At 36.4% G+C, this 144,179-nt stretch overlaps 2 protein-coding genes across 10 annotated transcripts; one reads left to right on the top strand and one right to left on the bottom strand.

The window, feature by feature from the left end:
* Positions 1-35,623: 35,623 nt before the first annotated feature.
* Tank (TRAF family member associated NFKB activator) lies at positions 35,624-130,253 on the bottom strand. 9 transcript variants are annotated; one of them, XM_042683476.1, is made up of 8 exons: positions 130,120-130,253; positions 99,393-99,540; positions 74,242-74,353; positions 72,714-72,832; positions 45,502-45,578; positions 44,661-44,776; positions 39,587-40,167; positions 35,624-36,361 (listed from the first exon to the last, which is right to left on the bottom strand). In XM_042683476.1, the coding sequence occupies exons 2-8, from the start codon at positions 99,489-99,491 to the stop codon at positions 36,185-36,187; spliced, it is 1,281 nt and encodes a 426-aa protein (XP_042539410.1). In that variant the 5' UTR covers positions 99,492-99,540; positions 130,120-130,253; the 3' UTR covers positions 35,624-36,184. The 9 variants fall into 9 exon arrangements, with proteins under 9 accessions (XP_042539410.1, XP_042539415.1, XP_042539414.1 ...); XM_042683481.1 differs by having other exon boundaries at positions 72,714-72,799; XM_042683480.1 differs by having other exon boundaries at positions 74,242-74,350.
* Positions 120,034-120,885, top strand: LOC122110767 (basic salivary proline-rich protein 2-like). The gene has a single exon (XM_042683433.1). It carries the CDS (start codon positions 120,034-120,036, stop codon positions 120,883-120,885), a length of 852 nt encoding a protein of 283 aa, XP_042539367.1.
* Positions 130,254-144,179: the final 13,926 nt, after the last annotated feature.

Here is a 144,179-nt window from a genome sequence, read left to right as displayed (position 1 = left end):
GAGATGTGCTGATATTAAATTCCATGCTCCTGATAACTGCATCTTTCAGGTAAACCAGAACTGCTAATTACTTTAAAATTTTCAGGTCACTTATTCATAATTTGAATTAATTTATCTTCAAAAAACTACATGCAGTCAGATTAGTTTAATGATCATCATAATCATAAAGCTAGAAATCATTAAGAACATTTGAAAAAATAACTCAAAGACTAATATCTTCTGACTGCAGTTTTACCAGAGAAAAATGGTTCTTTTGTATCTATGTATGAAATTATGAAGTAAACCTGGGATATTTTAGATCTAGAAGCGAATAGTTTTTCCTACTCAGCATATAGGCAATAAAGAGGTATAAACAAAGTAGAAGAGGAACCTTACTGGGACAATCATAATATTCTAAAATATCTTGTAATGCTTAGTTTGTAAGTAAGCTTTTAGCAACTGAGTGAATGAGAATGATTAAATGAACAGGTAAACATTTATGCAAATTTATCTTGACAAAGCTAAAACAGCAATACCACAAAAATATATAATAAAATATATAATAAAAATAATTTCATTTTTCCTTCATTTAAAAACTTATGAGCTGTTTCTATATTATAAGACTAATGTAAAATGTAAACAAGAGTATGATACAAATAATTTTAATAATTTTATTGTTAGCACTATGCTAACAATATTTATATAGATTACTTAATTTAATCCCCAATTTTATATACCTTTTGCAGATGAAAAGGTAGTAATTTAATCTTAGCTTATTAGTTTCTCTGTTCTCAGCTACATAGTTCTAGCAGTAATAAGTTTTGATATCACAAGGATTATTGATGTGAAGGCTATGTATTTGAACCAGTTCAAGCATCAGATGGGTGCTTGAATTAGTAAACTTAAAATTCACCTTGCCAAGTGATTTTATAAATCCACTTAATATCTGTGTTAGATTATAGCAACCCTTGAAAATTGTATGGCTCAGATCCAGAAAAAAGCAGGAAAATACGAGTATGGGACAGAAAGCATGTTCTGATTCTCATAGTAGATAGGCTATGTCTGTGGCCATCTGTAAGGGATAATTTGAAACTAATTACGAGTACAAGATTAACTATATGTTCTTCATGTTCTACATCATAATAAAAACAAATATTAATACCTAAAACATGAAAAAGAACTAACTCAAAGGGAACCACTTCCTCAATTTTTAAGCAGTCAGCTTAATATTCTCACCTACAGAATGAGCAGAGGTTAGAACATTCTAATTCTATTTCTCTGTAGGACACCAAAAATAGCAGCAGCTTGCATTGAAATAGTACTGTGACTAAGCCTAGCCTCACTGTAGCATGTTTCTAATTGCATGCATTTCAAGGTTGGAGTTTTTTTAGAAAGCTATTAAAAAATGCGAAAGTAGGCCCTAAAGTATGACTTAGAGTTTACTTTTAAAAATTCAACTACTTAAAATTCATTAGTATTTAAGGCAGTGTTATTTTTCTCTTCTTCTTACTTTATTCCTTTTCATTTTTATAAATAGTCATATAGAGTCATATATTCTCATGTTCATGAACTTAAAAAATAACAATCTGGAAATAAAGAGGGTCAGTTGAAAAATATAGAAAAGGGGAAGTAAAGAATATTTAGTAAAAAACATGTATTATTTTCTTTTGTCTACTTTACATGATAATTTGTGTTTGAATAAATTGCAGTGGCTTGGGAATGATACATAGACTTCCTGTGTGATCTCTCAAATATATTTACCTCCCTTCTGTGGTATGCTTGCTTTCTTTGTGGGTTAGATAGGTTCTTAAAGGCAATCCCTAATTTCTTACTCAAATTCATCTTAACTCTACTTTTCTTTTCTTTAAACAAATTATTTATTGTTATTATAAAAGTGTATACAAAGGGACTGTATTTGTATAAATCAGGTAAAGAGTACATTTTCTTTTCTCTTTCAGTTTCTATTTTTCTATTGTGGGAAAATATATATGACATAAAACTTGGCATTTAACCACTAAATTGTTGTTCAGTCATCATAATTCATCTCTAGAACTTTTTCATCTTTCTGTTAACAATGTTAGTAATGTTAGTAATGTTGAGCAAACCATTGCTGAAGCTTTTGTGATTTCCACTTTGTTTCCCAGCAGCTTTCAACAGCACAAATTTATCAAAGATTTTCTAATCTATAAGGCCACATTTACCTTTATGTACTAACAGATCCTAGTAGGATGAGGTAGCTAAGGGAAGTGATGACATTAAAAATAGATGAGCCAACTTAAATAATGAGGAGTAATAATGATGTCTGCAGCTCATTGTAGGTATATATTTTGAAATTAATTTATTCTTTAAAAATTCTAAAACTAAAAGTTATCAGCTCTCTCCATCAGGAGAGAGCTGATTTGATAGGAAATGGAAAGACTTGGAAAAACTTATACTAAGTGAAGTAAGCCAGACCCAAAGAAACATAGGTCCCATGGTTTCCCTTATTTGAAATAACTAGTATACATCTAGGATAACCTTACCAGACAAATAGAAAAGGTCAAAAGCTATGCACATATGACCATATAAAATGATACTAAGCAAAATGAACCCCATGATAGATACACAAGAGGTTTTATCTTTGTTGCTGTTGTTTTTAATGTACTTATAATGTACTATGTGATTTCTTTTGTTTCTTTTGTTTGTTCTTCCCTCCTGGTATAACCCTTGTTTTTACCGTATTTGATTTTGGTGTCCTGCATCTTGTATATACAATTTTCTAATTTGGGGAGGGGAAGGGAAACAACAAAATGCTGGAACAAGGATACAGGCTGACCCATTGTAACAATGAGATATACAAGACACCATGTTAAAAACAAACTCTACAACTTCAGCGGGTGGGGGGAAGGGAGGAATTGGGGAGGGAAGGGATGGCTAGGGAAAAACAAAGGAGGGGTAATAATGCTCAAGAGGAAATGTACTCACTACTTTACTCATGTAACTGTAACCCCTCTGTATAATATCTTTACAATAAAAAGTGACCGAAACATTTAAACATACCCTACTGACCATATTAATAATTTCCCCCAAAGAAAAAAGAATGTACATTCTTCCCTGATTATAGGCAGTTTTCTAAGAGATAACTAAAAACCTCATCATTTCAATTGTCTGAGTGTTTCTTTGTCTATTTCATGCCCTCAAGGAAATAACTACAGTAAAGTATAATCATAACTCTTCAGAGCCTGACTATCTTCAAACTTCTAGTATTTATGTTACTTATTCAACTTACAAGGATTATTATTATTATTATTTTGGCCAGTCATGGGGCCTGAACTCTGGGAACTGACCCTCAGCTCTGCAGCTCAAGGCTAGTGCTCTACCACTTGAGCCACAGCACCACTTCTGGCTTTTTCTGCTTATGTGGTGCTGAGGAATCGAACCCAGGGCCTCATGCATGCAAGGCAAGCGCTCTACCACTGAGCCACCTTCTCATCTCTCAACTTACAAGTATTATTGAAATACAACATAAAGAATCAGGTACACAAACGTGAAAATAAAAGTATTTTTTATCTCTGTTCTACTAAGAGTTCAATAGAAGAGAAAAACATGTAAAAAATAATTCGATAATATGCTTTGAGAACAGATTGAAATATTTTTGTATAAGAATAATAATATCAGGTATTGTATGTGTCTCTGATTTTTTAGCTCATAGTTTGTACCCTACCACTTGAGCCATATCTATTCTAGCGCCTTGCAAGTTAGTTGGAGATAAGAGTCTGTAGGATTTATCTGCTTGGGCTGACTGTCAACTGGGATTCTCAGATCCTAGCTTCCTGAGTAGCTAGGATTGTACATGTGAGCCATTAGCACCCAGTGAGAACCACTGTTTTGTAAATGTGCATATTTGAAGCATGTTTTACCACTTAGTTTTACTTTTGAGCTTTATGTAAATTAGGCTACAAATAAGTATCTTCTGTGACTTTTCTCAATATTCTATCTTTATGCATATTCACTGTCATATAACATAGTACTGCATAAAATATAATTATTAATATAATGGTTTCACCATTAACAAATGTATTTCTTTTAACAATCCTTCATACATGATTTAACGTATCTCCTGGTCAGTATTTTTAAGTATTTCTCATAGAACATGTATCACATATTCATATTTACCAAGTTATTCTAAACAATTACTTATTTACATTGTTAATGGCAGCATTTGAGAGTCTGCCTGTTCAAAATTCTTGCTTGCTACCAGATGTGAATTTCTGTCTGTTTTCTAATATTTTATTATGGCTTTTAACTTTCATTTCCTAATGAGTGACATGATTGAGAGTCTTTATATGTAAGTGTTGATATTTATTATCTTTTCATAAAATACACATTGACTATTTTTTAAAAAGTTATTAGCTATGAATTCCTTTAGCTTAGACTTTGTATTCCAGAAGGTGAAACATGAGTTAACAATTTATATAATATTAGGGTTAAAACTTGTGTAAATGTCAATTCTTTGTACATTATTTATATATCTAAATATATTACCATAAATGAATCCCCCCTAAAGCTTCATATGGTTGTTCTTAAGCTATATCTGTAAGATAAGGCCAAATTCACTCTTCAGTAAATCTACTCATTCCTTAGTTTAGTTTTCAATTTAGACTGAACGTATCTAAGGTGAAAATAAGATGATCTAGATCTGTCAGTATTGATGTATATGCTGGCGATTCCTGCAGTATAATTTGTGAAATACTTGCAAGCTGTCTTAGGGAGAGATCTCACACGGGGAGAGATAATCAAGGTACAAGATTGTAAAGGTCAGTCAAGTTGTGCAATTTCATGAAGTGATCAAGTACAGTATGTTTTAAATAAGGCAAATTGTTGGCCTATTCAAACTCGAGGTGCTATAGCATGGTATTTTAGTGTGAATTATTTGATATCTTACAAGCTATTTCTTGTTATTTCTTTTCAGTCTAAAGTGACTGACAACACTTTGGAATCACTTGCTTCCACTTGAGTGGCATTTCATTAAAATGTCCCAAGCTAAGATCCCTCTTATTTCCTTTATTAAGAATTGCAGTCTACATCAAAACTGTCTACAGCCATGACCATGAGTTGTTTGTGTTTATGTCTTTACATTAACTACTTCTCAACTGCATTGAGAAAATCACTTTTGTTTTTCAATTACTTATTTGATTCTAAAACAAACAGTTGTCAGAAATAAGTTTAGAGTGGTGAATGGTTGCTTCAATAGGTGTAAAATCAATTTGTAACTTTATTTAAGAAAAGAGATCTGCCAAAATACCCACTGTTCCTTTAGTTACTGCTTTTTGTATCAATAATATATCTTATTCCAAAGGGAAATCTTTGTTCTTTGAAAAACAAGACAATATACCACAAAGTCAAGCATATCATGTGTTGTGTTGACATTTTTCAGAAAATACGTTTTTCAAACTTCCTTCCTTATATGTCTTAATTTTCTCCCTGAAATAATAGTCATCTCTTCAATAGGCAAGTAAATCAGTTTTAGAATCCAGTTTCATAGTGTAAAAGCCAATGGTAAAACTTATTTTCTGGAGAAATGATAAAGAATACAGAGGAAAGAAATGACCAAGTATACAAGTATATCCTGTGGTAAACTAAAGCTTACAACTTACCTTTTAAAAAAATCATCTACATCTGTCTTTAAACTCTAAAATCAATTAACTGAAATAGCATAAACAAGTACTACAGAGAGACAAGTTGTCTAATAGTTTAATGTTGGCACTAGTCTCTCAGTAGGGGTAAAAGAACCATTGCTAACTAGCAGTATTTTTTGTTCTGTTTTAATTTGGATTGGGTTTTTTGAGATAGGGTCTCACTACATAGTCCAAGCTGGCCTGGAACTCTCAATCCTCCTACCTAAGCCTTCTAAATGCTGAGATTACAAATATATACCACCAAGCCAGGCTTGCTACTGTTTTTCAAAAGGCCGTATAAAGAGTTTGAGTTCTTGATTAAACACATCAAATGTTGTAATGTTGAATTTGCAATGTGGGCAGATTTGATAACAGTAATAGCTAGAGAAGTATAGTGCTTGAGAGTACTCAGAAAATTGTTTAAAACTACCAAAGGCAAAGTACTAATGGCCTTCATTTGAAAACAAAACTGTTGCGTTGAAGTGTAGCCAACTAGGCAAAAACACATGGCTCCAGGGACTACATCAAATTGGTAAGTTATTTTGGGTCTACCTGAGGAAGGACAAAGATAGAGAAACCATTTAAGAGCAGTTCTGCTTTCTGCCTCTTTTGTTCTTGCCAGGGTGCCCATTTTTAAAGTATTCAAACAAAGAACCACAAACCGCCAGTCACACCATAATACCAGCTTGTGTTTACATTTTCAGCTCTCCGGATCGTGATCCTATTCAGTGCACACAGAGCGAGTGCTCGTGTACACGCGCCCGTCCGCCATCAGGAGGACTGAAACTGTAAACACAAGCTGGTATTTTGGTGTGATCACGCTAATATGGCGGTTTGTGAGGTCAAGGGGTGGAAGGTGAATTATGGATCCAGAATTCCCTCGCTTTTGTCAGTTTAAGTCAGGCTGCTTACGCAGTAGCTGTTTTTCAAACTTGAATAACAGTTATTTTTAAAGAAATGAAGGCCTACCTTAAATAATTAGAGGGACTCGACCAGAGAATTGTCTGCTGGATCATGGTGGAAGATCCTGCCTCAGAACCTTAAAAATTACATCATGAAGTCAGTGTTGGCAGCCCAGTACAGAACATAACTGTGAGTAGGTTGTAGCAAAAAGTATTGGGTAAAATAATCCATTGTCTTTACAGAACCTCTTACCTCAAGGGTACCCCACTTTGATGGCCTCTCTTATTACTAAAAGTTCACTTAACCAACAAAATGGGGGAGGGAGAGTCCATCATACCCAAAAGGGTGTTAGAGCATGTTTCCAATGGAATTCAGAATATTTGCCCATCTGCTGTTAAAAAAAAATTATCTTTGTTGCTTAATTGCAGTCAAATAATAAAAACAAGTTGTGTTACATGGAATCTTTGAGATTATTTGACTGAAGTACTATGGAAGTATCTTCAGTAGAAACAATATCAGAAAAGATACCCTGTTCCACCTTGTAAGCACAAGAAGAAAATCATTAGCTAATTCATTAACTTTCAGTTCCTATAAAAACTAAGAATGCTAAAAAATATAGAAAATTAGCTTAATCCCACTTCATCCTTCATTCAGATACATATAAATACGATCCTTTCATAATTCAGATACATACAAATATAATCCTTTTCTAATCAAAGTTAGGTAGATAAATGCAAGTTTCAAGAAACTGGATCTGTTTCTCCTGCTCTTGGATCTTTTGAGTGAAGGTGACATGAACATTGGTTATATTTCTAGTAATTTAAAATCCCATTCCTGCTGACAACACATACATTTATTTTAGTACTTACTCCTTATATTTGTGTGAAAAGTTGTCCAAAAGTATAAGTCACTTATCAAATTGTATACACAAATAGAAAACAAATGTTCCTCATATGAAGAAGTATGTACATCCCTAGTTCATCAGAATTGTCTGAAACAACCTCAAAATTTTTCATTTTAAGGTGAACAGCCTTAATAATAATGAGTATATGAATATATGTATTACAAATAATCTATGTAGGTTAATGCATATTAATATGTCTGTACAAATGTTATATCTATCTGTAAAGATAACTTATTCCTAGGACAACACTAATTTCTAGAAGTAAAAATGTCAAGGGTCCTTTGATCTATTACATAGTCTTTAAATTTATTAAAGCTATCCACCTATCTATGTTTTACTTCAGTAGCCATCTTTACTTAACAGAACAGTTAACCACTTCTTCTCTATCATGGGCATGCATCCATATATAGCAATTTATGTACTTGATGAATATAAATATCTATATAGTAAGTAAGCTTACAAATGAATAGACCATCAACTATTTAAAAATTGAATACATTTAGATTAAAGTTGTGGCTCCTACAACATTTATTCTGATGCTGATCAATAAAGATGGCAGCAATGATTAAACATGATAGATTAATGCTCTGAAAGATTGACAAGACCTAACTTCTCTCAGCTAGTGGTCTAGCAGAGGCAGAAGGATTACAAGTTGGAGGACTATCTTGGCAAATCTAATAAGACCCTATCTCTAATGCAAAACAAGAATAAAAGGCTAAAGTGAGTTGCCTTTCTAGTATGTTGGAGGCCCTGAATTTAATCCCAGTACTGGGGGGAAAATAATTCTATATACATTATTAACATATTTTATTGCTATTTCTCCATTTGCACTTGATTTTAGAAATGCAGTTCTTTTAGAAGAAATTATATTTTAAAGTAAAGAAAATAATGTTAACAATTAAAAGGCAACAAAAACCAATACAGTTTTTTGAGTTCCAGGTATATTTTAGATATGAACCAATACAGTTTTTAAAATGTGTTTTCCTGCTTTAATATCTGCCTACTTTCCCCTAGGAATGCTTTTATAGAAAAATAGATGTAAGCAACTTTTATTTTCTACTTATTCAGTTAAAATTTTTTCTCTTCCTGGGAAAATGGGTTGGTGTTTCTTTCCCTTTCCTTCCTTCCTTTTTTCCTTCTTTTCTTTTCTCTTTCTTTCCTTCCTTCTTTCTTTCTTTCTTTCTTTTTTCTCTTTTTGTCTTTCTCCTTCCCTCCCTCCCTCCTCTTCCTTCCTTCCATCTTTTCTTTCTTTCTTTCTTTCTTTCTTTCTTTCTTTCTTTCTTTCTTTCTTTCTTTCCTTTCTTTCTTTCCTTCCTTCCTTCCTTCCTTCCTTCCTTCCTTCCTTCCTTCCTTCCTTCCTTCCTTCCTTCCTTCCTTCCTTCCTTTTTTTTTTTGTGTCAATTGTAGGGCTTGAACTCAGGCCTGGGCGCTGTCCCTGAGCTCTTTTTGCTTAAGTCTAGTCCTCTACCATTTTGAGCCACCGTACCACTTCTGGTTTTCTCTAGTTAATTGGAGATATCCTGCCCTGGCTGGCTTTGAATCACAGTTCTCAGATCTCAGCCTCCCAAGTAGCTAGGATTACAGATGTGAGTCACCAGTGCCCAGCTTAAAAACATTTTTTTTCAAGAGTTAAGTTGGTCTTTAGAAAAAGCAATGGCAGGCTTAGATGTTCACAACTTTTAAAAACAGAGATCAAAACCTGTACTCAATAGCTAATGAGTTCCCATAGAACAAGTAAGTTTAAGCACTTTTAACATATAACAATTTTTTTCCTTTGGAAGGCAATTTCTTATTCATGACAGCTTTTCTCTACTGTAAACATTAATTGAAATATTTCTTGTTATAAAATAGGTACAAGAAAAATATAGCTAAATTCTAGATTGTAGTGGAATAGAAAGTAAGAAATAAGAGGCAAGTTATGTCTTTTGTAGATCTCATACTGGAATTACAAATGTATGTCAACATTTAGTTATTGTTTGTTATCCACCCTTGTGAAGGGTCAGAAAATAACAAGAGAATAGGGCTGGAAAAGTAGCTTAGTGTTAAAATACTTACCTACCTGCCTATGAACCCTACCACCAGGAAATAATAATGACAATAAAAGACAGTACATACATACATTAATATATAAGCAACATAAAATACTTTAAGAAGCCGGGCGCTGGTGGCTCACGCCTGTAATCCTAGCTACTCAGGAGGCTGAGATCTGAGGATCGCGGTTCAAAGCCAGCCCGGGCAGGAAAGACCGTGAGACTCCTATCTCCAATAAACCACCACAAAACCGGAAGTGGCGCTGTAGCTCAAGTGGTAGAGTGCTTGCCTTGAGCTGAAGAGCTGAGGGACAGCGCCCAGGCCCAGAGTTCAAGCCCCAGGACCAATAAAAAAAAAAAAAAAAAAATACTTTAAGAATGGTTAACCCAATCATATATTATTCAATATAAACCGACCATATGAAATGTTAACATGGTTGTATCTACTCATTCAAAATCATCTTGCATAATATAGTAACAGAAACCAACAAACACTCCAGGGTTACAGAATGTAAAAATAGATAGATGGATAGATAGATAGATAGATAGACAGATAGATATACACATAAAATAGTATCCATTGGTTAAACAGACAATTATTGCTTTCTCCCCTGAACTAAGAAACAGACATAATCTACATTAGGCATTTTCCCAGTGTATCTTTATTTCTCTTTTAATGATTTCAAGAGGGTTTTCTTAGTCTGCCTTTCATCAGTTTTTTTTTTTTTTGGAGGAGAGACACTGGTTTTTGAACTCAGGACCTTGTGCTTGCTTGCTGATGTTCTAATACTTTGGCTATACCTCCAGTATTGCCTCTTGCTGTTATTGTGGAGATGGAGTCTAGTGAACTTTTTTCGCTAGAGTGAATCTTGAGCCTCAAGAGATCTCAGCCTGATTATCTTGGATTGCAGGCATGAGTGACTAGTGCTTGGCCTTTTTTTTTTTTATTGCTTTGTAATGGAAAGATATCTAAAAAGAAGAATAGTATAAAAGAGAGACAGGTATAAAAGAATTGCAAATATTTTGTTATTCCTTAACATTTATCAAAGTATTTTTCTCGGGCTGGGAAGGTGGCTCAGTGGTAGAACGCTTGCCTTGCATGCCTGAGGCCCTGGGTTCGATTCCTCAGCACCACATAAGCAAAAAGAAAAAACCTGGAAGTGGCACTGTGGCTCAAGTGGTAGAGCACTGAAGAGCTGAGGGACAGCGCCCAGGCCCAGAGTTCAGGCCCCACGACCGGACCCAAAAAAAAAAAAAAAGTATTTTTCTCTATGTTCAGAAGTATTGTTGAAAAGCACAGCTTTATTAACTATGTAATATTCATGATTGCTCTTAAAAGATAAAGCAAGCCAGGTACTGGTGATTCATGCATGTAATACTAGCTACCGAAGAGGCTGAGATCTAAGGATTGTGTTTCAAAGCCAGCCGAGGCAGGAAGGGCCATGTGACTCCTATCTCCATTTTACTACTAGAAAACCAGAAAATGGTGCTCTGTCTCAAAGTGATAGAGTGCTAGCCTTGAGCAAAAGAACTCAGGGACAGCACTCAGCCTTAAGTTCAAGCCCCACAACTGACAAAAAACAAAGACAAAACAAAAAAACCCACAACACACTAATCTGTTAGAGTAAAATTTTTCCTCATAAATTAAAATACATTACTTTATCATCAATATCTATCCTGTATCTCAGAGTAAAGAAGATTTAGAGTTTGTTATCTGTTATTATTTGAATGTTGGTGCACCCTCAAAGTTCATAATATTAAAGAGTCTTCATACTATTAAGGAGTTTTCATCATATTAAAGAGCCTTTGGGGAAGGGAGTATATCCTGAGTGCTATACTGCATGAATGAGATCAGAACTCCTTAAATGCAGTTGATAGGAGCACCCTTACCCCTTTGGCCATGTACAGATGCTCTGAGAAGGACAAGGTAGACACAGTGAACTTTTACTAGATATGAGACTGCTGGTACTTTGGCGTGTGTGTATGTGTGTGTATGTGCGTGTGTGCGCACACACACACACGTGGGCTCATGCACTTGGAAGCTGTTAGTACCCTGCTTGGCTCAAGTTACTTATTAAATGTGTTTTTCTAGAAATGGGGCTGTGGCTCAAGTGGTAAAGTGCTTCCTTGAGCTGAAGAGCTGAGGGACAGCGCCAGGCACAGAGTTCAAGCCCCACCACCACCACCACCAACAACAACAAAAATGTTTTTCTCTGAATTCTCAAAAAAATTTAAAAATGAGATCATAAGTAAGTAGGTTGATCTCTCTTCCTCCAATGTGAAGAACATTTCAAGATATATTCCAAACTAACACAGGCATCCACATACTTTAACAGCCTATTAGTCTTATATTTATGAAGTTACCAATAGGTAGAACAACACAATAAAAAATATGAACCTACTGGAAGGCTTTTCAGCAATTTACTCAGGTAAAGATGAATAAAGCAGAGAGAAGATAGAACAGGCCTTCATTTGGTCCAGAATGATGAGGACAAATAATGTCAGTAGTTTGGAAAGGTGGTAATTTTTTTAATATTTCTAATCTGCAAAATGTACTGCTTTCTTACACAAAAGTTTTACATAATAGATCAAGAGTTTGGAAAAGGCTAATTTTAGTGAGCTTTCCACATATATACATACATTTCACAGAACCATTGGCAGATGCTTAAACAAAAACAAGCCAGGCTCTGGTGGCTCATGCCTATAATCCTAGGTTCTCAGGGGTTTAAGATCTGGAGGATTGCAGTTTGAAGCCAGCCTAGGCAGAGAAAATTGCTAGACATTTCCAAAATTACCAGTAAAATAACAAACTGAGGGCATGGCTCAAGCCACAGCTGTGGCTTAAGTGGTAGAGCACTACCCTTGAGCAAAAAAAATCAGTGGCGGCAAAGCAAGAAAACCAAGGAAATGCAGGGCTCTGAGTTCAAAATGAGATTGATTGCAAAAGATAAAAAGGTACTACAACATGTTTCTTATAATCCTGCTTAATTAGACAGTTTTATTATATTTTTGAAAAATGAAATTTATTCTCCTTAAAATTCTCATCACTCACATAAACACACAAACACACATAAATACACATACAATTTTCTTTTGTTTAGAACTTACAAATAACCCTTAAAAAACAGTTTAACAAGGTGAATACCAGAAGCTGAAGCATATTTTCTGTGAGGGGTGGCAATTAAAGGAGACTTGGTTGGACAAATGAAGAATTGTGGGTGAATATTGTCGTAAGACTCAATGTGTATATGTGAAATTAGAGCTAGGAACTTGAAGGGATGGGTGGGAATGGGAGAGTTGGGGGAGAGAGTGATGGAGGAGGGGACACTGATCAAATGTGTTCACACATAAATTGATATGTTGAATTGAAATTCCTTTGTACACTATTTAGAGATAATTAAAAATAAAAAAATTAAAGGGCTTATTAAGATAGGCCTAGCAGCATAAGTCTATAATTTCAGGACTCAGGAAGCTAAAGATTGTAAGTTCCATATTAGCCTGGTAGGGAAACCCTACCTCATAAAAACAAGACAAAAAAATACATTTTATTTCCACAACAAGTCTTTGGAAGACAGTTTAAGATGTATATCTCTGTAGACTGCTCTCTCAGTGAGAGAGCACTTATCTAGCATTGGGTTTGATCTTTAATACTGCAACAATCAGATAAATAAAGTATGCTGTTCTAATATTAAGCCTTAAAAGTGCTTTAAATGCACACAATCCCCCCTACAATCTCTGTTACATTTAAGAATGAATGGGGATAGTTTGAATAACATGTATTGGGTATTTTTGTATAATAGCCAAAATAATATGCAAAATGTAACTGAACAAATACATTCCTAACAGAGTGGAGAAAGAGTAAACACCTCTGTAATTTTATTACATATATAAAGTATATGTATATATGGCCTATCTAGTGCATATATATATAGTAAAACAATGGATAATTCTGTTATTTTATTTTGTACATTAAAATTTTAGGTAACTTAATGTTAATTGATAGTAATGGATTATCTTGATGCTAATTCATAGGCACACAGTGTTAGAAGTTGACCTAAGAATGACATTTTTTTATTGTGAAAATAATGACATTTTTTGACCAGGTTTTACTATATTTCCCAGGGTAGGCTTCAACTGAAAAATCCTCTTTCCTTAGACTTCCAAGTCCTGGGATCACTATGTGTTGCTAAATGACAATTTTAACCAGATTGGTAATTGCCTATTTGTCTACTCATAGAATATATTTTTTCCAGAAGTAGAAATTTTAAAGTCTGTTCATATTTAATTTTCATATTCCCTTGACCTAACCAACAATGCGTACTTCCATAAAGTATCATTTATTGCCTATTTTAATAAATCTTTTTTATACAGAGGAGAGCACTGCTAGTATTTCTAGAAACCTTACAACTGAATAAATCAGGTCATGTCTTTGTTGTTCTTGCTTGCTGTAGATTTATCCCACACACGTTAGGCACATGTTCCACCTCTGAGCTATATGCTTAACCTACCTAACACCTTAGCTCTTAAAAAATGAATTACCATTCCCTTAGCTAGACTTACAGACCTAAATTAGATCTCTTTAATTCTTTTTCTATTTTAAGCTTTCATCCATTTCCAAAATTCCCAACATCTTTGAAATAGATTTTTTTTTTGTGGTCCAACGCTGCCACCACCTAGCATTATAAGAGGATCATACTGCACACTGCTAAACTGGGAAAAGATCAAATGTAACTAGTAAGCTTGATATTTGTCATCTTTATGAATCCACACAATTGTCCTGTCTGACTTTGAGGAAGCTGATATTTAGAAAGCATAATTATTTCAGTGTGGTAAACAGGTCTATTTGTTCAGAGCTCTTAATTCTAAATTTTTGACATGCTTTCCATACAGGGAGGATATGCTTTAGTTTCTCATTCAGTCACATGATTTTTCTCGGACCAGTACAGTGTGGATGGCAAAGAGAATGTATTGATTTGAGATACAGGAAATGTTCCAAGTCTCTGCCATCTCTCCCACACTCCAGCCATCCAATAGGAAAACACATTCATTCTCTGGAATTATTGTACCAGTCTAAGAAGAGGTATATCAAACAGCCATAAACATGATCTTGAATGGAAGTAAAGACGCTTTGTGTGTCTAGAGGAACATGGTATTGTTACAGTTGACCCATAAACCCACAACACAGGAATAAATGCTGGTAATTGCGAGACATTGCAATTTGGGAGATGTTAGTTTTATAGCATTATGCAGCAACACTTAAATAATACCTAAGAACTGAGGAGATAATAAAGTTCAAGGAAACAAAATTAAATCTGGTACTAAACTTTAGTGGAGAAAATAGATTATCTAAAAGAGTGTGGGAGTTTGAAAATGGGGGAATAGGAGGGAAAGGATAAGTATATGATAGAGAAGGTGAATTTGTTCAGAGTCTTCTGTGTGCATGTGTGAAAATGTCACAGAACCCCTTGAATTACAAATATATGCTAATTTAAAAATAAAAACAAAAAGCAAGGAATATTAACAAGCCACATTAGAACAGTATGGCCAAATCTTCAGCTTACATATTAAAAAAAAACCCTAGATTAATTATGTAAACATGAAATGTGAAAGCATAAATACAGTTAGAATAAAGAAGAGGAGTATTTTTCTTATTCATTATTTTTTAGGGAATGTCTAAGAATGATAGGTAAGACACTGAACACAGTGCTAACTTGTAGCTTGATTACATAAAATACTTTGTATGGCAAAAAATGATACAAGGAGGTAAAGACTAAAGTCATACTCAAAAGCATATATCACAAATCAAACATTTGTATTTTTAATCTTTAAGAATCACTTAGGAGTCAATTAATATGTATACTCCAGAAAAATGGCAGGAATAAGATAGAATAGCTAACTGACAAATAGAAAATAATTATAGGTCTTAAATGTGAAAATGATAAATGCCATTAATAATCAAATTCTAGAAATTAAAAGAGTAATGAAATATAATTTTCTACCTTTATTCTAGCCCCTGGTTATGACAATTTTTATTTTATTTCTATGAATTTAGCTACTGTATCACATACAAGTAAAATAATACAATATTTGTCTTTTTTTGTTACATTTGGGGAAGACTTTTTCAAAAGGCTTTTTAAAAATCTTAAGAATATTGCTTTTTCATGGAAGAAAAATATAAATTGCATAAAATGATACTTTAGAGAAAAAGCAAAGTTCTTCTTCCCTATAATCTCCATTTCCACTCACCAAAGGTAACCATATAAATCATGTTTTTGATCATTCTTCTAAAACTTTTATATGTTCCCATAGGTACATCCTAATTCATGAGCATGTACATGCATTTCTGTGCTTTTTTGCCACTTCCCTTTTAATTATGAGGAATAATGTTATACATATTGGTATGCACTTAATATATCTTGGGCATTTTTCCATAACAAAGCATATGTTATCAAACTGAACCTTTTAACCAAGTAAAGTAATTCTAAAGTGTATGAAAAAGTAAATAGTACAGAATGACAAAGAAAATTTTGAAAATATGGCTGAAAATGGGTTTGTAATACCAAATGTAATTCAAGTATTGTGATAAAGGTAGAAAAAGAGTAATCAGTAGAGCAGAAAATAATCTCAGAAGTGGGTCCTAGCATGTCAAGGTCCAGCTGGATTCAAAGTCTTTTTAAATTAATTGGAAAGAAGTACATATCAGGAAAAAAATGCTTCACAGCTGGAAAAACTGATCCTTACCTCATTTAATATTATGAATCAAGATAAGAAGGAAATTTATTAAACATTAAGTGTATAAAGTGAAAACAAAAACAAAGCAGTTGTTAAACACAAAAGTGAATATTTAACAATTTTGTTGTTGTTGTTGGTCGTGGGCCTGGGCCCTGTCCCTCAGCTATTCTGCTCAAGGCTAGTGCTCTACCAGGTGAGCCACAGCACCACTTCCAGCTTTTTTTGCTTATGTGGTGCTGAGGAATTGAACCCAGGGCCTCATGCATGCAAGACAAGCACTTATCACTGAGCCACCTTCCCAGCCCCAATATTTAACAATTTTTATGTGTTTATTTTTTGTGCCACTACTAGGGTTTAAACTCAGGGCCAGGGTACTTTCCATTAGCTTTTTTTTTTTTTTTTCCTGAAGGTTGCCACCTCACACTTGAGCCATACCTCCACTTTTGACTTTTTCTTGGTTGTAGATAAGAGCCTTGTGGACTTTTCTGGTTGGGCTGGCTTTAAATGATGCTCATCAGATCTCAGCCTCCTGAGTAGCTAATTATCTAATAATTTTTATTCTAATTTTATTGTCAAGGTGATATACATAGGGGTTACAGTTACAAAGGAAAGGTGCTGAGTACATTTCTTGTCAAACTTGTTACCTCCTCATTTTCTCCTATTTTCCTGCTCCCCCAGACCCCAAAGTTGTACAGATATATTGTCTTGTGAATATTCCTGCTTCAATGGCTCCCGTTTTGTCCTTTGTCTCACCATTTTTTGTTCCCCTTCCCTTCCCTAATTCTGATAAATGTATATACAATACCCCGTGAAAATACAATGAAAACAATACAAATACAGTGAAAACAGGGTATAAACCATAGAGGGGAAAAAGACACAAAGGAAAAAAGAAATCACATCATCCATTAAAAACAACAACAAAGAACAACCTCTTCTGTACATATCTTGGAATTCATTTTGTTTAGCATCATCTTATATGGTCATATGTACACAGCTACTGAGATATTCTGCTCATCTGAAAAGATTGTCCTAGACATAGACTAATTATTACAAATAAGGGAAACCATGGGACCTGTCTATGTTTCTTTGGGACTGGCTTACTTCATTTAATATCATTTTTTTTCCAAATCTTTTCCGTTTCCTTACAAATAGGGAAGTGTCATTCTTTCTGATGGAAGCATAGATTTTCATTGTACGTATATATCACATTTTCTTGATCCATTCATCTACTGAGGGGCATCTGGGTTGGTTCCTATCTTAGCTATGGTGAATAATGCTGCAATAAACATAATTATACTGGTAGCTTTACTATGGCCTTGTTTGTGGTCATTTGGGTAAATGCCCAGAAGTGGGATTGCTGGATCATAGGGAAGCTCTATGTGGAATCTTTTGAGGAACCTCCATACTGCTTTCCAGAGTGGTTGAACAAGTTTACAGTCCCACCAACAGTGTAGCAGTGTTCCTTTTTGGCCACATCCCCTTCAGCATCTGTTGTTATTAGATTTCTTGAGTATAGCCATTCTAACTAGGGTGAGGTGGGATGTCAATGTTGTTTTGATTTGCATTTCTTTTATGGCCAGAGATGTTGAGCATTTCTTCATGTGTCTATTGGCCATTCTTATTTCCTCTTCAGAGAAGTCTCTCTTTAAGTCTTTAGTCCACTTGTTAATGGGACAGTTGTTTCTTTGAGGATGTGTTTCAGGTGAATTTAATTTTTTGAGTTCTAGTATATTTTAGATATGAGGCCCTTGTCGGTTTTATGGCTAGTGAAAGTCTTCTCCCAATCTGTGGGCTTTCTCTTGATCATGCTTGCTAGATCCTTTGCCATGCAGAAGCATGAAGTTTAATGCAATCCCATTTGTCCAATCTTTCTTTGATTTGTTGTGTTTCTGGATCTTTATTAAGAAAATTTTGACCTGTGCCAGGGAGCCCTAGATTTCTCCTATTATTTCCTGTAATGTTTTCAGAGTGTTTGCTTTTACCTTAAGGTCTTTGATCAATCTGGAGTTGATTCTGGTGCAGAGTGATATATAAGGATCTAACTTTAGTTTTCTACAGGTGTTCAACCAACTTTGCCAGGACTATTTACTGAAGAGTCTGTCTTTCTTCCTTCCCTCCTATTTTTCAGGCTCTCTTACTGAAGATTTAAGTGGCCATGGGTCTGCAAGTTCATTCCTAATAATTTTTATGAGGAAGAATTTCTAAATATCCAAGCAAGGGTAGAAATTTTAATTAAAACATTGAGGACTTGACAATTTAAAAATGGAAAGGTCAATAGCAAGATATGATCAAGATTATCTTGGGAAGATTCTTGTAAAATCTATGACCCAGTCTTGCTATCCTTATTTTATAAAGAACTCTCACAAGTTAATTAACAAAAACACTCCCACAGTGGAAAAAAAGGGTATATGGGAATACACAAGCTATAAAGCAATAAGATAGTGGCAAATAAATGTATGAACTACATTTAATTTTCAAACAATTTTAACAAAAAGCAAAAGAATATTTTTCATACATCAAATTAGAAAAAAGTTAAAAATCTGATAACATTTAGATTGGTAAAGATATGGATAAATGTACAATCTCATGTATTTCCACTTTAGGAAGACACTTCATTTATGCATAAAAATTTGTGGTCTCTTTTAGAAATATATCTAGAGGAAATAATATTCAACTATGGAAATTCTTATCCTAATATTGTTTACAATGTGGAAAAATTAAATGGGTTAGAAGTACAATTTGGTAGAAGAGAACTTGCCTGGTAAGGTCCTGAATTTAATGCCCAGCAGCACAGGATTAAAAAAAAAGTTATGAACACACACTATAAAAGCTTAACCAGAGCTGGCAAGGTGGCTCAGTGATAGAGTGCTTGCTTAGCATGCATGAAGCCCTGGGCTTGATTCCTCAGTCCACATAAGCAGAAAAAGCTAGAAGTGGCACTGTGGCTCAAGTGGTAGAATGCTAGCCTTGAGCAAAAGAAGATCAGGGACAGCGCCCAGGCCCTGAGTTCAAGCCCCAGGACTGGCAAATGAAAAGAAAAGAAAAAGGAAAAGAAAAGAAATAAAAGAAAAGAAGGCTTAACATAGTTACAATAGGATTTGAGAGATTTTTATTTTATTTTTAACCAATTCAAGAAAACATACTGTGCACCATGGAATGTTTTGATATATTTGACTACATTTGTTACTCAGATAATTTTCACAGTGAACATGTATTTTATAATAAAAAAGAAATATTATAAAAACGTTTATGATATAAATATTGACATATACATTTTTCTTCAAGTGAATTGTTGCTTTGAGTCATTTTGGCAAAAGGCCATGTAAACTTCTAGGCACTTTATATGTAATTGATATTTTGTGTATAAATAAAAAGATAATCAGATTCACATTATATGTTGATTTTTCAAAAATAGCAATCTTATTTATTTAGATAAAGTTGCAAAGCTAAAGTATATTACATTTTCCTTTTAAACATAAATTAAGCAAGGCACTCATGGCACATGCCTATAATCCTAGCTGCAGAGAAGGCTGAGATATGAGGATTGAAATTCAAAGCCTTTCCTAGGCAAACAAATCCAAGGGATTCTTATCTCCAATTAATCCACAAAGAGCTGAAACTAGAAGACTGTTTCAACTGGTAGACAGATATGAGGGGGAAAAGTTATGCGAGAGCATGAGACCCCAAATTCAGAACTGGCATATGCACTCATACAGATACAGAAATAAAGGACTATTACAATTTTAAAAAAAATCAGATTGACAAACACTGATGGCTCACACTGTAATCCTAACTATTTAGGAGGCTGGGGTTTGATGATTGCAGTTCAAAGCTAGCCTTGGCAGGAAAGGTCGTGAGACTACTATCTCTAGTTAACCACCAGAACATTGGAAGTAGAGCTCTCTTTCAAAGTGGTAGAACACCAGTCTTAAGCAGAAAAGCTCAGAGACAGTGCCCAGGTCCTGAGTTCCAGCCCTACAACTGATAGCATTATGTGTCTACAAATTATAGTGTAATCTAACTTAATTTTAGCAATAAAAACACAAAAACATTTTATAATAGTAACAGACACGAACATGTAAAATACTTTAACTATTCAAAGTACTAAATACTCTAAAATATCATCTAAATATTTTAAATAAAAAATACCCAAATATTTTATTATCCTATGGCTACAATGCAAAGCATATCATATAAATGGCAAATAATCTTCCAGAAAAAGACCTCCTGTTTCTAAAAAAAAAAATTGACTGGATTTGGTGGCATACATATATACATATGTAATAAAATTATCCTAAAAATAAAATTAATGTACACTTAACAAAACATTGAAATTTTTAAGTGCAAAGCAGCTGGTTAAAACTACCCACTCTTGCTCATATATCCTTCTTTAACTTGCCATTTATATTAACAAAATATATTCTCAATGATTCTCAAATGATTAATTAACAGAAAGTTTAAAAAGACTCTTAAATGATCTTTTGGAATCTGATTTTAGGCACAACTGATTTAGCTGGCAGTATAAACAACCACCTCTATGACATGTCAACAGGAGGTGATAAATTTCAATTCTGATTGAGAAATCCAACTAATTTCCTACAACCCAGACAGGCCGCTTTCTAATATACCGGTTTGGTCTCCATCAAAGGCCAGGTGCTGTTCCCAGTGGGGAAAATACTGCCCTCCAGTGGTCTTCAATGAGTAGATGGAAATAGTCTCAGGTACCATCATGACTGAAGCATTTACATGAAACATGGTGTATTTATCTAGTCTTATTTCTGGCTGTATTTCCTAAGCTGAAACTTATGTCTACAACTGAGCATAAGGATAAAATTTCTAAAATAAATTCAAAATTTCAAGTAGAATTTGAGTTAAATAGAAATATTAAAGAGAATTGATTTACTTTTTAACCCCAAAAGCTGAGACCACTTATTTGACTACCTCAATTGGATTATGCAAGCCCCCTATAGTTTCTCACTTCTCAGATAAGGAAAGAAGAGATTTCATCCCTGTGTTTCCCTTGTTGGCCAATTTTTTAGCTAAAAGACATTTAAAATTGTACAGCAGGCAGAACCCCAGGGGACTGAACAGTGTTCCAACATCCTTAAAGGCTTCCCATCACTTGAAAAACCAAATTCTTCCTCCTGTTTCTTAAACTAACCAAAGTAGGCAAAAGCAATTTTAAAAAGTCTTTGTGTCTAGCATTGGAACTTTCTCATATTTCACACCATTATATAAATGTCACTCTAACCTATATGTATCACAAATGCTACGCTAAATTAGGGCCAAATTTGCAACCTAGTTTAACTGGGTTTCCTCTTTTTGCAAATGCAGTTTTTGTGTCTGCATTTAGCAATGCATACAAAACTGTCCGTGTAGCTAACTGCTTCGAATTGCTAAATTTGAGGATAGATGTGTAGATCGCCTGTCTTTATGCATGTGCCAAAGCAAGGCTGTTTCTAGTCGTAAAGACTTCCTAATCAAATGGACCTCGCCTACACTGCTAAATTTTTGGACCATTCCACAACTCTTTTGGATATAGTATAGGAAAAATGAAAATTTAAGATGGGAAAAAGACAGTTTGCAAACCTTCTCCATGCCTCTTTAATCACCAGAATGGAGCTGCTTCACATGATAAGACCATGGATTTTGCCATCCACAGTCCTAGGGCTCATCCATTAATACTATGGGACTTAAACGTTGTTTTCCTCAATAGTAAAATGTAGCTAATGCTGCTTATCTCAGAAGGTGGTTATTGTCACTGACTGAGGAAATGTATGTGAATTGTCTAGCAGAGAAAGTGTTTAACTAAGAAGCTATTTTTAGCCTATCTCAATCACTTCTTATTCTATGTCCAATACAATTCCTAGAGGCATGATTTTCTAAAACTAACCTCCCTGATCTACTAACTAATGACTCCTCATTCAGTTTACTGTATAGAAAATGTCTTGGATCCTTCAGACAAATTCTTTTAAAACAAATGCTTATGCTAAAAGAAAATACTTTAACACCATATTGTTCAAATATAGCACCTTTAAGTAAGAATGAGTTTTTCTTCTTTTCACTCACTCAGAAGATTATCCATTATATACTCATTCAGAAAGCCCTTTAGCAGTTCTAAAATGACAAACATAAAAATTATAATTATTACAAAGGTATCAACAAGTAGACTATTTTAGACTAGTTGGCTATATTGTAATGAATTCTAAAGTTTTGGGGCTTGAGAAAATAAAGTTTTACCACTATACCTGTTCCCAGTTGACTCAACTTAGAAAATGTACTTTTACTCTCCCCTCTCCCCCAAAATGAGTTCTTCCTTCAGGAGATTTACTATCTTTGGAACTAAAGAAAAACCTTTAAACACATATTTAAAACTTTTAAAAATACTTTTTGTGTGTTTGCAATTCTAGTATTTAAACTCATGGCCTTTACCACGTGAAGTACATTCACAGCCCTTTTTATTTTATTTCTTTTCCAGATAGGGTCTTGCTTTTGCTCAGGCTAGCCTCAGACTATGATCCTCCTACCTATATTTCACATGTAGCTGGGACTATAGACAGCAACCCTTGACTTCAGCAAGATAAATCTTTTCACTGTCTGCGGTAATGAACTTTTACTGGGTTGAGGTCTCACACCAGAATCTCCTCCCCATGTGTATACTTGTAGCATTATGAGACACAGTTTTTAAGTGAATAAGTTCATTGAACATAATCTTCATTGACCATTATAAATAAATAATTTCATTATACGTTATATATAACAACATAGATTCTTTAAACTCTTGTGGTGGGACGTGCCTATAATCATAGAACGCAGGAGGCTAAAACACAAACAGTCAAGGCCTTCCTAGGCTACGCAGTCTCAAAAAAGCTAAAGAACAAAACCAAAGAGTACAAAGAAACACATATAGAACCTTTGATTACTTAATGCGAACTCAGATTCAAACTTTAAAACAACCATCTTATATATTGATGAATTGAGCAGGTAATAATATTTGAAATTTTTGTGATGAAAAATTCAAAGCATCATTTAAAGCTACAGCAAAGTTAGACTGCCAGGATACTGCAATAGTGTATATTTGCTATACTGGTCTATGTATAAGCAGTATGTATGTATTAATAAATGTGAAGAAAAGTAGAGGCATGGCTCAGTGGCAGAGCACATGCTTAGCATGCATGAAGACTTGGGTTCAAATGACAGCACCCCCATGCCAAAAAAAGACAGGGGGAGAAAATAAGCTTTGCTATAGCTAATTTAAATTAATGTCAAGATTTGACAAACATATGAACTTACAATAAGCATTCTGAGTTTTAAAATGTATCGAATTTGTAACAGCACTAAAATAATGTAAAGTAAGACACTTTTTCTGAGTATAATTATATTATTTTAATTCTCTACCTTGACAGATGACAATTTTAGAACACTCTAAATACAATTTCTAGTATGTGCACTAAAATAAAATGTAACAGATAGACAACTCACCATAGTATAAGTAACACATTCAAATTTAGTAATTTATTTTCCAGGTGGAAACCGGGCTTCTTGGAAGACTTCAAACTATGCCAAATGGTCTGATTTCACCATAGAGGTAGGCACTAGAGGACTAAATTTACTTCTGTGTAATTTTTGTTAACTACATTTTACATGCAAATGTCTATACAGCCATGTTAATGAAGTTATAGAGAAAGAAAGTTGGCATTCCCCAGTTTACTGTTTTATTCAGAAGCAACTTTTCAATTGACTTTGCTCTATCTTTTTAAATCAGTCTTCATTTAATCTTAAAAACAAGGAAAGGTCTAACAATGCATTCAAAGTGGGCTACAAGATGAGAAAAACAATACCTATCAATCAATTTTAGACTTTTCCTCCCATTCTTCACAGCCTAGGATGCTTCTGTTGGAATCAGGTGAAGTTCTTCGAATCAGAAACTTTTTTTTTAATTGCAATCTATTGATCTAGAGTTAACTACTTAGAGAAAATAATTTTTACTTCTTATTATGGGGCTTAAATTTTTCTGAGCCCCAAATAGGACTGGATGCTTAATTCCCAGTTAAAGAACGCCTTCACCACCAAGAAATACAAACACAGTTAAACCCTACGTGGAGTATTTCCCCATAACAATGTTAACGTTCAGACTTCAAAGACTATATTGGCAATGAAAGTGTAATGTTCTTTTTAACTGGAAAATTAATAAGGTAAATTTTGTTTCAGGTTAGAAGAAAGTATCCTTAAATGTAAGAAAAAGAATGTTTTTAAACTAAAGGCAGTGGATTACAAAAAATAGAACACATCAATACTAGAAATGCAAGTAATAAAAAGGCAGAATATTGCAATTCTATATTTATGGTACATCTTATAGCCAGGTGTGGACATAATCTCATCCTGTAACATACAGAAAGAAAGAAAAAGAAAAATCTCTACTACTTTCACTTACTAAGGGAATCAAGTTCCTGACCCAAATTCCAAATTCCTAGAGTTTGGAAACACCTATAAAATTCCCGATAAAAGGGTCACAGAACATCACAAAAATAGAGACCTTCAACCATGGAAATATGACTATTAAGAATGCACTAGGGCTTGTATGTGATTCAGGGATAATGTGTTTGCCTTGCCTGGGCAAGGCCCAGGGTTTGATCCCTGGCACTGATTAAGAAAAAAAAGTCAATGATCATCTGAAACATGTGCTTGTCACACCACCTTCATATGAGAGGGAAAGAGAAAAAGGAAGAAGAGGAACACCCAAAACACTGGGGAATGGCTACTATGAAAGTGGCAAGCCCTTCTTGGGTCTTAGGTAGTCTCCCTATTCCCAGTCACTCGTGTGTGTGTGTGTGTCTGTGTCTACATCTGTGTATCAGATAGAGATAGCAAAAAAATGTTGGAAAAGAGGAGGGGGATGTTAAGAAATTTAACAATTTGATTTAAAAAAAACATTTTAGAATGCTATGTTTATACATGCTGGGCAACCTAAACCATAAACCATGCTGGATTTCTGCAAACTGCTGTGCGAAGCATACAAAATGGCATTGCTGTCAATAGGAGGAAAAGACAGACAGAAATTAAGACAGAGGCAAGCAGCACCCCCAGGATGTGAAGTTTGTTCTCATCACAAGCTGTAGTAGAAAGAGATGATGACATCCAGAACAAAATGTCTATTTTACCTGGATGCTGAAGCACTGGTTTTGTGATCTCTGAGTATAGCAAGAATGATCAATGGAAATGACTTAATTCCTCCTCTTTTCTGGAATCAAAATATAAGGGCCTTTTAGTTATCTTTAAGTTCTTACAGAGCCTATTGTTGTGTTCCATAAAACAGACAAAACTCAGCAAGACAACAAAGACTTGATCTGCAGAAGAGAATATAATAAAGAGTAAGTCCTCTCCAGAGGGTAATTAATCCTTAGTCATTCATCTTAAAAGTCCCAGTTATAGTGAAGGTTAACGTTCAGGTAGCTCTCTCTATTTTCTTAAATTTTTTTAAACATTTTTTTTTTTTTTTTTGCAGAATGTTATACTATTAATTGCCAATTTGCATATGTGTGCAGCTGCTGTTTTGGCTCTGAACTCAATCCGATAAGCTTGCTGGAGGTATCGCAGAGCACTTGGCAGCTTTCCTATTTGAAAAGAAAGCCTCTCCCCACCACAGAACAGCTGATCGTCTATCAGCGATAGACCCTGATGGCGTGAATTACAATTACACTACTTTTCACACTAAATCTGGGTGATAGCTACTTGGAAAGAAGTTTCATCATTTTTTACCACAAACTGGAAAAAGAATTACATGGTCATGCTGTGCTTTTAAAGGCAGTTTGGTTCACTTTTGTCTATTTAACACCTAATTCCAAGAAGTCCATAGGCATCCAGGGATCTGAATGGTGCGTAATGAATTCACTGTTTAGATTGAAGATTTTTAAAATCTATCTCAAATTACATTTATTAACAAGGCGACCAGGAAGTGTTAAAGTTGTTAGACGCTTCATTTATTAAATAATTTGTGGGTATTTTCAGTTGTCATATCTAGAGTCATGGGGTTTGCTTATTTTTTTTTTAATTAGCAATCCAAAACAATGCTACTGCAATTTAACAATTCATCACATAATCCTGGGCTCTTCAATTCAGCTGTTAATGTTAGATAATTCAGGTTGTTATTTTGATCTGTTTATAAATGATTTAGGTTGCGTTGTGTTGTGAGGAGCATGCAGCAGCCCGAGCAGATCTTCCTTATCCTTCTTGTGTTAGCAAGAAAGGTAAGGGGCCTTCCAGAAAATGCATTTAGGAGGCTGTCTGAGAAATAAGTGAAAGGAGTAGAGGACACTAGTAATATATTGATTTATTCTCATTGTTTTACTTTACTTCACTAATTTATGCTTGCTGTGTTTTTGGAAAACTGCAGGAGGACCTTTAGACAAAGCATATTTTATTATAATCTGACATCTTTCTTGTTTGGGGGGACATTAGAAAAATTCTTCCTCTTCCTGCAAGCTTCGCCAAGTACCAGAAAATATTAAGACTCCTAAACATCCCTCTTTAATGGTTTTCCCTCAGCTCCTCCACTCCTCTTGATATTCAAATCCATAGACAAAACAAACAAACAAACAAACAAACAAACAAAACCATGTTAAACCCACCGCAAGTGGAAGTGGAATACACCAGTCCTGACGTAGTTAACCTAACAGAAAAATAGATTTTGTTTTCCTTTTTTAGTTGCTAGCTTTATTAGATTTCTCACTCTCACAGATTATCTGAAGACTACCCATTGATTGATCGCCTGTAGAGCTGCACTTGGTGTAAAGAAAAAACTCACAGCTTTATTGGCTCCCAGGAGACAAAACAAACAGAACAAGATATTCATATTAATGCAAACAATGCAACAAATGAAGGAAAGAATTGCCTGGCTGAAGCAAGGCCTGAGGTGGTTGCCACTTTGGCCAGGAAAAGTCTGACCACCAGCCTATATAACCTGGCCTTCCTGACCTGGGGCATGTCAGGCAGTGTGTCCCTGGGCTGCTTGCTAGGCACAGAGTGACCAGGCTCAAGGCTTTTCCTCTGCAGGACAACAGACTACCAAGTGCCCAGAGGAGGCCTTTAGGCCAGGTGTCAGAGAAGGGCCTGCACAGGTCTTCCTCCTTAGCATGTCCTGCAGCACAGAATTGAAAGGAATCAGAGAGCCCTATCTTGCTTTCTCCTTTCTTTTTCCATATGCCTTCAAGAGACCCATTGCCAAACCTCACTTCAGAGGTGAGTCAAAAATTCTCAGGTGTATGCTTCTGAGAAGCATAGAAGAAGAAGCAAGAGAGATGCTAAACTCTGGAGGAAGGAAGTTACTAGTCAGTCTGTATTGTAAAAGCTCACATCATATAAGAGACTACATAAGCACATGTTTATACCCAACACAAAACCTCGTATAACCAGGTCAGAGGAGTGGTATGTACACTAAATGCTTTTGAGATACTTCAGAGGAGCTGAGACTTTATGGAAAGAGAAAGGAAACCAGAAAGTTTCAGATACAAACGAAGATATTAGGCTCCACACCTATGGCTCAACATGCACACTAGAGAAGAATCTATTAAGACTTTTTCAAAGTTAATGGGATGATAAACATAAGGTTGCTAGATATTAAATGGGACATATTTATCCTAAAAATATTGTTGTTTCTCTGAATTTCAAATTTAACAGGGGATCTTATATTTTTATTGGCTAAGCCTTCAGTCCTACCTAAAAATATTTTATTGAAGAAATTATACAAGAAACAAGGCTTGTTTTCTGATGTAGGCTTACATTCAGTACTTTTTTAATGTATGAGTGTGTGTATGTGTGTGTGTGTGTGTAAATTCTTAAAGAAGAAAGCAAGCTGCCTATTTATGGCATTCTTATTCCAACACATTGTAGAAGAGGAAGAAATGAATGAAGCAAGTTGGGAATGTCCTACTTCCTTTCAGGAGGAAGTGACAATAGCACTGTTGCCTCTTCAGAAGAAAATGGACCACCGTTTCTTCTCTGAGGTTGGCTTACTGGGTCTCACATACAGAAGTGCTCTTTTACTAGCCAGTACAAGGTACCATAGCATATCTCCTATCTATCTATCTATCTATCTATCTATCTATCTATCTATCTATCTATCTATCTATCTATCTATCTATCTACATTTTCCATAGAGCCACATTACTATTTATACTATTTAGTTACTTTGAAAAATGAAAACAATCAAAGTTAGAACTTGAAAACTTTAAAGGTGGGCAGAGAAAAATCTGGAAAAAAAAAGAAAAGTTATCAAAGATTCTAATGGAAAAAAACAAAAAGACAAAAACATGGAGATGCTGAAAGAAAAGACTTTCAAAACACCACTGGTAAAACCTCAGGAAAAAGAAATCCCTCAACAGCTAGTTTTTTCCTAGTGGGGTGTGTGTGTGTGTGTGTGTGTGTGTGTGTGTGTGTGTTGTGTAAAAAGGCTACTTCATGGAGGAAGCCTGCTGTGTACATTTCTTCCCCACTCCTGGTTAGAGAGAGCTTTTTCAAGCAAGCTTTATCACCCTTGCGGATACTTAGGATTCCTAGTGAGCTAGGCTGCCTTTTAAGCCAATTGCTTGAAGTTGTAGGAATGAATACACCCACACAGGATGCCCCTTTATCACTGACACTTAGTGCTATTTAACAACTGCAAACGGAGAAACTATTTGTCTAATGAGAGCTGTTTTCAGAGTTGATTCACCAACACTGAGAAAAGATAATATAAGCCTGAGACCTCCCTCTGAGCCACAGGGCTTTCTTCGGCAAGGAAAAGCCATCTCTAGAGCCAAACGAAATACTTAGTTTGGTTCAGAAAATGAAAGGTGGTTTCAGAAAATACACTGGTTTATGTTGATTTTGTTGTTGTTGTTCCCAAACTCTAACCTCTGGTTTAGAATATGGAGCATCAAAAGCTAGCATTATGATTTGGGGGTTAGGGTATAGGTTAACTTCACACTTTAGAAGTACAAATCTTTGTATCTTCACTCCTACATTACCATACTATATCCCAATACTTGCTCTTTCCCCATCTGAGCTGGCCTGGGAAACGCTCATCCCTCAGTGACTGAGGTACCTCTATTTCCAGCAGAAATGCACTGGGGCCCTAGTCAGTGCTGTAATAAACTGCCTATCCCTAAGTAGTGAAGCTCACCCTATTGTCAAATTGTCTTTCTGTCTCTGTTGTTTAACATAATCATTAGGGTAAAAACACTTTGGATATGATTTAAGCTTCCTATGAAACTAGCTCCAAAGCCAGGGGAAAAGTCTCCATCTTTTCTAAGGTGAGGGTTGTTTTAGACAAATTATGGATTGAAAGTCTGAACTAAGTTCCAGCTATGTAAGTAGGTTTGAAAACTCATTCTCTTTATTTTTTTGCCCTCATGAAAAGAAAAATGAACTAGACCATCCTTAATAGCTTGTTATATTAAAGCAACTATTTCTTGAACTAATAGATAAGCGACAATTCATCTTTTATACACTTGCTCCAAAGACTATTTGCAGGACAGTTTTTGTGTTCATGGGCTTCCCTTAGATTGTTCAGGTATCCTGCACCAAAAGGAGTCATCCAAATGTGGGAGATTGTTTAAACATGAAGGAATTCTGTGGTCAGGGACAGAGTCTGGAGAAGAGATGTGACCATCTCTGTATGCAAGAGACAAGGAGATGACTGATTTTACTTAAGTTCTATTTGGGGGACTGAGTCCTCAGAAGAACAGACAACAATAAAACAAAAGCTGAAGCAATTTGTGAAATACACACAGCATCACCATTCTGAATATTTTCATGCTTGGTGTACTGTAAGTGTATGAGTTCTTCTAGGAGAGCTGCCAGGCTGCAGGAAGTTGGCAACATGGTTGTAACTGGGTCTAGAAATGACCTCAGACACTTGACTCCATATATCTTATCAATGACTGAAGTCCATGTTTCTTTTGATTTGATGCCCTTCTTGAGCCATAAGTTCCACAAATCTTTTCCTAAACAGACTTCATTCACATTCAGAATCTGGTTTTTGTCTCACACATATTAAATTTTACAAAACAGAAAGAAACAATAGAGCTTATTAGGAAAAACTTGTTTTGAATAGTAAATTAAGCATAATGGGAATAGGCGCATGTTTTAGCATAGTTCCCTCCCCCCCTTTAACCAATTGAACATTTTACATCTTTTTCAGTGCTGTGATTTCCCCCTTAAGTCTTAAACTGGCACCCCACTTTTTCAGCAAATGAAACCTACATCATGTGTATCTATTGAGAGAAATCATTGTTAAGACTATGGGTTCCAAATGTACAGCCATCTGAAGAAGTGTTTTAGGCAGTTACCCCTAAACGGTATTAATCAAACTACTGTGGCTGTAGTACTCTAAGAATCCAAAGACCTACCTAATTTTAGAGACTGTAAATCAACTGTCAGGGCTGTCTGGTTTCAAATTATGCCTTGTTCTCCAGAAACCTGTAAATGCAGAGGTACCCCTGACTCCATCGTTAGTTATTAAGAGATATGCCCCAGGTGGAAGCATCTTCAAAGCCAATATATTTCCTCTATAACTGGTGTCAAATTGATGTATATATTAAAAAATCTTGGAAAATGATCTCAAAAAAGGAAGTAACAGCCCAATGAGCCATATGTTCAGGGAACCTAACAGGTTTCCATTGGGACCAAATTTCACTTCACCTTTTTGTCCTTATGTGCAAATATAAACTTATCTGTAAAAACACCATTAAAACAGTCATGCAAATTGGTGTGGTCTATAGACTGAGAAAAATTCCATTAGGTCCATAAAAGCCAAGTGAGTGGAAAGTAAGTAATTTTGTTAGACATTAGAAATACATAACAACCAGAATTTAGCTTATTTGAATTTGATTGCCTCAAATATATTGCTTCTTTAAAACTAGCTAATGAAGCAAAGGCTGATGAATAGTTAATAAATAGCTTAATTTTGAAGTTGATGGAGCAAGTAAATCTCAAGTTTACGTTAATAAATGTAAATTTTTTTCTTGCTGTCTGATAGGTTGCTATTTAAACAGATTCAGACACCAGGGAATTTTTCAAATGCCAGCTAATGCTCTAACACTGAAAGGTCTGTGATGTGTTAAGGACAGAGGCCTGGTTAGTGGTTTTCCAAAGTAGAAATCAGAAAGTATTAACATTTAATTGACACAAAATACATTATGTAATCCTTTTAAGAACCTTTAATTCAAAAGCCTTTCAACATTTTGTATTATCTTTGTAGATCCTAATAATCTTCAATTCAGCTACTTTATGGGTATGCTTGAACATATTCTAAAGGGAAAATGATTTACTCTGACCATTTGTATAGTTTTTCATGACTACGAATAATAACGGCAATATAAAAATACCAAAATCTACTTGTCATTTTCATTTTAGGTACCTTTTATTAAGTAGGGCAGAGACAATAATATAGATGAAAGACATCTGCATGTATGACTTAGTTTTATCAATCCTTTACATTTTGATTTGGTTTTTGAAAAACTGTGTGTGTGTGTGTTTGTGTGTGTGTGTGTGTGTGAAGTTATGCAAAGGTAGGGGTTAATAGAAAAAAAGTATTGCATAGATTATCTTTCAGGTACTTTGCTTCCATCGTTAGGAGGAAGTCATGTTAATTTTGCCACCTGGTTAGCTAACTAGCAAGGGACGAATTAGGAAAAAATACGGCAGCTCTTCATAAGTTCAATTAAACCCAAAGTCACAAGAATGCCAACTTAAAAAAATGCTAAGGGTAGTTTCTGCAATGGTAAAAAAAAAAAAAAAATATATATATATATATTCTAATGGTAGGTATAAAAGTATGCTTTCAGCTGGACAACCAGCTGTAAAGTGAAAAAGTGGGGGGTAGGGTGGGAAGGTGGTTGAAAACCTCGGGTTCCTGGCCTGCCTCAACAGGTATGGAAGACCTTTCTCAGTGTAGACGCAGGTTCGAAGAGACTTGGTATCCAGCTTCTCTCAGGCCAGTGTGTGGAGCAGAGCCAGGCAGGAGGTGGGGAGCGGGGCCCGGGCCCCGTGGGGCAGCCAGGGGGTCTCTCCGGGCTCCGCAGCCAGGGTAGTAGTGCGGCCCGCTTCTTCATAGGCTTTGCCCTCTCAGGCGACTTAGTGTCCTGGTGTGTATGGTGTCCAGTGGCCCTTCTTTACCCCAGTCTGGGGGTCAGCGGGTCAGGCCTGGACGCACACCACCTACACGTTTTTCCTTGCGCCCAGTGAATGGGGGGGGGAGCTGGCAGGGGGAGGTGCAGGGGTCGGGGGGGGGTCTCAGCTAGGCTTTGCAGGGGGTGGTCCTGGTAGGGGCGCGGCCGCGGGGGCCAGGGCGTGCAGTGGCCCGAGGCCTTTCGGTGTCCGTGGGGAGGGGCGGTGTCCGTGGTCGGTGCACGAGCCTCGTGGCTCCGACCTCTGCCCGTCCTTCGACCCTCTGAATTCTCTACTCTACCCGAGGCGTTCGGCCTCCGACAGAAAGTGGAGGCCCCGGGCCTCTTAGGCGTGGGGCTGTGCTCGGGGCCCCGGCCCCGGGGAGTCGGTCCCCACCCGGGGGCACAGGCGCGGGCCGCGCTGGGGCCGGGCCAGCGCCGGGTGCGGCCCGGGGGTGGGGACGTGGGGAGGGGGGCCGCTGCGCGGTGGCTCGCGGCCCTCGAGGGGACGCGGCGGCGCCTGGGTGCCACTCGCCAGCGGCGGGAAGGGCGCGCGGGAAAGCGAGGGAGCGGGACGCGGGTGGCGGCGGCGGCGGGCCCGCTGGAAAGGAGGGAGCGCCGCGGGCGGGAGGAGGGAGCGCGGAGGAGGGAGGCCGGGAGGAAGGAGGGAGCGCGGCGGGCAGGCGGAGGGAGGGCTGATTAGCATGCAGCAGCGCTCGCGCGCCCGGCTCCATTGTTTTAACACCTCCCCTCTCCTCCGCGCCAATCTGTCACCGTTCAGCAGGCGAACGCTGCTGCCTCAAATGCTGCTCTTCTCAAATGAGACGGATAATTAGTTGCCCCGCACGAATGCCGCACTCTTCTCACCCCTGATTGCTATCACCTTCTTGCTCCTGGCAGTTTTGACACCTCGTAATCAGCCTGCTGCTTTTCTCTTTTCTTCCCGACTTCTGCTTCCCTCCCCCCCAGCCCCCCCCCCCCCCGCGCTCCTTCCCAGTTGATTTATTTATTTATTTATTATTAGTATTATTTTAAATGCAATCCCGGTGCCTATTTGGACGAGTCGTCCGCCGACTTAACCTTCCGCGTGCACAAGGGTGCCTATCTCGGTGTCTGCGGAAGCCGGGGCGCGCGCGCGTGCGCGTGCGGGAGCCGGGAGCCGCGGGGAGCGGGCCGCGGGCAGCGGGCTGGCAGTGTGGCGGGAACCACCGCTTCCACGCGGAGACAGGATGTGCTCCCAAAGATCTTTAAGGGGGGGGGGGGGAAGGGACGAGATGAGAAGAGGGACGGGCAGGGAAGAACGAGGGGGCCCTCGAGGTTGAAAGATCTCTTAGACATTCACGAACCCGGGAGTCTCGGAATCTGCTGTCAGGAGCGCGTCCCCCTCTGTCTCCTAACAAGCACTGACAGTCTAATTACTGTAGCTACACGCAGCTGTCGAGGCAGCAGCCCGGGAGAGGAGGCGCGGCGGGCCCCGCGCACCCGGCCCCGGCTCCGGCCCGACTGGGGACGGTGGGAAAAGGAAAGGGCGAGGCCCGGCCTCCCACCGCCCCGGAGCCAGCGGCCCCGCGCATTGTTTCCCGTTTATAAAGGCTGTACCTTGAAGGTTAAAAGATGTGAGGAAGAAAGGAGGGGACTTGGGGGGAGCGGGACGACAACCCTCTAAGCTTTCCACCCACCCCTCCGCTACCTCCTCGAGCTCTCCCTCCCCCGGTGTTGGTAAAATAACCGCGCAACCCGGGGCTGAGGGGGCGGGGGAGCCGGGCTGGAGTGTAAGAAAGCAGATGTCCCCGCTGGCAGCAGCCTCAGCCTCCGGGGAAAGCTGCTCGGGGGAGGGGGCCCTCCCGAGGACATTCACCTCCCACTTCTCAGGCATCCCGCTCACAACTGCCTCGCCTCGGCGGGGGTGGTTTTTCCAGACTCAGCGTTTTGCGCGTGCAGCTTTTTTACCTGGGAGCTGTTCTTACCCGGCCACGCTCAGCAGATGCCGAGCGGCGGCCCGGCACGACTCAGTCCGAGAGACAGGGGTGGGGGCCCGGCCCGCGACCGCGCCGCCTCTCCAGCCGCCTTCCAGACCAGTGCCGCACCTCTGCAGGGCAGGACCCGCAGCCTCCTCCCCTCCGCGGCTCAGTAACCTCGGCCCCCCCCGGAAGTTGGAGCGTTGGGGGCCCGTAGAACCCCAAAGAAAACACTGTTCCTAACTCTTACTAAAAATGGTAGAGGGGAAAGGATACACCGAGAAAGGGGTGGGGGCGCTCAGGGTCCACTTGGGAGTCACTTTCTGGGCCTGCCTGCAGGCTAGTATACAAGTCAACTGGGCGACGGGGGTCCTCCCAATAAAGAAAAGGTGAAGAACTCCGTACCAGGAGATAGGGGTGTGTGGGGGAGGGGGAGAGGATGTTCTGGCGGGTGCACACCGGGGTGTGTGTGTGTGTGTGTGGAGTGAGAGGGGAGGCTGGTGGGAGGAAGGGAGGGGGAAGGGAAGGGACTTGGATAATTGTCTAGGCATTTCCATTCAGCCCCAGTGGCAATGAAAAAGATGTACAAGCCTCAGAACCCTTCACAGTGAATACCTAATAATCGCTATGTCACCTTGGTGAGGAAGATGTCAGTGTGATGTGCTTGGCACCTTGAGAAGTGGAGGCACCGATCTCATTCTTCCACAAGTCAAGGCTCTCCGCCGCGGCACAAGGGTCTAGCCTGCTAGATCTCCCCCATGCTAAACCCACCAATTCAAAACACTTGCTTCAGGAAAGCTGAAATTTCTGTTTGAGAGCTACAAATCAATGTTTACTTCATAAAATGAAAGCCATGTCTCAAACATTTTTAACCATCAGGAGAAAAGACAAAAACCCCAAAGGCAAGAGCCATAAGGAAGAAAAGCAAAAAGGAAGTCTCATTTTCAACAATTCTGTGGCATTGTGAATTTAGTGGCACTGTGAATTTGGTATCCTCTCAAGCGTCTTCCAGAGACCATCAATCAGGCTGCTGAGAATGAATAACACATTTCACAACAGGAATGTGAATATTCCTAATCTAAATTAATAAATATGGATGGCCCTTACAAGGTTTTATAGTTGCTCCTATTAAAAGCAAATGTTTCTTTAGAATATTTAGTTTGAAATTAGATTTCAGTGTGATTTGCTAACTGTAGTAAGTGCCATTAGACTTGGTCATCCAGTGGATGGAAAAGACAAGTTTTATAAACTTTTCCCAAATGTGATTTACCTGTTCACTAAGGAACAAAGAATATTTAATGATCATAACACAAAATAAGTCTTTTAATGTTTAATTCATTTCATTGCGTAGCATGCACATTATTAAAACATACCTAGATTAAAAAAGTGTTAAATATCACTCAGCAACACATCTTCAATGGATGTTTATGTTGCTGCTATTTCCTATAAATTACAGATTTATTTTAAAAGAACATTACCTGTAGCATAAATAATCTACATTTTAAAATGAAGACCTTTAAATGAAATCTTATGAACATTTGATATCATCAAATTCAATAGATCTCATGAGAAATCCAAGCAATAGGTTTAGGTATTTGAAACAACCATAAATTACAATTATATAATTCTTTAAAGTACAAACATAATTTTGAAATATGGTAATACTGTACACATGAAAAAAGAATTATAATAGTTTTGTACAAAATGATCTTTAACAGTAAATTACAAAGTAAGTTTAGAAAAAAATTACAATAGCACTGGCACTAGATCTTTCCATAAATCATTTTAAATTTAGTTTTACAGTCAAGTTTTTTTTAATAGTATTGCAAACTTAAAATCATCACACAGAACTTGATATATCTGTTATCAATGTGACTTAACTCTTCCCATTAAAGTGTGAATTAAGATGCCGAAGGAAATCCCCTCTGGATGTAATGGATGGTGGGAAAACTGCTTGACAGAATTCACATACTCGAGGTATATGGAATTCTGAGAATGAGTCACTTAGTACCTCTAAGTCACTGTCTTGGTTAGAAAAGGGCTTCCAAAGGGGCTGCAGAAAAACAAAAACATCTACTGTTACTTGCATTTAAAATTAACTTGCATTGAATTTCAAATCAAAATAGTTGAATGTTATACATGCCCTGATATACATGAAATCCCAAATATGTAAGCAAATTACTTTTCCATAGTTATTAGCAAGGGGGCATGATTCAATTCATCATCTTTTTTTAAAATAATGGGCACATTATTTTATTGAAATCACTTTCATTGAAATCACTTGTAACTAAGTTTACAAATTTACAAATTTAAAGCTAAACTAAAGCTTCAGCACCAGCTATTTTTAATAAACAATGATCTCATCAGAAATAGTCAATATTCAATAGTCAATGTTTTAGACATTAAAATAAATCTTATCTTTTCTATTTTAAAATAGAAACCTTAAACTATTGGGCTTTTATTGATACACGTTACACTAGATATGTGTTCATGCATCTTAAAAGCAGTTTTAAATTTTACTACCATTTAATAACAAATACAAATAAACACATCTAAAAAGAAAAAAATCTTTTAAACTAAACAAATTCTATTGTTCAGTCTTTTTTAAAAACTCAAATATTTAGTTATTCGACAAAAGCTAACATCAGATTTTATTCTTCCATTCTGCTTGTCGTGTAATACAACAGTTTGCCTTATTTTCTTATGGCTACACAGTGAAACCTTAGTCAATAGCTGCCCAGTTAAAGTACTAGGGAAAAACCTTATTTGAATAGAACTACCTCCATTATAGCCACCAGCACACACACCTTTTAAAAGGAGAAAATACAATGTTTACTTTGGTTGGCAGGTGCTTAATAAATGGTGTTGACTGGGAAATATTTCTCTGAACTGCATAGATCAAAAACTAAAATTTTTCTTAATCTGGTACAGGTAAATTATCCTGATATAGGGTAAATTCTGGTACTTTGAGGAGAAACCAATTTAAAGAGACTCCTTCCTTTATGCTCCTATTACTAATATGGTTTTAATGAAACATGCCTAGTCCTGCAGCTGACAATTCTCATCCTCTATTTTAGTTTTCCAATTATTAATAAAAACATATATGAAGCATTTGAGTTTCTAGACATTAATGTCTTCTTATAAACATTTTACAGGACATATGTGTTCAACTGGTTTATGTAAAAAATCTGTCTAGATAGCAAAATGCACTTAAATATCAAGATAAGAGCTTATAATACAGATTCAGGTCTTTTCATGGAAAAAGAAATCTTACCATAAAAAATCATAATATTTAAAACAATGTAAAATTTTGGGCCACAAGCCTTTTTATTTCTGTTTAGAAAAATCTTCCATGATGAAAGCAAAGCAAGTATAAATGTGAGTATATAAACAAAAAGTAGATTAGTTAAGTAAATTTAAATAAATACTACTTTCAGTTTAAACAAAAGTGCAAACTACTCTAATGGAAAATTAATATGGCCACAGAAGATTATTACTTTAAAGGTAATTTTTATTAAGTCCTACACAAAATAGCAAGAAATTAATTTAGAAGCAACTTAGCTTCTAAATGCGATAAGCATTTATAAGCCAATTTACCTTTAAAGTTCTCTTTCAGGAATCTATCTATCTATTTAGATTTGACTTCTTCATAAAAGATAGTGGGGGGCTAGGGTGGGGTGGGGAGGCGTTGCTGACTCAGCAAAAGTAAAAAAAAGATAAAAGCACATAGAACAAAAATATGCCAATACATTGCTAAGATAACCAGGTATACAAACAAAATAGGTGTTTAACAGTAATGATTAACATAAAGTAAAAACTTGAAATATGCAACCAAAATTTCATTTCTCGTACTATGAAAAACTCATAATTTTTATATGCTTTATATGAGCTTTATGAATACTAATAAAATGGGAGACGTTTAGGGAAAAATCTATTTGGGAAATATTTTTGCAACCCTAAACTGTAACATGACCTTTAAATCAAACTAATTTATTTGGCTTTTCTGCCAAAATATCAATTATCTAACCTTATGCCCCATGTCTTATGACAGCTCAACACCAATTCTCTTGCATTTTTTTAAGCTGAATACTTTTCTATCAAGTTGTAATCACATACCAGCTGTTTCCCTTGCTGCAGTATAGAAAGCAAATGTACAATGCAGGGTGCCATCTACTGAAACATGAATGCACAGACTAACTAGTAAAAGAACAAGGAAGAGATAATGGAAAGTAGGCTTTGGAACTTACATAGTACACAGATTTGTAGGATTCTATTTGCAATAAAGGAAATTATTTGTTTCATTTAGTAGCAACTATAACTCCTATTACAATATGACATAAAGTAGAACATAAGTGAGTTTATAACGAAAGCTGTTAGCCATCCTTGTTTTACCTACAAACTGTACTAATGTTTAGCTACTACCTTCTTTGCAGGCTGGTTAAAAAAAAATCTATAACCTATAGTAGTACTTAAGACCAAAGGAGGTTAATCAAGCTTTTCTTAAAAAGCAATTCTCTCAAAAACAATCAAACAAATGTTTGCAAATTACATAGATAGCCACACCAATTTTTATTCTGTTTAACAACTATATATTTCACTTGCCTTCAGGCATTAAACTTTTTTTTTTTTAACAAAAAGAATTACTTTGTGACACAACCTTAATCTGAAAGAGAGAAAGGATAAGTAATCCTCAAACCTCAGAAAGATTAAACAAAATATTTGATAAAATATTTTGTTAAAAAATACATCAGGCTGAATGTTCAGCACCAGATTAGCAATCAAAACCAAAATGAAATGATACTGATCATCATAATATATAACTAAATATCTGATAGTTGAGAGGTAATTTACTCTGATAAGTAGAATATCTGATGTAACTGCTTACTTATGAAAAATTTTTGCATTCTTAAGAATATACTTCTTAGTCAAAATTTGTTTTACATTATATAATTTATGAAATTTAATAAATCCTTTTATAACACTGAAGCTCAAAAAACAAGGCTTTGAGTGAGGTACTAAGAAAATTACACTGTGAGATATGGGTAAGGCTTACATACATTTAAAATCTGTTACAAACTTTTTAATAGAGCTTTCTCCTATTCATCTTTTTAAAATCTACATCCTTTAAAAAAATAAATTCTGCATGTTTAACTGTTAACTTTGGCTAGGCAGTCATTTCTAAAGGATATTCCATACCCTAAGAGAGATTTATATCTGTGCAGTATGGCAAAATGTGTGTTCACACATAATAAAGTATTTGTTAATGCAAATCAGTTACCTGCTGTGGTCCTCGGATAGCTTTTCCTGGGGAATCCAGTGAGGGAAAAGGTGCATCAATTGGGTCCTGAAGTGGGAATGTATTTACATACAATGCATTATGGTCTCCAGATGGCAAACACAAAGCTCCATCCACAATTGTCCGGATATCAGTATTTGCAAGATTTGAGCGTTTTGTTTTGTCAGTTGTCTTAAGGTTTTGTATAGCTGTAGCTATGGGAGCAAGTCCCTGAATTTCAAATGAAGTTTCTTCTCTTTTAACAAAGTTTCCTGGGTTGTCTCTGAGCTCCACGTTAAATTTGTCCTGGCATAGAGTCTCAGATATGGCAGGACCAAGGATGCTGGGTCTCCCTGGAGTGCTATGTAAGAAAGTAGAGTCACTGTCCATAGGTGGAAACTTGACATTGAATTTCGAAAGTGATTCAAAAGAAATATCTTCCTCATCTCGGCCAGGTCCTCTTGCTGTGACAGATGTGATACACACTGCGCCCCTATTTATATCATCTTTAGCCTGAGGCTTGAACAGCACTTCTTGTTTATCTGGTCTATCTGTACACTGTATAGGCACAGAGCACTGTGTTTCTGCAAGAAAAAACACAAAAGAAAAATAGTTACACTCAAATTATTCTTAAAAAGCTGCTCAATCAGCTCTGGAGAGGTAATATTTTTCTACTGGGTTTCACAGAAACTGAAGACAATGAATTTTTGTATTTGCTACTATCTTACATAGCAATATAAGCCATCTCCAGCAGCAAACTGGGAACACAGCTTATTAGTCACAACTTAGTCACAACTGCTTTTGTCTTTCTCTAGGTCTTCTGCCATAAACTTTGCCTATTGTTCATAGTTATATAGTACTACACTTAAAATAAAAACTTGCTTGTGATGTGACATTTCTGTCAGTAACAGAAGCTGCAAAAATAAGGCTGATTAGACAAATTGTTAAAAGAGAAACATCATATATAATAAAATCATATATGTATGGACTTCCAATGTATACATATATACATACACACACATATAACTCTCATTTATTATTTATGACGTGAATTCGGTGGTTTATCTCCCCTCCCCATAAGTGTATCACTAGGTTTAGCCATTATCTAAAAATTCCGTATGAGGGAATAGTGATAAAGTTGGGAAGAAAGAAGATAGTGGAGCAAAGAAGGATAAAACTTAAGGATGCATGTTAAGAAACCTCTGCATATGAATACATGATTTTCTCATAAGTAAAGGCTTCTATAGATGGCAGGTTCCAGGACCTCTATAGTTCATTAACTTAGGCAACAAATTCAGCTCTTGGGGACATAGTAAAAACCAGAAAGTAACTAAGAACTTGTGAGGATTAGAGCTACAAGGTCTATGGATATATTAATTTTTATTACTATTCTCATTTTAGATTTGCTCTAACAAGCTGATGTTTCCTGAACCCATAGCTACTTTGAAACAGCAAATTAGAAGGGGGATTTGAGTTGTTAAAGGCAGATATGAAATCAGTAAAAGCTGAAAACATGTAAGAGGTTAAAAAAATGCAGCACTATAGTCTAATGTACGGCTAACAAGAGTTGTATTTCACAACATAAAAGCAAAACCAAAATAACCCTCCCCATGACAAAAACTCTGTCCATACTGATCTTGAGATATAGAAAAAGCTAAATTATGTTCTACAATGTCACCATAAAGGTAGTAATGTTGGTAAGATATTTTAAGCCAATGGGTAAATAGAAAAATATTTTAAAAAGATTGTCAACAATGAAGAAGATGTATATTCCCACATAGAAACTTTACCAATGATGTAGGTTCAAGTAGACAAGACAAATAATGTTGCAATGTTGGTGTCTCTGTTAATAGGAACCTAACCAATGACAGCACTTTTATAGTCTTTTTTCTTTGTAGTTTTGATACTTCTCTATCTTTTGCCATAGCACAATCTAATATAAGATGTCTTCTGTTCAGATATGTGGCTCAATGCCAGTAACTTCTTTAGTTCATCCTGTTATATATCAACTGGCCCTCCGCCCATCCTCTGTCTCTGTCTCTGTCCCCCTCTCTCTTTGTATCTCTGTCGCTGCCTCTGTCTCTGTTTCTCTCCATATTACTCAGCCCAGTATAAACTTGAATTCTTTGTCCTCCTGCTTCAGTTGTGCTGGAATTACAGGTATGTACCACCATTCTCAGCTCTTTGCCTTTACTTGTCCTTCATATCTTGGCTTACACATTACTTTCTCTGGATGACCTTCACATAGTGCCCCAGGGACTAAGCATTCTTATATTTCCAAGTTTACTTCTCTCTCTCATTCAAGTAAGTTTCTTTTATGTTCAAAATGATGTTCTGTTCCTCATTTATGTATTCTGCCCAGTGCCTGACTCATAGATTTCCTTAATAAATTAATTCTGAATGAAAGTATATTTTTTTCTTCAAAGTCAAGATAACATATTTACTAGATAATCTGTCTGTGATTAGGGATGGTACAGTAATTGAAAACACGCTCAATTGTTTATCTGGATTTCATTGACCTTTGAAGTACTTAAAATCCGGTAATTGAAGTAGCCATTGTTCCTGATGGAAGACTTGAGGGTGGCAAGAAATTCTAGGAAATGTTAATTAAATTCTGTAACAATGGGGAAGGAGGAAAGACTTATCAAGTGATCTTTAAGAGAACAGGGAGAATGCTTTAGAATCTGCTGCTGCTTATGGAAATGACTATTAATAATAGTACTTCCATGTGCCAATACAATTGCTACATGAGTTTTAATTCATCTAAAACTTAGACTAATTTCAATGTTGGCACTATTACTGTCCCAAATTTATGTGTGAAGAAATTGGGATATGGAGAGGTTAAATCCAAGGCTACATAGCTACTGAGTGGTGGATCTGGCACTAGAACCCAGGCAGCCTAACTCTAGAATCTGTGCTCAGAACCATCGTGCTAAATTGAACATGTTGGTTTCTATATATAGAGAGAGGAGTCCTCAGACAGAATTGTGCTTAGAATTACTTTCCTAACAGTTGACCTATCCTTCTTGCAAAGAAAACACAGAGACACCAAACAGCTGTAAGAGAGAAGGTATTTTCTTTTAGCAGAGCTAGCTGATATACAACCTCAATTATATTAAAATAATTTGAGTTAATCTGCCTGTGTGGTAAGAGTAATATCTATTAAAAGAAGATTTAAACCTAAGATTCCTATAGCAATAGAAATCTAAGCTTAGAAACTTAAAACACAAACACAGTGCATGAAAATACTTGTTATTCTGACACCACACTGAGAAACACAATCAGGTGAGTAAATAGCTTTTCTATTTTGTCTGCTTCAAGAATACTTATTTTTGTAAGGAAAAAAAGTAAAATGAGAAGCATTCTTAGATTCCCAAATTTTATGTATAGGTTGTCTATTTAGACTACTTCTTAGCCTAATTATTATGAATAATGACAAAAGAAGAAGACCTGATGGTTACTTCTAACCTCTAGTTCTATATTCTCCTCTTGTAACAGCCAAGGAAATAGCACCCTCCTTTTGAACATAATAGTACTTTTCCCCTGAAGATTTTGCTTAACCATACATTTCTGTCTTATCCTTTTTCAAGGCTATTGTCATATATAATAAAGCCATAAAAGGACAATATAACACATATTATATAAATCTCATTTAAAGTAGTTTCTTTGTGTTTTATTCAAAGTAGCATACATACTTAGAAACCTTGCTTACATATATTTTCCCAAAATATATAATTTTTTTCTTTTCTCTTTTTGATCTACTATTGTGAAAGCATACTATTTGATATTTTTTTTTTTTTTGTTTGGAACAAGAAAAACTTTACTGGAGTCTGTAGCATAGCAGATCTAAAACATTTCAAGAATTTTATTTATCATTTTTGATGCAGTATCAGAATACTGTTAGGAATCAGTTTAGCTAGGACAGAAACAAGTTAAATATTCAGTGTTATAGTTGACAGATACATAGTCAACTTTAGACCTGTGCAATTTAAAAGTGGTCAAAGTATTAAGTCATTGATAATGGGGTATGTTCTCTGGGTAACAGAATAATGTCACTATTAGAATATTTTGATAAATGTTGATGCTTTAAAAAATATACTTATGAAGTCTAGGTCTACATATCCGTAGCTAGCATATTTTGTATAAAAATATTTCTTTTAGACATAAAGAGCATCTATAGTCCACACAAAAAGTCAATGAAAATGGCAAAAATTAACATGGAGAAATTAAGAGCTCTTTTTTGAAGAAGTAATGGAATTGAAATGAGAAAAATTATGTCCATCTACAAAGATTACTTTGTTTCTCCCTCATCACAACATACAACTTTTTGGATAAAAATGTTACGAGTTGCAAAAGACACCTTATATGATAAGAGGATTTTTAAGTAGCTAAGACTTAAGAACTGTAAAAGTGATCTTCAATTAAAGCGCTAGTCAGAACTGCTGTAGAACCTCTCAGAGTGAAAACTGCAAATCACCTCACTTAGAAATTGTCTAAGAATATCTCAAATCAAAAGAGAAATGGAGAATTTATCATTTTTAAATGACCAGTGTATTTTCATTTTGTTTACAGGAGATTGTTTGGCTGACAAGACACAGTCCCTGCTATTTTGCTGTTAATGTTTACTGAAGTGACACTAGAAGTCAGTGTGAAATTTTAGGGGAAGGTGAACGTTTAAAAAAAAAGTATCACACAGTTTATGTCAAACAGACATCCCTCAGTTGTATTTTATACTAAATTTGTATTTGTTCCTCCAACAGAAGTGGTACTCAGGAAATATGCATGCCACATTTTTATTTTTGAACCAAATTATCAGAAAATAGTGCTCAATGAAATTTTAGACAGAAATTAAACATGAACATGATGCAATGTATCTACTTAGCTCTCGTAGGTGGTGTTGCTTCTAGGTCACTTACTAATGTACAAGTGGATGTTTAATACATCCCCAAATAACAACTGAGAATACTGAGAAAGATGTAGATTCTTACATTAACATTTAGAATATGTTTTCATACTGCAAACAAAGTCAATTTCAACCAATAACATTAAACTTACTGTAAACAAAATCAAGTCTTACCAGTTGCAGTGTCTGGTATATCAAGTTTGCTTAAGTGATCTTTTTGTGCTTTTGCTAGCATGCATATTCTCTGAAATTCTTCTTTCAGATCCCAGAAAGACTTCTCTATATTGTCCCTAAAAACAAGTATTTAAAATGTAATTCTATACTTTTAAACAATTTTGATTATAGTTAAGTTTATGTTTCAGCATTCTTGTACTCCTAATTATTGAAAAGTTGAAGCTTAAATATTAATTTGAAATTTAATGATCCCTCAAACAAGTTTAATATTTGAAGATCTAGGCATGAAATGTTGAAAAGTTCTCATACATAAATATAATACAGATTAGTACATCTATTTATCTACATATCACACTGGTATAGGCTGCCATTTCTCAAAAACTCCAGTGCACTGATCTTGTTAAATGCTGATAAACATTATAAACAGAATATTAAATACTCCTCACTTTAGCAAGGACATGAAGACTTAACCATGTAAAACAATACAGCTATAATACACTGTCTATTGTAATAGTAGGGACTTAGAGAATCAGCTTTTAGATTCAGCTCTGCTACAAACTATATGACTTATTTAGGTCATTTTTACATTAAAGAGCTCAGAGTTGGAGGCAACAGTGCTTGATCAGAAATGTACTCATTATCTTGCCCATGTAATTGTAACCCCTCTGTACGGTATTTTCACAATTAAAAAAATGGCAAAAAAAAGAACTCAGAGTTATTCTGTTCCAGTTCTACAAAAAGCAGATAAAAAATTTTAAGTTGTTAAAAACTTATATAAAATTTAAAATATTATATATTTCAATATTTATAAATTTTGAGGTGGGAAGAAAGGACATAGTACCTTTCATTGAATAATGGAGAGCCAAGACTCTTTGGTGAAGTCTCTTTTTTAGAAGAAGGAAGTTCTTGTCCTCGTACCTTAAACAAATAGAAAAATGATTATACTTACATTGTTTCTAAACTCAAGGCTTGGTTAACAGAAAAAAAATGCAAAATTTATTTTCTCTGCTGAAAAAATTACTCAATTTACACACATGCATGCCCACAATATAAAATAATTTTTGTTTAAATGAAAGTAGAAAGTATTAAGTATTTTTTTGGAAAAATTTAGTAGCTGTAATTAAAGGAATTCCACACTCTCGATTTTGGGTCAAAACTGATAACTCATATGACCATAATCATAGGGAAAATCAGTGTATTTATGTCTTTTGCTATTCATTAATAATGGCCTATATGGTACATTTAAATCAATGTCTTCTGTTATAGATTCTTTTTTGGGGTAATTGAGCTCTAAAAGAGAAAGCAAGCAAGCAAATTATAATTCCTTATTATTTAACAAGCATTTCCCCCCTTGCTGATCCTCAAGGCCTGGGTGCTGTCCCTAAGCTTTTCTGCTGAAAATTAGTGCTCTATCACTTAAGCCATAACTCCATTTTTGGTGTGCGTGTGTGTGGTGGGGGGTTAGATGGAGATGAGTTTCACAGACTTTGGTGTGTGTTTGTGTGTGGGGGGATTGGTTAGATGGAGATGTGTCTCACAGACTTTCCTGCCCAGGCTGGCTTGGAACTGTGATACTGAAATCTCAGCTTCCTGAGTAGCTAGGATTACAGGCGTGAGCCACTGGCACCTGCTTTAAAAAGCATTTTAAAGATTTATAAAGATAATGCAATTAGATATTTAGGCTGCTACAACACAAGTTCTTGCCTTTCACTCCCACCTTGTGGCTTACACTGGTATTACACATAATAACATTTAAGAATCAGTATTAAAGAATATGTAATGATTTGTTCTACTGTTCAGATTAAAAAAATCTTTAATCTTATACATAAAACGTTGTGTATTTTCGCAAACTAAAAAATGACAAAGTCTGGATCTGAAGGAGTCCTAATATCACATAAATAATAAATCAATCCAAACCATAAAAATCATAAATGGAAATCCAATCCAAAGACATTTATTTTTAGTGACTTTTACATGTTATTTCAATTAAGGTCACTGATGTCTATTAGCACAATGAAGTTTTTATTTAATTGTTCTCAATCTCTCTTTAACTTTTCCTTCAGTTTTTTTTTTTTTTAACATTTTTAGCTTTCTTGTTCTTTAAACAAATTCTTGATTTGTTTTGCTCAAAATTAATATATTATTTAATTTTATTTAGTTTGTTGCTCAAATTTACTTTTTCTAAATAAATACTATTAGCGTATCGAGTATTATTTTTGTAGCAACTTAGAATTAGTAAAATAAAATTCTGGCAATGCAAACTATTTGTGATTTTATATATTATACTGTTGGGAGTGTGGCAAATTAAAGATTTTTTTAATGCATGCTGTTTATCTGAAAAACATTTAGGCCATGTCTTCTGCATTAAACTTGCTTTACTGAGCTTAATAAAGCAGTCACATTAGAAAACGTTTTCACATTCACAGTTTGTTTTTAAACGTGGTAGACAAGGTTTTTCTTTGGTGTTATGTGCAATTAGACACTCAATGGATTTCAGCGTAGAAGAGGAAGAAAGGTAGCATTTTAAAGTCAGCCAACCATTTTAGGGCACTAAAACAAAACTTTTAAGAATATTTTATTTTAAATCAGGGTATCAGTGGTTCACACCTATAACTAGCTACTCAGGAGGCTGAGATTCAGAGGATCATGGGTCAAGACCAGCCAGGGCAGAAACAAAACACACAAGACTCCATATCTCCAAAATAACCACGAAAAAGCAGAGCTCAGCAGTAAGAGTGGTAAGTGAGGAAGCAAGCTAAGCAAGCTAAGGTCCTGAATTAAATAAAATCCTAGTACCACCAAACAAAAAAGTATTATATTAAATGTGTATAAACAAAAATTAAAGGTGTTTAATAAAGAATAAAAACATTTGGAGATGCCAAGCACTGGTGGCTCATGCCTGTAATCCTAGCTACTATTCAGAAGGCTGAGATTTGAGGATTGTAGTTCAAAGCCAGCCAGGTAAGTCCATGAGACTCTTATTTCCACTGAAGCACAGAAAAAGCTGGAAATGGTGCCACCATGGCTCAAGTGGTAGAGAACTAGTCTTGAGCAAAAGGAACCCAGGGACAATGCCCAGGCCCAGAGTTCAAGTCTCAAAACTGGCAAAAGACAAACAAAAACCAAAACATTCAGGGTTGAGGATTTAGCCCAGTGGAAGATCACTTGCCTGGCCAGTACAAGGCCTTTAGTTTGGTCATCAGCTCTGCAAATGTACATAAATAACTACATTTGATAGTTTAAATAAATTGGAATAAGTGATTTATTATATGGAATGACTTCTTTTTACTACTAGAAAGCCTCAATATAGTTTTATTAGGAGCTAGAAAACAAAGACGTGCTCTATAATTTTAGTCTAAAACTGAAGACATTACAGGAAGTAATAAAGATAGTACACTAGTTTCCAAAGTCCTGACTGTGACCTAAGTTAGGATGTTTACTTCTGAGGTTAAATGAACCATTAAAACTAATGGAGATGAGAAAAATCAAAGAACAAGGCAAGAAAATAATGGTTTTTGTTTGCCTTTTTAAGTAAATGGTATCAACTTCTCTGTGGTACTTGGATTTGATAACTAATGTGGCTGAATTTGTTGGGAAAAGATTCCTTAGGTGTAGTTGCAGCAGGCTAAAGGAAGACTCACTGGTTAAGAAATGTCTGTTAAATGAGATGTACAAGAGACTATGTTGAAAATGAATTTTACAACTTTGGAGAGGGGGGAGTTGGGGAGATGGGGAGGGAAGGGATGGTAGGAAAAAAGCAAAGGAGGAGGTAACAATGCTCTATAGGAAATGTACTCATTACCTTACTCATGCAACTGTAACCCCCCTGTACAGTATTTTTTACAATAAAAATATATATGGAAAAAAAGGAAATGTGTTAAGTATCTAAAGATATAATCAGCTTCTTTGAGGATAAAGAATACAGTTCTTACTATGATTTTTTTTGTTCTATCATTAAAGAATTATTGATTATATCAAGCAATATACTGCACCTTCTATTATTTATACCAAATAGGTTCGTTATGATATTTCAAATGAAAACTTTTTTTTTTTTTTTTGGTCCGGTCATGGAGCCTGAACTCTGGGCCTGGGCGCTGTCCCTCAGCTCTTCAGCTCAAGGCTAGCGCTCTACCACTTGAGCCACAGCGCCACTTCCGGCTTTTTTCTTTTTTTTTGCTTATGTGGTGCTGAGGAATCGAACCCAGGGCCTTGAGCATGCAAGGCAAGCGCTCTACCACTGAGCCACCTTCCCAGCCCCTGAAAACTTTTTTTAAAGCCCAGGCTAGACTCAAGCTCTTCCTACCTCAACCTCCTCAATGCTAGTGTGTAATGCCACCTCTGGTCCTCAATTGAGTATGTTTGGGGTCTCAGCATCCAGCAAAATTACAAACACTTTAAACACGATACTGGGGGAAAAAACTTAAGCAGTTTTCTGGCAAACATTTTGAAGTAGAATTTGTTTAGCACATTAATGTTATTTTTCCATCGTACTGGTCTCAGCTTTCTGAAAACAGTAATTTATTTTTAAAGGATTTAGGATTAAGATAACCTTGGGCAGATACTTTCCTTTCAATGTGTCCCCCCTCCCTCCCCGGGCCCCTGTCTATCCACAAGGTCTACATAGCCCAGCCTGACTGGAATTCTAGATTCTCCTATTACAGTTCCCAAGTGCTAGGACTGTCAGGCATGAACAACCAAACCTCAATTTTAATGAGGTGTTACACAGGTTGTTGAGTATCCCAGAGAATAAGTAAACATTAGGAAAGATATGACATACATTTTTATTTCTATTCTTTATTAGCCAAGTGGATCTTATATCGCAGGAAGATAAAATGATTTTAATTTCAAACAAGAAGACAAAGGAATTTGGACACTAGGAAATTTGTGAGCATTAATTCAACAAATAAGTTTCTTTTTAAGATACTAAAACTTAAAATATTTAACATTTCCAGTACTATTTGGAAATGTGGAACTTAGTGGAATGAATACTAAAATAAGACTTTTATGTGCCATATACACTTTCAACATGATGCTAGGTAAGTCCTTCAACCAAATCTATTAAGATAAACTCAGGTAAGTTGGAAAATATTATGAAATGTTTCCTTAAGTTTCCTTTTGTATCAATTGGGAGAATATGTATTTAGTATAAATGAATTAATTAGATGGGCATTATATAAAATATGTATATTTAGGCCCAGTTGAACACACAATAATATTTAAAAAGGAGAAAAAAGAAAAAAGAACTACTATTTCATTAATTCAAAACCAATTACCTTTCATATAAAGATAATGAGATATGGCTGTGTTATAGCACTTGTCTGACAGGCACTTTCTTGGGTTCAATCACTAGCATCACAAAGAGAAAAAACGAAAATACTATTTTTGAGTTGCCTTTCAGGTTGTTAGATAGTAACCTCTAAAGAAAGAAATTAAAACAGGAAATCTGTCATTAAATTAGACCCTCCTATCATGGACACAAGTGTTGCAAACGGAGAGCTCCTAGATCTCAGGAGGTAAGGAAGGAGGGTCTTGTGTTTCAGATCAGCCTAGGCTATATATCAAGATGCTCTCTCAAATGAATAAAACTGACAAATGGATCAAAAAAAAGTGATGTGTGCGCGCATGCGCACGCGCGCGCACACACACACACACACACACACACACACACACACACAGAAATTTATTCACTCATCTGGAAGAAATACTTCATCATTTGCAGGGAAATGAAAGAACCTGGAAAAATAATATTGTGTGAAGTAATCCAGGTTTAGAGAAACAAAGAACACATGTTTTTAGACATAAAATGTAACACATACAAGGCCATTCACATATATACAAAGTCAAACTGACCAAAGGATGTGTCCTCTTTGAACAATTTACAGGCAGTTCAACAAAATGAATACCAGGAAGCTTTGCTGATGGGGATTTGTGGGGATAAATAGAAAAGGTTTGGATAAACAAAAACAGGAATAGTGGGCAACTACAGCCATAATACTAACATGCATACCTGAAAACTAACTAAGAAACTTGAGGAGACAGGTGGGGATGGGATAGAGGGACGTGGAATGGTGATCTTGACCAGGATGCACTGTACACGTTAGACAGAAACCCCTCTGTACAACTATTTGAAACAAAAAAAGAGAATAACGAGCAAATAAAATTCCAAAATTTCTGAAAAAAGAAAAAAGGAAAGCAAAAAAGTGCATGTTCTCTAATTCTTGTCTTTGTTATAGTTGATACTAAATGTTAGGTTACTCTTTTTCTTTTTCTATTATAAATAAAATACAGAAAAGCAATGAAAAAATTTTCATTTAAAATTTGATCTTTCTTAATTATAAACAATCAAAATCAGTAAAATTAAATCACTTTATAAACTTTTAAAGATTATTTGTCTCATTAATACAATGTATTAATTTCCTAAACTTTAATTACCTAAGCTATCATTTTTATTTTTGTTTTTGCATTGCCCAGGATGGAACCCAGGGCCTTATACATGTTGGGCAAGCAGTTTATCACTGAGCTACATCCCCTATCTCTAACACTTATTGTAAAAAAAAAAAGGTTAAGTGTTTGTGTTGGTCCTGGAGCTTTAACTCAGAGTCTGGATACTATCCCTGATTCTTTTAGCTCAAAGCTAGTAGTGCTCTACCATTTGAGCCACAGCTACCCTTCTGGCTTTTTGGTGGTTAACTGAAGAAAAGTGTCTCACAGATTTTCCTGCCCAGGCTGGCTTCAAACTTAGGCTCCTGAGTAACTAGTATTACAGGCCTGAGTCACTGCCACCTGGCAAGATAGTTTTTAATGACACATATTTGAATTAGGTCATTAGCCTATCACTTTATCCCAGCGTGTGCATCAGGGATTCCCTGTAAACTGTGGCTGGGATCCTCATGCAAAAGGGATATGTTTTAAGGTGGTTTAAGAAACTGAGTGAGCCATACGCCAGTAGTTTAAAAATGGAAAAGAGGACCATGCTCTAAGTTTGAACAATGTAAAGTAAGAAATAAGGCAAGATAAGATGGGATGGACTGATAATCTGGGAAAAATTATAAATATAAGCTTGAGGGGCTGGGAAGGTGGCTTAGTGATAGAGTGCTTGCCTTGCATGCATGAGGCCCTGGCTTCAATTTCTCAGCGCCACACAAGCAGAAAAAGCCGGAAGTGGCACTGTGTCTCAAGTGGTAGAGATCTAGCCTTGAGCTGAAGAACTGAGGGACAGTGCCCAGGCCTAGAGTTCAGGCCCATGACCGACCAAAAAAAAAAAAAAAAACAACACATAAATAAATAAATAAATAAATATATATATATATATGTGTGTGTGTGTGTGTGTGTGTGTACTTGAATAAAATTCACTCAAGAAAAAAGAAAAAGAAGCAAATAGTGGAAAAAAGAATTTGAATTTACACTTTTAAAATATGAATTAAATGTTATAGGTCAAGCAGGCTGAGTATTTCCTTAGTAGAGTTAGATACCTTACATACGAGATATAGTGAAGTATTAGATTTGGATTAAATAAGGAGAAAGTGAAAGAACCGGACTTAAGAGAAAAAAATTACAAGAAGAGATTTAGTAAGCATAGATATAAGAGCTCAGCAAATAAGTTTAAAGAAAAAGGTAGGAAGATCATGGAAATTATATTTAATCTATACAAATTTACAACCATGTGAAGTCTATGGTTTTTCCACCCTCATTAGCATTCCTGAAAATCTAGCAAATCATGAGAAACAAAATCCTAAAAGCCTTGTCTGCTCTGCACGACAGTGTGCTAGGCAAACCCACTGCCAGTGCGGGAACAACTCCAGGGCAAAATGGGATCCATCCCAGAGTTCTGAAGGAAGTGGCAAGAAAATAAACAATATAAAAATAAAATTAAACACCCTAATTACTTCCAAGTACTTTACAGGGTTCCGGTTTAATGTAAATCTCCCAAAAATCTGTATCAATTTAATGTTACAATAAAACATATTCTTTGGAAAAATACAATTCTTTACCAGTACTACCTCAATATTTATAATTTCAGTTCTACTGAAATTAACATGGAATAAGATTAGTATGTTTCTATTAGTTGTATTTTTAAAGTCTTTCACTTTATATTAGGTTCCTTCTTTCCTTTCTTTGGCAGCACTGGAACTTGAACTCATCACCTTACATTTGCTCAGTTTAGGAGCTCCCTTGGTGCTCTGCCACTTGAACCATACTTCCACCCCTGCTTTTGCTGGTTATTTTGGAGACAGAATCAGTTGGGCTTTTCTGCCTGGGCTATGATATTTGAACCATGATATTCTAGATCTCAACCTCCTGAGTAACTAGGATTACAGGCATGAGCCACCACTATAAATGCACCACTGTGCATTTATTTTCTTCTTTCTTATTTTTGGGAATTTATTTTCTTAAGGGGTGGAAACATATCATTCTGAGGATGTCTTTTCATGCAAAGTAAAAACTGTATAACATAAGCAGATAATTTAAAGTTTCTCATACTTCCTTTATTCCTTCACTAAACACTGTTTAAATTCTATTTTTAAACCTTCTCTTTAACCACAAATTCAATCTTATACAAAGATGAACAGAATATATTTTCTTGAAAGTGGCTATTATTTAAGCAATTTACATGTATGACTTAATCATCATTTTACATGTCAAAATACTTGACTATGGATTTTAAAGTTTGTTTGAAACTTGGGCTTGCATTGTAGAGATCAAATAGCTTTCATAAAGTCCCACAAGTGGAACTGCTGTGATTGGAACACAAGCCTTTGTGCCCCAGACTTTCACGACTCATTCATAGCTGCTGAGAAGCTAAGGACTATATATTACAGTTCACCTGGGGAGGGAATGGAAAGTGGTAGTATTCACTGCACTAAGGGGAAGCCAATCTTAAGATCCGCCCTGTCACATAATAAAAAGTATACAGTATTTCTTACTGAAAAGAAGTTATAGGTCAAAATTAATAAATTAACATTAAAAATAACTTAAACAGATTCATTCAAGTTCCGCCAAACCAGTCACTTGCTGACATAAGGTAATTTAGCAGGAATTTTTTAGCCAAAATTTCATAATTTAGGTATTTCTCAACCTTGGTATATCAGTTCAAAATTTGCCAGGGCATTTCAATGGAATGTCTTAGATTCTATCCTCACTCCAAACTCTCCTTGTGCCTCTCCAACTATCTGTTAACAGAGGAGTGGACACAACCACAGCTGATAAAGTCCTTGTCTGATCATTTCAATGCCTACATCATGTAAGAGTTGCTGTTTTCTGTGACTAGGTCACATTTTCTGTAATCTTCACACATTTAGTAATTTTGAACTGTATCTTGAACACTGTGAATATTGTTGTGGAGACCAAAATACGCAATATTCAGTCTCCAAGGTCCTTGGTTGTTTACCTATACATTGTTGGAGGCTTTTAACCATTTTTTTTTTAAATATATATATATAAATACGTTTTTTTTTAATTGTAAAAATACTGTTACATGAGTAAGGTAATGAGTACATTTCCTATCGAGCACTGTTGCCTCCTCCTTTGTTTTTCCCCTATGATCCTTTCCTTCCCCACCTCCATAACTACTCCCCTGCCTCCCCCGCCAAAGTTGTAAAGTTCGTTTTCAACAGTGTCTTGTACATCTCATTGTTACAATGGTTCAACCTGTATTCCTATTTAAGCATTTTTGTTTTTTCCCTTCCTATCCCCAAATTAGAGAAGTGTATATACAAGATGCAGGGCACCGACATCAAATACAGTGAGAACAGGGATTATACCGTGGGGGGAGGAACGTACAAAGAAACAAACAAACAAAAATCACCTGATACTTTATAGATATGTTAGAAACAATAGCAAGAAAGAAAAAAAAAAAAACACTTGTGTCCCTATCTTGGGGTTCATTTTGCTTAACATCATCTTATCTGGTCATATGTACAGAGCTTTTGACCAAAATATGCAATATTCAGTCTCCAAGGTCCTTGGTTGGAGGCTTTTAACCATTGTTTTTTAAATATATATACTTTTTTTATTGTAAAAATACTGTTACATGAGTAACAGTATTTGACCTCTTCTGCTTGTCCCAGACATACACTAGTTATTGCAAATAAGGGAAACCATGGGACCTATGTTTCTTTGGACCTGGCTTACTTCACTTAATATAATTTTTTTCCAAGTCTTTCCATTTCCTAACAAATGAGGCACTTACTTCACTTAATATATTTTTTCCAAGTTTTCCCATTTCTTAACAAATGGGGCAATGTCATTCTTTCTGATGGAGGCATAGAATTCCATTGTATATATTTACCACATTGTCTTGATCCATTCATCTACTGAGGGGCATCTGGGTTGGTTCCATATCTTAACTATGGTAAATAATGCTGCAATAAACAGTTGTGCTGGCAGCTTTAGTATGGTCTTGTTGTGATCATTTGGGTAAGTGCCCAAAAGTGGGATTGCTGGATCACAGGGGAGCTCTATGTGAAGTCTTTTGAGGAACCTCCATACTGCTTTCCAAAGTTATAACCATTATTTGCAAAAGACTGTTTGTTAGGTGCTAATTTCTCCTCAATGGTAGCTGAATTTCTAAATTCTGTTTTTTATAATCCTCCATTCTAAGATTTCACTATGATCTAGTGGTATTTTGTAAAGCTCTCATTCTGCTTAATTTGGCCTCTCATTAGGCAGCATTTCATACCCACTGGCCAGCTCTACCTTGACATTTCTGTTAGACATTTCTTATGTTTTAGTATTTCCTAAGTCATAGTCATGTACATTCTCTTAGGTTCAGACCTAGGTATATTACTCACCTTTCACTACACACCTTAGTTATATTATTCATCATCATGCTAACCCTACTGAGTATGTCCTTTGGTCTGTCATCTAAGGTCATCTCCTTAAGTTTCCCAAGTTCGGGTCTATTTCTCTTAACAGTCATTTTCAAATCTCAATCTGTCTAATATATGTTCATTTGTTTTCTCTAATATAGACCAATGAAGTTTTAAAACACACAGAATAACATAACCACAATTTTCTCAAATATATCTCACACATCATAACATTAGAAAATCTAAAGAAATAAATTAGGCTTTAATGAAGTGATGAAATTTTCAAAAACTGAAGGTCTCACTACTAACTTTACATTCTTCATGTCAAAGTGACACTTAAAAAAGGAGGAAGTATAAATTATTAGTCTGTTGTGCTGAAACCCATTTGTATACCTACTTAAAGATAATAAAAATAAATTTTAAAAAGAACAAAAAAGGAGGAAAGAAAGTTTTGATGTAGTTCACACAAAGCCATCACATCATTAGGACAAGGTGAGAAGAGCTGGGGACAGGACAAAGAATTTTGGGGCTGAAGCATAGAGAGGATGGGATATCCAGTAAGCAGCAGAAAGAAAGAAAACAAGATCTATGATAGTCATCCAGCAGGAACACTGTGCAAATTGTACTACCAAGGGATACAGACAAGGTAGTGGGTCCCTGCAATGTCATCAGGATAAAATGCAGAGGGAAATACAATTCTTAATGTTAAACAGAACAATTAGGGTTAGACATAACAGTTTGCAACTATCAGATATAGAACTAGTTAGATGAAAAGCAAGTTGGAAGTAAAAAAAAATCATACTATACACAGATGGGATAGAAGAGAAAATAAACCAAAAAAATGCTTAGAATTATTTTGTTTCCAAAAGGGATTTACCAGGGAAGAGAAAACCAATATGAGTCAGTATGGAGTTTATTGGAACCTACTTGACAACAGTTTTATTAAGATTTTAAGATACAGATTTTAGAATAAAAGTAAATGGAAAGATGATTAACTAGGAAAGAAAAAAAATCAGGCAAAAAGCATCTATGACACAGCAAGTCTACTTAGGCAAATGACTGAGTTCAGAGTTCATTTTCATGTCAACAAGATGATAAATTAGATGAGCCTTTCCCTCCTCTAGGAATATCTTTGAAGAGATTCCAATGGCAATAAAAAAAAGTCAAAACACAATATTTGGTAAAGTGTTTGGTAGAGATCCTGTGAAGAGATTCCAATGGCAATAAAAAAAAGTCAAAACACAATATTTGGTAAAGTGTTTGGTAGAGATCCTGGGGTTAAGCTAAGTGGCTTTTTTGACTGTTGTATATTCTTTGTGTGCACACACACGTGCACATGCTTGAATGGGTGTTAGTAGATCTTGAACTCAGGGCCTCTTGTTTTTGCTTAGCTTTTTAACTCAAGGCTGGCACTCTACCACTTGAACCACACCTCTAGTACTGGCATTTTGCTGGATAACTGGAGATAAGAATCTTGAGAGTTTGTCTGTTTAGACTGGCTTTGAACCCCAATGCTTAGATCTTAGCCTTCTTAGTAGCTAGTATTACAAGCATGAGTCACTAGTTCCTGGCTCCTGCACGCATTCTTTCTTTTTTGGTGCCAGTTCTGGAAGTTTAACTCAGGGCCTGGGTGGGCACTGTCCTGAGCTTTTAAAAAGCTCAAGGATAGCACTCTATCACTTGAGCCACAGCTCCACTTCCAGCTTTTTGGTGGCTAATTGGAGATGAATCTCAACAGATTTTCCTGTCCAGGCTGGCTTCAAACTCCGATCCTCAGACCTCAGCCTCCCGAGTGGCTAGGATTACAGGTGTGAGCCTCTCATGCCCAGCCTTACATTCTTTTTTTTTTTTTTTTTTTAAATTCTAGTGTTTTCTTTTTATTTGGAGGGGGGAAGAGAAGTACAAGGAGAGAGGGATGAGAACAGGTGACCTTTTGTTTGTTTCTCGGAAGTATTGTCAACTGATAAGGGCAGGCTCACCTGAAGGTACATCTTGGACTTATAACAACGTCCAGGCCTGTTCTGTTCAATTTCACAAGAAAACTTTGTTCTCTTGACACCTGTGTGCCAGCGTTAAGTGGGCGCCAGCGTTAAGTGGGCGCCAGCGTTAAGTGGGCGCCAGCGTTAAGTGGGCGCCAGCGTTAAGTGGGCGGGCGTGGCTGTGTGAGGAAGGGTGGAGGCGACAGTGGGACTGCGTGTGGCTCAGTCTGTGGCTCATCCACTTGTCTGGAGATGGCTAGGCAATGGAGACAGGTGGGGCAGAGGGCGAGAGCAGACTCAAGCAGCTCTTTGAGAAGGGCAAGACTTAGGAGAAGAAGAAAAGGCAACAAGCTAGAGGGGCAGAGGCCCAGGGGCAGGGGCTGAGAGCTAGGGAATGAAGGCCTTTCTGGGAGACTCTCCTGGCCAGAGGCCAACACGAATGAGGAACGGCACACCCACACACTGCAACCACCTGCAGGCAGACCTCAGGTGCTTCCTCCCTGACTGCATCACGCAGCTCGGAGCTCAGCAGTCCTATATTTTTGTATTTAAAAAAATGGCTACAGAGATGTCAGGTGTGTGGTAGCTCATTCCTGTAATTCTAGCTACTTACAAAGCTGAGACTGGGAGGGTAAGGTTTGAGGCCAGGAACCGTAGGTGTCCCAAGACCCCTTCATAGGATTCAGTTGAGAGAGGAATATCTGCTATGGGTCCTCAATGTTCTTGTACAAGAATTCAAGCTCCGTTCTGTATTTGGACATTTCTCAGGGTTTTGCTTGAAGACCAAGAACTTGAAAGAAAACATACTACCTATTTCCCAAAGAACAAGCTTGATTGCTTGCTGTAGTGAAGGAGTTCCTAAGCCCAGTTTTCTTCTCCTTTTTGTAATCAACTGCATGTGCAAGCATCCATCTGGGTCTACCTGTCACCCCTCCCAGGTGGAAACAAGGTAAATATGATGTTGTCTCTGCTTGCTTTGCTGTGACTAATATGTTTGTTTTCTCTGTTCTAGTCTGTTTTCTTCTAGCATCAACAAAACAATAACTGATAAATTACTAGTTTGTAAACAGGGTAAAATCCCATCCCAAGGCCAGCTTTTTTACTATACCATTAACACATGCCATTTGCCCTTTTTATTATATTGGCATTTATGCTGATGATGCAAAAGTAATGGTGAGGCTGTTGGTGCCAGAGCATTGCTACTGCCAAGACACTCACCACATTCACTACAATTACCTACTGCATATTAAGTTAAAAAAATCCAGGACACTCTCACCTATAAGTGTCTTTAATAAAGGAGTACAAATATTTTATTGATTTATGACCTCAATCTTTTTAATGCTCTGCGTGACAAAATGGAAGTATAAACAAATCATTGCTGCTACAGTCTCAATAATTGTCTTGAAAAAAGAACTTGTACAACTGTTTGAGTTGCAAGCTGAAATAGTCACTTTTTTTAATAGAATGCCATTTTCACTTGAAAAAGTAACTGACATGCAGACTATGGTTATTCAGACATTTTCTCAAAAGCAAATGAAGTTAGCCTGTCACTTTAAGGAAAACAAGTGACAAGATTTGTTGTCAATGATAAAATTTGAGCTTTCAAGTGAAAATTAAAATTTTGGAAAACTTGTACCTGTCATAGTAAGCTTGACAGCTGCCCAATACTTAAAGACTTTTCTGATGAAATCAGTGATGTTAAATGTGGTTCTTAAATATTCTATAATGAAATGAGTTGATACTTGGATGGTCTGTAATCTGTATAACTCTCAAAAACAGTTTGTCCAAAATGACCAACTCATGATGTTATAAAATCATGCATAAGTAAAAGATAGGATATTTAAGACAGACCAATGGGTTTTCCTACAGCAGAAAAATTTATTGATAGGGTTTCAGATGCCATACGATAACATTTAAGAAACTGCCACTTATCAAGTTTGGTGTAGTATCAAAGAAGAATATGCACAATTGCTAATAAGGCTTTCCTTTCTTATGAAATCTGTGAGACTGGAATTTGTCATTTGTTCAACAAAAAAATTCCCCCAAAGCCAAACACAGATTGAATGTTCATATAGGTCAAACAAAAACAAGCCAACAAACCACAACAGATTGAACGCAGACATATTTCATGCTACTGGAATAAACATCTTCCAAACAGATATTTAGAATGATAGATTATAATACTAAGAGAAAAGAGATTGCTTTGTGAGGGCTATTCCTTGCGTATGGATGTTGGAATTGCTTTTCATGCCTTTGTCAAGAGAAATCAAGACTGGATAGAATATACCAATTCTGTTTCATGGGCTTTAGTGGGGCGGGGGGGGGGGGGGAAGGGGGGAGAAAAGTGGGAGAAAAGGGGACAACATGGGGATAGAAAGGGAGAAAAGGAAGCCACATAAGAGACATTCAAACTTGATTAGAAGTTAGGGAAGAAAATTAAAATATTATACCACTTCCCCCTTTCCTAAAAATTATTTACAATTGCCAGGTGCTTGTGGCTTATGTCTGTGTAATCTTATTTACTTAGGAGGCTGAGATCTGAGGACTATGGTTCAAAGCCAACCCTGGACAGAAAAGTCCATGAGACTTTTATCTCCAATTAACCTCCAAAAGAGCTGGAAGTGAGGCTGTTGCTCAAGTGGTAGAACACTAGATTTGAGCAAAAAAGCTCAAGCCCCAGGATTGGCAACAAAACAACAACAACAACAACTTACAAAATTCTAACAATGCAAAAATCCTAAAATGATGTGCTAAGTTAAGACACACAGACTCATAGCAAGAAAGGATGAATTAAAAATTCAGACTTGGAAACAAAATTCCTGCAAGAAAAATCTCAATATAAATATTAAAATGCTTTCAATATCAGTATATTTTTCTTAGAATTTATGATATATTTATTATGACACCTTTGGGGATAATCTGAATGTTAAATGAGTAAATTTAAGGAAGACAATTCTTTCCTTTTAATTATTCTACCAGTCTATAAACAAAAACTAGGCTCCAAAGAGTAGTAATATACAAGTGTTAGACATGAAACAAAACTAGGGAATATAGGACACTTGCTCTGACTGAGAAGGCAAGAATTCCCTAAGGTGGTACACATAGAAACAACGGTTTCTAGTTCTTGTTAGGCCCCAGGTTGGCATGTGCCATTGTATAGTATGTATAAGTACCATTCTGTCTAATAAAAGATGAAAATAAAGCACTAAGTGTTAAATAAATATGGGAATAATTATTTAAATAACAAACTTTAGTAGTCAAATTTATTTCAAGATTCACTATTAGTAAAGGTATTGCACATTGGAAACATGCACATAGTTTAAGACAATGTACATCAGATTTTGCCTACATAAATCACTTAGTAGTTAAATATCCTAAGACTGAATTCTTAAGTTTTGTTTAAATGATGAAAAACGTATTTGTCATGTCATGTATCTGCACACCGTATTCTCCAATAAAGTTTTTTTTAATGATGTATATTAAGTCAGGTGTCTGGAAAATATATAGCAAGTTAAATATAATTTAGAAGACATGAGATGGACAATGTTTTAAGAGTGTTGTGAGGGCCCAGAACTTGGAAGGCTAACCCTAAGTGGGAGCTGTAGTAAAAGGCAAGAGTATGTGGCATACGAACAGCGAAAAGATAAGATGCTACCAAAGACTTAAACTTGTTAAGTTTAGGATTTTATAATCTACAAAAGGCCAGATGGCAGAACAGGGCTCACGTTCACAAGGCTTGCAAAATGTCCATATACAACACTACCTAAGGAATACATTATGTGCATACACTGCTCTTCCCTGAAGGACTCCCATAGAACAAAATAAGAAAAACAAAGAGTTCTCCTATAAAGCCATGATTATCTCAGGCCACTTTAGAAAACATGAACAACAAAGTAAAATTTTCAAAATAACATTTACCATAACCTTTTCTTGTTTTGGTAGTACTAGGGATTGAATCCAGAACCTCATGCTTTCCCCTTCCTTCAGTTCTTTTTGCTTTTACTTTGTTTTCTCTGCTAATTTTCTCTACCAATTTTGCTCTGGCTAGCCTCAGACTTCATCATTCTTACCTCTACCTCCACAGCTGCTAGGATTGTAAGCATGTAAACACCATGACCAAGATAGAAAATTTAAGTTTACATATTCATACATAAATAACCAATTATGGTTATAGAAAAACTTGTCTGCTTCTCCCTACTTGAATTCAAATCTACCATCAGCTTAGTTTTTCTTTTCTTAATTTTTTTCTGTTCAGCTTTCTTTATGTAATCTGTATTTTCTACTTTTTTATCTACTTTTAAAATTGTTCATGTAAAGGTGATATAGAGAGGTTATTGCTTTTTGAACAATGTCACCCCTTCCCAGTTTTTCTCCCTTGTCCCCACCCACAAGTTGTATAGTCCACCCACAAGTTGTATAGTTCATTTTCAACAGCATCTAGTATCACTGCTGTGTTTGTTCACCCTTTGTCCTATCACTTCTGTGCCCCCTCCAAAACAGATAAACAAATGAGACAAAAGGAAAAGAAGACAAAAACAGCAACAAAGAAATAAACTTTTTTGTTTTCTAGTTCTTGGAGTTCATTTCACTGAATATTATTTTACATGATCAGATGTAAATATTATTTTACATGATCAGTTCACCAGGAATTTTATTTTTAAATAAAAGTCCATCATATTTTATCTATACATAAAATTATCATTTTATTTTTCATATAATTACACTTAATTATATGGCAGGATTAAATTACATAATAAAATTAAATTTCCTATCACATTGCTTTATAATGCTTGCTATTTGCTTTAGGTCTCCAAATCTTTGTTCTCAATTGGATTGTAGCTCCTTAAAAGGGGACTTATGTTGTCTTTCTCCTTTTCCTTCTCCCCCCACCCCTTTTTTTGTACTGCTGTCAGTCACTAGCAAATAGAAGTTCAATAAATACTTCTTTCTAAGTGATTGACAAGCAAATTTGTAGATATTAGCTTTCTTCAAACATGTCAGGTTATCTATATTTACTTGCAATTGCCAGGTAAAGCAAGCATATCATGCTTTCTCAATATTAGCACTGATGGCAGCTCCCCAGTTATACCCATCTTTACTATACTAGACCTACAAAATCTTTTAGCTCTCAAAGCTATCATATCTGCTCACCTAATCACAATGTAGCCACATTAGAAATGTGCAAATTATCTAGCTGGTATCTCTCAGTAACTTCTATACAAGTCATTTTTGAAAGCTTTTGATTAATAACTCAGAAGAAAAACTGATGATAATCAGAAATGTAAATATACATGTATAAAATCAGAAATTAAGCAAAAAACCAGCTATCTGAACAAAAAAACATATAATCTCTATTTAATATAGTTAAAAAGTTCAAATAAGCATGTTTTAAAATCATATTGTTGATTCTAGGGGGAAATAACTACAATATTCAACAATGCCAAGGCCAATTTTGATTATTAAATTTAGACTTTACGCAAGAAGAAAGGGACAATATTCCTTTGTTCTTCAGTGATTTGGCAGTATCAGACATAGAACAGGAATTCAGAATTAGTGAATGAAGATAAATAATTTACCAGTATCACCAAGTTCCTTTATGATTTTTTTTTTTGTCAGCCATGGGGTTTGAACTCTGGGCCTGGGCACTGTCTCTCAGCTCTTCAGCTCAAGACTAGTACTCCTCCACGTGAGCCACAGTGCCACTTCCGGTTTTCTGGTAGTTTATTGGAGATAAGAGTTTCACGGACTTTCTTGCCCGGGTTGGCTTTGAACTGTGATCCTCAAATCTCAGCCTCCTGAGTAGCTAGGATTACAGGTGCGAGCCACTGGTGCCCGGCTTGTAATTTTTATTACTGCTCTCTACTTTTTCTTTTTTTTTAGACAGTACTGGAACTTGAACTCAGGGCCTTATAATTAGCTTTTTCACTCAAGGCTGGCACTGTACCACTTGAGCTCACCCCAACTTCTGGCATTTTGCTGTTTACTTGGATAAAAATCTCATAGAGTTTTCTGCCTGGGCTGGCTTTGAACTTTAACTCTCAGATCATAGCCTCCTAAGTATCTAGAGTACAGGGGTGAGCAACCAGCACTCATATATCTTCCTGTGTCAACCAAAACACTAGATTTTGTAAAACTCCCTATGAAAATAATGAGATAGAAATATGAGGGGAAATAATTTTTGTTTACCCCTACACATCTAAAATAGTAATTGGCATAGCTAGAAATGATTAGCAGAAACAAGTACTTTTAAAATTTTATTTCTGCTGGGCACCGGTGGCGCATGCCTATAATCCTAGCTACTAAGGAGGCTGAGATCTGAGGATCACAGTTCAAAGCCAGCCCAGGCAGGAAAGTCCGTGAGACTCTTATCTCCAATAAACCACCAGAAAACAGGAAATGACACTGTGGCTCAAGTAGTAGAGCGCTCGTCTTGTGCTACAGAGCTGAGGGACAGCACCCAGGTCCAGAGTTCAAACCCCACGACCAAAAAAAAAAAATTATTTCTGTGATTATGAAATGCTGAGCATATTATAATCCTGTTATAAAAATCAATTTTAACAAAGTAATTTACTTACATTAAAATAAAAATGTGTTATTAAAATAATCTTTCATGGACACAAAAGTGTCCTGCAAACAAAAGATGAGTAGTATTTGTCAATACAATAGTGTACATAGTGGTGCAATTAAAATTTATTGTAAAGATACTGTACAGAGAGGTTATAGTTACATGAGTAAGGTAATGAGTACATTTCCTATTGAGCATCATTACCTCTTCCTTTGTTTTTCCCCTACTACCTTTCCCTACCCACATCCCCAACTCCTCCCTCCCCCCAACCCTGAAGTTGTAAAGTTCATTTTCCAACATAGTGTCTTGTATGTCTCATTGTTACAATGGGTCAACCTGTATCCTTGTTTCAGCATTTTGTTAATTCCTTTTCCCTCCCTAAAACTGACAAATGTATACACAAGACACAGGGCACCAGAACCAAATATAGTGACAACATGGGTTATACCATAGGGGGAAGAACATACAAAAGAAACAAAACAAAAATCACATAGGACATTAAAAACAGTAACAGAGAAAAAAAACCCTCGTGTCCATATCCTGGGGTTCATTTCACTTAGCACCATCTTATATGGTCATATGTACATAGCTTTTAACCTTTTCTGCTTGTCTGGTAAGATTATTATCCTAGATGTATAGTAGTTATTGCAAATAAAGGAAACCATAGTACCTATGTTTCTTTGGGTCTAGCTTACTTCACTTAATAGAATTTTTTCCAAATCTTTCCATTTACTAACAAATGGGACAGTGTCATTCTTTTTATGGAGGCATAGAATTCCATTCTCTCTCTCTCTAGATATCTATCTATCTATCTATCTCACATTTTCTTGATCCATTCATCTACTGAGGGGGCATCTGGGTTGGTTCCATATCATAGCTATGGTAAATAAGGCTGCAATAAACATAGTTGTTTTGCTAGTTTTAGTATGGTCCAGTTTGTGATCATTTGAGTAAATGCCCAAAAGTGGGATTGCTGAGTCATAGGGGGGCTCTCTGTGGAGTCTTTTGAGGAACCTCCATACTACTTTCCAAAGTGGTTGAACAAGTTTACACTCCCACCAACAATGCAGTAGGGTTCCCTTTTGGCCACATCCCCTCCAGCATCTGTTGTTATTAGAGTTCTTGATTATAGCCATTCTAACTGGAGTGAGGTGGAATCTCAATGTTTTGATTTACGTTTCTTTTATGGCTAGAGAAGTTGAAACAGAAATCTGCCAGAAAACCAGATGTGGAGCAGTGGTTCAAGTGATAGTACACTCGCCTTGAGCTGAAGAGCTGAGGGTGAGTGCCCAGACTCAAGAGTAGCCCCATGACCTACCCCCCCCACAAAAAAAAAAAAGTCTCAAAGATTTTCTTGCCTGGGCTGGCTTTGAACTGTGATCCTCAGATCTCAGCCTCCTGAGTAGCTAGGATTACATTCATGAAATACCTGCACCTAGCTTAATCTGCTAAGTTTTAAAACAGATTGAGAGTAACTAGCAAGTTACTTCGCATTATAATGTAAAAGATATATAAACTACCATGGTGTACAAGAAGTGAAACTCAGTTATTAAAGTTAAACTGAGGTTCTTTACCCATGTCACTCAACTAGAAGTAGAACACTGAGTGTCATCTAATGATAGACTATGCTGTCCTAATCTCTATATCCCTTTAGGAGAAAAATAGGACTCTTTTATGTTTTCTCTGTAGGAATAACATAAGCAGAGGCATTTCATGTTTCTTTCCATGTTTTATTTTTTGCAATGATCCTATATATATGAGAGACAAGCATTTTACTGCTAAAGCCATACCACCATCCTAACTTCATTTCTTCCTTCCTGCCTTTCTTCTCTTTTCCTCCCTCCCTTCCTTCCTGTGCCAGTACTGAGGCCTAAGCTCAAAGCCTCACATTCCTGTTTAGTTTTTTGTTCGTGGCTGGTGCTCTACCACTTGAGCCACATATATACTTCCTGTTTTTTTGTTTTAATTAGAGGTAAAAATTTCTCAATTTGTCTGCCCAAGTTGTCTTTGAACCCTAATCCTCAGATCTCAGCCTCTCTTCTTAAAATCTATACAACATTTTATTGTTATTACAAAGATGATATATAGAGGGGTTACAGTTACAGAAGTCAGGTAAAGAGCACATTTCTTTTTGGACAATGGCACCCCTTACCTCGCTCTCTCTCAGTTTTTCCCTCCCCCCCCCATAAGTTGTATAGTTCATATTTAACATAGTGTCTTGTGAGTACCACTGTTGCTTTGTTTTACCCTTTGTCCTTCCATTTTTGGGCCTCCCTTTATACTTGCAAAGACATACAAATGACCAAACAAGATGAGAGGAAAAGAAAACAAAAATAGCAAAAAAGAAAAAAATCTATTGTTTCCATTTCCTGGAGTTCATTTTGATAAGTATCATTTTGTATGATCAGATGACTAGGCATTGCACCTTTGTGTTCCTCTCCTAAGAGTATCTCCTTTGGTCTCACTGTATGTGAATACCTAGTAGGACCTATAAAGTATAAAATTTATCATGTCCTGGTGTATTTTCTTTTTTAATTAAGTTTTTTTATTGTGAGAATACTGTATAGTGGGGCTACTTACAGTTACATGAGCAAGGTAATGAGTACATTTCTTATCCAGCATTGTTGCCTCCTCCTTTGTTTCCTAGTGTATTTTAGATCTAGCTTTCTCATATGAAAGAAAACATGTGCCACTTTTCTCTGAGCTTGGCTTACCACACTTACCATGATTTGTTCTGGGACCATCAATTTTCCTGTAAATGACATTATTCTTTTTAATGCTCAGCTTCGTAAGTAGCTTGGATTACAGGAGTAATCTAAGCCAGTGACCCCTTGGCTTCCAATTTCATCTTTCCTAAGTAAAATGTTCTAAAAAGGCTTTATTCCATCTCATATTTTTTGCTTTCTTTCTTTCTGTTTAATTCCCAATACAGACACATAATTGTCGTTAGTAAAAATGTCTTTCTCCTCTTGAATGTCCTAACACATAAATATCTAAACAAATCCAATAGTTTAAAGAAAACAAATCCTTTCCCTTACAAATGGGATGGTGTGATTCTTTCTGATGGAAGCACAGAATTCATACTACACACACACACACACACACACACACACACACACACACACACACACACACACACACACACACAATCACATTTTCTTGATGCATTCATCTACTAAGGGGTATCTGGGTTGGTTCCATATTTTAACTATGGTAATAATGCTGCAATAAACATAGCTGTGCAGGTGCTTTAGTATGGCTTGTTTGTGGTCATTTGGGTAAATGCCAGAAGTGAGATTGCTGGGTCATAGGGGAGAGCTCTATATGTAGTCTTTTGAGGAACCTGTAAGCCAGACACAAAGAAACATAGATCCCATGGTTTCTCTCATTTGTAATAATTAGTATATATCTAGGATACTCCTAGCAGATGAGCAGAATAGCTCAATAGCTATGTACATATTACCATATGAGATGATAAGTGAAATGAATTCCAAGACATGGAAACAAGGTTTTTCTTTGTTGTTGTTTTTTAATGCACTATATGATTTTTTTCTTTTGTGTGTCTTTTTCCTATGGTTTATTCCCTGTTGTCACTGTATTTGATTTTGGTACCGTGAGTATTGTCTGTACTCTTATCTGAATTAGGGAAGGGAAGGGGAACAACAAAATGGTAAGACAAAGGACAAAGGGTGAACCAATGCAACAGCAATACTCACAAGATAATAATTTGGAAATGAACTGTACAATTGTGGGGGGAGAGAAAGTAGGAGAAAAATGAGGGAGGGGGTTAACAAGTTCAGCAAGAAATGTACTCACTACCTTACATATGTAACTGTAACCCCTCTGTATATCACCTTGACAACAAAAATTTTATAAAAGAGAGAAGAAAAAAGATATTGCATGGGAACCATAGCTAATGATATTGTATGGTATACATGAAATATGTGAAGTGTTATGACACAAAAACAGGAGCTATTAAATACTGGCTATGTATATATATATACATATATATACACACATATATATAAATACACACACACACACACATTCACACAATAAATACATACACACAAACACATACAAAAGAAAACAAATCCTTAAGTGTCTCAACAAAATGAAACCTCCCACCAAGAATGTAAGTACTCTTGTGGTTGGTAGTAGCTTCCTTCTGTTGTTGCTTCAATACATTTCTCTTTTTCTTAAAAACTGTATTTTTTTTGGTCTTTTCCTTTTTGGTGGGTGTTACACTTACTAGGCAAGCACTTTGCCACTGAGCTACATCCCAGCCCCAATGTATTTCTTTCAGCCCCAATGTATTTCTTTCAGCTTACTAAATCATTACAGAAGTTAGACCAATGGATTGAGAATGTTACTTCTAAAACAATAATTTTTCTGAAGACTAATAATATTAAAGTACTTTGAAAACAGAAAAAAATGTATCATTACCATAACTATTTCTGTTATGTTCTAGTTCTTATATATGTAAAGTATATTTAAAAAAAATTTGTAGCCAACCAATATAGGCTTTGTTGATTATATAAAAAAACTCATACAATCAAATCTTTCAAAGTCCTATAGGAAAATACTTCTCATCTCTATTAGTTAAATGTAAATTTAATTCCAACTCACTAAATATGGATCAACAACATATATGCCAACAGAAAAGATTTCAATTTCAATTTAATTGCTTGATCAACAAATGCTTTTTCAAAATCTGGACTTTCTTTCTTTTCTTCTTTCCCTCCCTTCCTTCCTTCTTGCTTGATGAACAAATGTTTTTTCAAAATCTGGACTTTCTTTCTCTCTCTTCTCTTTCCTTCCTCCCCTCCCCTCCCTCCCTTTCTTCCTTCCTCTCTCTCCCTCCCCCTTTCCTTTCCTTTCCTTTTTCCTCCTTTCCTTTCTTTAGTGCTGGCATTAGGAGGTGAACTCAGGGCCTCACTTTTCTGTTTTTTTTTTTTTCCCCCATGAAGGGCTGGTGGTCTACCAGTTGAGTCATGCCTCCAGTTCTGGTTTTTTGTTGGTTAACTCAGATAAGAGTCTCATGGATTTGCCTGTTCAAGCTGACATGAAATCATGACCTCAGGTCTTAGTTTCCAGAGCAGTCGAGCACAGGACTAATTTTTTAAATATAGAATATATGCCTAGTTCTCAAATGTTCAATAAATATATTCTTTCTTTTTTCCCTTTTATACAATTTTTTATTAAGTTTTTTTTATTGTGAAAATATCGTACAGAGGTGTTACAATTATATGAGCAAGTACATTTCTTATCATGCATTATTGCCTCCTCCTTCGTTTCCCTTTACCATCCCTGCCCCTCCCACCCCTAAAGTTGTAAAGTTTGTTTTTTGACATAGCATCTTGTACATTTCATTGTTGCAATGGGTCCACCTGTATCCCTATTTAAACAATTTGTTTTTTCCCTTCCTCTCTCCAAATTATACCAACATCAAAAACAGTGAAAATGGGTTATACCGTGGGGGAGGGACATACAAAGCAACAAAAAAAAAATCACCTTATAAATATGCTAGAAACAATAGCAAGAAAGAAAAACCACTTGAGTCCTTATCTTGGGGTTCATTTCACCTAACATCAACTTATCTGACCTTTTCTGCTTGTGTCAGACATATACTAGTTATTGCAAATAAGGGAAACCATGGGATGTATGTTTCTTGGGGCCTGGCTTACTTCACTTAATTTTTTCAATATATTCTTTCTTTTAGAACTTATTTCTTCTTTTTGTATATTTGTGCTCATTAGCACTTTACTTACAGATATACAAAAAGATGAAGAGAAAGGAAAAAAAGATAATTTTTATTTTTATTAAGTGATTATACTATAAGTAAACTTAATGAGCTCCTCAAAGAATTGAGCCTTTACTATGTTAGTAAAGATAACTAAAATTAACTCACTGGGTTTAGATTTATTTCCTACTGAGTATTTTATTCCACAAGGGGATTTTCCTCTTTCTATCTATAAGTATAGTTAAAACAATTTTAAGCCAGATATACAGATATATATTCTGTAGGTTAAACACTTATCTTACAAAATTAAAATACTTTTAAAAAGTATCTTATTTCCCTTTGAATAGTTACTAAAAAACCCCACAAATTTAACAAATAACAAAAACTTACCCAATATCCCTTCTGTCCTAAGTAATTTTAAAAATAACTTATATGTATTTTGTACTTCAGATACTCTATTATTATTATTATTATTATTGTTTGGTTGGTCATGGGTCTTGAACTCTGGGCTTAGGCACTGTCCATCAGCAGTTTAGCTCAAGGCTAGCGCTCTACTACTTTAGCCATAGTGCCACTTCTGGTTTTCTGATAGTTTATTGAAGATAAGTCTCATGGACTTTCCTGCCTGAGCTGGCTTTGAACTGTGATCCTCATATCTCAGCCTCCTTAGTAGCTAGGATTACAAGGGTGCGCCACCTGGTGATACTCTTACTATTTTTAAACATGTACTATAAATGAGATAACATGAGTTTGGTTATTTAAATTTAATGATATTGACATTTAGGAGTCTTTGAAACAGGAAAATTGTAAATACAGTTTAGTGCAAAATAGATGTCAGTATTTATAGTAGTTCAATGATGTTATTATATACTATAGCAAACTTCATTTCTGAATTTTATAAAATAAACCTAATTAAACATAAATTCCAAATTAACAGTTTCTATGATTACCAATAATTTTTAGATAAAGGGTAATTGGAATGGGATAAAGAAAGCTGAATGATTAAAAAAATAATGGTTTTAAATTTTAAAAAAAGAACTTAAAGAGAATTTATTAAGAGAACATATTAAGGTAGTCTTAGCTGTAGTATCTGTAAACTGAATTGTCATAACAAAAGTAAATTTCCTATTTTATTTAGTAAGAAAGATACAAAGTACTCTTGACTCAGTTTGGCTGACATCATTAGTTCTTGTTTTATTCAAGATGCACTATTCCATAAAAACTAACCCATCTCATTAAAAACAATAGTCTTTAAATGTAAAATTTCAATGACTCAGGAAAAAAAAGGAGAATAATATAAAACCTATCTATAACCATTACCTTGATTTAACAAGTATTAGTCCCCCTATTCCCTTCCACATGTCATATAATTCCCTTTCTTCCCAGGTAGCATGATCATTTTTTTTAAAGATATGTATACCTTTCCTGCCCATATTTTTATATTTCTACTATATATTTGTGTTTTCACATTGTTTAGTTTTAAAAAATTACATAATTCCCTACTTTTCACTCTATAATTTCCATTTTTTTTACTCAATACTGCTTTATGAACCAAGTACACAGATACATAAACAGTTTATTTACATTTTTTAAGCTGCTTTAAACACATCCTATTCTGTTCTTGATGGATATTTAGGGTGGTTTCTAACCAGTGTAGCATGAACATCCTTGCACATGTAAGGATGTACATGCCCCTCTGTCTACATATTCTTTCAATTCTATTTTTTTTTTGTCGGCTGTGGGTCTTGACTCTGAGCCTGGTTGCTGTTCCTCAGCTCTACGTAAGTGCTCTACCACTTGAGCCACAGTGCCACTTCCAGTTTTCTGGTGGTTAACTGGAGATAAGAGTCTCATGAACTTTCCTGCCTGGGCTGGCTTTGAACCGTGATCCTCAGATCTCAACCCCTTTAGTAGCTAGGATTACAGACATGATCCACAGGCACCCAGCTTTCTTTCAATTCTTATACATATTCTTTGCACATTGCTTTAGTGAGGATTATTAGTTAAGCTAACATGGTGACTTTTTTAAAACTAAGTACCAGAAACTGAAAGTAAAGATAGAAAGCTATTTGAAAAGAAGTAAACTAGCACATCTAGATTTACTGACTACCTTAATTTAAATTATTTCATTTCGGTTGAGGGGCTTGAACTCAGGGCATGGGTGGTGTCCTTGAGCCTCTTTGTGCTCAAGGCTAGCGCTCTACCACTTGAGCCACAGTGCCACTTCCAGTTTTTGAGTGGCTAACTGGAGACAAGAGGCTCATTGGGACTTTCCTGCCTGGGCTGGCTTCAAACTGTGATCCTCAGATCTCAGCCTCCTGAGTAGCCAGGATTACAGGCCTGAGCCACCAGTGCCCTGCTTAGTTTAAATTTTTATTTCTTTGTTAAATATTTTAATTGTTCAATACTGTGACATAATGAAATTCATATGTTTACTTGGAAATAGTTCTGTTAGGAACATTTATATTACATATATGTATAAATTTCTGTTTAGAATTCCAGTTGTGGATCACTTAGGAGCATTGAAAATGTATTTTGTAGTGGCATTTAAATATTGCTTTGTGTATAGGTGTGTTGAGCATATGCTAGTAATGGGACTTGAACTCAGGGCCAAGACATTCTCCCTTAGACATTTTGCTCAAGGCTAGTGCTCTACAACTTGAGCCAAATTCCACTTTTGGCTTTTTGGTGGTTAACTGGAAATAAGAGTCTCATAAACTTTTCTGCCTGGGTTGGCTTTGAACTGCTATCTTGAGATCTTAGCCTTCCTGAATAGCTAGAATTACAGGCATGAGACACCAACACTTAGTTCTAAATGTTGCTTTTTCAGAAGCAGCATTTTACTTACATCCTGTCCATCCAAATTGTGACACAATACTAAGAAATTAAGCAAATCTGTGGGGCCTAATTTCTCATTTCTTATATTTATTTAGGAAATAAATTTGAAAATAAGTCTACCTTTGGTTCTTTGTCTTTTGGCATTCCAGGTTTCATTTTATCATGTGGATGATCAGGAGTCAAATTATTATTCTTTGCTTCACTGTCTTCAAGCAAGGGAATGTGGCTGTAATTGTTATCTACAAGACAAAAACTTCTTGGACATTAGCAGAAAACCTTTATTTTTGATCATGGAAAAAAAGGAAACATAATAAAAACCAAAAGTATATTTTAAAAGAATCGATTTTTAAAAATTATTTATAGTTAGCTTGAGAAGTTACTCATTTAGATGTTTCTTTTGTACTAAATATACCAAAACTTACATTCTCCCAAAGTAAAAGGTAAAATATTTAGAATTTAGAAACTACAAATATGTTCTTTGCATTTTACTTTTACCAACATATTTTCAGATATTCAATTCTTGGATTAGACAATTATTTTCATAACGACCCCATAGTTATTAAGAAAGGAAATTAGAAAATAGACCTATCCTATAAAGAATAAAAAATATAGCTACTCACAACTTTTATCGTTTATGAATTTTTCTTGTTAACATTTTGGTTTATATTCCACCAGCTTTTCTTTTTCTTTTTTTTTTTTTGGTCAGTCATGGGGTCTGAACTCTGGGCCTAGGCACTGTCACTCAGCATTTCAGCTCAAGGCTAGCGCTCTACCACTTGAGCCACAATGCCACTTCCAGCTTTTCTGCTTATGTGGTGCTGAGGAATTGAACCCAGGGCCTCATGCATGCAAAGCAAGCACTACACCACTGAGCCATCTTCCCAGCCCCCAGCTTTTCTTTTTCTATAAATACAAATCCAAACAAAAATGTTATTCTGTATAAATAAAATACTGTTGCATGTATTTTTGTATCTAGCTCTATTTTTGCTATATACCATCATCATATTTACTGTTAGCTACATAATTGTTCTGAATCATTGTAACAACTTTTGGACTGTCTCTCTCCCTCCCTCCCTTCCTCCTTCTTTGTTTCTGGATTGGGTTTACTATATACAACACTTCTGATTTACTGTATAAAACATTTCAAAAGAAAAGATAGATAGGGCAAGAAACTGGAGAAGACACACAGATCCTCCCCCATGTCCTCTTTGATGCATCATCTTCTAGGAATCTGTCCACATGTTCAGTTATCTAGAAGCCTACACACTTCCTTGTTTCTGACTGTTCACTATTAGAAATTATACTGTGATGCACCTCCTGTACACATATCATGGTAAATTCACATATATTTTCTTATGATATATAAGAAATTTTTTAGTTTAATAGGCATGGAAATTTAAAAAATGTTTGCTGCTTTTTGACAAAGTGTCTTCAAAGAATTTTTCTCAACCTATGGTTCTATTATCATCGATGAGATTGTTCTACTTACCTTGCAGCTATTCATTTAAATAAAAATGTACAGCTGCATTGCATTTGTTTTATTAGAACTATTAGGAAACAATGGAAAAGTAAAATAGAATAACTCAAATTATACCTTTCTTTCCTTTTAAAGGTTTAAGAAATACATGACAAAATAACATGAACATACCTCGTCTTGAATTCACAAGAAGTAACTGTGATTGTAGCTTGTCAATAATCATTTGTTGAAGTGACAGCTGTTCCTGTTGCTCACGTATTCTCTGCTCATAGTTCTCAGTCTGCTAACATAAGAACCAGTTAGCTTGATATTTACTGACAGACATGAATATATATATATATTTTTTGGTCTGGTCGTGACGCCTGAATTCTGGGCCTGGGCGCTGTCCCTCAGCTCTTCAGCTCAAGGCTAGCGCTCTACCACTTGAGCCACAGCGCCACTTCCGGCTTTTTTCTTTTTGCTTATGTGGTGCTGAGGAACCAAACCCAGGGCCTCATGCATGCAAGGCAAGCGCTCTACCACTGAGCCCACCTTCCCAGCCCATGAATATATTTTCACTGTCCATCAATAAATATATAGGAGCTGCCTATATTGCCATTTCAGGTACTGGAACATTTAGCTATGAGTTACAAACTGACCCCGGGAATGTACTTGCAGTCATGATAAACACTATTGATTTGAAATACTTAAGCACTATAAAAATCTTAGAAAAAACCTTAAAGAAATTTTAGTTAAGAGTTTGAGAATATGTTCTCTTGGTCTTTCAGGATAAACTTAAAATTTAGAATTTTATCCCTTAGGAAAAAAAGAAAAAGCATGAATGACAGGACAGGTGTTAAAACTGTTCTGTAAAAATATTTATTTAAAAATTAAAAGTTCACTTTTTCAAATATACTTCTGAATTCACTTTTAGAAAACAAAAGTGAAAGAAACAGCTTGAAGACAGTATGAAAAGGAAAAAGAGTACTGGCCAGAATGTTCTTTTCTTTGTTTCAGCAACTCAGCAGAATATATATAGTATTTATTTTAAAATTCCCTTTTATCCTATCCATCTTGATAATTTATTGTGAAGGCTGTGAGTCATAGAAAAGTAGTAGAAAAAAACCTAAGTATGTTTAGGGTCTAATACAGATGTTGTAAATATTCCAAGCAAATCTGAAAATACTACATTATAGTTAGCAAATGAAGTTTTAAAATATATTAGCAAAACATAAGATCGAATTCTGTATCAATTTATTTTTTGTATATATTTTTTATTATAAAAATACTATACAGAGGGGTTACAGTTACATGAGTAAGGTAATGAGTACATTTCCTGTCAAGCATTGTTACCTCCTCCTTTATTTTCCCCCTACCATCCCTTCCCTCCCCACCTTTCCAACTTTCCCTCCCCACCCCCCAACTTCTCCCTTCCACCCACCCCCCCAAGTTATAAGGTAGTGTCTTCTATATCTCCTTGTTACAATGTACCATGTGATTTTTTTGGTTTCTTTTGTAGGTTCTTTTTTTTAATTAATTTATTTTTTATTGTGAAAATACCATACAGAGGGGTTACAATTACATGGACAAGGTAATGAGTACATTTCTTTTTTTTTTTTTGGGTCCGGTCGTGGGGCCTCAACTCTGAGCCTGGGCGCTGTCCCTCAGCTCTTCAGCTCAAGGCTAGCACTCTACCACCTGAGCCACAGCACCACTTCTGGCTTTTTGCTTATGTGGTGCTGAGGAATCGAACCCAGGGCCTCATGCATGCAAGGCAAGCGCTCTACCACTGAGCCACCTTCCCAGTCCCATGAGTACATTTCTTATCAAGCATTGTTGCCTCCTCCTTTGTTTCTCCCCTTTCCCATCCCTTCCCACCCCCCCACCCCCCGTTTGTATGTTCTTCCTCCATGGTATAACCCCCGTCCTCACTGCATTTTTTAAAAAATATATACGTTTTATTGTAAAGATACTGTACAGAGGGGTTACAGTTACATGAGTAAGGTAATGAGTAGATTTCCTATGGAGCATTGTTACCCTCTCCTTTGCTTTTCCCTTACCATCCCTTTCCTCCCCACCTCCCCACTCCTCCCTTCCCCCACCCCAAAGTTGTAAAGTTTGTTTTCAACATAGTATCTTATACATCTGTATAAGTTGTATCCTTATTTAAACATTTTGTTATTTCCCTTCCCCTTCCCAAATTAGAAAAATGTATATACAAGATGGAGGACACTGGAATCAAATACAGTGACAACAGGGGTCATACCATGGGGGAAGAAACAAAAGAAACAAAAAAAAATCACATAGTACATTATACATTCTGTATCAATTTCTATCATTTAAAATTGACTTAATGATTATAATTAAAGAAGCTCTATTATTTTTAGATATTCATAAGCCTAAAATTCTTCATTAATTATAAATTACATAGCTGTTCCAAGATTTTCACATATAACTTGAGAAGTTAAAGCAAAGTATATTTGTTCAAGTAAAAGCAAACTTTTATAAGACACTTCAAACATGAACAACTGACAACTTACAAGGAATCCATGAGACATACTGGCTTTGTATGTTGCTTGAGGGCAGTCTTACCATAGACACTTGACACTTACCATAAAACTCTGCAAAGTATGTTAAAATCATGCTTTTTTGGTTGTTGTTTTAATTTGTGCCAGCACTGGGGCTTGGGCTCAGGGCCTTTGTCCCTTACTTTTTTTTTTTTTTTGCTCAAGGCTGGTGCTCAGCCATTTGAGTCAGAACTCTACTTCTGACATTTTGCTAGTTTTATTAGAGATAAGAAGAGTCTTATGGATTTTTCTTCCTGGGCTGGTTTTGAACCATGACTCTCAGATCTCTGTCTTCTGAGTAGCCGGGATTACAGACATGGGCTGCCAGTGTGTGCCTAACTTTAAACATGTTTTTGAGGAAAATGAAGGGGAAAAAAATCTACGTAAATTTTATTAACAAAAAAAAGAATCTTCAGAGTCTATGAACTACGGGTTCAATGACTGAGTTGCAAAGCAACCCTAGATAATCAAGTCTAGTCTAAAACAGAACTTCTCAGGATAGGACATTTTATTCTTATATAGATTTCACATCCAAGCTGCTAAAATAAGTGGGTAAGGTGACTGAAAGAAAAGATGCAAGTATCTATAGCAAATGCTTTTCTTTTTCTTAAGCATCAGCAAGGCTTTATTTTAGTATTACAAGGGTAAAGTAGAAAGAAAAAGAAAAAGAGAGGGAGATATTTCATTTCCCCCTACAAGAAATAGTAGTTAAAGATTGTTACAAAAACGAAACAAAAAAAACCAAAATCAACTCTCTTACTACCTTACAATTACCTTGCTAGCACTGACAAATCAACAAATATGTTCTGGTCTTCTCTAACTACTTCAATGAATTTAAAACTTTCTTCAAAGAACTTGAATTTCTTCATAAACATCAATTCATAATGACCATTTTCACTACATATTGATAGGCACATATATTCCACTGTCCAAGGATAAAATAACCAGTCTAAAAAAGTTTAGAAGGCTACTAGGTCCAAAGTAAATATTCAGTTTATTCTAAGTCTCAGTCCATCTACCATGGGATTTATTTGCCCACTTTAATGAAGAAACCAAATAGCCATATGTTTTCTTTTGGAACCAACTCAGGAAGCTTCTGCAGTTAATTTTCATCTTCTCTCTGGCTTAAATACACACTTCAGTACATCTGCATATCATATATTACAATAAACCAATAACAATGTTGAAATATGTCCAATAGCTAGGCAATACTAATAAATCAATGGCTACTTCATGTGAAAATTTTTAATATCAACTACTTAATGCTATAATAATTACAAAGTTCAATATTCTGAAGGTACAGCAGAGGAAATACAATAGCAATGGTCCATGTGTTTTCCTACTGTACACTTAATTTATTTAATTAGAGAAATTATAGTATTCTCATTTATCTACATGTCCTACATATGTCTGATTCCCTTTTAGACTATCAACCCTTTATGAACAGAGACTTTCTTGCTGATACCTCCAAAGTATCACAGAACACCTGACACATATTGAGCGGCTCAGTACATATTATTGAATAACTGCTAATGAAATATTAAGAGACAGAGTTATGCTTTCATAAATGGTCTGTCCAAATAGAGGGAAATGGCCTTAATTTCGATAAGGGAAATAGGAAAAATATAAACAAAATCAGCAAGTGATTAATTCAAAGAGGAAATTAAGTTTGAGAAAAATGGATGCAAAAATAATGTTCTTGGAAAGGAGAGAAATTATATATTGTTAAAGGATAGTAATTTTAGAAGAGAAAATTCATATTCCAAAAGTACAAAGACTTTAACTACAGGCTTTGAAAGTCCAGAAGAGAATACTGTTTACACAGGGAACTCTAACCAGTGTAAATTTATTTGTATATGTGGAAACTAAGCAAGACAAATAAAAATTAATTTTGTTAACAAATCCGAAAACTCCCTTTAAAAGGCCTGATAATGGTTGCATAGTTACAGTGTTTAAAAGAAAAAAATTACAAAGTAAATACATTCCAATACCATCAGAGACCCCATAAAACAGAAAAATTACTAACAACCACATTGAAAATGTACAACAGCAATGTCTTGTCAACACTTCTGTACAGAGCACAGACATGACAGCTAAAACAGACAGAAGAGAAGATGCTTTTGACAGCCAGTGTGTGTGAATGATTCTTTGAGTCAGATGGCAGCAACAAGTTACCAACTAGGAGATCTGCATGACAACTAACCATCCATCTGTATCAAACACCATCTGGCCAAGATGACTCTGGCTTCTGTGTATTTGACACTCCTTCTAATTCCAAAGACTAGCAAAACAAGTGGTCTACCAGTATCTAAAGAGGTAAACAAATACTTAAGTACTTGTGTCATAAAGTATTTTATATTCTTGGTGTTCAAAAGTCAAACTGAAAATAATGGTGGTCAAATGTAGTACAATCTGACACTTATTAAATATGCTCATCCATAATACACTAGATTATCATATATAAAGCAAAAGCTTATCTTAAAATTATCCTTTTATCAAGGCAAAATTTCAGTCTTTTCTTTTTCAAAACTAAAGTACTGTACTTTCACTAATTTTGGACATAGAGCTGTTCAAGTTTTCCTAAGTTTGATAAATATTAAAATAGCTTTAAAAACCAAAATTTTCTCTATTGCTGACATTGTACTGTCTTATCTCTCCAATTTTCCAATATGCTTATCTCCTACAGAGGATAAAAAGATCATGTGTCCTTAAATCATAACACTGAATAGGTCCAGCATTTCTTTTCATCTTCAGGAACTAATCTCAGTATTCAGAGAAACACTATGCCTTTCCCCCAATGATTTAAACACTAAACATTTAAAATGTTTAATGAATTAAAACAAAAGTCTCAATTTAAAAACCTTTCAAACTGCTCTAATTTTTTTTTTTTTTTTGGTTGGTTGTGGGGCTTGAACTCTGGGCCTCGGCACTGTCCCTCAGGTCTTCAGCTCAAGGCTAGCGCTCTACCACTAGAGCCACAGCACCACTTCTGGTTTTCTGGTTAATTGGAGATAAGAGTCTCATGGACTTTCCTTCCTGGGCTGGTTGAAACGTGATCCTTAGATCTCAGCCTCCTGAGTGGCTAGGATTACAAGCATGAGCCACTGACATTTGGCAGACTTCTCTAATATTAATAAACAAAGTTCTACTCAGCTACAAATGCTTTTAATAGGAAGTGTCATAGATCAGGAAAGGGAATAAATAGCAATTATTCAGAATACACAGCACAACTGGATCCTAGTGTGGGAGGTGGGGAGGGAAGGGATAGTGGGACAAAAACAAGGAAGGGAAGGGGTAACAATTATCGACAAGTAATGTACTTATTGCCTTACTCATGTAAATGTAACCCCTCTGTACAGCATCTTAACAATAAAATAAAAAATATACTGTCAATCAAATATACACAAACTTTTAATTATTCAAATTTTACAGAGACAAGTTATAAAACAATTATACAACACACAGATATACACACATTTACAGAGTGAAAATTCCATCCTTTGCCTTCCATTTCTCAAAGGTAACTATTGCTGACATTTTGTTATACATCTTTTGGGAAATTCTTTACCACTGTGTGTGTGTGTGTGTGTGTGTGTGTGTGTGTGTGTGTGTGTATGTGTGTACATGTGTTCATGCACACATACATGCATGTTCATGCACAACTTACCTTTTCAAAAAGTGAGATATGTTCTGTAACTAAATTCTTCCACTCAGCAACGTATCATGCTATCATCTCACTGAATACTTATTGTGTGCTACAGTAACTTACTTAATCTTAAATCAACTTTCTACCAAGATTCCCTTTCTTATTTTTCATATGAATAAAAATAAGTCTCAACAAGATTCAAAGTAATCTGTCTAAGGTTTTCCAGTAGGTACAAGATATGAGGTTTGAATGTAGGTTTGCTTGACACAAATCCTAATGTCCTACACCATATATCATGTGAAAAAGGACCTATCTTGCTCAGAGCCTACTTTTTTATGTAACTTCATCCATGCCAGCTGGCTGGCTGTACTCTAATAATTCAGATTTCTACTTCTAGTTCAGACCTTTCTCTTGATCTCTGTATTTTTATAGCCTAACTGCTAGAGTACTTCCAAATTTACATATTCTAAAATGATGATATCCCTCCAACTACCACTGCCTAACCATCAAAATCTAGTCTATCCTTTTCAGTATATGGTACCACTACCAATTCAGAAAGCTGTACCTGTCTCCCATCTTTTTATTTTAATTTACTTATTTGCTGTGTTGGTAACTGAAGGCAGGGCCTTAGACAGGGCAGGCAAGGTTCTTCTAACTTTGAACTGCGTGCCTAGCACACTATTATCTGATGTGAGCTAAAGAAGTTGAAAGAGAACCAAAACACCAAGAACCAAAGAACAGGTGCAGCACTTTATCCCAGAACATTTTGCCAAAAACCCTGTTCTTAACAACTACCCTAACATGAACTTTCCAATCCTAGAGGTTAGCCAGAAGTTATGACCCATTACAGCTGTGGTTTTATGTTCACACATCACTTTAAATCACTATCTTGGCTCTGAGAAAACCATTTCCAAGTTCTTGGAAATGTCATTCCACTTTTTAGAAATCTCTGAAACTGTGTGTGAAATTAATCTATCTAATTTCTTGAAGTCCTTAAAGATGTCTGAGATCTGGGAATTGGTTCATTTAATTGCTTGGGCAAGCTACCTGTACTTGTTTTTTGTTTTTTTTTTTAAGGTTGTACTATTGCTTCACATTAGCTTCTCCTTCTATAAATTCTAGTTTTTGTTCAAATAAAACCTTTTTAAAAATTTTAATTTTATTGTAAAGGTACTGTACAGAGGGGTTATGTAAGTAAGGCAATGAGTACTTTTTTGTCTAACATTGTTACCTTTTCTTGTTTTCTCCCACTTTCTCTTATCTCCACTTTGTCTTACTCCCTCCCCTCCCAAGTTGTAAAGTTCATTTCCAACATAGTGTCTTGTGAGTATCACTATGTTCACCCTTTGTCCTTTGTCTCACCATTTTGTTATTCTCCTTCCCTTCCCCAAATCAGATAAATGTATAATACAAGACACAGGGTACCAAAAAAAAAAAAAAATAGTGACATCAGGGGGTAAACCAAAGGAAAAGAAAAAAGAAAAAAAGAAAATAATGTCACACAGTACATTAAAAACAACAACAGCAGCAGCAACAACAAAAAAACCCTTTCCATATCTTGGAGTTCATTTTGATTAGCGTCGTTTTATACGGCCATGTGTACACAACTATTGAGCTATTGTGATCCTCTGCTAGACTATCCTAGACATACACAAATTATTACTAATTATTACAAACCATGGAGCCTATGTTCCTTTGGGTCTGGCTTATTTCACTTAATATTTTTTTTCAAGTCTTTCCATTTCCTTATGAATGGTACAATGCCATTCTTTCTGATGGAAACAAAGAATTCCATTGTATACATATCCCACATTTTCTTGATCCATTTATCTACTGAGGCGCATCTGGGTTGGTTCCATTATCTTAGGTATGGTAAATAATGATGCAAGGAACATAGTTGTGCTGGTAGCTTTTGTGTTTAGCTTTGTGTTCATTAGTCTTTTAAGGAACCTCCATACTGTTTTTCTAGAGTGGTTGAATCAGTTTATATTTCCACCAGTAGTGGAGTAGTGTTCCCTTTTGGCCACATCCCCTGCCCCCAGCATCTACTATTGTTTGTTTTCTTGATAATGGCCATTCTAACTGGGGTGAGGTGGAATCTCAGTGCATTTCTTTTATGGGCAGAGATGCTGAATATTACTTCATGTGTCTATTGGCTATTCTTACTTCCTATTCAGAGAAGTCTCTTTTTAATTCTCTTAATTCTAGCCTGCTTATTAATAGGGTGGTTGTTTCTTTGAGGATTTTTTTTTTTATTGAGAGGTTTAATTTTTTGAGTTCTAGGTATATTTTTGATATGAAACCCTTGTCTATTACATAGTTAGTAAAGATCTCCCAATCTATGGGCTTTCTATTTATCTGGCCATATAGAAGCTCTGCAGTTTAATGCAATCCCATTTTCCAGCTTTTCTTTGATTTGTTGTGTTTCTGGATCTTTATTTAGGAAGTTTCGATCTGTGCCAAGGAGCCCCCAGAGTATCCCCTATCCCTTTCTGTAGTATTTTCAGGGTATCTGCTCTTACCTTGAGGTCTTTGATCCATTTAGAGTTGATTCTGGTGCGGGCTTATATATAAGGATCTAACTTCAATTTTCTACGTATGTTTAGCCAATTCTGCCATACTATTTGTTGAAGAGGCTATCTTTCTTCCATCTAATGATTTTGGCTCCCTTATCAAAGATTTGGTGGCCATAGGTCTGTGGGATCATGTCTGTATCTTCAATTCTATTCCATTGGTTCTCCTGTTCATGCCATTACCAAGTTGTTTTTATAACCACAGCTTTATAACAGAGTTTGAAGTTTGTTACTGATATTTCTCCAGCACTGTTTTTTTTTTTTGCTCAGGATTGGTTTTGCTATTCCATATGAATTTCTGGATTGCTTCTTCCATTTTATTAAAGAATGTTGTTAGGATATTGATGGATATTGTACTGACTCTGTAGACGTAGAAAGCTTGGGGCAGTACTGCCATTTTCACAATGTTAATCCTCTCAATCCAGGAGCATGGCTTTTTCCACTTCCTGAAATCTGCTTTAATTTCCTTTTTTAGGTACTTAAAGTTTTCATCATAGAGCTCTGTCTGCTTTTTGGTTAATTCCTAGGTATTTTTTTTTCAAATAAACCTTTTCTTGTTAAAAAAATTTCCTTTGTGACATCAAGGACCTGACATTTTTCTCTTCTGATATTTTGATTTCTACTTGTTGTACAGCTAATCCATCACCAAGTGTCAATAATTTTAAGCTTAAAAGTCTTTCAAACATATAAAAATTTAAAATCTATGCAGTCATCACAACTCAAGCAACCACATCCTTAAAAGATGACTGTAATAGCTTAAATGTTCTTTAAATTTATTAGATAATTTATTCTTTATATTGTAGTCACTCTGTTCTTTGCCAAATTAAACCTAATCTGGAAACTCCAATGCTCTCCTCTTAATCTCCAGCCAAACGTCCAGAAAATCCAAGAAACCTTTGAAGGCATTTTATTATTCTTTCAATAAAGAACCAAATTTTTTTTTTTCGGTCATAGGGCTTGAACTCTGGGCTTGGGCACTATCCCTGCGCTCTTCAGCTCAAGGCGAGCACTCTACCGCTTGAGCCACAGTGCCACTTCTGGTTTTCTAGTGGTTTACTGGAGATAAGAGTCTCATGGACTTTTCTGCCTGGCCCTGGGCTGGCTTTGAACCATGATCCTCAGATCTCAGCCTCCTGAGTAGCTAGGATTACAGGCATGAGCCACTAGCACCCGGCTCCAAATGTTTTTAATACGGCTTTTTAAGTCCAACAGTCTTGCACTTGACACTATTTCCCACATATATATTTCAGGTCTTGTAGACCAGTGAGTCTTTACGTGCCCTTTCAAAAACCACTTCATAAATATAATCTCCTCTAATATTCTGTATTAGGCCAAGTCTGACAGCAGTTTATCTTTTCTTTTAATACTTCTAAGAGGTTGCAAGTCTATTTGTGAGATTCATTAGTCTTCATTATGCAATACATTGAAGCAGAAAGCATGTCTATTTTATCATTAAATACCCAGGATTTAGTGTTTTTCTTGAGATACAGTATGCGCTCACTAAAGTTTTGAATTAATCCATAATGTAAATTCTTTTAGGTATTTATTTTTTGATTATGTGGTACCAAGGAATCAAACCTAGGGCCTCATGCATGCTAGGCATGCACTATACCACTAAGTCATATTCCCAGCCCTGTAAATTCTTTTATTGGCCATATGTATTGTCTATCTACAAATTTTGATAAGACATATTTCTGGAAGTAAGTAAAAACTGGAAGAAAGGATACTGATGTTTTATATTCTGATGGATACAAAATGATTCTATTGCTAAGAACCACAATATAGTATAAAAGAAAGCTTCAACCAAAAATTACCAAAAGTATCCTTACTCTAATACTGGTACCTTCAAGAAAAGAAATGAAAAAAAAAAAACCAACCCTCAATAAAATGCTTTATTCCCCCCTCCCCCCCCCCCCCCCCCCCCAGCACTTTACATAAGGTTTGAGGTCAATTCAGGTTTTCTCTGGCATGGTCTTGTCTGGGCATTAGTACATGCTTTAAGAAACAAAACAAAATGAAGAAAAACCCACTTCTGATTTTCCCAGGCTTCTTATAAACTCAATCTCCCAAAGAATTTTAGCTCAGCTGTCTTAGAGCCTTAGATATTCCTTTATTCTCCTATAATCTCTTATAGCCAGGTGTTTGGCAGGACTATACTTACTTTTCAGCTCTCAGCCACACTAATTTTCAGTCTGAGATCTAATTCCTCCTAACTCCAAAGTCAGAGTTAGGTAAGACAGGAAAGAAAAAATACCTAGCAAGTTCTTTGGATAGATTAGAGACAGACGAGGCTATTACAACACAATTTTCACTATACTATATATCTTTCCTTAGGGAAAGAAGGAATTGAGCCATTTCTCCATTCTAATCACAGCATGACATGCTGAGAAGGTAGTAGGGATAGGACAAGATGAAATGTCCTAACATTGCCTACCATTTGAATGTAGATTATTCTTGATTGGGCATTTATCACTTGTTACTACAAATTTTTGATTTTAGAGCTGCAATAAGGTTTTGCTATTGTTGTTGTTCATTTGTGTTTATTTGATGCTTTCATAGACAAGGAAATCCTGAAACTTCTTAGTCTGTCATTTTGCTAACATTAAGCAATAGACAAATTCTTTTGTGGGGGGGGAGCGCAACAGGCTAATGGTATATTTACCCTTTTATGATTTTTAAAACGATCTTTAAGTAGTTGTAAAAAGGGCTTTCACTTCAACATGTCAATTTATGACTTATGCATCTTCATCAATGTCATCCCTTCCATCATTCTATCCCTTCCCCCTAACCTCACCTATGCCCTTAACTTACATGGTTCCATTTTCACATATGTACACTGAAAATTATGAATGTATTTAGCCATTATTCCCCTCTCCATTCTGCCTCTGCTTCCCTTGTCCTCCTTGCCAATAACACATTTCAGCTTCATGGTCTTCATTTTGTTAAACTATAAATTAGTTGTTCAACAGAGTTACACCACTGCACTCCTCTCATATCTACCATTCTTCTACTACCATATCATACTCACCTATAACATTGTATAAGTTTTCATGTTGATAAGTTAGATCTTACCTCCACATGAGAAAGCATGAGCCTTTGTCTAGGCCTAACTTAATTCACATAACATATTTTTTTCCAAGTCCACTCATTCCCTGCAAATGACCCAGTATTATTATTCCTGGTAGATGAGTAAAATGCCATTTTTTTGTGTATTTATACCATTTTCTTGATCCATTCATCCATTGTAGGTCATCTGGGCTGTTTCTATAACTTGGCTATGGTGAATAGTATATCAGTGACCATAAAGGTGCAAGTGTCTTTACTGTATGCTGACTTCTAATCTTTTGGATAAATGCCCAAGAGTGGTATGGCTTTATTATGTTTAGCTGTTTTGAGGACTCTCTAGTTTCCAGACTAGATGCATGAGTTTACATTCCCACCAACAGTGTAAAAGGATTCTTTTTTCCTCACATCCATGCCAGCATTTGTTGCTGTTCATTGTCTTGATGATGATTATTCTTACTTGGATGAGATGGAATTTGTGCTGTTTTTAGTTGCATTTCCTTTATGACCAGAGATGTTGAGCATTTCTTCATGTGTTTACTGGCCATTTTCACACCTTCTGAGAAGTCTCTATCTAGCTCATTTGACAATTTATTAATTGGATTATTGATTCTTTGAGGTTTTGCTTTCTTGAATCCTTGTATATTCTGGATATTAGCCCTTGTCAGACATATAACTGGCAAAGATCTCTCATTCTTTTTTAGCTTAGTCACTATGTCTTTATGTACAGAAACTTTTTAGCTTGATGCAATTCCATTAGCCAATTTTCTCTCCTATTTGCTGAGCCCTGGAATTCTACTCAGGATGTTCTTGTCTATGCCAATAATTTATTTGTTCTAATATTTCTTCTATTTCTTCCTATAGTAATTTTAAGGTTTCAGATCGATTCATTTTTAATTGATACTAGCAAAAAGTGACAGCGATCTTCTGCATAAGTATGTCCAATACTGTCAATAACATTGGCTGAAAAGGCTCTCTTTTCCCATCATACAGTTTTGGCTCCTTTGTCAAATATCAAATGGATGTAAGTATATGGGTCTATTTCTGGGTCTACTAGTCTGTTCCATTGGTCTTCAGACTTAATTCTGAGGCAGTACAAAACTATTTTGTTACTATAACTACAGTAAATTTTGAAGTCTGGAATTATGATATTCCCCAAGTATTGCTTTTTTCTTTTTGGCTCAAGATTGCTTTGGTGATTCAAGGCTTTTTCTGGTTCCATATGGAATTTTGGATCTTTTTCTCTATCTCAATGAAGACTAACATTGGAATTTTGATGAGTATTATGTTGAATTTGTAGATCACCATTGGCAGTATGGCCATTTTTACAACATTAATTCCGCTGATTCAAGAAGACAAGAGGTCAACAGACTAATTCTTTAAGCAAGACACTCTAGGGCAGTCAGATTTACTTATAGAACACCTCTTAGGGCTCTTGGGACCATCAGAATTCCAGACAATTTCTCTAAGGTTTTCTTGTCTGTTCTTATTACTTGTGGGACCATTTTCATTTACCACTTCAAATATCAGCTCTACGCAGATCACTCCCATTTTTTTAAAAAAATTTCCAACTTGTCCTTAAAGACTCACAATTCAATTGCCTGCTGATTATCTTCCCCTCACTGATCTGTGAGCATGTAAGTTCAATATATTCAAACCAAATGGAATAATTATTCTTCTTTTCAGAATCAGCATGCTTTTTTGTTGTTATTGTTGTTTTTGTGCCAGTACTGGGGCTTAAATTCAAGACCTGAGTGCTCATACTAGCACTTGAGCCACAGTTCCACTTCTAGCTCTTTGTTTTTTGTTTTTTGGTGATTAATTGGAGATAAGAGTCTCATTAACTTTCCTGTCCCAGTTGGCTTCCAACTGTAACCCTCAGATGTTATCTTCCTGAGTTGCTAAGATTACAGGTATGACACACCAGTGCCTAGCTTAGCATACTCTATTTCTGAGAACACATCTCTGATCTTCCAATCATCAATACTGAAAATTTTGGAGTGAGATAATTTAAAAATCTCAGGTATGCCAGACATCAGTGGCTCTTGCCTATAATCCTGGCTACTCAGGAAGATGAGATCTGAGGATCATGGTTCAAAGCCAGCCTGCCAGCCTGGGCAGGAAAGTCCATGAGACTTAATTTCCATTAACCAACAAAAAGAAGTGGTAGAGTGCTAGCCATAAGCACAAAATGTCAGGGACAGAACCCAAGCCCTGAGTTTAAGCCCCAGGAATGGCACTGAAAAACAAAGTCCAGCATGACTTCAGAGCTTTTGCTCTTATTATAGAAATTAGAAAACGTGTACATATATCTTACCGTTATAGATATTAAAATGGCTCAATTATAAGTTCTAATTTATTTACTGAAAGTATTAAGTACTATTTACTGAAATATGCAGATAAGGGCAAATTAGTGATTCACACTAAGTAATATTTGTTTCTGTAATTTACAAAATAAAATCCCAAGAAATATTAAAAGCAAGCCTACATATATTTCCCAAAATTGCTATAGAAAAAGTTAATTTTAAAAAAGATTAATGAAATCAAATAGGTTCAAAATTACTTTTTCATTATACTATAGATCACACAATGACTAATAAATTAGAATTTCAGAAGCTTGACAACTCACTTCAAAATGGGAATTACTTTTCCCCCTAAGGATACAGATGCCTTTTCAATGTCCTCACATGAGCTGGTCTAATATCCCAGGAAATCACAGGGATTGGACAATGTGGCAGGATAGGAGAGAATAAAAAGATAAGTCAAAAAGGTAAGCACTATCTTATCTCCTCAACCAATTTTGGTCATTATTTCTTCAAATTTTTCTAAAAAAGCCCATAAGAATATAGTTATACTATCTCTTCCCTAAAACTGCTATCTTCTAATATATAGTTACTCTCTCATATTCAAGAATTTTGGTATTTTCTTTCACACAAAGCTTCTCTAAATGCCACTAGTTCTACTAGTACCTTGGATGTGTTCTAGTCAGTTTCCTGGCCTTTCCCATTCCATGTACTAACTTTTATGACCCTTTATTACAATGGGATCCCAACCATCAATAGTTATTTACTGATAATAAGCCATACTCTTAACTCTCATTTGTGAGGAACACAGGCAGCAAAGATGGCGCTGAGAGGGAGTTGAGTGGGCAGAGCCCAATTTACTGTAGAGCACATGGGCAGCAAAGATGGCACTGAGAGAGAGTAGAGTGGGCAGAGCCCAATTCACCTTACGTTCAGTGCGTAACCAGCCCATGAAAGCTTAGGTGCATGGTAGGGTGTGACCTTGACAGTGATTGGTTCCTCTTCCTCCCTTGCCACGCCACCCGCCCTTTTTTGGCTTTAAAAAGGGCTGCTCTCTGTTAATAAACAAGTTTTCTACCTGCTTGACATGGCTCCCCGCTGTGTCTGATTGTCTCCCGGGCTGAGGGAGGCTGGGGAATGGGCAAGCGCTGCACTTACCTTTCCTGACCCCGTCCCTCCAACACTCATTCTCCTTCTAATCCATTCTCTCACCTTATAAAGACCTCAACCACCATATTTTTGTTTTAGTTTATTAGACTCCTCTTATGAATAGCATATTTCTAATTTCAGTTCATACCTCAAAGTTTGCAATTTTGATCACTTTGTATGTACTTTCTGGCCAGTTTACTACTAGTCTTTTACTCTCAATCTTACAATCTCCTATTTTTTTTTTTTGCAGTCGTGGGGCTTGAACTCTGGGCCTGGGTGCTGTCCCTCAGCTTTTCAGATCAAGGCGAGCACTCTACCAACTGAGCCACAGGGTCACTTTCAGTTTTCTGAGTGGTTTATTGCAGATAAGAATGTCATGGACTTTCCCCCGGGTTGGCTTTGAACGAGATCCTCAGATCTCAGACTCCTTGAGTAGCTAGGATTACAGCGTGAGTAACCTGCACCTGGCTACAATCTCCTAATTTTGTATTTGGTTAACCATTTCTATACCAAGAAATAATCAACAAATACATAGATTGATACAACCAAGAATTCATGGCAAATGCTAACTGTAGTATTGTTCTCCTCTTATTTCTTACACAAATTGATTTTAATTTTTTGCTACCACTCTCAGAATATCCTACACCCCATTTTACCTAGATAATACTTTATACTTCACAGAAAAAAAGTAGGCTCTTGCACGATAAACCACTGAATTTTCTACCACCACTTCTCCAATGTCCAAGTTTATCTTCATTTGAGTATTTTTGTTGTTTGTTTGTTTGTTACTTCTCTTGTTCCTTCTAGTCATGAGAAAGTTAAGGATTTGTCTCCTTGTTTATAGTCAGTTCTTTTACCTATACTGGTAAAGGACAGTTAGCTGACCTTTCCTTCCTATTATTTACCTTTGCTTTTAACCTTCAATGAGCAACCTCTACGCTTGGCAATGGGGATATACCATTAAACAAGACAAGGCTTCAATCTCATGGGTCCTTACTTTCTTATCAGGAGACAAATAAGTAAATAAAACAAAACAAACCTGATATAATGTCTAGGTAATATATCCTCTAAGGAAAAACAAATAACCAAGGAGGGTTGGAAGAATGTAGTAGAGGCTACTCTTACATTCAGGATGTTCAGAAAGGGCTTCTTTGAAAAGGTGGGATGAGAGGAGAGATTCAAATTAAGTAAGAGAAGAAACCATGAAAATAGCCATAGGAAAACTATTTCAGCCAAATGAAATACCACAAGCCAAGTTCCCAGAAGCAAAAGATTCTTCCACTATAGTTAAGGGGTTAAACTGGCAGTTGTTTACCCTTTACCAGTGAGAGTAGAATTTAAAAGGAATTCTTATTTCTGCTTTAAAACATGTCAATATTCTCCTTCCCAAATTCTAAGTTTCTAAACTCTTATAGAACCCAAAATTGTCAGTCTTTTCCTTCCTTCTTCTCCCTCCCTTTCCCTCTCCCTCTTCCACATTGGCTTCAAATCTGTTATCTCCTATCCCTGCTTCCTAAATAGATGGGATTACAGGCGTGGTAGAACATGCCTGGCCAAAGTTTCCTAATGAATCTAATCACAAAATAGAAAGGACAAAGTTGGGACTGTTTTGTTTTACAAAAACAATTATGCCTTAAAGTTGAACTAGAAAAAGAAATTCAAATTCCATCCTATATTTCCTTTTCTCCTCCTTCTCCTTCTCTTCCTCCTTCCTCCTCTTCTCCCTTCTCTACCTCCTCCTTCTGCTCCTCTTTTTTTTTGTTTTTTCTTTTTTAAAGTGCCATCCCTGAGGCCTATACAGTCCAGGACCTGGACTCTGTCCCTGAGCATTTGGGCTCAAAGTTAGCATTCTACCACCTGACCCACAGGTTCACTTCTGGGTTTTTTTGGTGATTTTAATTAGAGATTAGAATCTCATGGACTTTCCTGCTTTTGAATCTCAATCTGAAGACTCATGAGCAGCTAGGATTACAGATGTGAGCCACCAGTGCCCAGCTCATTTCAATAATTTATTTGTATTTGTTTGTGTGTGTGTGTGTGTGTGTGTGTGTGTGTGACTGAGAGAGTGCACATGCACCAATCCTACTGGTCTTTAGACTTGAACTCAGGGCCTGGTCTCTGTCTCAGAGCTCCTTTTTGCTCAAGGCTACTGCTTTACCACTTGAGCCACTGTGCCACTTCTGGCTTTTTCTGAGTAGTTTATTGGAGATAAAAGTTTCACAGACTTTCCTCCCTTTCCTCCTGCCTGGGCTGGCTTCAAATGGCAGTCTTCAGATCTCAGCCTCCTGAGTAGCTATGATTACAGGTGTGAGCCACCAGTACAGGGTTTTTAAAGTTGAAAGCCCATTATAACAGGTCCCTCTACATCCCCTCCTATTCACTCAAGGAAACTCTCTCAAATTATTTATATAATAGAGCACTGTTTTGTAAACCAAGTACAGAATCACACTAATGATGGTTTCTGAGAAATGCGAGCAGGAAAATACAAATAAGAGCATTTAATAGTAGATACAGCAACTAGAAAGGAGAAAGGGAATTATGCAGTTGTTATACTGTATTTAAGACAAAAAACTCCTGCTCACTCTCCACCGGAGCGGAGAGGCTCCATCCCGCCAAAGCCACCCGGCACCAGCAGCGCGACAAAGGGACCTGTCGGCAGACCACCCGCCCAATCGTGATCTCAACGACCCGGCGGGGCCGCCCAACCCAGCCCGCAACCACCCCAACTGAACTCGGATTGCAACAACAACTGACGACCTACAGGAATCAGCAACCAAGCAAAGACAGACACACCAAAACAAGATTGAAGAGCAGTCTCCTGAACCCCCATGCGAAAATCACAGAGAAAAATCACAAGGTTTACCACTACCCAGGACAGCAAGCTCACCTCAAAAGCCAGCAGCCACGCAGGGGAGAGCCCCAGTGGGAGCAAAGCAGGAATGGAAGACAAAAGCTACATCCAAGGGTTGCTGGAGGCAATGACTCAAGAAATAAAGCGAGAAATGGATCAGAAATTGAAAGAGCACAAGGATGAACTATCAAAACATATACAGGATATCAAACAAAAGTTGGATGCAAAAATAGAAGCTGCACAAACCTCAGTAAGAAGTGAGATAAACGCCAAATTAGAGGTAATGCATACTGATCTCACCTCATAGAGAGGAGAGATCAGTACTCTGAGAACCAACATTGAATCCATAAAGGGATCCATTTCCTCCATGCAAACCACAATAGAAGCCACGGTCAACAGAGTGAATGAAATGGAAGGTAGAGTGTCAGATACAGAAGACAGAATACACCAACTGGACCAAAAAGTGACAGATATGAAAAAATCACTCAAATTAAACCAAAGGGAAATTCAAGAGCAAGCAGATAATGCTAAAAAATTTAACCTTCGCATAATCGGAGTGGAAGAAGGTGAGGAATTCCAGAGCAAGGGAATGCAACACCTATTTAACAAGATAGTCAATGAAAATTTTCCCCACCTCAAAAACGACCATCTTAACTACATCACAAAAGCTTATCGAACACCCAAAAAGCAAGATCCCAGGAGAAACACTTCTAGACACATTATAGTAAAAATGATAGATCTGAATAATAAGGAAACAATCCTGCATGCAGCAAAAATGAAGAAGGAGCTATACTACAACGGGAAAAAAATTAGAATCACTGCAGATCTCTCCACACAAACAATGAATGCAAGAAAAGCCTGGGAAAGCACCATACGAGCCCTGAGAGCCAATAACTGCCAACCCAGACTGATATACCCGGCAAAGCTAGCATTCACATTCGATGGAGAACTGAAAACTTTTAATAGCAAAGAAAAACTAAATGAATACATAAACATTAAGCCAGCATTACAAAGAATTCTAAGAGGGGGACACAACCTGAAGAAAGCAACCAGGAACTGGGACCTGCCCCAAACAGGCATTACTCAAAGTCTAACTGAGCAAGCACAGGAGGAAAGGAAAGAAGAAAAACTTAGGAAAACGGAATGGCAGGGACAACAATGCATCTCTCTATACTTTCTCTTAATATAAATGGGCTGAATTCGCCAATTAAAAGAAAACGAACTGAGGACTGGATCAGAAAACAAGACCCATCCATCTGTTGCCTTCAGGAGACCCACCTCTCAGCCAAACATACAAACAAACTCAGAGTGAAGGGGTGGAAAAGGATCTACTAATCAAATTCCCCCAATAAGAAAGCAGGTGTAGCTATCCTGATATCTGACAAAATAAACTTTTCATTAAAATCAGTACAGAAAGACAAGGACGGACACTACATATTAATAAAGGGAACAATCCAAGAGGAGGATATAACCATCATCAACTTATATGCCCCAAATATCGGTGCACCCAGATATGTTAAACAAATGCTCTCAAACTTACAGAATAAAATAGATCCCAATACGATAATACTAGGAGACTTTAACACGCCACTCTCACCAAAGGACAGGTCTACCAACCAGAGGATTGGCAAAGAAGCTACCGAATTAAGTGAGGCCATACTTCAAGCGGAATTAACTGACATTACCGAGTATTTCACCCTAAAACAACACAGTACACATTCTTCTCAGCAGCTCATGGAACTTTCTCCAAAATAGACCATATCATAGTTCATGCAAAGAACTTAAGCAAATACAAAGGGATCAACATAATCCCCTGTATCCTATCTGACCACAGTGGAATCAAGCTAGCTCTCAATAACAAAGCATACCGCAGAAATTTCTCTAATACATGGAAATTGAACAGCACACTCCTTAACAAGGCCTGGGTAACAGAAGAGATCAGAGAAGAAATAAAGCATTTCCTACAACTCAATGAAAATGAAAACACCTCACAAAGAAACTTGTGGGACACAGCAAAAGCAGTCCTGAGGGGCAAATTTATTGCCCTCAGTGCCCACATCAAGAAAATGGAGACAGACCAAGTAAATAATCTCATGTTGCAACTAAAACAGCTAGAAAAACAAGAAAAAATGGGACCTAAAGCTACTAGACGAAGCCAGATAACCAAATTGAGAGCAGAGATTAACCAATTAGAAAATCAGAAAACCATAACCAAAATAAACCAAACAAAAAGCTGGCTCTTTGAAAAAATAAACAAAATTGATGGCCCATTGGCAAGATTAATTAAAAAAAGAAGAGAGGAAACCCACATTAATAGGATTAGGGATGCCACGGGAAACATCACAACACGTACCCAAGATATCCAAACAATTCTAACAGACTACTTTCAAAAGCTATACTCTCTAAAGGAAGAAAATCTGGCGGAAATGGATGCATTTTTAGAGAAATACAAGTTACCCAAACTGAGCAAAGAAGAAGTTAACCAATTAAATAAGCCAATATCCTATAATGAGATACAGGAAGCTATCAAAAGTCTTCCAACAAAAAAAGCCCAGGACCAGATGGATTCACAGCAGAATTCTATAAGACCTTTAAAGAAGAACTAATACCCATACTCCTCAAGCTCTTCAGAGAAACAGAGAAGGAGGGAGCTATCCCAAACTCATTCTACGAAGCCAGTATCACACTCATCCCCAAACCAGGCAAAGACCCAACCAAAAAGGAGAATTACAGGCCAATTTCCTTGATGAACACAGATGCAAAGATCCTTAACAAGATTCTAGCTAACAGAATCCAGAAACACATAAAAAAAATAATACACTATGATCAGGTAGGCTTCATCCCAGAGACACAGGGATGGTTTAACATATGTAAGTCAATATATGTAATCCAGCATATCAACAGAGCCAAGGTCAAGAATCACATGATTATCGCCACAGATGCAGAAAAGGCCTTTGATAAAATTCAACATTCATTCATGCTAAAAGCTCTGGAGAAAATAGGAATAGAAGGAACATTTCTAAAAACAATAAAAGCCATTTATGACAGACCAATAGCCAATATTATACTTAATGGGGAAAAGCTACAACCAATCCTCCTAAAAACAGGAACGAGGCAAGGATGCCCACTGTCTCCACTCCTCTTCAACATAGTCCTAGAACCCTTAGCCAGGGCAATAAGGCAAGAAAAAGACATTAAAGGGATCCACATAGGGAAAGAAGAAGTTAAACTATCCCTTTTTGCAGACGACATGATACTATACCTCCACGATCCCAAAAACTCCATCCCCAAACTTTTAGAAATCATAAGTCACTTCGGCAAAATAGCAGGATACAAAATAAACCCACAAAAATCAGTTGCCTTCCTATACACTGATAACGCACAGGAAGAGAGGGAAATAAAGGGAGCAACCCCATTCACAATAACCTCCCAAAAAATAAAATATTTAGGAATTAACCTAACCAAAGATGTAAAAGAACTATTTAATGAGAACTATAAAAAGTTAAAGAAAGAAATTGCAGAAGACACTAGGAAATGGAAAGACCTCCCATGCTCCTGGATAGGCCGACTTAATATAGTAAAGATGGTGATACTTCCAAAACTAATATACAAATTCAATGCAATTCCTATTAAAATCCCAATGACGTACATCACTGAAATACAGAAAACAGTCCAAAAATTTATATGGAACAACAAAAGACCTAGAATAGCCAAAACAATTCTAGGGGATAAAGACAATATGGGAGAGCTATCCATGCTGAACTTCAAACTCTACTACAAAGCTATAATAACAAAGACAGCATGGTACTGGCACAAAAACAGACCCGAAGACCAATGGAACAGAATAGAAGATCCAGATATAAATCCACAGGCCTACAGCCAGCTGATATTCGACAAAGGAGCCAAAGACATATAATGGAAGAAACACAGCCTCTTCAACCGCTGGTGCTGGGAAAACTGGGCAGCCACATGCAGAAAACTAAAAGTGGACCCCAGCCTATCACCATGCACCAACATCAACTCAAAATGGATTAAAGAACTTAACATTAAACCTGAATCTCTGAAACTACTGCAGGACAGAGTAGGAGAGACACTTGAACTAATAGGCACAGGAAGGAACTTCCTGAACAGAGTCCCAGGGTCACAACAAGTTGGAGAGAGACTCGACAAATGGGACTACCTTAAAATAAAAAGCTTCTGCACAGCTAAATCTATCGCAACTAAGCTAGAAAGACAACCAACTAATTGGGAAAAAATATTTACCAGCAATATATCAGACAAGGGGTTAACATCCTGTATATACAGGGAACTCAAGAAACTAATCCCTCCCAAACCTAACAAACCAATTACTAAATGGGCAAGGGAACTAAAGAGGGACTTCTCAAATGAAGAAATAAAAATGGCAAAGAAACACATGAGGAAATGTTCATCATCCCTGGTGGTGAAGGAAATGCAAATAAAGACAACCCTGAGATACCACCTTACCCCAGTCAGAATGTCCCACATCCACAAATCAGCCAACGACAAATGCTGGAGGGGATGTGTAGAAAGAGGAACCCTATTACACTGCTGGTGGGAATGTACACTTATACAACCACTTTGGAAAGCAGTCTAGAAGGTCCTTAGAAAGCCAAAGATTGACCTCCCTTACGACCCAGTCATACCACTTCTAGGCATCTACCCTGAACAACAGGAACCAATATAAAAGGACACGTGCACCTCCATGTTTATTGCAGCACTGTTCGCAATAGCTAGGATATGGAAACAACCTAGATGCCCCACCACAGATGAATGGATCCAAAAATTGTGGTATCTATACACAATGGAATATTATGCAGCCATTAGAAATGACAAAATAATGGCATTTGCAGGGAAATGGATGGAGCTAGAAGGAATCATGTTGAGCGAGGTAAGCCAAGAACGAAGAGACAAACGGTACATGGTCTCCCTGATAAGTGGATACTAAATCCAAAAGGTTAGGTGATACGACAAAACTAACAGGACTTAAGAAACAAAAAACTCCCGCTCATCTGGTTGAACCACTACTAAATATCCCCATGCTGCTGATCACAAATATGGTATATAACATGTGAACACTGTTATATATTACAGACTGTGGTAGACAATTTGCTCCAGGGAAGTTAGAATGAACTTGTGACTTTGAAATTATGTAATCATTTAATCACAATCAAAAAAAAAAAAAGAACTTCGGGGAAGGGAGGGAGGGAGGGGATGGTAGGGGGAAAACAATGGAGGGGGTAACAATGTTCAAGAGGAAGTGTACTCATTACCTCACTCATGTAACTGTAACCCTCTGTATAGTAGCTTTACAATTAAAAAAAAAAAAAAAAAAAAAACTCCTAAAAACTGTATGACTAGCATATTTCCTATGACTTCAAACTTTTTTTGGGGGGGTCTGGTTATGGGGCCTGAACTCTGGGCCTGGGCACTGTTCCTCAGCTCTTCAGCTCAAGGCTACCGCTCTACCACTTGAGCCACAGTGCCACTTCCAGTTTTTTTCTTTTTGCTTATGTGGTGCTGAGGAATCGAACCCAGGGCCTCATGCATGCAAGGCAAGTGCTCTACCACTGAGCCACCTTCCCAGCCCGACTTCAAACTTTTATGAGATAGTAAAAGCTCTTTTTAAAATTTTAATTGAGTAAATGTAAGATCCTCTATTTTCAACTGCCAGTGCAAGAATAATTTAAGATGGCTGGGGTTGGTCTTGGCTTTTACTTCTAGAAAGCAAAGGTTGGTCCTTGGATGGCAGCTAGAAACTTGGCTTTTGAAAACATTGCCTAAATGATAAGGTTACGACTACCATGTCAATCTACTCTGACTGTATAATGAGACTATGGTAGACTACTATTTTCCTATTCCAGCTGAAATTTTGGTTGACATCAAGTACCTATGCAACCATCCTGAACTTGAAAAAACCCTGAACTCTAAATCTCAACTGGAGTTCCTTACGCTCTGCATACTGTAACAGAATCTGTGAAACTACAGGCAGAGTATAAGAAAGCTGAATATGGACTCCTGACTCTTCATAATGTTTTTCTTTGTGAATGATCTGGTTATGTTACCATGTCACTATAATAAACCTAAGTGATAAATCTGACTATATGCTGAGTCCTGTAACTTCTAGAGAATTCCAGAATTGTGGGTAGAACTGTGGAACCTCTGAAACACTTCTAAGTAACGATATTAAACAAAGACAGACTCTCACCATTATTTCACAAAAATGTATGTTGACAAAATTCTAATCTATAAGTAAAAATGGAATATAACATCAGAATAGAGGCCAGAATTTTAAACGGAATAAATTTAGTATTACAGGAAGTTCATTGTGTTATTCTTACTTTTCTCATTTTGCTGAAGATCTGTGAAATCCTCATCATGTACCAGTAGAGAAATATGTATTGGAACTATAAGTTGGATTTTTTTTTTGTCCCACAAATTACTTACTTTTTGGTACTGAAAGTACTAAGCACAAATGACGTATGTACAGGCATATTTTTTTAAAAAACTGAGTAAGTCACCAAAGACCTTATTGAAATAGTCTATTTTAACTGTAAAAAAAAGAACAAAAAAGAAAAGAACAGCTGGGTACTAATGGTTCACAACTATAATTCTAGCTATTCAGCAGAAAAGATGGAGGTTCAAAGCCAGCTCCAGCAGAAAATTCAGCAAGACTCCATTTCCAATTTAAAAAAAGGATAGCTGCAAGGGTGGTTGAAATGGTTGAACACTAGTAGCGAGCAAGTGAGATAAGTGAGCCCAAGGCCTTCAGTTCAAGTCCCAAACAATAACAAAAAAAAATAAAGAAAAAAATTACATATAGAAAACACAGTTTTTTTCCAAACACAGTTACCATTAAATGAACCCATCAAATCAGCTCTTCCCACAGGGTGCAGAATGTTTTTTAAAGACACACACACACACACACACACACACACACACACACAAACTTCAATTTTATCCATATATATATATATATATATTCCTGTGTTTCAGTAATTATAGTTCCTCAATTTCCAATGATATAACATGTTCAGTTGAAAAATGTTCTCAAATTCCCTTTACTATAATAAATAACAATTTTCAAAGAATGGATGTTGAGATACATTCTCAGTCTTCTAAGAGGGTTTCAGAACTGCTATGGCAGCAGATTCCCATAGAGGAAGCACACACCTTTTGCTGTAGTTCTTTTACTGCAGAATCTCTATCCATGCATGCCTGTCGGAAGGCCTCATATGCTTTATTGAGTTGCTCACCAATGTTTTTATCCATTCCTCTTTTTCCTGTACCATCACTATAAAGGACAGAGCAAATGGCAGGTCTGAAAAATAATCAAAATAATTCAGTTACTCAGTTATACAAATCTCATTTAAAAAAATGCATCGTAAGACAGTCCTATAAGGCCTGACATAGCACCAAGTACTACAAAGGGTTATAAAGGCATTAACATTTAATCTAAAATCCTGGCTAGATATTAAAATGCTTTCTATAATTTTTAAATATTCACTATTAATATTCTAGTTAATAAAGGGGAGTTCTAGTTATCTGAATTAGGAAAGGAAGGGAAACAACAAAATGGCAAGACAAAGGACAAACGGGGAATTGCAATAGTGATACTCACAAGATAATAGGTTGGAAATGATCTGTACAACTGGGAGAGGCTTGGGGGTGAAGTGGGAAAAAATGAGGGAGGAGGTAACAAGTTTGGCAAAAAATACTACCTTACTTATGTAACTGTAACCCCTCTGTACATTATCTTGACAATAAAATAAAAAAAATACATTTCAATTGAAAGTATATATTAAAAATGCTACTTTTGGGATTAGCAACCTGTAAATTTAACCACAAAATAGAAACTACAAAAGCATTTTATTATTCATGTTTTATTATAAAAGTGTACAGCATGACTATAAAAGTATATAGCAATGTGGGAAGGGATTTCTTCTTACTAAATGGACAGTTACTCCCATTTACAAGGTGAATTCTTGCTACACTGAAATTAGAGCAAAATTAAATAGATAATAAATGTTTGTGGATGGAGTTCACACTGTTGTTATCACAGAGCAATTAAAATGTGTGAAAATACTCTTATTTTAGCACAAAATCTAGGGAGAGCTGCTGTTGGATTGTATAATAAAAAAAGCAAAATCACATCCGTTTAGTTCTACCCCCCACTACCTATTAGTTTTCCAACTTCCCTGCTGTTTCTAAACTACAGATGATTTTCTCAGAGGAGGTAATTTAGTTTTATCTCAGCTTTCATAACATCTCTAACTACATTCTTTGGCTCTGAGCAGAGAGCTTCCTAATGACTCTGATTCTGTCTGTCCAACTGAAAAAAGCATAAAAATGTTTTTTTCAATACTCCAAAAAACACAGAACAGACAAAGTCATCTATTAATTAAGGGATGACAAAGTATTTCATGTTTTGAAAAAATCCTTTATAATCTGTTTTTAATGTCATAGAATCTTTCATTTTATCTTTGCACACAAAAATGCTGTGTAAAAATATTTTCAAATGAGAAATGTAAAGATTGAGACATATAAAATATGTATAAATATAAAAATGCATCAAGTTGTATTTTATTTATAACTCATAGAAAAATAAAAAATATTTCAAATATATTCTTCAACATCCTAATGTTTACTGTAATATGCAACTACCACTAATTTCAAAATTTTTATCACCTCAAACACAAAGTCTGAACCTATTAAAAGTTAGTACTAATTCCCCTCTTCAACCATCTGTTAGCAACCACTAATCTGTTACTGTCAGTATGGGTTTGCCTCTTTTTGACATTTCATATAAATGGAATCATGTGACATTTCATATAAATGGAATCATTCAATATATGACTTCTATGTCTGGCTTCTTTCACACAAAATAAAATTTCTGAGGTTCATCCATATTGCAATATACCTTTATATGGTTGAATAATTTTCCATTGTATGGATATACAACATTGTGTATTCATTCCTGGACATTTGGGTTGTATCTACTTTTTGACTATTTTGAATAAAGCTACTATGAAAATTTGTGTATATGCACTTGTACAAGCATATGTTTTCAATTCTCTTATATATGTTTAGGAGTGGGAACTGATGGGTCAGATGGTAATTCTTTTTTTTTTTTTTTTTTGTCGGTCATGGGGCCTGAATTCTGGGCCTGGGCGTTTGTCCCTCAGCAATTCAGCTCAAGGCGAGTGCTCTACCACTTGAGCCACACTGCCACTTCTGGTTTTTTCTGCTTATGTGGAGCTGAGGAATCGAAACCAGGGCCCCATGCATACAAGGCAAACACTCACCACTGAGCCACCCCTTCCCAGACCTCAGATGGTCATTCTGTTTAACTTTTTGAGGGACCGTCAACTATTTCCCTAGTAGCTGTACCATTTTACATTTCCAACAGCAACATAAAACATTTCCAATTTCTTTACATCCTCACCCACCTTCTTACAGTCCATTTAAAAAAATCATAGCTATTCTAGTGAGTGTGAAGTAATACCAAATTGCGGTTTGGATTTGCATTTTCCTAATGACTAATGATGTCCAACGTCCATGTACTTGTTGGTCATTTATCTTTGGAGAAAGTTCTATTCAAATCCTTTTTCTCTTTCTTTTATAAGCCTTGCTTTTCCTCTATAGGATAGTAGAAGACAGAGGAGCAGCCAACACACAAAAGTAATTTGTTCTTGTCCAAAGACCATGGTGATTTTATAGCATTCTGAGAATTTTACATATATTATTGAGGAATTGGGGCTCTGGATTTAGGGCTTCTTCTTTCTTTTTTTCTTCTATTCTTCTGAAGAAGAATAAAGGAGCTACGAAAGGCTTGTTGTCATGGGAAAGTTGTCATTGCAGGTCAAAGCTCTTTGCATCCTTTTAATAGCAACCACTCATAAAACCTTTTAATTTTCATGAATTACAATTTACCTATAGTTTTTCCTTAAGCTTCTTATACTTCCTTTTGATGCCATTTCTAAGAATCTAGTGCTTAATCCAAGGTCATGAAGATTTGTCACCTACATTTCCTTTTAAAAGTTTTATTTGTGAATAAGAGGTATGATTTAGATTCATTTTGTGAATATGTGAAGCTATCTAGGTTTCTTGGCACTGTATATTGAAAGACTTTTTGTTTTCTCATTGAGTTGCCTTGATAATGTTGCCAACAACCAACCATAAACAACAATGTCTTTTTTTGTTTGGTTTGTTTATGCTGGGAACTGAACACAGGTTCCCTGTACATATTAAACACATGGTTCTACCACAAAGTTAGATCCCTGGCCTCCCATAAGAGTCCTGTAAACACACAGGTACAAGTAATATTTCAATCTTAGCAGCTGCAATCTTTCATTTTACGATGCAAACTATATCCCTAAACTCTTTTTTTTCTTCTTTAGGTCCAAGACCAGGACTCAATTTGATACCTGCTGCTTTTGTTCATTGGCTAGTGCTCTACCAACTGAGCCATGCCTCCAACCCCTATCCATAATTCATTTGTCAGACTTAATAAAACAAAAATTCCAGGGTCTTTATTTTGTTTTTGGTAGTACTGGGGTTTGAATCAGAGTTTTGTACTTGCTAGGTAGATGCTCTGCTTGAGTAACACCTCCCGCCTTTCTACTCTTATTTTTGCTATTGCAAAAAACTTTTGTCCCTGGCTGTCCTAAACAGCAATCTTTTTACTTATGTTTCCCACCACAGATGGAGTATCAGGCATATGCCACCGGGTCCAACTACTGGCTGAAATGCGGTTTCGTGAATTTTCTGCTCAGACAGGCTTGAACTACAGTTCTCCTGATCTCTGCCTCCTAGTAGCTAAGATTGCAAGCATGGGTCACTGGCACCCAGCTAAACCCAGGGGTTATAGTCATTGCTTCCCGAAGCAATTTTGTTGTTGTTGTTGTTACAGGAATCACAGTGTCATTGCTTTCGGAACTGAAGGAATAGTAATTCTTTAGTCATTTTGCTTAGGAAAATGATGAATCTTGTTAGGATTATTAACATTGCTGGGACTTCTGCCTAGTTGTAAGACACTATGGAAACACAAGCAATTAGCATTAATACAAAGTGTCACATAGAATATTTTATTTAGATACATTTTCATTCAAAAATATGACTATAAAAATACACGAGACTAAAATAGAAGGTATATATATATATATATATATATATATATATACACACTCCTTATAGTATGTGTATATCTAGATATATATATCTCATAAGGACTATAGTATACTGACATATATGAATGCAGAAATAAGAGGTTTAAAGCCACTAAATTATCTGTCATCTTCAAAAGCTGAACATATAACAGCAAATTGTCAGTGAAAACCATACCTGAGTTCATAATCTGAGATAAATGATAACCTTGAATTGGGGCTCTATCTAGCATCACACTTCATTGTGTTATCGAATGAACCTTGTGTAAAAGCTACAAAATTTTTTGTGACACGGTTTTTTTTTTTCCTCTTCATTATAAAAATGGTGTTGGGACTTGATTTCTTGAGTCTGTGAGTTTAAAATATATGTCTGTTCCATCAGAAAGGTACATTATTTTATTATTTTAAACTTAAAAATGTGAATACAGAAGTAAAAGTAGCTGCATCATATGCAAGAAAATTATGCGAAGCCTTCGTTTTAGGTCACTGAATTAGACCATACAAATGTCACTAAGTGGAGCTACTAAGTAAATTCCACATACAATTTCCTGAAATAAGAATGTATGCTGAGGCATTAAGTTTTGTTCAGTATAAATAAATACATAAACAATATATTTAATTCCTAGTTCACAATCAAGAGGTGAAATGGGTGTTAGCTTACTGACTCTGACCAGAGAAAAAGGCAAGTTTTTGAGATCTAGCTTATTTATTTGGACAGATTTAGAATATTAACGCTGAACTTTAAAGCCATGTGTTCAACTATTTTTCAAGGCATTTGTTAAGTGTAAAATTAATTTCACAATGGAGACAGTTACATTTCAATTAAATTTTGGTAGGCCTTCTGCAAAAGTTGCCAGGCTTCAGAAAAATGCTTTTCATTTATAGTAAACATGCTCAGATCCAAGTCCATTACCATTCATGATTGACTGATTGGCAGTAGTGGGGTTTGACCTCAGGGCTTTGTGCTTGGTAGGCAAGAGCTCTACCATTGAGCCACACTGTCATTCCTTTTTGCTTTATTTTTCAGACAATCTAGCACTTTTACCCAGGCTAGTGTCATGTTGCAATACTCCTACCTCTACTTCCTGAATAGGTGTGATTACAGGCATGGGCTATCACACTATACTTCTTTTTTGGGACATGCCTTTGCTAACTCCCTCCCCCCCAACTTCCTTCTTTTCTCTCTCTTTTCTTTCTCTCTTTTCTCTCCCCTGCCTCTCTTTTGCCCAAGCTTGCCTAGAACCATAATCTAGCTGGTATTACAAGTGTGTATACCACCTTTCATGGGCAGCCTTGTTCCCCAAATCCAGAAGTTCCAAACTATAATAACCTGTCTTGGAAACATTCTTTTGTTTATGGTTTCACTTTATTTCTCAATTTAGTTCATTGGTTTTGTTTTACTACATAAAGAAAATATTAAGAAATTTGATATTACATCACAGAAGACAGCCAGACTAGCTGGATACATTGACCTTCCCTTTTGCAATTCTCTGGAAGCCTCAATACTGACTCACCCATCCACCTTTCTCCTTCTAGCAGTAATCTACTTCTCTTCCATCCCCAGTGGTTCCATCAAGAAAGTAAACCAGAGGACAGCAGATTCCCAATCTCTCTATCCCAGAAGGTTTCACCAAGAAAATCTGTGGGCAGCAACCTACTTCCTCTTTCCTCCATTAAAAGCAAGAAAGATAATTTCTTCCTTTGGTAGTTTCCTTGTCCCAACAAAGTATGTTCATTGCTGGGGCCAAAAATCTAATTTAATAAAATGTATCTCATTTCTATTCAATTGCATTAGAAAAAAAATATTTGCTTACTGTGGGCAAGGCATTGTGTGGCGTATAACAAGGTATTTTCACCAAGTTTTCATTTCCTATTAATATTCCATTTGCTGATAAGACTCACAGGCTTAAATGACTGGCCTACAGCTACACAGCAGTGTTACAAATGGGGTTAAATCTTCAAATTTCTTAGTTCAAGGATTGTTCATTAAAGCCAGTTGCAAAGCATATTGGATATGTTCTTTGATAAAACATAATTATTGAGTGCCAATTGTTAAGAAAGATGTGTTGGATATAATGGATTTTATGACAACATCACTGACATGAAACCTACTCTTGTGAAGGAAAGCACCATCAGCTATAACTTATATATGTTACTACAAATAGCACTATAGTTTGGGAAAGGTAAGTGGTCACATTTATTTATAAAGTTAGGACTTTTTTCCATTCACCTTTTTCATTTTCCAGCTAGATGGACTGCTGCAGTAGTAATCTAAGAATATAATAGTAAAGGGAATAGTTTAAGATAGGTAGAACAAGAATTAAGAAGCTTAGCTGATGTTTCAATAGGGGTTTGAACTGATATGAATAACCTCACCATTTCTTTGATATGATTGTCAAATAGCAGTCACCCTTTCTGAAATAAGTTTCCCACTGTTATAAAGATGGTTTGAATGTTTAGTTTCTCAGCATTACTTTCATTGCATAGTTTGTACTTGTTAGGATTACTGAGTGAATCAGACATACAGAACATATATTGTTTGTTTCTCAATATTCCTTTTCTTCTTTAAGTACAAGTACTCATGATTTTTATCTGTTACAGTTATGTTCCTATTTTCTGGTCACTCAAAACATTCAAACATTTATTCTTCACTAAAACAAGCCAGGACATGTACATTTCTCATGTTTTGTTGAGCTTGGTTTTCCTGATGAGGACAACTTGTGAACCTGAGACAATTCTTAGGAATAATAATGATGTTTTCTACAGAAATGACTGATTAAGCCAGAGCATTTTTTTCAAGATGCTTACAAACAATGGTTACTGTAGGATGAAAGAGCTGGATATAATGTCCTTTAATTTTACGATTATATAGTATTACTAAACAAATACAGAGCACAGAAACTTTTGTTAAAAAAAATAGGATACTTATTTTTTCTCACTAATAATGCTATAACTTTAAATGGAGTAGTAATTTTTAGTTTATATTAAAACCTTATATTACACTCTGGTTATATATCTAAAATATTTATAAAAATTTATAACTTTATACAAATTATACTTAAATGATTTGCAAATTAAACATGAAAATATTACATGCATATATTCCCTTCTAAATACTTTAGTAATAATGCTTATCTACAATTTTCTAGCTGTTTACTTATTAGCTTATTTTAGCATTACTTGTCATATCATTCATTGCATAGTTTGTACTTATTGGGAATATTAAGTGAATCAGATATAAAGAACATAAGTTGTTGTTCAATATTGCTTTTGTTCTTTAAGTACAAATACTCATGATTTTTATCTGTTACAGTTATGTGCCTATTTTCAAGTGCTGCTTTGAGAGCTTCTAAAAGGGAAGAACTCTATCCTTACTGGTTCAGTTCTGAATGTTCAGTATATACTACTTTCCTCCCTGGGAAAGAGACAGTCACTGCCCTTTTCTCTAATTAGAGCTCATAATTCAGTGAAACTGACATAAGACAAAATACCTATTCTAAGAGGTCATCTATAAATGTGTTAAAAAAAAAGGTATGAACATATTGGGGGGGGTGGTCAGGGTAGCACAACATAAGTATTTGTAAGACCTCATCTAACGGTTCTCCAGATTTATGCATTTCAGTTCATTTCCTACAAAGAAAAAAAATCTCTTAAAGGTACAAGCAAGATAAGGGCTCGATAGAACAAATAAAATAAGTGAGATTATGAACAGCTTCACAGGGGATGTAACAGTTCAAGTGGGTCCTGAAAGACATGAAGACTTTCAACAAATAGAGCATAAGATAAAAAATATTTGGAAAAGCAGAGGCACTAAGAAGAAGACATTAGCATTTTGCATTCAGTGTCTATTCTACTTACACAAATCTAGTATAACAGTGCAAAAAGGTCAGAGTATCAAGACTGGCTACAATCCAGGTCACCATGTATGCTGCATTATTCATAAAGACCATGAGTGAAGTGGTACTCCTCAGAATGGCAGAGAGCACTACTTACATAAACTACATAGAAACTCAGTTATGGGCAGATTGCAATTGAGTGCCATTCTCACTGTCATTTTTTACTTCTTACTTGTTTACATTAAGGGAGAAATAGAGGGTTTAAGGACATGGAGATGTGTTCATAAGGTAAATTGGATTTCTCAAGTTCTTAATTCCAAAATGATATAGAAAAGACCAGTGGTCATGCCACATATGGAATCACATATGGAGTACTTACTACACAAATTGTGCCCGATGTAAAGCCACAAACAAGGTCATTAAGTTCATCACTGCTGGGTACTGGTGGCTCACACCTGTAATCCTAGCTACTCAGGAGGCTGAGCCAAAGTAGGGATATCTCACAAGATACTATTGCTTTAAGTTAAGGGCTTAAAATAAGAACAGGAGAAAGGGGATTGAAAGATGATTTGAGACATTTTTAAGTAAATTAACAGGATTTAGTGGCAAACTTTATAGACAAACAGCAAGAAAGCAGGGGCTGGGAAGTTAGCTCAGTGGTAGAGTGCTTGCCTGGCATACATGAGGCCCTGGGTTGGATTCCTCAGAACCACATAAGCAGAAAAAGCCGGAAGTGGCACTGTGGCTCAAGTGGTAGGGCACTAGCCTTGAGTTGAAGAGCTGAGGGACAGTGCACAGGCCAAGTTCAGCCCCCATGACTGACAAAAAAGAAGGCAAGAAACCAGTGCTCAGATACCCATAATTCATATTGGTCTAGAAATCTGCATTTTAATTAGGAAAATGTTCGAGGTGATTTTGTTGCAGATAGTCCACAAGTCATTTTTCAAAACCTTAGAGGAACAGTTGTGATAGTCAGATACAAGGAAACAGGAAGAAAATTTGGAGCAGGGGGAGGCACTAAATTCAGCTTTGGACAAAAATGATGTAAGAGAAATAATTAATAATGAAGAGAAAGAACAAACTGAGTGATAACCTACAAGAAGAATGAAGAAATTGCTCACAGGGTACCAGGGGTTCATGCCTGTGAGCCTAGCTACTCAGGAGGCTGAGCCTTAGAGGATCTCAGTTCAAAGCCAGAAAAGATCACAAGACTTTATCTTCAACTAGCCAGCAGCAAAAACTGCAGACTAGAGGGATGGCTTGGGTGGTAGAATGCCAGCAGTGAGCTAAAAAGTCAAACAAGAATATGAAGCACTAAGCCGGGCGCCTGTGGCTCATGCCTATAATCCTAGCTACTAAGAAGGCTGAGATCTGAGGATTGCTATTCAAAGCCAGACTAGGCAGGAAAGTCTATGAGACTCTTATCTCCAGTTAACCACCAGCAAACCAAAGTGGCTCTATGGGCTCAAGTGGTAGAGCACTTGCCTTCATCTGAAGAGCTCAGGGACAGCACCCAGACCCAGAGTTCAAGCCCCAGGACCAACCACAAAAAGAAAAAAGAAAAAAAGAAAAGAAAGAAAGATACAGAAAAGAGCATGAAGTAGAGTTGAAGACTAGGTACTGCCACAGAAAAAAAAGCTGACAAGAACTGACAGCTAAGTATGACTTTCTCACTTGGACATATAAATTCTGTTTTATATGTGACTCTTTAAACTGTTAAAATGGCCAGAATACTCTTACCAAGAAAATGTAGGAACCCCTCCCATAGTTTTAATAAGGAAATAATGTAGAGTTGGAACTCTTATTGTACTTTCCTATACCATGACATGTACACTTTTTGTTTGTACATAGAAACCAAAAAAGGGACAAGCTCACTTATTTAGAATGTTAGAAGAAAAATTAAGATATATACAAAGCATAGCATAGGTCTTTTGTCTTCTGAAAGGCCTATTAATCAAATGGTAGGCAGTTAAATAACAGAAAAAGTAAACCTCTGGCAGAGTGTTTGAATGTGATTTCTCATGTTTCTCTACCAAATTTATAATAATAAAATAACATTATTAATGATTTTTCAAAATAGCAGTTTGCATCTATCATCTGTAGATATAAAATTTTCAGTAATCTTAAAAAAAAACTCCCTCATATGACATAAGTATAATAAATATTACAGGCTATACAGGACAAAGGATAATGTTGTTTCTAAAATACCAATCAAAACCTTATGAGATAGTAAAACAGCTGTTCTTCCATGATGCCCAAGTCATTAACCACACCAGAACAAAATGGAGAATATGAAGGCACAAACCTCTTCGATAGAGAGCAATATTTCAGGAGGTGAAAGAGCTTTACATAAAAAGCTTGTTTTCTCTTTAAGTCATAGTTTAAAATTGCTGAGCAGCCATTTAGCCTCGAGAATATTCCATAGATAAAGAGGAATAGGCAAAGGCCATGTAATTATAAAGCTGTACTCTGTGCTCTTAACCACTGGGATAGCTCTGCTTTTAATTTCCCCGAGGACACCTACAGGCTCTTGGGCAAATGTTTGCAAGTCAAAACTTGTTTTATTAGAAGTAACTGTGAGAATGGCAATGAGAAAATAAAAGTTTCAGAAACTTTCACATTTCCATTTCCAGTCATTCCCAAGATGTTTAAGGCATGACTTTAAATAAATATACATACATAATTTAAGTTTAAAACTAGATCTAATATATATATAGTACATATCATTATATATAATATGTATTATAACACACACACGCACACACACACATATTTGCCAGTCCTGGGGTTTGAACTCAGCCCCTGGGCACTGCCCCTGTGCTTCTTTTGCTGAAGGCTAATATTCTACCACTTGAGCCACAGCACAACTTCCGGCTTTTCTTGAGTGGTTCATTGGAGCTAAGAGTCTCATGGACTTTCTGCCTGGGCTGACTTCCAGTACCACTCTTCAGAGTAGGTATGATTACAGGTGTTAGCCATCCGGCTAGATCTAATACTTTTATAATGTGCAATATACTCTCACTCCAACTGTTAAATATTCTATATGACAGGACCCAAAATCTGAGTAGCCTGACAAGCTTTTTTGGCCCAAACAGAATCTTTCGTTTTTTTAGGGCAACACTCATTTTTTTATAAATGTTAAGTTTCAGATCAAGTAAATTCTAACATTTACTGTGCCATCCTACTGTGGAAGAGCAAGAACTGGTTAAAAAAAAAAAAATGACTTGATGTTTTTACTTTTTTTGTCCCTGAAAAAAAGTTTTAAAGATGCTATAAAAATTACAAACTTCAGTCTTTAGTTAAACTACATTTTCTATGAAACACATTCATTTCTCTAAGACAGTTTGTAGTCTAGGGTATTTGTTTCCTACAGGTTAGCACATTAGACTCATTCAAGGTGGTTAAAAAAAAAATCCTTTCCAAGACTTCTTGAATGATAATTTTGTGTATCACTATTATAAGCCAGGCACTGATAGCTCATGCCTATAATCCTAGCTACTCAGGAGGCTGAGATCTGAGGATTACCTTCAAAGCTAGCCTGGGCAAGAAAATCCGTGTTAGTCTTATCTCCAATAAACCACCAGAAAACCTAAGTGGTGCTGTAGTTAAAGTGGTACAGCGCTCACCCTGAGCTAAAGAGCTGAGGAACTGTGCCCAGGCCCAGAGTTCAAGCTCCAAGACCTAAAAAAAATAATCACTATCATAAGGAGTCAAGTCATAGCTGGTAAAGCATCACAAAATACTACAAATCAAAGCAGGACAATGGTTCACAGACTGCTCCTACCCCATTGATCTGCTTTGTGAATTATTCCATGAGGATATAGAATACAGAAACAAAAATAGCAGTTGCCAAGGTAGAACATTTTTTTTCTTTAAAAAGGAAGTATTTTGATACTTTGGCAGATGTCCCAGAACAACAGCACTTTATTGATCTTGGATCTATGAAATTCCCATAATCCATCAGAGTATACAACAAATGTTTTTACTATTAATGGAACTCTCATGGAGAAATTTGAATATAGCCAGAGCCCTTCCTTAAGTGGTAATGACCCTTTTAGTTTTATATTCTCTTTACTGATACTTAATTATACCAATTCTATTTAACATTTTCAAACTACCAAAATTGGGAGAGAAGATACTTTCTAATGGCATGCCTTCAAAATCTAAAGAGGCCCAAAGCCAAGGACCAGAAGTACAATTTAAACTCTGTTCAAATGGCAAGCACTCCAACAACGAAGGAGTTGTTCTCTATTTCCTCATTGGAAATACTAGAGACATGAGTAGAAATTGACACGTATTTGCCAGGTACTTTATATAAACTAGCTAGTTTTTAATCTTTTCTCTGAAGGATCAAATACTGTCTTCCTTTTGCAGATGAGGAAACTACTTGATTCAAAAGAGTAAGTAAGTTGCTAAGGTCATAGAATTAGCAAATGGAAGAATCAGAAAAATCTAGGTTTCTCTGACCTAAAAGCACAATCATTAGTTCTTTTGTTCTTAATTTAGTTTTTATGTATTTTCTTTGCTAACGCTATATATACATCTACCTTTATGAGTCAAATAGCTCTGCATGCTTAAGAAAAACAACAGTCCTCTGCTTTCCTCTCTCATTTCCTGCTTCACCTTGGCAACAACACTTTTGGCTGATTCTTTTTTTATATTTATCTCTGTATCTCTAAATAAATGTGCAATATTGCCATTATTGATTTGTCAATTTTGTCCTCCCACACATAATATGAACTCAGCTGTCTTTAAACATCCCCTCCCTTCTCTCATTTTTCCAACATAATTATATGCCACTTTTGTTAGATGAGCATTCCATTCAGTTTTACCGTATTTGCTGATAATACTCAGTGCTAATTCTGCTTTCCTAAAAACTTTTTTGAAAAAAATAGTTTGCTTTCTTCCTATGGTCACTAATATGACACCTTAATATATTTATACACTTCAGATATGTTTTTGCTTTAAATCAAATTTATATTTTCAGACAAAACTTTCCTGAGCTTTCTGATTCTATATTAGCTGCTCTCTATGCCTGACAGAAAGCCTTAATCTTAGGACTTTGTTTCACCTTGAATTTACCATTTCCCTTTGCCCATCTTTCTCTCGAACTGAGTACTATCAATAATCCCATTTTTTCTTTTCTTGTTTTACATCTCCATTTGATGGTCCAGATATTAATATAGCTTTCAGAGCAAGAGTGTAAAGGAAGCATAACTGAAAATACCATCTACCCTTGGACCTGATAGTTTGGCCAGAGTAAAAGTTCTAATTTGGAAGTAATTTTTCCTCAGTATTTGAAAAGCTTTGCTGTTGGGCTTGTTTGTTTTGGTGAAGTGCAAACCCATTATGATACACAGTACTCTACTGAACCTATTTCATCCCCCTCCGGAAATCAGTAAGATGTTTTCTCTTTATATTCAATATTCTAAAACTCCTGCTAATTGCAGTTAAGCCTTTTAACCTAGAATTTCATCCTTCAGTTTAGATATTCTCTCAGGAAAAAAAATTCTTGACAATTTCCACCTTTTCCTTTTTTTTCCCTTTTTCCTCCTCCTCCATCCCCACCCCTCCCTTAAATTCAATACTATCTAAATGTGGAATCATCTTCTTCCTCCTCCTCCTCCTTTTGTGGGTCGTGGGGCTTGAACTCTGAGCCAGGGCGCTGTCCCTGAAGCTCTTTAGCTGAAGCCGAGAGCTCTACCACTTGAGCCAAAGTGCCACTTCCAGTTTTCTGGTGGTTTATTGGAGATAAAGAGCCTTTCCTGCCTGGGCTGGCTTTGAAGGGCTATCCTCAGATCTCAGCCTCCTGAGTAGCTAGGATTACAGGTGTAAGCCACTGGCACTGGGCTTTTTTTTGTTTTGTTTTTTGAGACAGAGTCTTGCTATCTAGCCCACCTGGCCTTGAACTCACAATCCTTCTGTCTCAGTCTCTGATTTTCTTACTCTTTTAAAATGAACTTCTGTTATTTCATAGACACAGTGTCTTAAGACCGTTGTCTTTGGAGCTAGTAACATGCTGCCACATTATAGTTAACCAACCAACTTTCTTGGATAAACAAAGTAAAAATCAAAGGTAAGAGTGCTTTAGGTTGTGGGACTGCTTTAGGTTAGGCACTCTCGATCTCAACTACTTGGGTATTACAGGCAGGAAGATTATCATTTTGAGGCTAGCCCAAAAAATTTAGTGAGACTATGTCAAAATACAGGGACTGGTAGAGAGACTTAGTGGATAAGCACATAACCTACCTAGCAAGTGTGAGATCCTAAGGTCAAACCAAGAATTGCCAAGAAAACCAAAAACATTTACAAACAAGTGGGGAATATGTGGCTCCAGTGGTACTGTTTGCCTAGCGTGAATGTGGCCCTAGGTTCAATCTCAAGAAAACAAACAAACAAAAAAAAGTGATGCTTTAGGAACTCCAGCTCCAAGATAGATAAAACCAGATGAAAACGAAGATCTCGCTTTGACCACTTATACATATTAGGATTCACAAACTTGAAAGATTTGATTTCTATCATTTCTACTCCACTGGAGTGATTTGCAATTCTTTAAGGCTTTTGTTTTTTTGTTTTTTTTTGGTGCTGGTCCTGGGGATTGACAGCCTGAGTGCTGTCCATGAGCTTTTTTGCTCAAGGCTAGCACTCTACCATGTCAGCCACAGCAATACTTACAGCTTTTTGGTGGTTAATTGGAGATCAGTCTCATGGACTTTGGGTGTGAGCTAGCTTCATACTGTGATTTCCAGATTTCTCTCCTACATAATTAGGGTTACCAGCGTGAGCCATTAGTGCCCATCAAGGCTTAATTTCTTGAGGGGTGAGGTACAGTGTGGGTGACCTAGGAGAGGAGGAAGGATTCTGTAGGGCTTGCCCCATTGCTGTCTATTTTACTTTTAGATAAATGTTCTGCTATGGTTCACTTGTGATAAAGCATACTTGTGGTAAAGGATCTATTTAAATCTAAAGCAGTTTCAGGATGGGGAAAGGAAATGACCTGTTCCATTTTGTCCTAGGAAAGCCTTTCTCAAAACCTTGCTGTAATTCAGAAAAGTTGCCACTTTTTTTTTTTTTTGGTGCCAGTCCAGGAGCTTGAACTCAGGGCCTGAGTGCTATTCCTGAGCTTTTTTTTTTTGTTCAAGGCTAGCACTCTACCACTTGAGCCACTGCTCCATTTCCAGCTTTTTTTTTTCACACTCTCTTGTCTGGGCTGGCTTTGAGCCATAACCCTCAGATCTCAGCTCCCTGAGTAGCTAGGATTAGAGGCATGAGCCACTAGGACCTAGCCAGAAAGTTGCCACTTTAACAGAGAAAATTGGTGATTAAGTATGTTAGTATTATCCCAACTTTTGGTCCTCAGCTCCACCGAGACCTGAGCTCCTCCCTATCCTGGAGTTCCCACCGACAGCTGGCCAATCCCTCCACCCAGACCCACCCACCAATGCATTTTACCTCACTTCCCCAAGACCCACCTTCTACTTGAATGGGGGCGGATGCTATGAGCTCCCTCTCCCAGGGTGATATGACCCCGTTAATAAACATTACAATAATGTTTCTCCAGTGCCTGCCTGCCTGCCTCTGCATGGTCCCCTGTGAGGGTCCTGAAAGAGCCTTTCAAAGTGAGAGAAATATCTTTTTTAGGTCTAAACTGTATGTTTTGTCTTCTCAGAAGTAACAGGAAAAGCAGGAATCATTCGATAGCATAGTGCATGCACATAAATAAGACATCCTCTATCTTGGATGTAGTTAAGGCAGATTTAAAGACACTCAAAAACATAAATGTATTTTAATTATTTGAAGAAGGGAAACAGAAGAGAATGTTCACTGTCACTGGGGTTTGAATTAAAAGACCTGTATTCACTTTGCTAGCTTGGCTGGTACTTTGCCACTTGAGCCATGTCTCTGGCCCTGCTTTTCAGTGGTTAGAGACAAAAGTCTCAGACTTTCTGCCTGAACTAGAAGATCTCAGCCTCTTAAACAGCTAGGATTACAACGTGAGCAACTGACACCTGGCAAGAACCATCATTCTTAACACGAATATTTTCTACTTTCAGTATTTACTGTAGCACAAGCAGCCAATTCCTCAAATGACAGTTTACATTTCTAGTCTTACTTTATAGGTTATAAACTTTGTTTATGGGTTATACCCACAGTACATTGTGCTAAACTATTTCTGGGTACCAATTTGGCAGTTGATATGAGAAAGTTAAATATCATAGACTCAGCATTGTCTGAAGTTGAGTTGTACATTTTTTTCTATAAGGTGGCTGGCTAAATTTGTCACTATAAAATAAGACTACTCCTCTGATCAAATCAAAGCTCTGATATATATTTTATATAGAACTTGGTGAAAAATTCTCTCTTATCTCTTATTTCACAAAGACCACACCCATGAGTCTCAGCTCTGCCCCACTTCCTGGTTTTCTCTATACTACAGGCATTTGTTGCTGAACCTCAGGCATTCTGAAAAATGTATTGTTGGTTGATTTTGTCACTGTGCAAACATTACACAGAGTGCTTACACAAACTTAGATGGTATAGACTATTACCTATGTAGGTTGTATTGTACAGCATTGACTATGAGGCACATAACTGTATTTTTTCTCAGACTGTTTATCTAATACTGTGGCTTTAACAGTGTAACGGTGTAACTGGACATACGTGTTCTTTTCATTGTTTTGTAATAGTCCTAGCTATATAGCCCACAATGGCTATGAGCTTTCAATCACCTTGCCCCTGCCACTGAAGTGCTAGGATAACAAGACAAGCATCACCATTTGCAACTTCACATGACCTTGAAGGCATAGTCTCTCCCTGAATAGGGGCCATGTTAGAATCTAGAGATGGAAGCGGAAAGATATAATTTAAAATGGCTAATCTCAATGTTTTCCTAACTCATATAATAAGGATATTTATAGATGAGGAAACAAGCAGAGAATGTCTGTAGAGGTCTAGAGAATGAACAGAACAGAATGGTATGGAAAGGAACAACTATTACTGTCTTCTATGACTTGTGAGGATTATTTTAAAAAGCTGAAAAACATTGTTTCTTGGCCTTTTGGCTAAGATCGTGTAAAAAGTTGAAAAACATCAAGATTAAGAGAAATGTGGAATCAGTAAATGTCATAAAATAAACTGTAAATTTATTATTGATTCCAATAAATTTTCTTCAAGCAATTTAATATATCCTTTATATTGTGAAGTCTTCGATTTCTGTCTTTACAGTAAGAGACTCTTCACAGCAAAGTTACATAACTGTGTTTTGTTCTGGTGCTTAACAGAAAATTCTTCAAACTTGAATCTAGTGCAAATATTTCAAGGACTCACACTTTCAACTTGCTAAATACCATTAAAATGGAATTCACATAGTCACCAATGACTCATACCTGTAATTCTAGCTACTCAGGAAGCTGGAATCTGAAGATCACAGTTGAAAGCCAGACCAATTAACCACCAGCTCAAGTGATAGAGCATTAACCTTGAGCAAAAAGGCTCAGAGGACCCAGGCTCTCAGTTCAAGGGCCAGGGTCAGCACAAAAAAAGCGGGGCAAATGGAATTCACATTAGTTTCCTTAGTTCAATGAATGTCCTCAATGCAATGAACTTTTTTTTTAAGACTTTTTTTTGTCAAGGAAAAGTACTGATGGTAAGTAAAAGCTATTGCAGATTACAGCTACTCAAGCTATTTATTTCCATTATTTATTATTCATAATTTTCATTACAGTTTATCTCTACATCTCTATAGGGAAAGATAAAAAAATCAGGTTATTGTCTAGGATATCTCCCCAAGATCACTATTACTTTCTCAAACTCTTTTCCTAATAAAACAAAGACGCTGCCTAAGGTCATCTTTAAAAGTGATCAAAAAGTGACAAAAATAATTGCTTTCAAGAGTTAATAATTCTACCAAGATCACTTAAAGACAATTTATTACCTGTGTATTAGCCATTAGTTGAGGAAAAAGGTGAACTTTTGCCCACCAAATAGGTAGCCTGTATTCCTTCAAAATCAGCCCTACTTCACATACACCAATCTATATACAACACATAACCTGACTATTCTAAGTATATGTTAAAATAAGTATATACATGTGGAACATGTGTATTTTCTCATTTACTCATTTTGATACCCCTTGTGGGTTCTGACTACAGTTAAATGTCAGCTTGGTTATTAACTTTAAAGTAAGTCATTTCCCAGCAATACTGGGAAATTAGTGACAACAAAGTGAAACTGATGGCTTCTTTTAGGTCCATGTCCATGTAGAGGAAACATAATTGGAATAGAGGGGGAAAAATACTATGTAAGACACATAACAAAATTTAAAAAGCTGTGAGGGCATGGAGAGTTGCTGAATAGAATCAGTATAGTAGTTGATAGTACTGGTGCTCCAACCTTTTCAGTTACTTGGATTTACTCTAAGGAGGTTTTGTTTGGTTCTGAACCATTTTGCTGAATATTATTGCTGTCTTAGGAACAATGTACTTTCATACTCATGTAGTTTGATGAATGAATTCTTTCAGATTTTGAAGAATGGAGTTCTCATGCTATTTAAAACATGTTAAACCAGAAACTCTTTTTTTAGGAAATCAGTACACCCTTGATACCAATAAAAAGACACTGTCTTAAGATACATATCATATATATGCGACAAATATGCCATATTTGTATCATTTCTATACACACATATACATATATGCCAAATGAACCTTCAATACCTATTATTTAAAAGTTTTTAAACTGGTAACTAATACAAATAGACTGCCATTCCTGCCAAAAAACAACTTTGGCCATAACCCAAACATCCATTCTCTATAAAAATTCCCTTATAAACTATAAATACTAAAGATGACAAAATAAAACCATCTGTAAGATAAGAAATAAGGTAAAGATAATATATATTATATAATATTATGTATTTATTGTAAGGTCCGCTCCTGGATGGTGAGCAGACTCCACCCTCCTCGCAGCAAAGTCTCCACCCAGTACCTGCGTTACCTAGGCAACTGAGACACCTGGAAGAGGTCACATCTGCATCCGCTGAGGTCACATCTGAATTTGATGTGGCCACACCTTTCTCCGCCCATACCCAAGATAAGGCCTAGCCCAGGCCCAGACTCTCTTTTTTCTCTCTCTGTTCGTTTCTAGCTCTTGCTCTTCTTTTCTAGCTCTTGCTCTTCTTTTCTAGCTCTCTCTCTGCTCTAGCTCTTTCCTCTCTCTTTCCCAGCCACGTGGAGTGCCAACCTTGCCTGGTCCCAGCAGGTCTACTGAATAAACCTACCCCTTACCTGAATACCACGTGAGTGCTACTGTTCTTACCCCTCTCTCTGCTCTTTTCTAGCTCTTTCCTCTCTTTCCCAGCTCTCTCTCATTCCCAGGCCTTTCCCAGCCACGTGGAGTGCCAACCTTGCCTGGTCCCAGCAGGTCTACTGAATAAACCTACCCCTTACCCGAATACCACGTGAGTGCTGCAGTTCTTACTCAGCTACCTCTTTTTAAAAACCTAACATTTATCACTTTTTGGAAGAAGCTAGCATTTCATTAAAGAAAGAAGTATAAAGAGAAATTATATTTTAATGATTGTTTTCCAACAAATCCAAGAATTCATTGAAACTAAATAATTTAGAAAGTTAGCCATATACAAACACATACCAGCAATAAGATACTAGAAAATATAATGGATAAGCTTCCAAAAAGATTATATGAATAGAACATAAACAGTTAACAAACTTCATCTCAAAGACAATGCAATAAAATCTAAGAAAATACTGAAAAATGAAGAGAAACTTGCCCTATGAACACTAAAATAGGTCATAAATCAGGTTGAGATGTGTACAGGAAGCAACAAATAGACACAGCAAGAGATTCTACTAAAAATGGCAGATGTACACATTGTAATTTATTATATTAGGGAAATATTTCTAGTCAGTTCAGCAACCACTGATTTTAACACATCATGTCTGGAACAAAGGCTATCCACTCATGAAGAAAACTAAATATCTTATGCAAAGTAAAAAAATAATTTTAGGTGATTACAGCAGTAAATCATAACATATTAAGAGGCAGTATTGGGGAAATTTTTAGTAATTTTTGAGTGGGGACTGTCTCCTTAAATACATGGGCATTTTAAGCCAAAAGTTGATAGTTCTTTAAAGTATCTGTCAAATCTTTCACAAAAATTAATGTACAATCAATAAACTGTGAAAAAAGGGCAAATTATGTGGATAGGGCATCTCAAGTGACGGTTTAACTGCCTTGACAAAGGAATACCACAGTGACATTACAATAAATAAGAGTTAAATAACTTCCAGTATATCTTAACATCTCAAACTCAGGATCATGTTCCTAAGAAAGTGGAATAAAATGATTATGCACATGTTAAATACGTGGAAGGTTTGGGCTGGCACATGGTTTGCCGCCTCTGTCCAATGAGGGGATAAAATAATTTTCCAACAGGATACAGCACATTTGTACTTCATATTTGGTAAAAAAAGTAGAGCATTTTCTTCCCCTTCTTCTCTCCCCTTTACTATCACTTCTTGTCAAAAGCGTCACTGGTGAAAGACGTGACACTTGGCAAGGCGGCTTTATGTTTTTTGCACACGTTCTCCTCCTTTCTACTTTTTGACAAATTGGGCTTTTTCCGCCTGTACCTCCGGGTTCGTGGGTTGACCCCGACTACCGACAGTAGGCAGGGCGGGGACTCTACCTAAGGCCCGGGGCTCCCTCGCGGGCGGGGCTGGCATCTGCTCGGCCCCCACCCCTTGTCTCCGTGACCCTCTGGGAAGTTACCCAACTTCTCACGGACAAGGTATGATGACACCCCGCGGGAAAGCGGAGGGCGGAATTGTGCAACCGCCTTGGGAGAAACAACAGAAAGAACCTACCCGAAAGTTTTCCAAAGAGCAACGCCGAGAGCTCTGGCTTCGAGGAGGCGGCCCGGGACAGCCGGGACAGCCGGGACAGCCGGGACAGCCGGGACAGCCGGGACAGCCGGGACAGGGTCCGCCCGTCACCCCACCGCGGCGGGCGCCGCCGCCCGCCACGGCCCAGGACCCAAGTCCCGAGGCGGCGCCGTGGAGCCGGGCCGCGAGGCACCCCGACCGCAGGGGCGCCGGGACCCCCGTCGCCGGCCAGGGTCACAGCCCCGCAGGGCCCACGGGGTCGGCTCGCGGCCAGGACTGGAGAGGCTTCCCCGCAAGAACCGCCCCGTGCCCCGCCTCTCAGCCCCGGCCTCCCCCCAGCCCTGGCCCCCCGCGCCGCCAGCACGCCCGGAACGCTCGCACTCCGAGCTCTGGGTCCCCAGGGTCCACTGACGCCGACGCCTCAGACCGCTCCCCAACACTCACTCACAGTTCGGGGTCCCGCCGCGCGCTCACGCCACAGGTCGCCGGCACCCGGCCCAGGGAATGCCACCGGAAGTGGCTTTCCGTTCCAGTTCAGAGGGCAGCGCCTGCGCGCCAAGCCAAGAAGGCTTCACCTTCAGGGTCAGGCGAGACTTCTCCAGTGCCGCCCCGCCCCGACAGGCCCCGCCCAGTCACATGCAAGCCCCGCCCCGTCAAGCCCCGCCCCCACCCTCCTCGTGTCCTGACAAACCCCGGCTCAGTGAGCATTTGGAGAAACAATACCACAGAAGGGAACCCAATGTCAAAAGTAAAGGTCAATTGAAGACTTTGCTTTGAATTTTGGCCAAACAATGCTTGTGAAGAGTAAAAAGAATCACTCAACAAGCTTAAAATTCAACTCCACCAGCCAACCCCTACAGATTTATAGTTCAAAGGCTACGAGAATTTGCATTTCCAACGTGATTAAGGAGGTTAACACACACACACACACACACACACACACACTTTTTTCCCCAACTAATTACACTTTTCAATAAATGTACTGGCTAATAAAGTTCAACTATTGGTTAACAGAAGTTGATGAGAAAATTCCTCAGACATTAAAATGTCCTTATTCCCTTCCCTATATATGCTTGAATACTTTCCAAGATAGAAATGTTAGACATTCATCCAGTTAAAAGAATCCAGTAAAAGAATCAAGCTCTGATTGTCCCAGTTTGTCTCTGTACTTCTAAACTATGGACGTTTGCACTTGTTTTCTTAAATCGGTGAGTTGAAGAATTTCAAAACCTCTCCAGTCACAGGACATTTCAGAAATAATTGACGAGATTTTAATTACATTTTTCTTAAGTTGTGTTGGTATATAACTCTAGTTAGTAAGCAATCATTTACGGTACTGGCGTTAGAGTAGGATGAAAATGAGAAAAGCAGATTTATTAAAAAATATTCTGGAGACTTTTTTAAACTCCAAAAAATAATTTTGAGGAGTTTCGAATATAAATCCAGGAATAAGGAAACTTGTATATATAAACAGCGAACTGCAACTTCAAATATCAGATATGATGTCAGTCAAATTTTTTGTGTGAAATATCCCTATTAAGAGAACATGAGCCAGCTGCTGGTGGCTCACGCCTGTAATCCTAGCTACTCAGGAGACTGAGATCTGAGGATCGGGGTTCAAAGCCAGTCTGGCAGGGAAGTCCTTAAGACTCATATCCAATTAACCATTAAAAAACTGGAGGTGGCGCTGAGCCTCAAATTGCAAAAAGAGCTCATGGACAGTGCCCAGACCCCAAGTTAAAGCCTCATGACCAAAATAACGAAAACAAAAAATGCAAAACACAAATCTAGTGGTCTGAAGAATACTAATGAATTGGGCAATAAATCTATTACTATATATGACCTGCAAGTAATATTTTGTAGCTCCTTGCCGCAATATTCCCCACTTATACCCCTATTACTCATTTTTAAAGCTTTGATTTAGGAAGTAACAATAGTATCCTAATAGAGGTAGATAGATGGGTGCTCCATATCCAGGCATGTAAAAACATTAAGGAAAGAAATTGGGCAGACAGAAATGAATGTTCCATGATTATCACTCAAAATCTTTTACAAGGGATAATGAAAAGGGAGATGAGATAGCTCAGATAAATGGGCTTTCTAGAAAATACTTAAAATCGACCATTTTTAGTTTGTCCAAAGAGCTAAAGAAAACTCATGGACAAATAACTAAAGGAAATCAGGAAATGATAAATGAATAAAATGAGAATAGCCTGGTAGTACATGCCTGAAATTCTAGCACTAGAGATACAGGGACAAGAGTACTGCAAGTCTGAGGCCAGTCTGAGCCATGAGTTTAAGTTCAGCCTGAGTTACATAGCAAAACCTGTCTCAAAATAAATAAGATTTGGGGTTGTAGCTAAGTGGTGGGGCATTTCCCTAGAACGTGCAAGGCAAATATGAAATGTGAAATATGAAAAACATTTAAAAACATGAAAGCAAAACAAAAAAAGAGAACAAAATGAAAATACATATGAGGTAACAGAAATTATGAGAAACTTGGAGTGGTATAGTACAATTAATAAGCACAAAATTTATTAGAGTGTCCAATAAGAGATTGAGTAGGTAAAAGAAAGAGGCAGAGAATGTGGTGATGAAACAATTGGAATTATCTACTAGAGGACTAGAAAAGAAAAAAAAAAACACAAACCTGAAGACTAGAATCTGAGGTTCTGGTGGGATTATCAAATTTACCAACATAGATATTATGGAAGTCTTGACACAGAGAAGAGAAAAAGAGCAGAAAAACTAGTGCCAGAAACAATAACTAGAAACTTTGCAATTTGATAGGAGACTGAATCTGCTTAGTGGAGGAGTTCAACAGACACTAACTAGTATAAAACCAAAGAAATCCATACTGAAGTATATTATAATCTATTAAAAGACAAAGCGAGAATCTTGAAAGTACTGGGAGAGAACTAACACATTATGTGAAAGGAATCATCAACAAAATTAACAGCCAATTTTGCTTTGAAATAGTGGCTGAACATAGTAGGATAATAGTTTAAATGCTAGAGAAAAAGTGTCAGACAACAATTCTAAAGCTAGCAAAACTATCAATCAAAAATGATGGAGAAATTAAGATATTCTGACATTAAACAAAAGTTGAGTAGGTTTGATATTAGATTTATCCAACAGAACCATGAAGGAATTCCTGAAAGCTGAAGAAAGCTGAAGAAAAGCCCAAAAGCTGAAGAAAAGCCCAGCATAGAATTTTTGAAGCCATAAGAAATTTTAAAAAAAAGTTAATAAATGAAATGAGTATAAATTTCAGCATGGTTTCAATTAACTCCTCTTTTATTTTGTATATGATTAAAACCAAGGGCTTATTTAAGAATTATAAGTGAATTTTAATAAGTAAAATGATATATAATTTGTAGTAACACAGAGAGAGATTAAGTTGTATAAGAATAAAGCTTTTAATGTTATCCAAACTAGGTTTATATCTATTAAATTAGGTTGTTATAGATTTAGTTTGTTAATTTTAATCCTCATGTAATCACTAAGAAAATATCTTTAGATATGTGTAAAAGAGCTAGGTGTTGATGTCTTACCTCTGTAATCTTAGCTACTTAAGAGACTAAGATTTGAGGATCATAGTTCAAAACCAGCCCAGGCAGGAACATCCTGAGGTTCTTACCTCCAATTAACAAGCAAAAAGCCAGAAGTAGAGATGTGGCTCAAGTGGTAGAATGCCAATCTTGAGGGAAAAAGCTATGGAATAGTGTGCAGGTCCTGAGTTCAAGCCCCAGTACCAGTACATACAAGGCATTTGCTTGGTGGTAGAGACACCAGATTTGCAAGTATGATTCTGTCAGTCCATAAAGGAGCTTCTCCTGGAGAAGGTAAGTCCTGAAAGTTCTGACATGGTCATTCTCATCAAGAAGTTGAGAGGTCAGGCAGCTTAACATAGGACAGAAGATAGCTAAAGAATATGTAATAGTAACATATTCATCTTCAATACAAGCAAGAAGTTGTGGAGAAAGGTAATGGTCTTTCTTCAATTTGACACTAAATCAAGATTAAAAGGTGGTTTAGTTTTTTCCCCATGAAAATTTTATTATGTCAAAAGCTACTTTGTCTAAGTGGTTCTTTAAGTAAATACTGAATACTAGTTAAAATTCAGAAACAGATTTCCTGTCATGAGGTTATAATAATGAATAATCTTTTAAAACTTAAAAAATTTATTTAGGAAATATTTAGTCAAAGAATGGTGAAAAGCAATTTCTATGCAAATGATCACAATAGAGACACAGAACTATGCTAATATTAGCTAAAATAGACTTCAAGTTAAAAACTGTTAGAGGAGACAAACCAGAACATTATGTATTCACAAAGGATAATTTACCTAGAAGATATAACAATTATACATATATCCACACCAAATCACAAAGCCCTAAAATATATGAAATAAATAAACATCAACAAAATAGAAGGTAGATAATCAATAGGACTTCATTACACAATGGAAACAAATAGAAAAGTAGGGGACCAGAAAGGGAAGAGACGATTTAAATAATACTCTAAGCCAACCAAGTCTGACAGAAATAAATATAGCAGTTGTTCTGGTGGCTCACATCCATAATCCTAGCTACTCAGGAAGTTGAGATCTGGGGACTGCAATTTAAAGCCAGCTGGGGCAGGAAAGTCCAAGAGACTATCTCCAATTAACCACCAGCAAACCAGAAGTGGTGCTGTGGTTCAAAGTGGTAGAGTGCTAACCTTGAGTGAAAAAGCTCAGGGATGATGCGCAGGCCCTGATTCAAGCCCCACGACCGACACACACAAAAAAAGTAAATACAGCACTCTACCAAAATAAGCAAAATATATACTCTTATTAGGACATGGAATCTTCTCCAGAACAGAACAAAAGTTAGGCCATAAACATTTCAATATATGTAAAAATATGTAAGTCACACAGGCTATCTCCTACAACCAAAATGGAATGAAGATTGTTAGTCCAGTGGGCCCCATTCCATAGTTTAAGCTCCTTTCCCAGGATTGGCCAGGCACCTTACTCAGAGAGTTTATCATTACGCCTCTTAGGTGTAGGCAGTAAGTAACGCACCAGGCCCTTTTGGTGCTGGCAATAAATTATCAGTCTCCTCCCACTTTCACCTTGAGTTGGTACTCCATTGGGGCAGTTACAACCATATAAGATAACAGAATCCCTTAAAGTGACCTTCAGTTTGGGCAGCTGCACTTCCCTTATCTACTACTTGGGCAGCTACCATAAGTCCTAGCCTGCCATGATGAAGTTCCGGACCACATGTCCACACCAAAGTCCCTGCCTCCTAATCCCTCTAAAGTTATAAAGGTCACCTCAGACACTGACTGGGGCTCCTTCTCCTTGCTGGTTCTTTTGCTAGCAATAAACCTTTTTTTGTTCTATATGCCCCTGTGTCTCCGTGGTTTTCTGGCAGGGCCTAACAGAGATGGAAATCAATGGCATGAATAAAACTGGAAAATGCATTATAGGTGAGAAAATTACCGACACATTCTTAACCGATGGGTCAAAAATGAAATCACAAGGACAATTTGATTGTGCTAGAAATAAATGCAAAAAAGAAAAAAAGAACACCCTGAAAAATGCTAAATCTAATGGTATATAGTGAATGCAGTGCTTAGTGCATTCACATGCACTATGCATTCAGATTCCAAGGAAGATAGATCTGAATTCAGTCATATAAATTTGTATCTCAAGGAACTAAGAAAATGAAAACCAACTAAGTCTAAAGGTAGCAGGGAAAAGAAACTTAACAAATTAGTAAGAAATAAAAGAACAACAAAAAAAGAACCAATAAAATCAAGGTTTGGCTTATTATAATAAATATACCATGTTAATGCAGAAATTGATAACAATAAGTTGTGGGATAATCAGGGTAACAAAAGAGAAAGATCTCCAGTGCTTGCTTAATTTTTCTTTAAGCCTAAAGCTGTACTGAAACAGTCTTTACTGTTCTAATTAACTTCTTTTTGTTTTTGTTTTCTGATGGTCCTGAAGTTTGAATGTAGGCCTTTGTGCTTGCAAAACAAAGGTGTTTGCTTTTGCTTTATTTTTCTGATAGGGTATCAGAATTTTCCAAAGGGCTCCTCTTTGTGCCTTGCAAGCTGGGATTGCAGACATGTGCCATGTCCAGCGCTAAATAACTTTTTGAAGAAAGAGAAAATAAAATTATGATTAATAACTGTGCCCAAAACAAAAACTTATAAAACCCTAGAACTGTAAAATAATAATAATAACAATGTGCAAGTAATATAAAAAATTCATAAGATGAACTTAAATTTCCCCTACTTAAACAAGAAAGAATTAAAGATACGTATGCTAACTTAAGCATTCAACTCACTGAGAGAAGTCAAATAATCTAAAAAAAAAATCTATCAAGAAAACATTAAGATAAAAGCCAAAGAGTTTTTTAAGCTAACTATAAAAATTTCAATCTATGAGATTAGCTTTGTGCCATGTCCAACCAGGAGAGAGAGAGGAAGAGAGAGAAAGAAAATGAGAGAGAGACACAGAGAAAGAGAGAGAAACAGAGAGACAGAGAGAAGGAGACAAAGAGGCAGACAGACAGAGACAGAGACAGAATCAGAGACAAAGAGACAGAGAGAGACAGAGACCAGAGACACACAGAGGGACAGAGACAGAGAGATTTAGGAGAGAAAATGAGAGAAAAAGTTTCCCATATAGTTACAAATATTTTAAATAGTACAAGACATACCATGTATGCCAATGTATTTGAAAAATCAGATAAAAAGAATTGTTTTTGTGTAAAAATAATCTAAATTGTATGAAAAAAATCACAAAAACTTCAATAGATCAATAATATAGAAGGCATTGGAAAAGCTTTTTAATGAATTACTTTCAGAAGGGGCTGCCAAGGCCAGATAGTGTTATGTATTTGCTCTTTATACATTTCAAGGAGCAGCTAACTTCCATTAAAATTGTTTTAGAATATGAAATATTTTGGCAGTTTCATAATTTTACTTTCTGTAGCTAATTTAACTTTAATATGGAAACCCATGAGTGGTAGGTTCCAGAAAATAAAAATACAGATTAATTTTACTTATGAATATGAGTGGAAAAATTCTGAGCAAACTTTTGGGTTTTTTAGACTTATTTTATCAATATAAATAAGGAAAATCCACCTGTGTTACATACCACTGTTGGTTTTAACTAAAGAAAGCTGTCTTCATAAAACATCTGAACAGCTGCTTTGTGTATCTGGTTTCTTTGCCTGGGTAGAGTTCGTTGGCTTATGCCACATTGTTTTCATTCTTTCCTGTTAATTTGAGTTGTGAACTGAATTGTGAACCCAAAATACTGGAAAAGGAGGCATGTAAACATGTAACTGCCTACTTTGTTTTGATCAACTTTTGACTATTTTAATCTGAGCAATAACAAAATGTAATTTATAACTCCAAATCTGCATTACTACAGGAGCACTCAGTAATATCAATTTTATAAGCCAAGTAATTTTTTACATTTCACATGTGTTTTGCAATGTACTAAATAGTAAGGGGGAAATATGCTATTGTAACATTATTTTTTATGATATATAATTTTCAAAACTGCAATGACTACTTTATGTCAAAGCAGAACACTATGTAAAGTAGAAAAATCTGATGAAACCCAAAAATATATTCAATATAGTTTAACATAAGTTCTTATATTTTTTCTTGAATACACTCTTAGCAAACTAGATTACTTGATTGTTATTTGGTTTTATGATAAATATATTTATCTCAAACCAGCAGCCAACGTCACTCTGAATGTTAACCACTAGGGGAATTCCCCCGGAGATCAGAAATGTGACAAGATTGGTTGCTCTCTTCTCTGCTCTTAAGTCTTGTTCCAGAAATTCTGGCCAAAGTAGTTAGCAGATAAAAGGAAGAAGACATATTTATACATTTTTCAATTTAAGCTTTACTTGTAAATTACTTATAATAATATAGAAAAATAACAGCTCAATAAAATGATTAGTAAAATAAAATCAGGAAAGTAGCAATGACCAGGAAGAAATGTAATGAAAAGACTATCGTTATTACACGTGAAGAATATTCTTACTATGTATACGGGCGCGCGTGCACGCGCGCGCGTGCGCGCGTGCGCGCGCGCACACACACACACACACACACACACACACACACACACACACACACACACAAAGACAGAACAAAATATACAGAATATATACAACTACAAATGTTTAAGATTACTACATGGAAAATAAAATGTTAACAGACAGGAAGGTTTTTCACTGTAATGATGTTCATGCTCCTCAATTTAGAGAATAAGTTTTACAAAAATTTAACAGAAGATTGTTTTGGGGATTTAACAGATTTCATTAATTAATTAATTAGATTATTTTTTGGTGTCAGTCTTGGGGCTTGATCTCAGGGCCTGGGCATTGTCCCTGAGCTTCTTTTGCCACTTGAGCCACAGCTTCACTTCTGGCTGTTTTGGTAGACTTTCTTGCTGAGGCTGGCTTTGAGCCATTATCCTCAACTGTAGTCTCCTAGGATTAAGGATGAGACATCAGTACCAGGCTAACAGGTTTATTTAAATAATCTCATCACAAGTGTTTAAGAGAAATAACTGGTCATTGTTCTAGTTTCCTGGTTTTCTGCTGAATTTGAGTTTCAGGGAGGTTGGGCCAGATACAGTTTCACATCCTCCCAGAGGCAAGCTAGCATGTCCACCTGTGCACACATAGATGTAGCCCTACAGGAAGGGAGGGAGGAGGTGAGGTCAGGTGAGTGGAAAGCAAGACAATTTTAGGAATGATGCTATTCTGTGACCTTGGTGAAGTCATTTTCCTTTTTCCTTCCATTTTCTTTTTTCTCCATTACATGGCAGTAAATACTGTTGTGATACTATAAGAAGGCAGAGGATAAAACAGTAACAGAGAGCCATGGACAAAAGAGACATGAATTTATATTTAAACCTTCCCTGACTCTGCCATTTTATATCTGACGCTAAAGATCTGTGATCATTTTTTTTTCCATCAGGCAATCAATAAATGACAGCTATTAGTATATCAATAGTGATAATAGCTCTTTGTGTTTAATCTTTTTGAATTTCCAATATTCTCAAGGATTGTTCTTAAGAAAATTCTATGAAGGTTTTGATGTTCATTTTGAGTGTAGAAATAAAAGGGTCAGTTGGTAAAATAATAAAGATTTGATTACTATAATTCTACAAGTTAGAACATTCTAAATAGAAAATGTAAGGATGCCTATAAGGCTGATAATTTACTGTCATGAAAAATTCAATATCATGTGTTTTATGAAATAGAAAAATACTAAACTTAATGTTTGAGTGGACATTAAATCAGGCTGGAATTAATTTTTTAAAATGTGATTTAAAATGTGTGAATACATACACTTTTAATTTACCTTTTTTTTTTTTTTTTTTGCCAATTCTGGGTCTTGAACTCAGGGTCTAGACACTGTCCCTGAGCTCCTTTTGCTCAAGGCTAGCATTCTACTCCTTGAGCCAGGGCCACTTCTGGCTTTTTCTGTGTATGTGATACTGAGGAATCAAACCCAGGGTTTGGTGCATGTAAGGCAAGCACTCTACCACTCTACCACATTCTCAGCTCCTTGATTTACTTTTTAACCTAGTAAGCTACATACCTCTGAACTTAGGCCCAATGTCTTTCAGCCTTACATTATGTTATAAAAACGATTTATTAGTGAAGGCATTTATTCCAGATATAACATTACACATTCATCTCCATTAGAAACATAGTAAATTCTACCTTAAAAGTTATAAAGGCAAAAAGACTACAGAATTTAAATTTCGTCTTGGATTTTGTCTAAAAAAAAAAAACAGACCAAACTTCTATTATAAGGATTACAAGACAATATAGAATCATCTAATAAATTACACAGTTAACAAATACAAAAGTGGAATGAATCTGTAATACATAAGAAGACACCCTGGCCACTTTGTTAGGTTGAAAATTGGTAGGAACTAATAAAATCTGATTACCTCTTCTCCAGATTACAAATCTTCCTTCACAGACTATTTCTCTTTAAAGACGTAGACAGTACACATTCTGGTAGCTGCTTGCTCAGGTCCTATCAATGCTGCTCAGACTGTCCTGAGTTTTCCCTTGTGTTGAACTGGGAACTTCCACTGAGAAATCCCCTGACTTGAGGACTTCCTTATTTGTAGCTAACAACAGCCAATCATGTCCAGATATTAAAATGAAGCAAAAACTACCAGAAAATGTTCTGTAAACCACCCATGACTGTAACTCTGACTTCCTTTTGAAGCAAAGACTGTTTGAATACTTCAGACATGTTAGGAAAAAGCTAGAAATTATAAACACAAAAATGTCCTGAGATAAAACATATTTTCATGTATATGTTAAAGGTAACCTCAACTGACAAATGACTTCTTAGCCATTAAGAAGTCATTTTTTATCCTAAGCAATATATTTATAAACAGCATAAAAAGCCAAAATTTTAATATAGCCGTTCTTGTTTCATGGCCTGCAGAGGTTAATTGGGGGACTTGCCTAAGGAAAGATTACAGGTGTGAGCTACCAGCACATTACTTCTTTTTATGTTTAATAACTCTGAGAGATTGCTACTTATGATGAACTTAGTTTATAAAAATAATTCTACAAATATGTAAAATGCTAAGTTGTGATGAAAAGTGTTCAATTTACTCATTGACTGCATAATGAAGTATAAAATTTGTTCTAGCACTATGGACTTTAGAACTCTCTGATGACATAGCCTTAAACATTCTTAGATGCAATGGAAAAAATAAAACCTACCTAATGCTTGTAAATATGGTAAAAACAAACAAACAAACAAAAAATTGAGAAATGGAGATAGCCCCAGTGAAAGGAAAATCTACTTTTTTTTTTTTTTAATAGTTTGCACTTTTTGAGTGTGAGCAAGATTCTAAGAGTAAAGCTTTTAAAAGCTGCTGTGTTCCTGTTTTAGCTGGGAAATGCCCATGTCTTTGGTCTCTCCATCCTGTTCCCCCTCCTTTTGCTATTTACTTTGGCTATTGAATTTAGCTGACACCTATGCTGCTCCTGCAGAATTCCTGTGGACTGAGTCTCAACCCTGTGAGAAGAGACCCTCCTGGGGCCTCTACAGATAAGCCAAGTTTAGAGATTCTTTTTCAAGAAATTCTGAGTGCATGATATTTAAAACCAAGGCCCCTGACTAGTTTAGACTAGGCAAAGAATGGGAGGCAGATGGAAATTTTTGTTTTGTTCTCCCTAATGGCTGCTTTTCCTATTTCCTGGCCCTATTCCACCTTTTTTCTTCTTAGAATCATACACTCTATGGCTATGGTAAATAGAAATGCAGAAAATCCATTAAGTGAAGTTGGAGAAAATGGGCACCAAGCCATACCTAGACACAGATTGAACAAGGAAAAGGATTGAGGGTTAAAAAATAATTTTCTATCTTCTTTTATATTCTTAGTGAATTCACTCTAATTTCTTTTAGGTTAAATTTATGGTATTTTACTTGTTTACATAGCTTCATAAGTGAAAAATTTTCTGATAATCTCAATTTGCTTTGAACATTGTAGTGTTATTTATAGTCATGAAAGACACCGTTTTTATGTTCTTGGTATCTATCCTTAAAAATATGTTACTGAGTCTGGGAAGGTAGCTCAGTGGTAGAGTGCTTGCCTTGCATGCATGAGGCCCTGGGTTCGATTCCTCAGCACCACATAAACAGAAAAATAAAAGCCGGAAGTGGCACTGTGGCTCAAGTGGTAGAGCCCTAGCCTTGAGCTGAAAAGCTGAGGACAATGCCCAGGCCCAGAGTTCAGGCCCACGACAGAACCCCACCTCCAAAAAAAAATACATTACTGAGCTATATAGAAAAAGTAAGTAGTTTGGTATCATTAGCCTATTGGTTTTGAGAATAAGAATGAAAGTAAGACCTTGAATTCCCAGCACTATATTCTCCTTATATGACAGTGGTATATATTTGGCTATAAAAGGAACAGGACAGTAAGTAATATATAATAAAAGAGGCTGACAAACTCCAAAACCTTTGACAAGCTTAAGTAATAGGATGATATCAATGTGAAATTTAACAAGTATAATCGTACAGTTTTTAATTACTATTGGCCTCATCACCATCCCATAAACAATCAGAGAACAACAAAAAATTTATAGAGACCAGCAAGAGTTGAAGAGAGACAGTTTAGTAGCAGTCTTACAAAATAAGCAAGTTTTGCTTGAGGAAGTAATATGAAGATGTTACAATCTTCAAACTAATAGGAAAGGAGGATTTCCTCTAGAACAAAGGAAGAGCTAGTTATTCTTTTTTGACTAATTTTTCTGAGTACTACTCATTGAGATCAAAGACAAACTAGTTATCAAATACTCAACAATATTATATTTGTATTATTCCAGAGAAAATGGGAAGGAAATAACTATGTTCAAATGTCAACTAAATACTTCTTTATGGCTTCTTTGAGTGTACTGCTCTCACTTTATAAAAATAACTTTATTGTTGTAATTAATAAAAGTAAAATTTGTTGTATTGAGGTTTTACCATGCTGTAAATCAGGAAATGAGTATATTTCTTTCTTTGGACAATGCCATCTTTTGCTTTGCTTTCCTCCAGATTTCCCCTCCCATTCCAACCCCCAAATTACATAGCTCATTTTCTACACAGGGTACATACTGAATACTATGATGGCATTTTTTAACCCTTCCTCCCTCCCTTTCTGCACCTTTCCTTTGTCCCCTCCCCCTTAAAAAACTCAAAACCAAATACCACCACCACCAACAACAATAACAATAACAACAAAAAACCCATGTTTCTATTTCTTGGAATTCAGTTTAATAAATAGTATTTTAAATGTTCAGAGGAGTTATACCTTTTGTTTCTTCCCATAAAAGTATTGTCCTTTAGTCTGTTTGTGTGAATGCTTAGAGTTCTGTATGGATTATCATGTCCAGTTATATTTTACATCTAGCTTCCACATATGAGAGAAAACACGTGCCATTTGTTTCTCTTAGCTTGGCTTATCTCAATTCATTTCCCTGCAAAATGACATAATCTTATTTTTTCTAATGGGTGAGTAAAATGCCATTGTGTATATGTAACACTTTTTATTAATCCACTTGTCTGTTGTAGGGCATCTAAGCTGTTTACATAACTTGGTTATTTTAATAGTGTAGCAATGAATATGGTGTGCAAGTGTTATTACGGTATCCTGACTTGTAATGATCTGGGTAGCTTCTCAAGAGTGGCATGACTGGGTCTTAGGGAAGTTCTAAATTTAGTTTGTTGAAGAATCTTTAAACCTCCTTCTAGAGTAGTTGTACTAGTTTACATTCCCAAAGTGCAGTAGGGCTTCATTTCCCCATTATCCCCACCAGCATTTATTGTTCAAATTCTTGATGTTAGCCAATCTAATTGAGGTGAGATAGAATCTCAAAGTTGTTTTGATTTGCATTTGTTTCTTCTATAGCCAAGGATGTTGAGCATATCCTCATGTATCTATTTATCATTCTTACATATTCTGTCTCTCACTTATTGAATTACTTTTGATTACTTCTAATGCCTGGTTTTGAAAGTTTCTAGCCTGAAGAGAAATTAATGAACTGAGATTATATTACCTTGAACTCCTGTTCACTATCTACCCATTTGGTTTTGGGGCAAGCATGTAAGAGTAGTACAATTGGAATAGTACAAGAGGATGGTAAGAGGAAAAGATGGTTATGAAGAAGGATGTTCCTGTTGAGAACCATGGGAGAGAATCAGGCTTGCTGCCTCTTCTCAAGTGCTAATTTAGGGAAATAGGACAGTCTTAGAGCAGATTGAGTACCATTTGTTAAGGAAGATGACAGTGCACATTTTGCTTCTGCAGATGTATTCATCCTTAGATTTTTTTTCTTTCTAATCTGCTATGTATAGATGAGTAAGTCTTATAAAAAACTATGATGTTTTCTACAAGGTACAAGGTGAACTATCTATGTTTTCATAAAACACTTCTGTAAGATGACAGAATTTCCTCAGAGAATCAGGCATTTTGCCATGGAAGGACCTATTTCAGACATTACAATCTGCTTTCTCTTTTTGTGGCCAATATAACAATCCATTTAATTTATTGACAAAGAATCCTTTATTTTGATACATGCACATATATTTTGATACATGGGATTTTCCCACGTAAAGTTAGTAAGAAACACCAACCAAAAATAGTGTGTCTCATAGGCATTTTCTTTCTAACCTGAAAAACCTGGAAAAGTAGTTTAGATAGAAGGATAAAATAGAAATTATTGCACTCTTTACAAAAGTTCAGAATTTAGAAATGTTTAAAAAAAACAAATTTGTATAACCCTCCCCCCCAATTCTTTCTGCATTTATAAATTCATGAAACTGAAGTTTCTGTAGATGCTAAAGGTCATTAATAATTTTATACATGAGTATACACAGAATTGTAAGTTAGTACTGACACCGTTTCTAACGTTGGGATTAATAGTTTATACTTGTAATTCTCTAAAAATAAGGAGATAAAAGGTGTGTAATCTCTGAAGTAGAATGATAGCAAGAGAGAAGAGAAAAGCAGAAGAGAGAGAAGGGATAACCCATGGGCTCTGGGTTTTTATGTGACTTCAATGAAATAAGTCAGACTCTCAATGAGATCTGACCTTTGAAAACTGGATGCTGGGTAGTTACAGGCCTCACTACGTGATTTCAAGGTTCTTTGTGTGTTTTTTATTCTTTGACTCACCAGTTGAATTTGAATGTATTTAGTGGAATGCCAGATTATTATAAGTGATTCAATAAACATGGGTCCTAAGGAAAACCATAAGCTATTTTTTGACGGCAAGATTCAGCTAGTACTAAAAGTAGAGGAGTAATTGTGTGTGTGTGTGTGTGTGTGTGTGTGTGTGTGTGTGTGTGTGTGTTTTGTTTGGGGGCTTGAACTCATCCTTGCTTCACTGGTGTTTCACTAGTTGATATATCCCTGTAAACTGGATTTTTGCTGGTTATTGTGGAAAAGGAGTATCTTTAATATCTTTTTGGCCCTGACTGGCTTTGAACCTAGAGCTTCAGGGTCTCAGCATCCTGAGTAGCTAGGATTACAGATGTGAGCCACCAGCAGTAGGCAAATGTGCTGTTTTTTAGGTTAAACTGGTCAAATCCTTCACTTTCAAAAGATAGAAAGTGAGAGAAGAGATCAGTCAATTTCCTCAATCTCACAGAGTTTATGGTAATGAGGACAGATTTCCAACAGTCTTAGAAACCCTAGCTTCGAAGTACTAGATCATTCCTGGCTTTATAATATAAAAATGTTTTTAAGATTTGAAAGCTAATCACAATATGGTTGCAATTTTTTTCCTAATAATTCTATTGGTACAAGGCTTGCTTTTTCTCTCCTGCTGTCATTGGGTTTAAGATTTTAAGATATTATCTGAATGGAACAAAACCTTCTTTTCTAGGTCATTCATTTATGATACATCTTTCATTCATTAGTTGCTGTGTGGTGATCACTTTTGGGAACAGGGAGCCATAGAACTAAGCTCTGTAGCATGTTGGAGGATATTAAAAAATGAACATTTGTTTAGTGAGTCTACCCTAACATGAAGTTAGACATGCAAGTGCTGTGGCCATATTGTTTAGCATTCAGATCCAAATTCTACTCATCTGACTTGCCTAAATCATTGGTGATTTCTTGGATTAGTATTTGTAGAACATTTAAAACCCAGAGCACTTGGTAAAGCTATGTAAGAAGGTTTTATTGTTTTTTTCTTGTTATATTTTCTTCAGTATATCTGTAAAATCATACTGTAAATTCACCTAAGAGTTTCAGGAAACCTACAAATAAGGGAATTAAAGTATTTAAACAAGATATTTTGGTTTGTCCAGGCAACATCCACATTGCCTTTTGCTTTATCTTATTATAATTTATGTGTAGTTTAAGAAGTAGCATTTCTAGTCTTAATTTATGGATACTAATTCCATCTGTAGTCCGTGAGTAGGCTGACTTAAACCAATCAGTACATTACATTTCTCAGGCTTCTGCTATTGGCACAGAGAGAGTGCATAGTCTAAGCCAATCTAACCTGGGTGAATCCCAGGACTCATGCTTAAAATATAGAATTCTTCTGCTGACAGAAAACAGTGAAACACAGCCTATACTAGCCAACCTTCACAGAAAGGGCTTCAAACTTAAACCATCATCATGAGCTGGCCAGAAAAGAGCAATGAAAAAACAGAACAAGTTCTTCTTGAAATTGCTAATCACCTAATTTTTGTTTGAAGCTCCTCTGTGTCTTGACTTTAACATTATCCTATTCCCAAGGTTACACTTTATCCTTTAGGTTTAAGTTGAATGTTCTATTACCAGCAATTGTAATCATCTTGATATAATTAATATTCAATATAGTAAAAGATTGTGATTATGATAATAACCATAATATGTGGTTTGTGGAGAAGTTTCTATATGATACACTGACATTAAATAATAATCTTTCCAGCAATCCTGTTAGACAGCTATGTTAATTGTGGAATACCATCTACAAAGTATATATGACTGCATAGGTTCTACTTCTAATATTTTGCCTATTTGTGGCCTATTTTATACTATATATTTTTTAAAGAAATAAAATACCTCTCTTCTCTGTTTTCCTAGATAATTTTTTCACTAAACATAAAAGATACTCATTTGGGCAAGACAATTGTTTTGAAGCTTAACAGGTGATTAGGACTCTTTTATATTTAGATTTGAATTTTTAGTATACTTGAGGATTTTAGTTTTGATTGAAGATTTAATATGAGAATCTAGAATTTAAATTATTGCTGGTTTCTATTTTGTTTACTATAATCAAAGTATTAGGCTAACTTGAAATAGATAATTCTGGTAGAAAGACAAACACTTTTCTCTGATTTTTTTTGTATTCTTTGGATTTTAAAATAAGTGCTTCAAAAGTTTATTCCTTAGGAATGGAAGTCTCTGAATCCTAGCATCACTCAGGGTTCAATTAAATTAAGGTGTAGAAATCATATTCTAATCTGAATAGGAACATTTAATACAGAGGATTATTAACTATAACAATTGATTATCTATGAAAAGCTAAGTTAATTCAGAAGATAGCCCTGGGTCTCTGGAATGTGTCCAAGTAAGTAATAAGTGTGGGAAAGAGTCCTTCTTCTCAAGAATGGGATTCAGACCATGTTGTATCTATCATTTTTTAATTTTAAAAATAAAAATTTAATTTAATTGTTATTATGAAGGGGATTCAGTTACATGTCAAGTAAAGAGTACACTTCTTTTTATACACTATCACCCCTTCCCTCTGTCTCTCCCAGTTTTTCCCTCATATTCCCCCCCCCAAGTTGTATAGTCCGTTTTCAACATAGTATCTAATGAGTACCACTGTTACATTTCTCCATCCTTTGTCCCTCCATTTCTGTGCCCCCTTTATCCTCACAAAGACAGATGAACAAACAAGACACAAAGAAAGAAGACAAAAACAGCAACAAAGAAAAAAGCCTCTTGTTTCCATTTCCTGGAGTTCATTTTGATAAATATTATTTTATAAGATTAGATTCTCATAGACCATGTTGGAAAAAGTGCTCTATGTTATAGGATGTTTACTTGGTTGTCTAGGCCAGACCTGCTCCACAGGTTCTGGGCAAGCAGAGAATGCTCCTGCAAATTGAGGTGGACTGAGATTAGGAAGTTGGTCTTAGGGATATTGAGATTTATTGGGAAGCTGTCAATAGGATACCACCAAACTTGGATGACAAGCCACCCATATGTATATCACTACAATTCAGGAATAAGTGTTACTAGAGAAACCCCACATGTATGTATGGTAGCCACAAGATAGGAACACAGAACAGTAAAGGTAGGAGAAAAGTCCTGTTCCTTTTGCAGTGCCTCTTCAGCAACCTATTATTGACAAAACTGAATATTGTGTTCATTGCAAAGGAGAAAGATTTCAATATATGGGCTCCATTTTTGTAGAGGAGACAAGAAGGAAAGATGGCTTTGGACTAGGGAGGCAATATGTTTATAGGCAATTTATTTTTTATTGTAAAAGTAATCAACAGGGGGGTGGGTACAGTTACATAAGTAAGGTAATGAATACATTTCTTTTTGAACACTGATACCCCTCCCTCATTTTCTCCCACTTTCCCCTTCCCACTCCCCATTCTCCCCAACCCCTAAATTGTAAAGTTCATTTCCAACATAGTGTTTAGTGAGTATCATTGTTGCATTAATTCATCCTTTGTCTTGGTGTTTCTGTGATTCCCTTTCCCTTCTGCAGATCAGATAAACTTCTATACAAGACAAAGGGTACAGAAAACTTAAAAAAAAAAAAAGACCAAAAGAAATAACTGCATAAGGACAAAATAAAAACCTCTTGTTTCCAATTCTTGGAGTTCATTTTGATACACTTCATTATATATGGTCAAATGCACCCAGTGATTGGGGTATTGTAATCCTCTGCTACGAATATCATAGACATATTCTAGTTATTACAAATGAGAGAAATCATGCAACCTAATTTCTTTGGGCCTGGCTTGCTTCACTTAATATAAATTTTTCCAGGTCATTCCGTTTCCTTATGAATGAGGCAATGCCATTCTTTTTGATGGAAGCATAGGATTTTATTGTGTATATATACCACATTTTCTTGATCCATTCATCTACTGAAGGGCATCTGAGTTTGTTCCATATCTTAGCTATGGTAAATAATGCTTCAATGAACATGGTTGTGCTGGTAACTTTAGTGTAACGTGGTCTGTGGTCAATTGGATAAATGCCCAGGAGTGGGATTGTTGGGTCATAGGGAGCGCTATATGTAGGCTTTTGAGGAACCTCCATATTGATTTCCAGAGTGGCTGAACAAGTTTACACTCTCACCCTTTTGGCCACATCCCCACCAGCATCTGTTGTTACTATTAAATTTCCTAACAATGGCCATTCTAACTGGGGTGAGGTGGAATCTCAGTGTAGTTTCGATTTGCATTTCTTTTTTTTTTTGGGGGGGGGGTCTGGTCGTGGGGCCTGAACTCTGGGCCTGGGCGCTGTCCCTCAGCTCTTCAGCTCAAGGATAGAGCTCGACCACTTGAGCCACAGTGCCACTTCTGGCTTTTTTTCTTTTTGCTTATGTGGTGCTGGGGAATCGAACCCAGGGCCTCATGCATGCAAAGCAAGCGCTCTACCACTGAGCCACCTTCCCAGCCCTGCATTTCTTTTGTGGGAAGAGATGTTGAACATTTCTTTATATGTCTATTGGCCATTCTTATTTCCTCTTCAGAGAAGTCTTTCTTTAAGTCTTTGGCCCACGTAATGTGGTGGTTATTTCTTTGAGGATTTGTTTTTGGGGTATGTAATTTTTTGAGCTCAAAGTATACTTTAATTTATGAAGCCCTTGTCTATTGTATGTCTTTTGAAGATCTCCAAATCTGTAGGTTTTCTATTTATCTTGCTAGCTATGTCCTTTGCCATGCAGAAGCTCTGCAGTTTAATGTAATTCAGAAACTCCTTTTTCTACACATGAACAGCCCACACTGTATAAAGCTGTCTGTGACAACATGAGAAGAGATCAGAAATCCACATTCTAGAAAAACTGAATAAAACAGGAAACTCTTTTTATCTAGAACCTGTCATTTCAGTCAATAGGATTGAGGATTGTTAGTTTGGACATAAGAGAACCTATTAAGGTGGATCAGCAGAAGGAAGCTGGAATGAGGCTAGTTGGCAAAGAAATGGGCAGTCCTGGGATACCTGGTTTCTATGGCACATAGCACAAAAAGGACAGTTTGACCCTTGAGGGTTCTCTCAAATCTATATATTAAAAGCTTCGTTAGCCAGGTGCCAGTGGCTCATACCTATAATCCTAACTACTCAGGAGGCTGTGATCTGAGGCTTGCAATTTGAAGCCAGCCCAGGCAGGAAAGTTTGTGAGACTTTTATCTCCAGTTAACCAGAGAAAAAGCCAGAAATGGAGCCATGGCTCGAGTAGTAGAGTGTTAGCCTTGAAAAGAAAGGACCTCAGGGACAGCACTCTAGGACCAGCTAAAACAACAACAACAACAAAACCCAGAAAACTTTTTCTCTAGAGTAGCAAGATTGGAAGGGCAGAGAACCCTTATGAGGTGAGGAACACTGGGAGGCCCTTAGGCAAATGCAGAAATGTCCTCAAAAGGGATCATGGAACTCTGTAGTCTTCTTCTTCCTCTCTTCTACTTCATGGCTATGGAGTCGATGGTTTTGCTTTGCTATACACTTTTACCAGATAGTCTGCCTCTGGCATTAGTATTTAAATTTTTTTACCCTGTTAACTGTTATATGCAGTCAGTGTTGCAAACTCTGCAACATTTTGTTACTTTAAAGATCTGGGGAGGGGGTGTACGTGGGGGGAGAATAAGCATTTATATTTCACAAGGAAAAACAGCAAAATTATAGCATCAATAAATGCCTTATAAATTACTATGAAAACTGTAGTAAATATTTAATTAGAAATATTTTATTGTGTTAGAAATTAGGATGGAGTGGAGCTTGAGTTTGTAGGTGTCTATATTTTTAAAACTACAAATAAAGTATTGTATTGTCATTTTATTTAAATTTCCTGTAGCAAACATACTCAGAAGTATAAATTGGAGGCCTGGATATACACTGTGACCTCCTGCTAGTGATTAACTGTTGTTGAAACTGATGAATGCGTGGGTGAAGGTGAAGAATGGGTGTTAATTAGACTGCCTTGAAGTGGAATAGCTCCACAAAAGGCTAATCTTGGAAACTGGAGATTTTTTTTATTATCTTAACACCTAGTTTGCAAATTTCAGCCAAGAAAAGGAAGAAACTACTTCTATTGGGTACCTATTCTGGGTCTGGCTCTTCGTATTTTATTTTCACAACTACCCTGTGAATTAGACATTTTCAGAAGCCAAAGCAGTTTCAGAGACTAACTTACATCACATAGTGAATTGTAGGCAGTTGTAAGGGTTAGAACTTAACTGCACCATTCTCTTTCTATGAATTCTTTAGCTATACTGGTTCTGTGATATGATCCTAGTTTCACTGTGAAGTGGAGTAGCCAAATGATGGTCCAACAAGGCTTTCCATGAATGCTTTAGCTGCTGATGCTGATTTCACCATTTTGGAGAGTTTAGATAGAAGGTTCGATTGACCCAGGTCTAGAGATAGCCAAAAGAATTCATATAAATGGAAGGTGTTTGCCACTAAGTTTGAGTTAGACCCAATAGGAATTAGACTAGAATTACAGACTCTGTTGGAGCTTAGAACATGATAATCCAAAATATGGCACCTTGAAAACTGAGAATACAGCAGAAGTAGGAAGCTCGTTCTCTGACTGTATTAGTTAGGCTGCTCTTGAGGAACAGAGAGAAATAATAATGATAATAGTATTTGTGATTCATTACATGGACAAATGTTATAGTTTTGAGATTTTTATTGTTGGTTGTGGGGCTTGAACTTTGGACCTGGGTCGTGTCCTTCAGTTCAAGGCTAGCACTCTACCACTCAAGCCACAGTGCCACTTCCAGTTTTCTGGTGCTTTATTGGAGATAAAGTCTCAGAATTTCCTGCCTCGGCTGGCTTTGAACCATGATCCTCAGATCTTAGCCTCCTCAGTAGGTAGGATTACAGATGTGAGCCACTGGCGCTCAGCTATTACAGGTTTTATGTTAGGAATATTCATATACATTACCTCCAAAGTAGAGTGGATTCACTGCAGCTTCATAGTGCTAACATATACCATTTACTCCATATGTCATTTACTGCACATCCTGAAGAAACTTGGCCATTTCCAGAGATACTACCATGATTATTTCTAAGCTTTCCTAGAATTGTGCTTGATTGGACACATCCTAGAGTTGCAAATTGTTCCTCTTAGCAAAGAGATACAGATCATACTCTGTTTAGAAGTCTGTGTGCCCTGAAGAAATTGAACACTAGGAATTTGGACAGTGTCTAATATAGCCACTTTGTTTCTCAGTAAAACCAAGAAAGCACTGAAAAAGCTAGGCATGATGGCTCATGTCATTAATACTAGCTACTCTGGAAGTAACTATTAAGAGAATCTAAGTTTTTTCAGTCAATCTAGTCAAAACCTTGATGAGACCTCATCTCAACAAATACCTGGGTGCAGTGGCTGTGCTTGGTGTCCAAGCTATACAGAAGGTTGAGATTGAAAAGATCACAGTTCCAGGCCAGCCTAAGCAAAAATAAATGAGCAGAATCTCATTTCAATATGATGTTGACATGGTGGTGTGTGCCTGACATTTAATCTACAGAGGTAATCACAAATAGGAGGAATGTAGTCCAGGTGAAAAAAAGTGAAGCCCATTAAAAAAAAATCAGAGCAAACAGGACTGGGCATAAGTCTCATGCAATAGAGTAACTATCTACTAAGCATAAGGTCTTAAGTTCAAAACCCCAGTAAAACACACACACACACACACACACACACACACACACACACACCACACGTATGCACACACACAGAGCACTTAAAAACAGAAGAATTGTGTATTCACAGTTTCTCTAGAAAATAGAATGCCTGGACAGACATTTTTTTGGGGGGGGGCGGTCGTGGGGCCTGAACTCTGAGCCTGGGCACTGTCCCTCAGCTCTTCAGCTCAAGGCTACCGCTCTACCACTTGAGCCACAGCGCCACTTCCGGCTTTTTTCTTTTTGCTTATGTGGTGCTAGGGAATCGAACCCAGGGCCTCATGCATGCAAGGCAAGCGCTCTACCACTGAGCCACCTTCCCAGCCCTGGACAGACATTTTTGATGGAGTAAAATAATTAAACAAAGAACTTTAAAAATAGACAAACATATAGCAGACTGTCTCTCCTAACCAGGAAAGGTATACACACTTCCAGGTGTTACAGCAATGAGAGAACAAGTTTGGTGAAAAGAATTCTGACTGGATGTTGGTTTTCCATTACAGAACTTCTTGCCTAAGCTTTTGTGTAATATACTTCCTGAACCACAAGCTACAGCATTCCTGACACAGGCACAGTCCTGATTTCTGAAATAAAGGGATGAAAAGATCATTTCATTTTGAAATTCTCTATTTTGTATGTTTACAATTAGTAAGACTTACTAATAGAAAATGTTTTTCTCTCCTTAAAACTCTGAGAAGAGCACCAACTACAACAGAAATTTATGTCCAGTGTTAATGAGTGGAATTTGGACCACAGAAAAAAATTTATTATGAATTCTAAGATTTGGCCAGATGATCTGTGGGTTTCAGAGATAGACAATGCAGATACTTTTCTCTGGAGTGGGTTTTTGTGCTTTCCCTTGAAGAATAGCAAATGACTGGCAGATGCAGGCATTTACTCAAGGCCAGTAAGGGAAGAAGGAGAAGAAAGAAAGGTGTGTGTGTGTGTGTGTGTGTGTGTGTGTGTGTGTGTGTGTGAATTTTCTAGTCTGAGAAGTGTGTTAAACATTCCAGATGATAAGTGGTGGGATATTAATGGGAAGAAGATGGTAGAGTATAAAGATCTCTCTATAACAATATGCAATCTATACTTTGTCAGAGATCAAGGTAAAGAGACATTCACTTCTTCGTGTGTGCAAAATAGTATTGTTAATCTCCTTAGTAGAATTTTTAGGAATAGTGTGCAGTTAGGACTCCTAGGAATATTCTACTCCTTCAAAACAAGCCATAGAAAAAATTAGGTCTTAAATAGATTTTGAGATATATATGAGGTAGTATAGGTCAACACATATAGTCCAGATACCTGTACATCCATGTTTATTCACGATAACAAAGCTATGGAATTAGCATAGGCAGTCATCAATTGATGAATGGATAAAGAAAATGTGGTATACTGAATATACATAGTGGAATATTATTCAGCACCAAAAAGAATTACTGGCAGTTATGATGCTAAGTGAAATAAGGCAGACTGAGAAAGACAAATATCATATATTCTTTCTTCTATGTGGAACATAGATGTAACTAAATGACATGAATGTAAAACAAAGAGACTGGGGATGGGAATCTGTGAGAGGGTAAGAAGGGTTGAACATGATAGAAGTTACTTCGAATGCATGG

This window comes from Dipodomys spectabilis, unplaced genomic scaffold (assembly GCF_019054845.1).
Source record: "Dipodomys spectabilis isolate Male_0828 unplaced genomic scaffold, ASM1905484v1 ptg000081l, whole genome shotgun sequence".
Lineage (NCBI taxonomy): Eukaryota > Metazoa > Chordata > Mammalia > Rodentia > Heteromyidae > Dipodomys > Dipodomys spectabilis.
The sequence above is the reverse complement of the archived record's forward strand: the minus strand, read 5'-3'. Positions and strand labels throughout refer to the sequence as shown.

Excerpts from the sequence above, each read along its gene's own strand:
- Tank (XM_042683476.1), bottom strand. The coding sequence starts at position 99,491 with ATGGATAAAAACATTGGTGAGCAACTCAATAAAGCATATGAGGCCTTC. Across the intron at positions 72,833-74,241 it reads TCTTGTGAATTCAAGACGAG|ATAACAATTACAGCCACATT; the intron begins GTATGTTCATGT and ends TTTGTCTTGTAG. Across the intron at positions 36,362-39,586 it reads CTATCCGAGGACCACAGCAG|CCCCTTTGGAAGCCCTTTTC; the intron begins GTAACTGATTTG and ends GTTTTTCTGCAG.
- LOC122110767 (XM_042683433.1), top strand. The coding sequence starts at position 120,034 with ATGACACCCCGCGGGAAAGCGGAGGGCGGAATTGTGCAACCGCCTTGG.